General features: G+C 38.7%; 5 protein-coding genes, 2 long non-coding RNA genes and 5 pseudogenes across 13 annotated transcripts; 10 read left to right on the forward strand and 2 right to left on the reverse strand.

The window, feature by feature from the left end:
* Window positions 1–5,973: 5,973 nt before the first annotated feature.
* Window positions 5,974–8,310, reverse strand: LOC122328108 (annotated as a pseudogene).
* A 23,840-nt stretch (window positions 8,311–32,150) lies between these two features.
* LOC122327903 (myosin heavy chain, fast skeletal muscle-like) lies at window positions 32,151–43,655 on the forward strand. Of its 4 annotated transcripts, XM_043223573.1 has the most exons (39): window positions 32,151–32,366; window positions 32,485–32,628; window positions 32,704–32,860; window positions 33,135–33,162; window positions 33,258–33,372; window positions 33,513–33,605; window positions 33,703–33,766; window positions 33,853–33,951; window positions 34,035–34,138; window positions 34,291–34,429; window positions 34,523–34,641; window positions 34,765–34,914; window positions 34,997–35,167; window positions 35,243–35,549; window positions 35,763–35,836; window positions 35,914–36,001; window positions 36,086–36,203; window positions 36,339–36,462; window positions 36,895–37,031; window positions 37,119–37,374; window positions 37,463–37,705; window positions 37,788–37,964; window positions 38,063–38,208; window positions 38,288–38,378; window positions 38,469–38,858; window positions 38,932–39,058; window positions 39,165–39,283; window positions 39,380–39,576; window positions 39,662–39,845; window positions 39,923–40,088; window positions 40,177–40,301; window positions 40,730–41,038; window positions 41,140–41,343; window positions 41,429–41,554; window positions 41,676–41,846; window positions 41,929–42,033; window positions 42,116–42,211; window positions 42,526–42,657; window positions 43,623–43,655. In XM_043223573.1, the coding sequence occupies exons 1-39, from the start codon at window positions 32,166–32,168 to the stop codon at window positions 43,638–43,640; spliced, it is 5,814 nt and encodes a 1,937-aa protein (XP_043079508.1). In that variant the 5' UTR covers window positions 32,151–32,165; the 3' UTR covers window positions 43,641–43,655. The 4 variants fall into 4 exon arrangements, with proteins under 4 accessions (XP_043079508.1, XP_043079507.1, XP_043079505.1 ...); XM_043223572.1 differs by having other exon boundaries at window positions 36,895–37,374; XM_043223570.1 differs by having other exon boundaries at window positions 39,165–39,576.
* A 2,602-nt stretch (window positions 43,656–46,257) lies between these two features.
* Window positions 46,258–58,911, forward strand: LOC122327905 (annotated as a pseudogene).
* Window positions 58,545–62,438, reverse strand: LOC122328031. 2 transcript variants are annotated; one of them, XR_006247743.1, is made up of 5 exons: window positions 61,603–62,438; window positions 61,402–61,451; window positions 60,502–60,571; window positions 59,018–59,141; window positions 58,545–58,686 (listed from the first exon to the last, which is right to left on the reverse strand). It is a non-coding gene; the product is annotated as an uncharacterized LOC122328031 (long non-coding RNA). The 2 variants fall into 2 exon arrangements; XR_006247742.1 differs by having other exon boundaries at window positions 61,402–62,415.
* A 644-nt stretch (window positions 62,439–63,082) lies between these two features.
* Window positions 63,083–63,438, forward strand: LOC122328052. Its single transcript, XR_006247767.1, has 3 exons — window positions 63,083–63,131; window positions 63,230–63,322; window positions 63,416–63,438. It is a non-coding gene; the product is annotated as an uncharacterized LOC122328052 (long non-coding RNA).
* An 857-nt stretch (window positions 63,439–64,295) lies between these two features.
* On the forward strand, window positions 64,296–105,313 carry LOC122327906 (myosin heavy chain, fast skeletal muscle). Of its 3 annotated transcripts, none has more exons than XM_043223576.1 (41): window positions 64,296–64,337; window positions 64,457–64,498; window positions 79,359–79,571; window positions 79,691–79,834; window positions 79,910–80,066; window positions 92,629–92,656; window positions 92,823–92,937; window positions 93,933–94,025; window positions 94,735–94,798; window positions 94,895–94,993; window positions 95,074–95,177; window positions 95,305–95,443; window positions 95,526–95,644; window positions 95,767–95,916; window positions 96,000–96,170; window positions 96,246–96,552; window positions 96,781–96,848; window positions 96,931–97,018; window positions 97,105–97,222; window positions 97,358–97,481; window positions 98,057–98,193; window positions 98,281–98,536; window positions 98,622–98,864; window positions 98,961–99,137; window positions 99,243–99,388; window positions 99,470–99,560; window positions 99,669–100,058; window positions 100,139–100,265; window positions 100,346–100,464; window positions 100,560–100,756; window positions 100,847–101,030; window positions 101,113–101,278; window positions 101,362–101,486; window positions 101,666–101,974; window positions 102,074–102,277; window positions 102,372–102,497; window positions 102,642–102,812; window positions 102,895–102,999; window positions 104,759–104,854; window positions 104,971–105,102; window positions 105,205–105,313. In XM_043223576.1, the coding sequence occupies exons 3-41, from the start codon at window positions 79,371–79,373 to the stop codon at window positions 105,220–105,222; spliced, it is 5,808 nt and encodes a 1,935-aa protein (XP_043079511.1). In that variant the 5' UTR covers window positions 64,296–64,337; window positions 64,457–64,498; window positions 79,359–79,370; the 3' UTR covers window positions 105,223–105,313. The 3 variants fall into 3 exon arrangements, with proteins under 3 accessions (XP_043079511.1, XP_043079510.1, XP_043079509.1); XM_043223574.1 differs by lacking the exons at window positions 64,296–64,337; window positions 64,457–64,498; window positions 79,359–79,571; window positions 79,691–79,834; window positions 79,910–80,066 and adding exons at window positions 91,178–91,295; window positions 91,414–91,455; window positions 91,693–91,905; window positions 92,028–92,171; window positions 92,247–92,403; XM_043223575.1 differs by lacking the exons at window positions 64,296–64,337; window positions 64,457–64,498; window positions 79,359–79,571; ... (4 more) ...; window positions 93,933–94,025; window positions 94,735–94,798 and adding exons at window positions 81,265–81,281; window positions 81,371–81,463; window positions 81,548–81,611.
* Window positions 64,451–75,068, forward strand: LOC122327904 (annotated as a pseudogene).
* LOC122327912 (myosin heavy chain, fast skeletal muscle-like) lies at window positions 81,716–86,318 on the forward strand. The gene is made up of 16 exons (XM_043223591.1): window positions 81,716–81,851; window positions 81,978–82,101; window positions 82,467–82,603; window positions 82,687–82,942; window positions 83,028–83,270; window positions 83,354–83,530; window positions 83,629–83,774; window positions 83,853–83,943; window positions 84,034–84,423; window positions 84,504–84,630; window positions 84,711–84,829; window positions 84,925–85,121; window positions 85,211–85,394; window positions 85,474–85,639; window positions 85,730–85,854; window positions 85,944–86,318. Exons 1-16 carry the CDS (start codon window positions 81,739–81,741, stop codon window positions 86,301–86,303), a joined length of 2,955 nt encoding a protein of 984 aa, XP_043079526.1. The 5' UTR covers window positions 81,716–81,738; the 3' UTR covers window positions 86,304–86,318.
* On the forward strand, window positions 86,592–88,581 carry LOC122327980 (myosin heavy chain, fast skeletal muscle-like). The gene is made up of 5 exons (XM_043223701.1): window positions 86,592–86,765; window positions 87,642–87,812; window positions 87,895–87,999; window positions 88,085–88,180; window positions 88,297–88,581. The coding sequence occupies exons 1-5, from the start codon at window positions 86,607–86,609 to the stop codon at window positions 88,564–88,566; spliced, it is 801 nt and encodes a 266-aa protein (XP_043079636.1). The 5' UTR covers window positions 86,592–86,606; the 3' UTR covers window positions 88,567–88,581.
* Window positions 105,314–109,013: 3,700 nt separating the features above from the next.
* Window positions 109,014–119,742, forward strand: LOC122328015 (myosin heavy chain, fast skeletal muscle-like). The gene is made up of 41 exons (XM_043223742.1): window positions 109,014–109,059; window positions 109,281–109,316; window positions 109,670–109,882; window positions 110,007–110,150; window positions 110,226–110,382; window positions 110,539–110,566; window positions 111,021–111,132; window positions 111,217–111,309; window positions 111,401–111,464; window positions 111,553–111,651; window positions 111,732–111,835; window positions 111,978–112,116; window positions 112,196–112,314; window positions 112,431–112,580; window positions 112,662–112,832; window positions 112,902–113,208; window positions 113,327–113,396; window positions 113,493–113,581; window positions 113,655–113,772; window positions 113,911–114,034; window positions 114,121–114,257; window positions 114,347–114,602; window positions 114,694–114,936; window positions 115,020–115,196; window positions 115,292–115,437; window positions 115,517–115,607; window positions 115,714–116,103; window positions 116,247–116,373; window positions 116,474–116,592; window positions 116,682–116,878; window positions 116,970–117,153; window positions 117,263–117,428; window positions 117,517–117,641; window positions 117,730–118,038; window positions 118,153–118,356; window positions 118,451–118,576; window positions 118,708–118,878; window positions 118,962–119,066; window positions 119,168–119,263; window positions 119,380–119,511; window positions 119,632–119,742. The coding sequence occupies exons 3-41, from the start codon at window positions 109,682–109,684 to the stop codon at window positions 119,647–119,649; spliced, it is 5,808 nt and encodes a 1,935-aa protein (XP_043079677.1). The 5' UTR covers window positions 109,014–109,059; window positions 109,281–109,316; window positions 109,670–109,681; the 3' UTR covers window positions 119,650–119,742.
* A 4,135-nt stretch (window positions 119,743–123,877) lies between these two features.
* On the forward strand, window positions 123,878–124,845 carry LOC122328109 (annotated as a pseudogene).
* An 8,061-nt stretch (window positions 124,846–132,906) lies between these two features.
* LOC122328018 overlaps window positions 132,907–144,179 on the forward strand; it is a 37,183-nt pseudogene continuing 25,910 nt past the window's right edge.

The raw sequence follows: 144,179 nt of genomic DNA on the forward strand, positions 1-144,179 counted from the left end.
GTTTTGGCTCGCAATTGTATTGTACCGTACGCTTGACAGATCCTCCCGAGATCGTGCTCATCTATCTGAGGAGCAGTTTTCGCCAAGGTGCTGAAACACGCCATCTGTCACGTCACCGGCTTCTTTTCCTCCACCTGTCAACGCCCCATGGGCTAAGCAATGCGGGATTGTGACAGAACGCGAGTCTGAAATAGTACCGCCGAGGAGCCGACGTGTGATCCTTCCACGTGCTCCTCTCTCTGAAAATCACTCCTGAAGCTGGGAGATGCTTACAGCTGTACAGTGAAGCAATCGAGCCCTCCAGGGCCAACCGCAGACCAAAATAAGTGGAGTAAGAGCCATTGACAAAGAGTTGATTTAAAAGAAACAGCCTGATTTTTTCACAAATTAAAAATGTCAAGTGCTGAGAAGATTGTTATGGTGAAAGTGCATCTGCTCAGCAGCTGAATTCATATTACATGTACCTTTATCACCAGGCGTCCCACTGGCAGTTGCTGTCCTGCCCAGCTTGGGGTCCGTGGTCTCTGTGGAGTGGGATTGACTCTAGGCTGCTGGGGGTCACTACTGGACTCTTTCTCTCCTCATTAAAGCAATAACGACTGACACGCCAGACATGGCCAAAAACATAAAACATTTAATGCAGTGGACCCAAGGACTTAAAAGAATGCCAATAAAAATGTGACTTACTATTATAAAACCTTTGTTAATAAACTTTTTGGCTGTGTATTGCTTTGCACAACATATTCTTTCTTTCTTTTTTTGGACTATATGAAAACATCTTTTGTAAAATATTTTACTCAGACAGTACTAAATAATAATACTATTTTTAATGATGCAAATGCCAAAAACATGAATGCACACTTGGTTGTAAATTAAAACACAATCTGCGATGATATCACAATGGTGTTGCATTGTGGTCGATGAAGTATGCGTTTGAAGCAGCTTTCTCAATCGAGATCGCCTTCTCAAACGCTTGTTTCTTGTTCAGATTAACAAAAGGATTCTACACAAGAGTAAGAGTTCAAGAGAGCGTTGAAAGGGAAGTGAACGCAGCCTTGATTCGTTATAAGCAGAAACTCAGTTTTGAGGAACTAGTTACTCAATGCAGTTCCCCAAATGTTCTTTTAGACCCTTTCCGATCATATTCTAATGATTTCTGAATCGTAGTCATTCTACACAGTGTTTCTGAGTAATTTAAAAGAATAATAAAATATTTGTGTTCTCAAAAACTGAGAGGTTGTTTTTTTGCTAGAAAGTAGTTGTGCTTAATCTTAAATCAATTTTATTCACTCTTTGCTTTTAAACATGATTTTAAATGGAAGTACTGCACGGCTTAGAAACATGACACATGAGCAAACGTTTACTGAGTGGGTTCAAACCTCATCTCTTTTATCATGAAGAGAGTATTGGCTAATCTCAGTTGTTATGCTAAGAGCGAGTGAACATGTCTCTTCCAAAGATCTGGAGATTACATCGCAATTCCTTATTTTGTCTCTATTCACCGAACAGGTGAGAGCACTGTGGTGTGGATATATTGTCGCCTTTGGTATTTATCAATACGTTGTAAGGTGGTGTTTTAGAAAGGGCATTCTGCACGTTCGCTGCCGGTGCCTTGTTTTTCAGGTAATGGGTATTATAATTACCGCCTGACACAGTGCATCTACAGCTCCCTGATTTCAGCGACATGGTGTTCTTGGAAGGCTATTTCTTCAACAAGTATCTGTATGTTCAGTTCAACAGCACCCCTTTGGGAGTTTGTGGGGTTCACTGAGTTTGGAGTGAAAACTGCAGAACGCTGAACAAAGACGCAGGCGCTCTATTATACCAAAGGCTGAGGTTGACGCTCTGTAAACCCACGCTGTACAGTACAAAACAGCTATCCAATGATAAAGCGCTATAGGTGATTCAACCCAGAAACATGTAAGCTACCGTCATATTTCAGAATTCATGTAACGATATTGTACGATTTAGTGGCTCCAGGTGTGAAGCTGAGTTTAGTGAAGCAGGAGACAGCAGACATCCATCGCTGTTGATGTGCAGTGCGCACGACTTCTACCCAAAGAAAATCAACGTGTCCTGGCGAGGGACGGTGTAGTGGTGACTTCCGACGTGACTCCTCCACCGAGAAGATGCTCTAACGGAGACCGGTTCCGTTTTCAGATTCACACTGAGCTGAGTACACTCCCAAAGCTGGAGAGAAAGATCTCCTGTATGGTGGACCACGCCGGCTTCCCAAACCCACATGATCATGACTGGAGGTAAGAGACATACCAGTATAGCATCCATCATGCAATAAGAGAAAACATGGAAACTGTCTAGATGTCCGATCTCAACCTTTCAAACACGAACAGTATCTGGCAGTAAATGCTGAGATGATATAGTGATATGTGTGTTCCTCACAGACTTCCTCTGCCTGAGTTTGAGTGGAATACGCCGCTGTTATTGACTGTCGGAGCGCGGACTGATGCTGGGAATCATCGATAGCTGCTGGATTCATTTACTACAAGACAACTAAACAGGTCTGGCGCAGTTAACAAAACAATAAGATACACGTGCGGTCATGCTGTAAGTTATTTTTCAATCAACTACTTCTTTTATTTTCCAACAGAGGAGATCCTAGTACTACATTAACGATGGTGAGTTTTACATTCCCTTCTGATAACCTTATTTCTCTTCTGTGATCAGACATTATAATTAATGACTGAATAATCCGGCAAGTAACAATCATGCTAAAATTGCAGGTCCTGTCCTGACGCCTCATCATGGGGAAACACTCTTCATGACACATCAACACACAATGTTTCAGCATGGTGGGAAGACAGGAAGCACAGCATCACATCTGTGATGATTCCTCTGTGAATTCACAGAGTAATTTTTATATTGCTTAGTTTCCTGTGCTGTGTTAACGATCCAGCTGATATTTGCAGGTAATCAAGATATCACAAGTGCAGCATTATGGTATTATAGAGTATTGTTTCCATTAGAAGAAAATCGCTTAGAAATCAAGTAATTAAATTTGTCTGGCTATGTGTTCTGTCTCCATGTTATAAATTGTCCTCACAGTCACACACATGCAAATAATGCTGTGCAACTTGAATGTTATGTGGCTGCCGATCCCATACAGCTGTTTATATATTTGTAAAGTGAAGAGGCGCTTCCCACCATCAACAGAGAAAATAAGCCACATAAATTCTCATGAGAAATGACAGCAATTCCAGGCCATTCTTCAAGCATGGACAATCAATGGGACATCAGGGAGAGCAGCAATAGCTCCCCCCAAAATAAACCATATGTTGATATCCCCCAACACAAAACATGACCTTAACCCATGATTGAGATAAGACAACTATAAGACAATAAGGGCACCCCAACAGACATTAAGATCCATTGACACAGCATCTGCTGATGGAAAAACGAACAACCAAAACAAAAATGTACCCTTTCAAAGCACATGTCCTAATGAATATATTTTTCCAATACCATAAAAACTTAAGACTCAAGACTCAAGAAAATGATTCCTATATAACAACTATGGCAGCTCAAGAACAAGCTTGTTCCCAACACCTAATTACAATTTTAGAATAACCATGTACCAATAAAAACAAAAACCTTCATACTAGCTTTGTCCCTGACAATACAACTATAGCTAGGAACAAGCATACAACACAACCAAGAACTTAAGAACAAGCATGTTCCACACGATCATATAGCTACAGAATCAACGCTGAAATTCTGTATACATCTGAATCTGGAAAATGCTGCCTTGCAGACTTTTTAAGAAAGGAATATCAAGACACGCTAATGCAATGTTAACCTTACATCCTGAGATACTTTCATTTAGTCTATATTTAAAGGCAGAAGGGATGTATCCTTGTTGCCTTGATACCCACAATTTCTGTGGTTGAGCAAAATAAATTATTTCTAGCAAGAAATATGTATTTCATTGAACCGTGAGCTGCCTCAGAAGTACGTCCGTAATCAGCGCTCTACATGACCTTCATGAACAAACACTGCCTGCAAAGTCTAAAAAGCAGCAATTCAGCATCCTTCACTGGAAATCAGAGACGATGAGGTGTGTCTCACTCTTTCTTGAATTTATTCAGAAATGGAACAAGTGACCATCTTTTTGACTCAATAAAACTTCGGACTTCATAAATGCAACTTGAAAATAGTTGCTCCTGACTTAAGATCTTTAAAATATATATAAAAATACAGTATATACATCAAAGGTTGTGTTCCATAACGTTTCTGCTTTTAATTTTCAAATTTAATTATAATAACATTTAATAGCTTCTTTATTTTTATAATACTTTCAATTAACCTTAAAATGAAGTTAAAAGCAGATCAAAAACTCTTAGTATGGGTCACCACTTGGTCACGCTACCACTTTACTCGACTGGACGGGGTGGCAGGTACAGTCCTAAATATACAAAACATCCATGAACAATACAAAATATGTGGTTAATGCAATGTGTTTTCTGTGTAACTGTTCCTGCATATTGCATCAGGCTATAGGTTTCAGAGACAGCAACAACGCTGGCGCTCATTACTCGCTTCTCAGGGAAGCATGGTTATGAGTAACCTTGAGATGTTTCTAAAAACCCAGCCCAGCCGCCTGGCGCCAACAACCATGCAATGTCCCCAATCTGATGATCAGTTTCAAATTCAGCAGGTTGTCTGACCATGTCTATGCTTTAAATGCATTAATGCTTGGGAAATTTGTGTTAACGAGCAGTCTATCAAGGATACTTAATTAAATGACCAGTGAGTGTAGAGTTGTACAGTAATTTAGTCCAAGCTTCAAGAATTATATTATAATTTCAAGTAGATTTTAGTATATACAAACACAAGTTATCACAAAAGAACTAATAAAGCATTTAGCATTTTATCATTTAGTCTATTAAGGGTTGTAACATTAATGGTTGTATGTGATATTAAAAATCCTGAAATTCATCAACAAACAGGCAATCCAAAATCCACAGATTTTTTTTTTTTAAACACATGATTGTATTTGAGATAAAAGATTCAGCAAAAGCAATGGATAAATAAAAAAGGTACAGTAACATGATCACATACTAACACGCAATATTATGAACATAGCCATTTGGCTTATTTTTTTTCTTAACCCCATATCAGCAAACAATCTTAACACATCATCTGAATTACTCAGTGACACAGAAAATGCTTTCATGTTCTATAGTCAAAAACATTAATAATTCTCCTTCTCTACATCTCTAAAGCATCAAGAATTGCCTAAAAGATCATCTCAAAGGTCTAGATTATGTGACATTTCAAGAAGGTCACCAGTATCTGTAAGATATGATGGCAACTGAACTACTAAAGTTTTAATATGTAAGGCCAATAAATTATAAATTTGTTTAGTTTATGACCCAACTTGCAGACACTATAAGCCAGCCAGATCATTGGTAAGTAAATCTTCATTGAAAGAAATTTTATTCAAAGGATCTTTGTACTTTCCATTTTGTTTGGCTGGTGGATTCCCTTTCTTGTATCTTTTACATGCTCTGTTGGACATAAACAACGAACAAAGCGATCTAGTTTTTTTTCTGATATCTTGAGCTGTATTTGCAGATCGCTTACTTCCTTCTCTCAAAAGGTAATAAGTGGTACCGAAGGATATTCCTGCAGCAGCAGCACTGCCAACAACTGGAAAGAGACTCAAGAAATATTCAACTGTACTAATGGTAGCGAGCAGCAGACACTTGCAATCTGGTCAATGCTTTTTCTCGATGGCAGTAACAAATTTAGATTTGGCCAAATCTCTCAAGTGGGGCTTTCTGTTAACGTTTCTGGAAAGCCTTGTCAGTGATCTATCATCCAAACTGTCGAATAGTAGCATGTTGTGAGGAAAGACACGACCATGCCTACAGCCACATGTTGGGCGTTGATAGGCTGCGGCACAGGGACAACCGCACACCAGCAGAAGCAAGAGATACAGCCCAGATCATCCCTTTAAACATCTTTGATCTTTTCTGAAGAGACGGCAGAACACACTGGCCAGGCTTGTAGAAGAGCATATCTGTGTTCTGGAAGCTCATCTTCAAGAGTGTCTTGAAGTGATTCAAAATCATATTCTCCAGATCAAAAGACGATATTAAGAAAACTTTAGTCTCTCTCAGGTCTTTCAGGTTCTTCTGACAATCAGCTCTTATTACGGAAAGAACTTTCTGCTCATCAAATCCTTTTTTTCCTTTCTCAGCAGATATGTCGTTGTCAATCTTGAACCAACGGCAAAAGCTTTTCTGTTTTCTTATTTCTTTAGCCAGCATGATGTCATTCTCTTGTGAACCTCTGAAGTAAGGATGATGAAGAAATCATAGGTACAAACTTAACATCTTTTAGATATTTTTTTGCTTTGAAGTTTGGGCTTCTATTCCAGGCAGGTCCCAGATTTTCAAGATTTGGCATTTCAGGATGTTCATACATGGTGGCCTCTGCTGTAGTTTCCGTAACTCCAGTAGGTGCTGCCCATCATCGTCATCCTTTAGACTCCTTCAATTGCATTTTACAAAGGAGGATTTTCCTGATCCTGTCCTTCCAGTCACAGCGATGTTAAGTGAGACATTAAAAACTTGTTGTCACATTTTATTTTAGCTTTGCCGTAGCCTTTTCCAGAGTGGACTCTCCTGATGCCTTTACTGCATCAGCAACATCAGGGTCTTGATGTTCCATGTTCTGAATGACAAAAAGTAAACATTAATGAATCTCGCGATTAAAGACATAATTATAATGATTCTTGTTTAAATAACATACCCTAATGTAAATTAAAAGTGATGATTATAATTACTCGAATTTTTGGTTCCAGGAGAAGTAATGGGACACCTGGTGTAAGTACAGAACAGAAAGAAACTAATATAACACAATTGTTCTGTCAACACTAAACAGCAATCACTACTAGTTGTTGTTTTTTACATTTACTGTAATTTCACTTAAATATATAATTACAATTCATTTCATGATTTTGCATGAATTAACAAATTTGCAATTTGTTTCCTTCCTCATTAACCAGTAGGTTTACTTTCACCCATTTTGGAGGCAGGTTTAAACTATTGAATACCCATTCATTAAACATAAGACAAGTTTGACTGTTTGACATTTCTAATAAACTTTTACACTCACATTGTGTAATGACATGTATTTTACAAAGATAAGATATTGATCATCATCCTCAAATTAGTAGGGAATGGACAATACACATACAAATAATAAACAAACAGACTAAATACATATTTTAACCCTATTACTCAAGAGTTTTTTTTATATAGGGTTACATATGCAAATTAATTCACTAAAAATCTTTCAGTTTCTGAGAAGAACAAGGTAGAAGAGGCTTTGAGTGTCAAAATTCATGCCTGATGCCACGCTTATTAAGTGGGTATTATACACGTATGTTGTGTCACTTGTCACGGTGTAGTTTGAGGAAGGAGCCGCCAGACAAGCATATAACAAACAGTTTTAATCTTACACCAAGAAGCAAATTATAACACTACAGGCAGGCAGGCAGACAGAACAAAAACCAACACATATTAAAGACAGCAATCAGACCAACTGAACGGAAAACAAACTGACTTAAATACACCCAAGTAAATTAATAAATTAATGAGACACCTGAAGACAATGATACAATTAACTGAAAGTAGGGCATACAGAGCATGTGTGGGACAAGAAAACAACAACACAGCACCAAAGATGTGTCATTACCCCCACTTCCCGAAGCTGCATCCGCACCTAAACAGAAAAAAAAATTAGAACGGGAATAACAGAACTTGGGAGGAGGTTCTGGTGGAGGGATGGGGTTCCCAGGAGGGGGCCGGCAAACAGAGTCCAGGGAGGAACAGACAGAGGGAGGAGCCAGGGAAGATACAGGAGGAGTTCGGAGCAGGAGGAAATTGGTGGAGATCCAGAGCACAGCCCAGAAGATCTGGCAGTGGAGCCAACGGATGGAGCCATAGAGAAGGAATGGCCGTTGACTCCATAGGGCCAACCGACAGTGGTGGAACAGGTGGGTGAAGGAGACAGAGACGGAGGCGAAGAGCCAAAGAGCTGGAGGGCCTAGGGCGACGGGCGAAGGCACCGGGAGTGACTGATGCAGAGACAGGAACAAGAAGGACGAAGGAAGCTGTGCACGAGAAGACTGAGTTTGAGCCGAGGGATGGAGACGCCTGACAGAGCCGAGGGATGGAGAAACGAGGTGAAGCCGGAGGAGTGGGAAGACGGATGGTCACAATAGACCAAGCCGGAGCTGGAGGGATACCGGAGCCTAGCGGAGCTGGTGGATTGATGGGCCATGGTGAAGAGAAGGAGCTAGAGCCAAGGGGGAGCCAACGTGTCTACGGCCTGGAGGTGGAGTTCGGGACTTTATGTTCAATGACGCAGGTGAGGGATCCGACAGGCGATGGTAACAGGCAGACCCATGGGGAGCACCAGAAGATGAGCTGAGGGTGAGCGCAGCTGCTGGGAAACATTGACGACAACTGGATAGGTGTTATCAGGCAGGGCACTGGGAAGGAGCACTGAGAAAGCGGGCACTGGAGTGGCTCCCTTGGGGAACAGTATCTGGAGGGCGCCCCTTTATGTGCAGGGACTCATGACAGCTGGATCGAACCAGCGGACTTTGATCCCTTTGTCAGCAGTGGGCACAGGCTGTAGCTTCACGCCGCTGTGAATTGATGGGCTGGGCTCTGATCTGTAGTGGCTGGTTTCGCTGTCCTCATGTTGAACAGACATTGACGACCCACACGACACCAGCACCCACTGATGTAAGTGGTAACACTCTCTTGAGGGCTATTCCTGAAAAGCTTGCTTGTGTGGAGGTGTTAAGTCCATGGAAGTGGATCGAGCACAGAAGTGTCACTAGGGAAACACTAGGGCGGTTCTGTTCAAGGAAGGAGCGCTAGACGAGCATATAACATAAACAGTTTAATCTTACACCAAGAAGCAAATTATAACACTGCAGGCAGTCAGGCAGGCAGGTAAATATAATAGACAGTTCAAAACCACACATAATACCATATACTCTGGACTACTAATTGTTCTTGGTTTTATTTAGAAGAATGTACAAATCAGTAGCTGTTATAGAAGTGGTAGGAGATGGTGGATGGAGACAGAGGAAAGACTGAAATGTTTTAAGAGATGCATGTCTGGAGCAATGCTTTGATCTAGGAAATATGACGATTTGGCAATGTGGACTCCAGCAGAGAAAAATTGTGCTAAAGATGAATACTTACTCAGGTATAATAGATCTTGATTTGCGCCATCTTCCCTCTACTACTTCGAGTTTGGCCCGATGCTCATGAAGAACATCAGATAACCAGGGGTTTGAAGAGTTAGCCATGCTGGCTGAGGAGAGGACAAATACTATCTAGATAAGATGTTAAAGTACAGTCAGTACCTTTCCTGCCTCTTGTAGAAGAACCAGAGAAAAACCTCCAGCTCACGACTAACAAAACCATCTGGAACCTCTCTTGTCAGCCGTATCAGGACTGTTTTGCAGCAACAATAACCAATGCAAGTAACCTTACAACTATTTAGATGCATGTTTAAGCTTGAGCCCTTTAAGGTGAATCTTGATTCTTGGTGATTCTCACTAGCCAGGGGGTTAATTGTTGTCAAATACTGCCATTCTTTTGCCTCCTCTTTATCTTCCTTTACTTTACTTCATCCCCTATATATGTGTTCTTGCTTAATTTGTTGTATTTAGCTATAGCCTCATTCTCGTTAAATTCTTATATTCACAACTGATTGTGTGCTGCTCACAATTTAGATTCACTGAATGTTGTGTGGGATTTGTATATGAACTTTAGACATTGTATTCATATATTTTGTTTTATTCTTTTCATTTTATTCATCATATCTTGTATCATATGCTGTGTGCTGCACATGTGTTTGCTACTAAAAGACAGAAGTAATACAGAAGTATAGAGGTAAAAGTGACTTACTAATGTGGAGAACTAGCTCAGTGTGTACGTAGTAAGACAGCATGAGATGTTCTTGAGTTAAACCAAGTCACAAAAGCACACACTGGAATGAGAATAGCCGAAGAAGTGGAATGTGATGGCATTATTTTAAGAATTTATATGCATTAGTATAACCACAAGCGTGTTGTTAATGGTTTAAGTAGGCACAATGTTTATTAAGAGTATTAGAACAGTTGATGTTTTATGTGTTATGGGTTGCACACTATGTTAAGGAAGACAATCTGACACTTGTTAACCCCAGATGCATCAGATGTGCTGTGTAAGATGTTTTCTGCATTTAGGGAAAACAAGATGGAGCTTGATAAACATGGTTGCTGTGAGAAGATTGACTATAACAAAGAGGAGTCGAAGACAACAGATAGACGCAATCACAAAATATGCATGTCTGAAAAGGATTGTGTTTGTTGGTTTGTGATGTGGTGTGAGGAGTTCATCTGACACAGTGCATCAAAGTTTTATATCTGATTAATAAACTTAGTGTATTTGAACATAGACTGCTCTTAAAGTCCAACAACAGTTACATGCTAACTTACTGCTATATTATGAGTGTGAAAGCTATTCTTCCTTGGCCAGGAAAATAACCTTTCCTAGAATCGATAACAATTATATTTGTCTGCTCGGTTGACAAACAGATCAAATAATTGTAACGTTAATTCTTGCTACAATTAATTCTACGATCTAATCTAAATGGTGTATTATTAATTGAACTCAGATGATATTTGATCGGTAATATTCCCATTTTTTTAGCCAATTTGTTAATTTGTGATTGGCTTGGTGTTTAGTAAATTTCTATTTGGCAGTGGCGGCCTTGCATGTGTGCAAGTTGCCAGGGTCACTTTTTTCTTCTTAATACTTAATTTAGGTGGTTTCCTCGCAGCGTGATCTTAATGACAGACATCAAGAGTGCATAATGTTACATGATTCACGCCATGCACAAGCACAAATCTACACCGCAGCAGATTTCCTTCACCACACAAAACTGGACCGTTTCACAAAAAGCTTCACAAAACTATAAACTGGTTAATCGTGAATATAGTTAGGTCAATAAAGATAGCGAATCTGCAATTCAGTCTGTGAATTCGCCATCTTTGTTGACGCCAAACAACTTAACCAGTCTAGGAAGCGACAATCAGTAGTGCTTATTCATCGTTGTGCATACATCCTCTGATTTTAGCATTAATGCCATGGGTAAAGTTAGATTTAGGTATAGAGATATGGTCAAAACTAATGATTGATTTAAAACAGTTGTTGGCAGGGCTTCAACAAATACGCTGACTGAGGAACACGAATTTCAGTAAAATCAGGACGCGCAACATTATCACACTTTTGTTATTTTGCTTATTAAATGTATTAAATCAAATGTAATAATATTATTATCATCACAATTGTTGATATATTTATAGTTACTACCCTATGGTGAGTACCAAACCAGATCTCACATAACCTCGGTTCCTGGGGATGCATAATTTGGAGAGAGATTGACTAAGTGTGTTTTAACTATACTCACAATAATCTTACATGGCACCATGTTACAGTTCATACTAAAGAACATATAATTCAGCTTTACAATCATTGAAGAACAAAAACTTCTATTTAACTTTAAAGAGAGTGAATTTTTACCTGTAAAAACTTTCAATATCTTTAAAAGCTGTGTCACTCACTGCCTTAGACAGCTTCTACTGCAAACAAGTCTATACAGATCACAAAGCCAACGCCCTTCCTGTAAAATGCTAATATTATCCTGGTTATCATGACGACCTAAGATGGTAGTCATGTTGAAGTAATCAGGAAATTAAAATATTTCTGAAATTTGTTTCATATGTCGCCAATAGTTAAACGTGAATTACACTCTGTTCTGCCAATGCTGCTTAAATATTGATTTATGATGCCTGTCATCTTGGTTTCAGATATGGCAGAATGTAATCGCTATCCAAGCAGCACAAGATTGTTAGTTATAAACATTTCAGCTTGATAAAGAAGCATGCAAGTATGAAATTATAAGCTTAAAGGGAGTTAACAAGCCACAGACAGAAAGCCAAATACACAAAAACTATGATGAGTATTTGCATAAAAACATAGTCTGTTATGTAGTAACAAATGCAGCAATTGGGATAAAATCAGAAGCTGCATGGATTTGTGCATCTCGTTACCGACCGCATTTAATGTTTATCCAAACAGCAAATTAAAATAAAGTACTGCAGATTGTTTAAGTAGATCATGTAAACATTACAGGTTATCCTACTGCAAATGTTTCTTAAAAGCAAACGCTTGTGATGTTGTAAAGAGGAGGCTGAAGGCGACGCGAATCCATTCGCAGAATTTTATTAAAATGATAGAAACAGTAATCATAAACGGTAAAGTCAATGTAATAGAGAAGTAACATAGAAACAGTTCGATTTTACAACAAACACTGGGCAATCCAAGAGACTGTAGTGGATAAGGCAATGAGTCTGAAGGGGCAGAACCGGGTAGTTGCGGAGTCAAATAGAGTTCAAACATGTGGCAGACACGAAGAATGCTTTAGTAAGGCAAGGTAAACTGGCAATACTGGCGATGATCTAATGGAGGGCTTCTGGTTATCTAGCTCCCGGAAAAGAAATGATAGGGAAGAAGGCAGAGGGAGTGCTGTACTACTAGTACTCTGGTGAGGGCTCCCCTGCTGGTAAGATGTTATCTTATGTTGGTCCAGATGTCCAGATTAAGAAGGGTACATTTCAAATCAAGGTTCTATCAATGAAAACAGAAACATTGTTTTATGTTCATTAAGGAATAGAATCAAAAGACATTTTGCTCAGCACATGCTTTTGCTGAAAATATAGAAAAACTAGAAAAAAAGATGTGCTGAAAAATGTGGACGCAATGAACTTGTCATTACTAAAAAAGAAACTTACTCAGTGTTCTAGAATTGCATATTACCGGTAGCTAAAAACAATCATTCCTTCATACAGATCACAAAACGCTCGTAGAACTCCAGCTGTAAAATGAGCCAAAGGACAATTCTGCACTCTAGTTTCAGTGCAACAACATTACTGAAAGCTTACAAAGAAATGCAGTGCTCAATTGTAAACAACATTGTTAGCAAACCAGCTGTACTAATATGATGAAAGCTTCCACCCTGGAGTAGAAAAACCACCTTGATTGTTGGGCCATTAAAGCCTCTGTCCTAGGCGAATCACCAGAGTTCATATTTTCTTGATCTAGTGGGAATCCTAAGGACCAGACATCTGAAGGAATAACTGATGCTTTAATGAGTTGCCTAACAAAAGCAGGATTCACAGAGGAGAGGTGCTAGTGTTATGTTGGGCAAATTTCCAGGTCAACTAAATTGAAAATGAAATTTCCAAACCTGCTCACTTGGCACTGCATGAACTATAGGTTCAGAACTGGCAGTTTCAGATACTTAGTTACTGCTATAAATCACTCAATCAGAGTCTCAAGAAAATTTGCACAACATCTATAGCAATAGCAAGTCAAACAAAAAGCAGAGAGAGCTTTTAGAATCAGCAGCTGAGGCTGGCTTCAGGTTCTCAAAATGCCAGCAGCTGGACTGTTCGGGCTGCTCTGGACCTCTCTTAATGGTCTTGCCAGACACTCTGAAAAAGGCTCGATGATGACCAGTGGGCCTGCACTGACAGACAGACATACAGAAGCCTGTGTGACAGGCTGGAAGAACCCAGAATCCTCTATGATCTTGGTTTGATGTATGATACTGCATGAACTCTCCATTGTCCGAGTTCAAACTACGAATTTACTCAGAGCAGATCTTCTTGTGAAAAGAGCACCATCTAAAACTCAGCCAAGGGAGAAACTATCAGCTGCCCTGAAGCAAAGGATCGTGGCACATTCAAAGATTGTCCCTGAAGTCAAACCCTAAGATTAGTCCATTAACACTGAAGAATTCCTTGCAAAGGCTATTTGGTTTAGTCTACAGAAACGCTTCTTTAAGTGGTCCCCTTTTCCTGCAGAGCGGAATCCCGAGGCCCTGGTCAAGGTCACTGCAGGTTCGGCCTTCCTTTGCGCTCCTCAAAAATCACTAATGTTTATTAATCTTTGGTTTCCAATTATAGTAAATTGACCTTATACATAATTTTATCTGACTCCAATATATAAGTTATATTTATTTAAATGTAACTGCTGGGACCCTCTAGTTGTGATTAAATTTGGATCATTAAGTAACTATAATATTTCCTAGTTTCGACTTATCGCTTGTTAGAGTCTGGGTCGCTAGAGACCTTGTTTGTCCAGAACAGGACTCACGACACATCCAGGCTAGTCCAGGTCTTAGTCAGAGGCCATCAGTAGATCGCTTACCTTAATGCAGCCATCTCCACTGGAGACTCAAAAAGAGTAATTTTTTGTGCTCCTGCAATAGCACGTTAAGCCAGTTTGGTGGCCAGAAGTCAACATCTCAAAAACTCCGCCCCGGCCCATCCATCGATGGTTGATCTGACTCACCCTAGCACAACAACACGCGTGCGGAAAACCTCAGAAATGCAATGATGAGCAACCTGAATGGCCCAACAATTTCACTGTTCAACCCAGAGAAATATGTTCAGTCCGCACTGCAAATGACCTCAGTCACTGCAATGTAAATCTTGTAAATATGACAATAACTTTGTAAATCTGTTTGGAACATACTGTAACTGACAAAACAAGGCATAATTGAAAAATGTAACATAAATCCAATTTTTTTTTTTTTTTAGACTACGCCACTGTCTTAAACCATACTAAAGGGGCAAATTAAGGCGTTAAACAACCATTGATTATTTATTACAACTATGTAACAGTTACATACACAAAATACCGCTATGTTAATATATAATTACTATATAACACAATGATTCAGTTTATTAACTGGAAAACAGGAAATGTGATAATAGACACAAGTACAAGTGACAGGTTGTCTATTTTCTGAATTTCAAATACACAGTTATATCGATGGACAGCTTGGATTATAAACTCCCTTCACAAAAAATCTTACAGTGATTTTCCTTGGTGTTCATATATAGCACATTATATCCTTGAATAAATAACCTTTGACAACCCATTACTACTATGTTTTTTTTAAAAATGTGTGTGGGAGTTCTGTTTTATTATTCTCTGTATTCACTGAGATACCTATTGTCAACATCCTTGAGTCTTTTACATAAAGCAAGACGAATGGCTGCGAGAGAGCGGTATCCAACGCAGTTACACTAAATTAAACTTTCATGCATTCCATTTAACTTTACATAATTTATTCCTTGACTCTTTACATTCCATGTTTTTTTTATTGTGGTTTTATTCTTTCTTCATGTGTGTCCCTGTTTTTTTCTGTTTTATCCCTTTGATCCATTGGCATTGGACAAATGCCATCCAGATTCTGTGACATCTTAATCACAGTATCTGAAGTGATTCGTCCAACCCATACTGCAACGCGGCATCTTCTGCAATGCTCTTCTACCTGGAGATGGTACACCATCTCCCCTCCAAACACTCTAAAAATTGTCTTTATCGCTTCACCGTTGTCCTGACAATTCTGCAATGGGCCAAACCCTTGAAATGCCGACAGTCCTCAAGTCAATTCACTCAACAGCTTCGTGGAGCACTCCTGGTACGGTATTCAGTCAATCCAACACTCAACTTTACTGTTCCAATATGAGCTCTCCAACTGAGACAAGCAGATTCCTTTAATCCACGACTATATTCTCCATTCCATACTCGCCGCGAGTAGCGGTTGGAAATGGCACGGCTCTCCTCTCAGTATTTCGCCTGAGCTTAACTCACAAATCTGCCAACAAATGTCAACCTATGAGGACAAGGTGGGTCTAGAGAATTTCAAAAAGCAGCGCCTGATCTGGCAGCACCTGAGCAAGATAGTATATATTTACCTGCGATGCAGTGTTTATTCATTAATGTATATAATACATGTTTTTAACATTATATTTTATACAATCTGCTGCACACACATAACACTCATTTTGAGCTTGGTTTGGAAAACACATGAAAGGGGAGAATTGAATCCAAACCTACTAATACTGCTTCTTTCTCTCCATTAAAGTCCATTCCAAACTTGCTGTTTCTTTTGCTACACCTGCACTCAAACACACCTTTTCTTTTACCTGTCACTCATGATCAGATGGGCAACACAGCACACTGGCATACTTTTTACTTTGCTTCTTTCTTCAGTAAAGCTCTTTGAGGTAAACGAAGCGCATGAAACAGCTTAAAACAGGTGTTAAGCATGTGTTACTCAAAACTGAAAGTGCAATTGTGATGCTTGGCGTTGACTGGATTAGGAAGATAAAAAAGGCTTCTCCCATATTAAGTTAAAAATTAGCCGCGCAGTTGGTTGTGTTCTTAGGGACACCTGACCAGCCTGATGGGCAATATAAACACTGAAAAGACAGAGACAAATTCACTCTGAAAGAAATTGGCAATATAACAGAAAACTGTGTAATTGCAAACTTTTTCCCATTGGACCAGAGACGAGGCATAAATAATAACAAAAACTGACAAAGATCAGAATACAAACTTTTCAAGCTATCAAGCTGTACACCCGGAAAACAACAACGAAAATAGTAACAAAATTCAGACAAAGCTAGAACAGGACTACCTTCAACTTGCTCATGCAGGAGGTAAGCAAGAAGAGCTTTTATTTTCCAACAGTAGCTTGGAAAACAAATAGAGAAAACTGGAACAGGAGCTTTCCAACCTCCGTAGCTAGTTGAGCTACTGAGCCCTTTATTCAGCAAGGTTTGTATAGTCAATATGGCAGAAAGCAACTTATGAATTTATCAGAGGTAACTGGATGGTAAAATTCTGTAATCTTTCGCCCAGAACAAGGCAAAGAACTGTATGGAGATTAAAGCTTTTGCAGGCATATGAAGGAAGGGTTACAGAAAGGATCATCTGAACATGCCTTTGCAATTACACATACACGCATCGAGAAGAGTCAAGAGAAGACACTTAACGGTTAACTTTACTATACTGGAACTGTAATGGTGCAAGGAAGCCGTGCAGTGCTCTCACAAACTTTGGAAAACGAGACATTTGATTTATTAAAGAGATTAACTTGAAATGAATAATTAAAAGACAGACGGAGAGAGATCAACATCCTCTTCCTGGTGAATGCTTTGTACTCATAGACCTCTACACAGAATCAAAGCTGACATCTCTGACATCACAGCAAAATACAATTATGTACCATGTTCACTCAAACAAAAGAGATGGCCAAAACCGTAATCAAAAGACACTGAACAGGTGCAGACTACACCAAACAGGAATTCCACCTTTCACCAGGACAAGGGTGAGAACCTCTGACTCCACTGACAATCGCTTACCAGACCTAGCAAGACCAGAAATCAACACAACTCCACCTGAAACCCCGACTACACCAGACACCAACAACGTAAGGTCACCAGAGACACCAAGCTGTAACTGACTAAAGTTGTTTTGTAGCTGTCTATATACATTTATTCATTCCGAATTTGAGCAGGATTTGTTGGGAAAACATTGTGAAAATGCACTCAAGAGCAGTAACACAGCATGTAATTACCCATTATACAGTGTGATAGAGACTGGTTATATATAAATATATAAATATATATATATATATTATATATATATATATATATATATATATATATATATATATATATATATATACATATATATACACATATGTCAAAAGACATTCGAAAAGATATTTTAATTTCACAGAGTATAAAGAGATGTATATGAAGGATATAGGACAAAGGATGAAGACATTATATGTGTGAGATCTACATTATGCTCAGCAGAGGCAGTTTCTTTAAAGAAACAGCACCCAAAATAATCCATTAACTCCCAGCCTCTGTGATGTTTGTTCTTTAAAGACCAAAAAGAAAAAAAAGAGAAATGTACTATAAAATATACTAAATATACTATAAACTTATAGCTTTAAGGATTAATATAAAATCAATTTAATATTTTGTGTTTGATAACTTTATTAAATTTCTGTATATGTTCTGTACACGGTGAAGGGCACAGGTATAAGTGTATGCATATGTTATGACATTGATTGTAATGGGTTTATGTGAAGATTGTTTAAGTTTACTTAAATTTCTAGCAAATAAGCAAGCTAAAAAGGAACGTAAAATATGGAAGAGTCTTTGATGTTCCCATTTGAATCCTCCCTTCTGAAAACAGCTGATGAGGTACGTTTGTTTTGTTTCTTGTGATTGAAGTGTAATATGAAAGAGTATTGTAGGTGCCATGAAGTTGTTAATGTTGTTTTATAATGTTTTTTTTTTTGTTGTTTTTATGTGGATTGCATGTTTGTATGTGTTATTTTAGGTATGCTCTTGTGGTGGTTAAGGTTAATTACATCCATTTTGGCATTTCTGGGAGTAGCCATCTTAAACAGGAAGTGATGTGGCAAGATGGGGCTATAAATAGGAAGCTACATTAGTCAAAAACTTCAGGAAGGACATGCAAGCATGTGGTAGGCCCAAACAAGGCCTGTGTCTGGAATATCAAGCTATTGTTGGAAGGCATCAGCAGCTCAAATGATTCAGAAACTCATCCAATTCGTGAGTAACTGATGTGTTTATTTCTAAGAAGCTATGGTTGAGAAGGTGGATCAAATTCTGAAACAAGAAGTTGATGCTTGTGTGTATATTGTGGCCTGCTGAGTTTATGGAGATTTGGATTTGGATTGTTTATTGGATGTTTGCTTGTGTCAAGCATGGCTGATGAGATGTCTCAAAATGAAGGTGTTGAGATTGAACAAAGCATTGCATCCCTCAGTTCTATGCAGAGGGGAAAACTTGGTGTGTGCACACGTAGGATGAATGAAGTGAAAACTTTGACTGCTGTTGGTGATGATCTGGAATCAATAAACAAAGGAGTGGAGGCATTCTATGTGGCACTTAATGAATTCAAGACTACTCATAAGCTTGTGCAGGAGCAACTACCTGATGATATCAGAGAAAATGAGCGCATTGATTGGTTTGAGCCTAAAATGGCTACTTTTGAAAACTTTGTGAATGAGACAACCTGTCAAATGAGACAACCTTGTGAAGTGACAAACACTTATTGAGCCGAATGATAGTGCTTCAAATGTGTCCAAAAGTTCACATAAGTCGCAAAGTTCTCACAGCTCAAGTATATCATCTTCAGTATCATCAATGAGGATAAAGGCGGCTGCTGATAAAGCAGCTCTTCTGGCTCGCAAAGCTGCATTGAAGCAAAAACATGCTCTTGAAATGGAAAAGGCTGCTTTGAATATGAAACTGGAATCAGCCAATTTGGAATGTGACTTAGCTGCAAACGATGCTAAACTGAAGGTTTTAGAAGACTTTGAAACAAATTTAAGTCCAAGTCTACATGCTCGTTCTGTCAATTCTCATCAATCTTATGAACCTAAAGATGAAATGAATAGGTATTTTGCAAAGAATGATGTTGAGAATTTTAAGGAAAAAGTAATCCAGGAGCAAACACCATCAGGAGCATCACCATCTTTTGAGTTTGTTTAGCTTGGAGCTATCCCAAAAACCCCATTGCAAAGGATGCTTCAACCTAGGAAACCTGATAAAGTTGTACAAAGGAAGTATAATGTTGGGAGCACAGAATCAAAATCTGACAGGTCTGCTATACCAATTCAAAATCCATCTTGCCAATGATAAAGGTGTTGGACCTACAAGTATGAATCTTTCAAATGTGGCACAGAGGCAGAATGACATCACTGAACTCTTGATCTTGCAACAAAAACGCTCTTTACTCCCTTCTAGAGAGATTCCAGTATTTGATGGAGATCCATTAAGTTTTCGATCTTTTATGCAAGCATTTGAATATGGCATTGAAGATAAAACTGACAACAACAGGGATAGACTTTATTATCTGGAACAGTTCACTTCTGGTCAGTCAAGAGAACTTGTCCGAAGCTGTTTGCACATGGATGCTAGAAGGGGCTATGCTGAAGCCAAGAAACTTTTGAAACTTCATTTTGGTGATGAAATAAAGATCACAAGTGCCTATATGGACAAGGCCTTAAATTGGAGTAGTATCAAGGGTGATGATGGAAAGGCTCTTCATGCTTATGCACTTTATTTAAGAGGTTGTTGTAATGCTGCTGAAGACCTCCCTAATCTGTTTGATCTTGATTTGCCTTTCAGCCTAAAGCAAATAATATCTAAGCTTCCATATAAATTGCCTGAAAGGTGGGGAAATACTGCATGTGACATTCTAGAAAGAACACACAGTAGAGCTAAATTCCAGGATGTTGTTGCTTTCATTGAAAGGCAGGCAAAAATACTGCAAGATCCCGTCTTTGGGAATATTCAAGACCTTACTTCTATAACAAAGTGTATTAAGACTGAGTTTCGTCCTCTAAAGTCTGGCAGTAAGAAAAGCTTTGCTACTTCTGTATCCCCACTAACACCCAGTATGAAAGAGGAAGAAGGTTCAGACACTAAAGATATTTCACTTCAATCTCCCTGTTTGTTTTGCTTTGGCAATCATGCATTGGAATCATGTCATCAGATAGCATTAAAATCTCATCAAGAGAAGGTGGATTTCCTAAAGGGTAAAGGATTGTGCTTTGCATGTCTTCTAAAAGGACACATGAGCAAAATATGCAGGAAACGTCTGGATTGCAAAACCTGTCACAAAAAGCATCCAACAATACTCCATGTTAAGATGTCCCTTAAAGGGCAACACAATTGCCAGAATAGTAAGGATGGCAGAGAGCCTACTCTAACAGGCAACAGTAACTCCATTACAATAGCCATGGTGTCAACAGAGCAGGCAGAGGTTGGTTCCTTAGACCATAAACTTGCAATTGTACCGGTAAAGATTAAGGCTTGTAATGGAAGTAAAATAATACAGACCTATGCCTTTCTTGATCCTGGAAGCTCTGCTACGTTCTGTACAGAAAGCCTAATGGAAAGGTTGTGTGTGAGAGGAAGGAAGACTGAGGTTCTACTCAGGACTATGGGCCAAGAGAGACCAATCTGTACATATAAATTGAATGGGTTAGAAGTAAGCAATCTTAATTGCAACAACTTTTTGCCCCTTCCAGAGGTTTTCACTCAAGCTCGTATACCAGTTGGCAAAGAGAACATTCCTACTGAAGAGGATATTCTGCACTGGACGTATCTTAAAGAGGTCAGTTTGGACACCATTGATGCGGAAGTTGATTTGTTAATAGGAGTTAATGCTCCAAAACTTATAGAGGCATGGAGGGTCATTAATAGCCAAGGAGATGGACCTTATGCAGTCTTGACTCAGTTAGGATGGCTTATTAATGGCCCACTGGGCAGAAGCCCATCTATAAGGAAAGATGAAGGACTAAAGGTGTTCTGCAACAGAATTTCAATTTCCAGTTTAGAAGAGCTTCTTGTGAACCAGCTAAATCATGATTTTCCTGAAAAGGCCTGTGAGGAGAAGTCTGAACATTCAGTTGAGAATAGGATGTTTCTCAAACTTGCTGCAGATTCGGTAATTAAACAGGATGGCCACTATCAACTTCGACTTCCATTCCGTCAAGAAAATGTCAGTCTGCCTAATAACCGAGGGGTAGCTGAACAGCGAGCTAATACCCTCATGAAGAGATTCCAAAGAGATGAGGTGTTTTTTGCTGATTATAAAGACTTTATGAGTGATGTCTTGGAAAAAGGGCATGCTGAAAAGGTACCAGTAAATCAACTGTCGGGAACATTTGGAAAAGTGTGGTACATACCCCATCATGGTGTGTACCATAAGAGAAAGAAGAAAATTAGAGCTGTGTTCGACTGTGGGTCTTCATTTCAAAGAACATCTTTAAACCAAGAGCTTCTTCAGGGTCCTGACCTTTCAAATAGCCTGCTTGGAGTTATACTTCGATTCCGTCAAGAACCTGTGGCAGTCATGGCAGATATCGAAAGAATGTTTCATCAGGTTAAAGTCACACCTGATGATGTTGACTTTTTGAGATTCTTGTGGTGGCCTAAGGGTGACATTAGTCAACCATTGGCAGAGTATCGAATGTTGGTGCACATTTTTGGTGCTGTCTCTTCACCTAGTTGTGCAAACTATGCATTGAAGAAAACTGCAGAGGACAATGAGGGTAGAGTTAGTAAAGAGGTGCTTAATACCATTAGAAGAAATTTTTATGTTGATGACTGCCTTACTTCCTTACCCAATGAAGAGGCTGCTATTTCACAAATTCAAGATTTAAGAGCTGTCTGCGCCACCGGTGGATTCAGATGAACAAAATGGACTAGTAACAGTCGTCCTGTTCTAGCTTCAATACCAGATGAGGAGAAGGCCAAAGAAGTTAAAGAGTTGGATCTTGACAAAGAAAAGCTTCCTATGGAAAGAGCTCTTGGAATTCATTGGAGTACTGAAACAGACTCTTTCTATTTTAAGATTAACTTAAAGGAGCAACAGTCCACCAGGAGGACTATTCTTTCAACTGTGAACTCTATTTACGATCCGATTGGGTTTCTTGCTCCATTGATTCTCCCTGCAAAGAGAATACCACAGGAACTTTGCAGAGTCACCTGTGGCTGGGATGACAAGATTCCAGATGGGTTAATGAAACCCTGGAAAAGATGGCTTGAGGACCTGGGAAAATTAAACAACTTGAGTATTCACAGATGTTTCAAACCATCAAATTTTGGTGAAGTACAAGCAGCCCAGCTACATCATTTTAGTGATGCTATCGAGGTAGGGTATGGGATAGCTAGCTATTTGCGACTTACTAACATCAGTGGTGCTGTTCATGTTGCCTTTGTATTGTGTAAGGCCAGAGTTGCCCCATTAAAGCCCGTCACCATCCCTAGGCTTGAGTTGGCAGCAGCAGTCCTTGCTGCTCAGGTTGACAGGATGCTCAAAAGAGAGATTGAAATCCCACTTTTGGAATCTGTTTTCTGGACAGATAGTACATCTGTCTTGAAATACATCTTTAATGATACAACACGATTCAAAACCTATGTTGCAAATAGAGTGAGAAAGATACGGGACTTGTCTGAGAAAGCTCAGTGGCACTATGTCAATGGATTTTTGAATCCCGCAGATGCTGCATCACGTGGCCTTTCGATTGATTCATTCCTTGGTTCAGACAGATGGTGGAATGGTCCAGAATTTCTTGTTCTGTCTGAATCAAATTGGCCTCTCTTTCCAGAGGAACAAATTAAGAGATCTGGAGATGATTCAGAGATAAAGAAGGAAGCCTTAGCCTTTACTACAGTTCTGACAAGGGATCTTGATCCTGTCAACAAGTTCATTGAGCATTTCTCTTCCTGGAAAAGCCTAAAAAGGGCTACTGCATGGATCTTGAAGTTTAAAAGGATGCTGTTGTTACTAAGTCAAAAGAGAAGGGATGCACATTTATCAGACCCTCATAACTCTGACAGGAAAACTGAAGTAAAAGAAGACTTTGGAGATAAAGAACTTTCAGTTAATGACCTTATTGAAGCTGAGAAGGCGTTGGTATGTTTTGTTCAGCAGCAATCGTTTCAATCTGAAATTGGTTCTCTGAAGAAAGGACATACTATCAAAAAAGGGAGCAGCATCTACAAACTTGACCCCTTTCTGGAGGATGGTATTTTAAGAGTTGGTGGAAGGCTGCATAAAATGTCAATGCCTGAAGATTTGAAGCATCAAGCTATTTTGCCAAAAAATAGTCATCTGTCCACATTGGTTTTAAATCATATTCATCAGACAACATGACATTGTGGAAAGAATCAGATTCTATCTAAGCTTCGACAGAGATTTTGGATAGTTTATGCCAATTCTGCTGCTCGAAAGTTAATTAGAAACTGTCTACTTTGTAGACGCTGGAATGCTCCGGTGATGGAACAAAAAATGGCAGATTTGCCTCCAAGTCGTCTAACTTGTGATTCTCCTCCATTTACATGTGTAGGTACTGATTATTTTGGTCCAGTGGAGGTAAAAAGGGGCCGGAACTTGGTAAAAAGATACGGAGTGTTGTTTACATGCTTGGTGAGTAGGGCCATGCATCTTGAAATGGCATATTCATTGGATACCGATTCCTGCATCATGGCTTTGAGAAGGTTCATATGTAGAAGAGGCCAAGTTCAAGAAATGATATCAGATAATGGAACAAATTATGTAGGAGCAGAGAGAGAACTTCGAGAATGCCTTGCTCAGTTGAATCATAGTAAAATCAAACACGCAATGCTGAATGAGGGAATTAAATGGAGCTTTAATCCTCCTTCAGGACCTCATCATGGAGGAGTATGGGAGAGGCTTGTACGTACCATCAAGAAAACTCTGTACTCTATTCTAAAGCAGCAGCCTTTGGATGATGAAGGACTGCAGACAACTCTCTGCGAGGTAGAAGCTATTGTCAACGATCGTCCTATTACCACTATATCTGATGATGTCATTGATCCTGAGCCTCTCATGCCCAATCATCTACTATTATTGAAAGGAAAACCAATTCTGCCACCTGGGTTGTTCCTGAAACATGACTTGTACTCCAGGCAGAGATGGAGACAAGTCCAGTATATCTGCGACCTCTTCTGGAAGAGATGGACAAGAGAGTATTTACCATTAATGCAGGAAAGACAGAAATGGCACAAAGAAAGAAAAAATCTCAAGCCAGGAGACATAGTTCTTATTGTAGATGAAACGGCTCCTATTCGTCCAATAGGTCCTTGGCCTATTGGACGAATCACTGAGACTTTACCTGATAAGAAAGGATATGTTCGCCGTGTCTTGGTCAAAACAAAGTCTAATATACTGGAAAGACCAATTAATAAGTTTTGTTTTCTTCAAGAATAAAGTTATAAGCTCTTGATAAATGATTTTTTTTTTTCCTGGACTCTTTTCCCTTTTTTGGGCATTTATGGACAATAATTTTTCAATGGTCTAAGGGGACATTGCACTAAGGACTTTATATGGCTCGCTCCTTAATATATGTATATAATTGCCGTAATATCGCCAATTAAGGGGCCGGGATGTAGGTGCCATGAAGTTGTTAATGTTGTTTTATAATGTCTTTTTTTGTTGTTTATGTGGATTGCATGTTTGTATGTGTTATTTTAGATATGCCTCTTGTGGTGGTTAAGGTGAATTACATCCATTTTGGCATTTCCTGTGGGTAGCCATCTTAAACAGGATGTGATGTGGCAAGATGGGGGGGAAAGGAAAACAGTTTTTTTGAACTGCGTATCAACTCTTTCAAATGACAGTTTGATTTTATTTTTTAAGTATTAATTCCTTTGTTACAATAAACATTAACCCTAATCAAACAATTTTCTGGTAGCAGCGTCAATTTTACTTTCCCACACGGAAGTGGCTATAAACGAATAGGAAGCCGCTACAAACATAATCTCTGTGTGCTGATCCACCATCTAGTCTGGATACAAACTGTGAAAACAGATTGAGAAAGAGACAGGACTGATATTAGCGTAGATGCCAGTCTTTTTACGATGTCACAAGTACATCATATTTTAGGAGTAGTGTTCCAAATGATAATAGATCATTTGACATGTTTTAGTGTGTAGTTTTTGCCCATCTTTTAGAAAATGCAGATAAAAAAAAAAAAACACCACTTTTAACAGTAGATGGCTGCAGAGCTCCACTATTTGATATCTGACCAACTGAAATATCTTTTTTCAAGTTTTTTCAGTTTTTCAGTTGGATACATATGAAACCACAAACCATAAAATTACTTTGTCAAATTTTTTTTTGTACTGAAAGAAATGAATAATTTTACATTACGATTAGAATGTAACCTGTAAACCTGAAAAAGTCCAAAAGAAAAGTTAGTCTTTAGAGTTTATCATTTATTTCAGTCATCAGTTTTTTCATATAATTCTATGAATTTAATTCAAATTGCATGCCAGAGGCGACAATGGTAAGGAACCAAACCCCCCATTCATTAAATATAAAAAAATGGGAGAAACCAGGTTCAGTTGAGGGCTAGTTCTACTCTGGTTGGACAACCAGCTCCCCACCACTTCACTGCCAGCATTTGATGATTTTTACCTAAAAAAATATATATCAAAATAAATATTTTATTCCATATTTATGTGTTCATATATTATCATCACTTGAATGCAGATAGGTTTAATCAGAAATACAACATTTCGGACAAAAAAGACTGAAATGACTACTTTGATAGATGTTATATTCAGAATCAGAATCAACTTCATTGCCAGGTATGTTTACACATACAAGGAATTTGTTTTAGTGACTAGTTCTACAGTGCAACAGTATGACAAGACAGGACCGATAATAAAAATAATAATGTACAAAACAGAAAATTTACAAAATGGCAAAAATACAATACATACTATAGACATTCAAGTATAAGCAGGAATGATGTGTTTGTACAGTTATATGTGCAAATTTGAAGTGTAGATAAGTCTGTATGTTAAATTATGTATAATAGTGTTGTCGAGTGTTCATGACATGGACTGTTCCTGTGTCTGGCTGTCCTGGTACTCAGTGCTCTGTAGCATCGACCAAATGGCAACAGTTCAAAAATGGAGTGTGCTAGATGTAAGGGGTCCAGAGTGATTTTCTTAGCCCTTTTGTTGATTCTGGATAAGTACAGTTCCTGCAGAGCGGGGAGGGTTGTACCAATGATTCTCTCAGCAGTACTGACTACCATCTGTAGTCTTCTGAGGTCAGAATTGGTAGCTGAGCTGAACCAGACAGTTATACTGTGCATCCGAAAAGTATTCATAGCGTTTCACTTTTTCCACCTTTTTTTTATGTTACAGTCTTATTCCAAAATGGATTAAATTCATTTATTTCCTCAAAATTCTACACACAGTACCCCATAATGACAATGTTAAAAATATTTTTTGAAATTGTTGCAAATTTATTAAAAATAAAAAACCTGAAAAATCACATGTACATAAGTATTCACAGCGTTTGCCGTGAAGCTCTAAATTGAGCTCAATTACATTGTTTCCACTGATCATTCTTGAGATGTTTCAGCAGCTTAATTGGAGTTTACCTGTGGTAAATTCAGTTGATTGGACATGATTTCAAAAGGCATACACCGGTCTATATAAAGGTCCCAGGATTGACAGTGCATGTCAAAGCACAAACCAAGCATGAAGACAAAGGAATTGTCTGTAGACCTCCAAAACAGGATTGTCTTGAGGCACAAGGCTGGGGAAGGTTACAGAAAAATTTCTGCTGCTCTGAAAGTTCCAATGAGCACAGTGGCCTTCATCATCCGTAATTGGAAGATGTTTGGAACCACCAGGACTCTTCCTAGAGCTGGCCGGCCATCTAAGCTGAGTGATCGGGGGAGAAGGGCCTTAGTCAGGGAGGTGATCAATAACCCGATGGTCGCTCTGTCTGAGCTCCAGCGTTCTTCTGTGAAGAGAGGAGAACCTTACTAAAGGACAACAATCTGTGCAGCAATCCACCAATCAGGCCTGTATGGTGGAGTGGACAGATGGAAGCCACTCCTTAGTAAAGCGCACATAGCAGCCCGTCTGGAATTTGCCAAAAGGCATCTGAAGGAGTCTCAGACCATAAGAAACAAAATTCTCTGGTCTGATGAGACTAAAATTGACTTGTTTGGAGTGAATACCAGGCGTTACTTTGGAGAAAACAAGCACCGCTCATCACCAGGCTAATACCATCCCTACAGTGAAGCATGGTGGTGGCAGCATCATGCTGTGGGAATGTTTTTCAGCAGCAGGAACTGGAAGACTAGTCAGGATAGAGGAAAAGATGATTGCAGCAATGTACAGAGACATCCTGAATGAAAACCTGCTTCAGAGTGCTCTTGACCTCAGACTGGGGTGACATCTTCCAGCAGGACAATGACCCAAAGCACACCGCCAAAATATCAATGGAGTGGCTTCACAACAACTTGACGAATGTCCTTGAGTGGCCCAGTCAGAGCCCAGACCTAAATCCTATTGAACATCTCTGGAGAGATCTGAAAATGGCTGTACACCGTTGCTTCCCATCCAACCTGATAGAGCTTGAGAGGTACTGCAAAGAGGAATGGCCAAAAATTCCCAAAGACAGGTGTGCCAAGCTTGTGGCATCATATTCAAAAAGACTTGAGGCTGTAATTGCTGCCAAAGGTAAATCAACAAAGTATTGAGCAAATGCTGTGAATACTTATGTACATTTGTACTGTGATTTTTCAGGTTTTTTTATTTTTAATAAATTTGCAACAATTTCAAAAAATCTTTTTCACATTGTCATTATGGGGTATTGTGTGTAGAATTTTGCAGAACTAAATGAATTTAATCCATTTTGGAATAAGGCTGTAACTAACATAAAAAAATGTGGAAAAAGTGAAGTGCTATAAATATTTTCTGGATGCACTGTAGAAGTGCAAAGGATGGATTCAATGATGGTGGAATTCTTTCACATGTAAATAATGATATGAATAATTGAGCTGTATATTAATTGTAATAATTGCATTCAGTAAATAGAACAAAAAAACATGTTTATGCACACACATGTATCTACATATATGATATGGAAAGAGTTAATTTCCAGTTAAATGCAGCTATGTCAGATTGTGTAAAGGAATTTGAGTGAGTGTGATACTGGTGATCTGTCCACGGGGCTCATCTAGGTGTTCTGGTCTACAATGAAGGTCATCTCTGGGTGCTGATCCACCATCTGATCTGGATACGAACTGAGAAACAGAATAAGAAAAAACAAACTAAAATTAGCATGGAATCCATTCTTTTTACAATGTAACAAGTACATTGTGTGTTATGAGTAGTGTTCCCAGTTCTGGCTGATCTAATTAATGTAGCCTAGCAATCCTTTAATGCATTTTAATAATAGAAGTGTGTTAGTGTGTTACGTGTAAACCAGATTAGAGAGAAGGGTCTTTTAATCTAGATATAAACTGACAGAGTGTATCCGCCTCCAGCACAGTGTTTGGGTTCTAAATATGAAAAGGATCTGCTGTCCACAGTTGATTTTGATATTATAGGCATTATAAAAGGTTTTGAGAATGCAGTGGACGTGGAGGCCTATAGTGTTATAAAAGCTTGTTCAAGTATTGAGGAGCTAAACCATTCAGGGATTTATAATTAACAAGATATTAAAATCTATCTGATGTTTTATTGGCTTAACTTATGTTCTGCAACATTCAGACAGACCAGTTACTTATGGAGGATTCTATATGTAGACTTCAGCTCTGCTTTTAACACCATGATCCCCCCCAAAACTAACTCAGCTACTCATCCTCACCTCTGTCTGTCAGAGGATCAGCAGCTTCTGAAGCTGATTTTCTTTTACCTATTACGCATTTAACATACTTTTTGTGTTTATTTAGAACCACAATTTGATAAATTGTAATGCTGAGTTTAATGATTTACATTTAGGAACAAAAAAATGTATTACAATAAAGGTCACTAAGAAGGAATTTCTACCAGCAATAATTGCTACATTTGAATCAGACTTAAAAAATTAGACATTTTCAGAAGTTTTTACAGAAGCTCTGTCCTCTTTGCCTTTTGAATAGTACTCAGTGTTTCTGGACACACTCTGGGATAAATTAAGACGAATGGGAATATACACTAGAATTCCTCAGACACACATCAAACTCTATATCTTGTGTTCTCTTCGCCATCACATCAAATGGCCACAACCTTGATCTATTTTTATTAACCTTAAGAAGGCTCAAGCAAACAGCTGTAAAGGGTGAGACATTTTCCAGAGCTTATAAGGTCTGCTGGCCTTTGGGTCTGTTGACTAAGCCTTCTGTTATTTTGTGAAGATCCCACTTCTGCCAAAAGAAGATTCCAAGTCTCAAAAGAAAACGGAAGAAATGTTGCTCCCAGTTGCTGCTACAATCAAACAGACCTTAATTTAACCCCTCACTAAAAGGATGAACATGTGTCAACGTTTCACCTCATATTGCGTTTACCTTTTGTGACTCTGTTTTAGTACTCTGAAACCTGCAGCACTTTTTGTCTTGTTATAAAGGGCATGTTTATTTGCAGATATGGGCAATATTTGAAATGCATATATTTGAAATACAAAATTCTATTTTATTTTTAAATACCTTTTTGCATTTACAAACGTTTTACATGTATTTTTACATTTAGGTAAATACTCCTGCAGAAATAGGCAGTATTTAAAAATATATTTTTTTATTTAAATACCTTTGGGAAAACTAAATATTTCTGGCAAACCGATCGGATGTTACCAAATCTTCAGAGTTTGTGACTTTATGAGTTATTACACTTTCCTTCAATCAGGGAACCACATCAGAACTGTCCATTCATATTTGGTTCGAACTACTGGTTCTGTCAACAGACATAGGTGGTGAAAATGTATCAGTGCCTTCTTTCATATGACTTATTAATAAAAATGCTTGAGCTGCAGAAGCACTGTAACTGTACACCAGAAACACGCAGACGCTCCCCCACAGCTGAACCAGAGCCAGACAACAGTTTTTAAACAACCCGTTCGAACAAACCATATAAGGAACACCTGATCATATAAAAAAATCTACACCACACTCTTTCTTTAAGCAGTTTGTGTCTGTGTATTTGTGAGGACATTGAGCAACCAACTGAACTCTTTTAGGCTTCTTGTTATCAGGTTTTTAAGTTCAATGCATCTGAATAAACCATAACAAAGAATATTAAATGCTGTATATATAGATTGCATTCCTTCTTGCACCACAAACCATCTTCATTAATATGACTTGGTCTTATTTATAAATATACTTAGCTTGCAGATGTCTTGAAACTGTACACCAGAGCCATCTGACAGCTCCTCCACGGCCGTGCCTGCATTGGTGGAGTGCCAGCCGGATTAACTGAGGAGAAGCATCTGATTCCCATTCTCCCTCAGCCAAATGTCTAGAATATTCACTGTTAATCAAATCTGTTCATTATGACACAACTTTTTAATGTACGTACGTGGATGAGCAGAAGCATTTATTGCGGAGGCTACACTATGCTAGTCTTGAACTCTTTATTTATTGCCCGTTAGACAAGGGGAATCACTCTATTTATTTTATTTTTTTAAGCGAGAATGACCTCTCTGAACTGAACATACTTTTATCTTTTATAGAAGTGTCCTGGCCAATATTGGCATACAACCCTAAACCCAACCCATACACAAAACTTACACTTACACAAGCACAAAACATTTCCAAATCATTGACTTATCCTCCAATTCTCAAATGATATATATATATATTTTTAACGTTCTCCAAGAAAAAATGACATACTTTAATTTTTATTTGGAAATACTTCAAATCCAAAGAGTAACATATTTAAAAGCTTTTTTTGTCCAAGTTTAGTTTAGATGACAGGTAGAGAAAAATTTTGCAAACAGCAAAAATTACCAAAATTTTTCTGCTGAACAAGGTAACAAAAACATGGGGCAAATTACTTTATGTGAGAAAGGATTTGTGCATCAAAGTAACGGCAAGATTTACAATATACACAATCCCTTTCTTCTTGTGTGAATCCCCAGTAGAGCACATCTGGAAATACATCTGCCACAGGAAAGACATGCTATAAAATATCCTATATGACCTTCACAAAATAATTAAATTTTGTTTTGCACTTTTTACACCACTGATGCTATGCATATCAAGAGCTTAAAGATGCAAGTAAAACAATTTAAATGCAAAGACATTACATTAAGTTCTCTTATCAATCAGTCTATAGGGTGTGTAACTGGAACCTTAGATAAAAATAACAGAAGACTTTAACACAATCATATATAGACAGTAAAACCCAACCCATTATAACCAAATACAGTGTGGCTGCCCTGCTGGAACAACGTCTTGAGTCTTTATAAAAGGAGGCATCTTAGACCTCAAGGACTGCCAACCCCTGGGAAGGTGAGTCAATATTCTGCAGTGCCAACAATATTAATTGAATTAGTAATTTAATTGATTTTTTTATTACTGCTACTTCTGGTTGACATTACGAGGCAAGCTTGATATTATTCAAAGAAAATGGGATTATGAGATTATGTATTGCTAATTTCAATTAAATGCTCTATACCCATGTATTTAACAGGACCTTGCAGAAATACTTCTGGCCTTAAAAAAACCAAAAGGTGAGCAGCATAGCCAGGCATGTAATGATACACTGAATCATTAATGAAAGTACTATATTTTTGCTAAAGAATCTTTCATACTAGAACACATCATTTTCATTACTAAAGAAAAACTCAACACCTAAAATTATGAAACTCTTTATGTTTTAACAGAAAAGTACAATCATGGGAGATGGTGAAATGGAGTGTTTCGGCCCGGCGGCCATCTATCTCCGAAAGCCAGAAAAAGAGAGAATTGAGGCTCAGAACACCCCCTTTGATGCTAAATCAGCTTACTTCGTGACAGATGCAGACGAGATGTACCTGAAGGGTACTCTTACTGGCAGAGAGGGCGGCAAAGCTACTGTCAAAACTCACAGTGGGAAAGTAAGTATTGGGATAAAAAGTTACTGTGCTTGAGTTGTCAGAAGTTTAGTCAAATGTTGTACAAATGTGTGTACAAAAAGTTTCTTACTTTTCGATTTCTATTCAATGTTGTCTACAGACTGTAACAGTAAAAGAAGATGACATCCACCCCATGAATCCTCCCAAGTTTGACAAAATCGAGGACATGGCCATGATGACCCACCTCAATGAGCCTGCTGTGCTGTACAACCTCAAAGAGCGTTACGCAGCATGGATGATCTACGTAAGTCTAAGTTAATCGTGTTTTATTTCTAGGATGAGACGACACCATTGTAAACCTGGACTATCTCGGTTTCAGACCTACTCTGGCTTGTTCTGCGTCACTGTCAATCCCTACAAGTGGCTGCCGGTGTACGACGCAGTTGTTGTGGCTGGATACAGAGGGAAAAAGAGGATTGAAGCCCCACCTCACATCTTCTCCATCTCCGACAACGCCTACCAGTTCATGCTCACTGGTAAGAGGAGTCTGAAAGTGTGTCATGACAAGATTTGACAATGGGAAAGAAACACTTTTGCACAATAATTAATTAATGATTCACCTGAGGTTTTTAAATGAATGCAAAAAGTTCCAACATTACATTTATTTAATAAACGATTTATATCATACGCTGCTTTGTAATAAATGTTACCAAAACCTCTTTTCAATGACTGATATTTCAATGGATATAAAGAAACTGTAAGGGTTAACATAAAATATATAATATGAATAATCTTCATGCTTATTTTCAGATCGTGAGAACCAGTCTGTCCTGATTACGTGAGTAAATACTCCACATAAAGTGAGCTTTTCAGCTATAAACATAAATTAATGCATTATGTATGAGTAATTGATGATCTAATATCAATCTCTAGTGGAGAATCTGGTGCAGGAAAGACTGTGAACACAAAACGTGTCATTCAGTACTTTGCAACTGTTGGTGCGATGTCTGGAACAAAGAAGGCAGAGCCAGTTGCTGGAAAAATGCAGGTTAGTGAATACCTATTCAAAAAAAACAACGTTGATTATATTAATATGACTTTTCAACTTCACCTTATAAGAATCCACTGTCAAATGCAATTACATTAATTGTTCTCATTACATTAATTTTTAAATATAACAACATCTAGGGATCACTGGAAGACCAGATCATTGCAGCAAACCCTCTGCTGGAGGCTTATGGTAATGCCAAGACTGTGAGAAACGACAACTCCTCTCGTTTTGTAAGTTGCACTAATGAATTATTATAACAGAGCAAAACTTCAGACGCACTTTCAAAACATGACAAACAGTTTTTGTACATGATTTCAATCTCTGTAGGGTAAATTCATCAGGATTCACTTTGGCACCACTGGAAAACTTGCCTCAGCTGATATTGAAACTTGTGAGTTAACACTCTTTTAAGACTAAAAAATTTATTTTAAGACTAACAATTGGGTTAATCAGCCTTTTTACAACATTTTTTTAAAGATCTGCTGGAAAAGTCGAGAGTGACATTCCAGCTGTCTGCTGAGAGGAGTTACCACATCTTCTACCAGGTCATGACTGGACACAAGCCAGAGCTGCTCGGTGAGAAATCTACAGGATTGTGTGTTTCAGTTATTTCTTTGTTTGAGAACACTGTTATCATGCAGCACATCAACTCTTTACAGAGGCCCTGCTCATCACCACCAACCCTTATGACTATCCAATGATCAGCCAGGGTGAGATCACTGTGAAGAGCATCAATGATGTGGAGGAGTTCATTGCCACTGATGTATGTGGACAACTTCATTATTACTTTTTATTTGTAACAGCATTATTTTGTGATTATGTGCCATGTATCTGACATGTATTATAAAGGGAAAACACTTCAGGACAATTCTGAAATAATCAAATAATGTGATTTATTTGGTTTTGTAAAAACAGACTGCCATTGACATTCTGGGCTTCACTGCTGATGAGAAAATTAGCATCTACAAGCTGACAGGGGCCGTGATGCATCATGGGAGCATGAAGTTCAAACAGAAGCAGAGAGAGGAGCAGGCTGAACCTGATGGCACTGAGGGTAGGGTTTATTATTAACATAAATCAGCATTCAAACATTGACCTTTCAATAGTGAAAGTAATGCATAGAACTGTTCCAAAATCTGTTCCTCAGTGGCTGATAAAATCGCCTACCTCATGGGTCTCAACTCTGCTGACATGCTGAAAGCTCTGTGCTACCCCAGAGTGAAGGTCGGGAACGAGATGGTGACCAAAGGCCAGACAGTACCACAGGTGATCACTTACCTTCTCAACAGAAAAATAAACCAAATCCCATAGACATTCATATGAGACATTTGTTCTTAAAATCTTAACAAAAAGCATACTACCAATTACACTAACTTTTTAATTTCTCAGGTGAACAATGCAGTAATGGCTCTCTGCAAGTCTGTCTATGAGAAAATGTTCTTGTGGATGGTCGTCCGTATCAATGAGATGTTGGACACCAAGCAGCCAAGACAGTTCTTCATTGGTGTGCTGGACATCGCTGGATTTGAGATTTTTGATGTGAGCAGCAGTCATTAATTTAAGGATTCAAGCATAAAAGATGACAGTCAGCTGTAAAAACTTGCCTCTGTTGAATTATCAGTTCAACAGCTTGGAGCAGCTTTGCATCAACTTCACAAATGAGAAACTGCAACAGTTCTTTAACCACCACATGTTTGTTCTGGAGCAAGAGGAGTACAAGAAAGAAGGTATTGAATGGGAGTTCATTGACTTTGGTATGGACTTGGCCGCCTGCATTGAGCTCATTGAGAAGGTAAGAAGATATTCAGTAAATTACATTTACTATTCACATTGTGCTTGTACTTGAGGGTGAACATTTCTTCAACAGCCAATGGGCATCTTCTCCATCCTTGAAGAGGAGTGTATGTTCCCCAAGGCAACAGACACAAGCTTCAAAAACAAGCTTCATGATCAGCATCTGGGCAAATGTGCGGCTTTCCAGAAGCCCAAGCCTGCCAAAGGTAAAGCAGAGGCTCACTTCTCTCTGGTGCACTACGCCGGGACTGTGGACTACAACATTGTTGGCTGGTTGGACAAGAACAAGGATCCACTGAATGACTCTGTTGTTCAACTCTACCAAAAGTCATCGGTCAAAGTCCTGGCTTTCCTATATGCTGCTCATGCATCTGCTGAAGGTATGAACTTCTGCATTTCCTGAATTCTTCAATTTTAAGTTTTAATTATATGCGGTTCTATCTAAACAACTACTTTTTATATTAAAACAATACTCAGCTTGAGCATATTTTAGATCCCTTAATCTAACCCCATACTTAAACTTAACTACCTTGCCACTAATAACCAGCAAATTAGGAGTTTAAGGATAACATCTTTCTTTGGCATTAATTCAGCTGAGGGAGGTGGTGGAAAGAAAGCAGGCAAGAAGAAGGGTGGTTCCTTCCAGACTGTGTCTGCACTTTTTAAGGTAAACAGATTATTTCTTTTAAGGAAGAATGTGAACCTCCTCTCAATGAAAAACTAGACTAATTAACATTTCCACAGGAGAACTTGGGTAAGCTGATGACTAACCTGAGGAGCACTCACCCTCACTTTGTGCGCTGCTTGATTCCTAATGAGTCCAAGACTCCAGGTAAATATACTCTCCAAAGACTCAAATTCGTCACAGTTTTAAAATACTTCTGAAACATTTTTGCATTGCATTTTTGCATTGCAGGTCTGATGGAGAACTTCCTGGTCATCCACCAGCTCAGGTGTAATGGTGTGCTGGAGGGTATCAGAATCTGTAGGAAGGGTTTCCCCAGCAGAATCCTCTACGGTGACTTCAAGCAGAGGTAAAGACACCACACCTTTCTCAAACTGTGAATTAAAGATAATTTACCACCTATTCCTAACCATATTTCAAAACAGTGCTTTCAGTATTTTTGTGGATTAGCCAAATCATGAATACTCCCTTAAATGTTGTCCAGGTACAAAGTATTAAATGCTAGTGTCATCCCTGAGGGACAGTTCATTGACAACAAAAAAGCTTCAGAGAAACTTTTGGGCTCTATTGATGTTGACCACACACAATACAAGTTTGGACACACCAAGGTGAGTTACTCAGTAAATACACCATATGGCCAAATGTATGTGGGTACCCATATCTAATTAAAGTAACTGGTGTCAAGCCATTCCAAACTTTTTGCTTTTTCTTCTTTTTTTAAAATTAGGTGATATTGATTTTCCTCTAATCTTTCTAATCTCTAATCCCAGTCCTGGCATCCCGTATGCCATATGGCAGCAGTCAGAATTCCAATGTAGCCTAAAAGTAATAGATAGAGGTTATGGATTTTTGCCAGTAAAATGATTTCACAATAAACCTCTTTAACAAACTTGACAATATGGAAGTCTTTAGCATGTAACATAATTTTTTTTTTTCCTGGAACTGACGAAGTGTAGTTTACCCCAGGCCACATTAAAGTTGAAACAGACTATAGTCTTCTTCAATAGTATACTATTTATATTTTCTATATGTTCTTGTAGGTGTTCTTTAAAGCTGGTCTATTGGGAACTCTTGAGGAAATGAGAGATGAGAAACTAGCAGAACTGGTTACCATGACTCAGGCTTTGTGCCGTGGATACGTCATGAGAAAGGAGTTTGTCAAAATGATGGAGAGAAGGTATGAATCTACAAAAAACAGTTTGGAACACAATTGTCTAGTACCACAATGTGATATTGACTTATTTACTCATTACATTTTACACAGAGAAGCAATTTATTCCATTCAATACAACATCCGCTCATTCATGAATGTCAAACATTGGCCATGGATGAAGCTCTACTTTAAGATCAAGCCTCTTCTGAAGAGTGCAGAGACTGAGAAAGAAATGGCAGCTATGAAGGAGAATTATGAGAAAATGAAGGAAGATCTTGCAAAAGCATTAGCTAAAAAGAAGGAGCTTGAGGAGAAAATGGTGTCACTTCTTCAAGAGAAAAATGACCTTCAGCTGCAAGTCACAGCTGTGAGTATTTCATGTCTTACTGATCCTAACATGGATCCTGTGGAGCTATGAACATAATTAATTAATTATATATATTAATTATAAACAGGAATCAGAAAACCTTTCTGATGCTGAGGAGAGATGTGAAGGTCTGATCAAAAGCAAGATCCAGCTCGAGGCCAAACTCAAAGAGACAAATGAGAGACTGGAGGATGAAGAGGAAATCAATGCTGAACTGACTGCCAAGAAGAGGAAACTGGAGGATGAATGCTCCGAACTGAAGAAAGACATTGATGACCTGGAGCTTACCTTGGCCAAAGTGGAAAAAGAGAAACATGCAACCGAAAATAAGGTCAGTAATTTTAACATTGTCACACTGTTGATTTTGTTTCAGTCTCTTAAGAATGAAACCAATAAATGATGTTTAAATTTAGGTGAAAAACCTGACAGAGGAGATGGCCTCTCAAGATGAAAGCATTGCCAAACTGACCAAAGAGAAGAAAGCCCTCCAAGAGGCACATCAGCAGACTCTTGATGACCTTCAGGCAGAGGAAGACAAAGTCAACACTCTGACTAAAGCCAAGACAAAGCTTGAGCAGCAAGTGGACGATGTATGATGTCCGGCATGAGAATAAATTAATAAATGGGAATAACTGAGAATATGGTTGCTATCTATCAGATTGTAATGCTCTGGTTTCTGTAAAAACAGCTTGAGGGCTCATTGGAGCAAGAGAAGAAGCTCCGTATGGACCTTGAGAGAGCCAAGAGGAAGCTTGAGGGTGATCTGAAACTGGCTCAGGAGTCCATAATGGACCTGGAGAATGACAAACAGCAATCAGATGAGAAGATCAAAAAGTGAGTTGATGTCATCTTTATATAATTACACATTTGACCAAATTTTTGCACATTTTACAAAACACTACTTTTAAAACAGGAAGGACTTTGAGATAAGTCAGCTTCTCAGCAAGATTGAGGATGAACAGTCTTTGGGAGCACAGCTTCAGAAGAAGATCAAAGAACTTCAGGTAATACTAAAACTTTTCTTTATTATGTAAAAAACATTCAGAGAAAATGCACATCACAAATATCACAAAAGTTTTTTTTTTCTCAATTAGGCCCGTATAGAGGAACTGGAAGAGGAAATTGAAGCAGAAAGAGCTGCACGTGCTAAAGTGGAGAAGCAGAGAGCTGATCTCTCCAGGGAACTTGAAGAGATTAGCGAGAGGCTCGAGGAAGCTGGTGGTGCCACTGCTGCCCAGATTGAGATGAACAAGAAGCGTGAAGCTGAATTCCAGAAGTTGCGTCGTGATCTGGAAGAGTCCACCTTGCAGCATGAGGCTACAGCCGCAGCTCTCAGAAAGAAGCAGGCAGACAGTGTGGCTGAACTCGGAGAACAGATCGACAACCTCCAGCGGGTCAAGCAGAAGCTGGAGAAGGAGAAGAGTGAATACAAGATGGAGATTGATGACTTGACAAGCAACATGGAGGCTGTGGCTAAGGCAAAGGTAATGTGATTAGAAGATCACTAAATATAAAAAATCTTTATAAACCTCTGCATTTAAACTTTCACCTTTTTAGACAAATTTAGAGAAGATGTGTCGTACACTGGAAGACCAGTTGAGTGAAATCAAGACCAAAAACGATGAAAATGTTCGTCAGTTGAATGACATGAATGCACAACGTGCAAGACTTCAGACTGAAAATGGTAAGACATGGCCAATAGTGTACACTTAATAATTTTTTTTTAAACATTTTTATAAGTTTCTATACATGATATTTTATATTAAGATTTCTAACATAATGATTCCAAGGTGAATTTAGCCGCCAAATGGAAGAGAAAGAAGCACTGGTTTCACAGTTAACTAGAGGAAAACAGGCTTATACTCAGCAAATTGAGGAACTCAAAAGACATATTGAAGAAGAAGTCAAGGTAGAGTTATACAAAATGTATTTGCTCTTGTTTGATTATTTAAATTATTGCAAAGTTAGCAGATTGTTTAAAATCTCAAAATATGCTGTTTTACAGGCCAAGAACGCTCTGGCTCATGCGGTTCAGTCTGCCCGCCATGACTGTGATTTGCTCAGAGAGCAGTATGAGGAGGAGCAGGAGGCCAAAGCTGAACTCCAGCGAGGAATGTCTAAGGCCAACAGTGAGGTGGCTCAGTGGAGATCCAAATATGAGACTGATGCCATCCAACGCACTGAGGAGCTTGAGGAAGCCAAGTAACTAAAAGAAAAAAGTCTTTAATATCCTAAATTTACCAAAAAATATTAGCACAATTTCATTATTTTATACCACTTTCTTCAGGAAAAAGCTTGCACAGCGTCTGCAGGATGCTGAAGAATCCATTGAAGCAGTGAACTCAAAGTGTGCCTCACTGGAAAAGACCAAACAGAGACTGCAGGGTGAAGTAGAGGACCTTATGATTGATGTGGAGAGGGCAAATGCATTGGCTGCCAACCTTGACAAGAAGCAGAGAAACTTTGACAAGGTAGGAAAGAATAATCTCAAAATTGAAATCTTGAAACATGGACCATTTAACAATAATTACAATTCTTTCATTTCCAGGTCCTAGCAGAGTGGAAACAGAAGTATGAGGAAGGCCAGGCTGAACTAGAAGGGGCTCAGAAAGAAGCTCGTTCTCTCAGCACTGAGGTTTTCAAAATGAAGAACTCCTATGAAGAAGCTCTTGACCACCTTGAGACACTAAAGAGGGAGAACAAGAATCTGCAACGTAAATATAACATTTAAAAAAACTATTAAAGAAGAAAAGCATAAAAACAGTAAATTCTGATTACAATTCTGCATTTTAAATCCTTTAGAGGAGATTTCTGATCTCACTGAGCAGCTTGGAGAGACTGGAAAGAGCATTCATGAATTAGAGAAAGCCAAGAAGACTGTGGAGTCTGAGAAAGCAGAGATTCAGACTGCACTTGAAGAGGCAGAGGTGTCATTACTTTACTACTACATTCACATGAATCAATCACTTTTATTTATATAGCGCTTTTAACAATACAGATTGTATCAAAGCACTGAACGGTATCAAATAGAAGAACAGAGTGATGGTAATGTATAATGACAAGATGAAACACTTTTATTAAATGTAATCAAAATTGGCGATAATCGCTAGAAATTAAGTGTCCCCAACTAAGGACAAGGAACCAAAACCGCATTTGTGAAAAAACTGAGAAAAAAAAAAAACCTTGGGAGAAACCAGGCTCACTTGGGGCCAGTTCTTTAGACACTGTTACTTAAATACATTAAAACACTGAATGTGGAGTGATCCTTCGAAATCTGTCATAGTTGTGCTGCAATATGCTATAGTATAGTTTGACAATAAGGTATAATAGAAATATTTGCACTTTTCCCTTATAGGGTACCCTGGAGCATGAAGAGTCCAAGATTCTTCGTGTGCAGCTTGAGCTGAACCAGGTGAAGAGTGAGATTGACAGAAAGCTTGCTGAGAAGGATGAGGAGATGGAACAGATCAAGAGGAACAGCCAAAGAGTGATCGATTCCATGCAGAGCACTCTGGACTCTGAGGTCAGGAGCAGAAACGATGCCCTGAGAGTCAAAAAAAAGATGGAGGGAGATCTGAATGAAATGGAGATCCAGTTGAGTCATGCCAACCGCCAGGCTGCTGAGGCCCAGAAACAACTCAGAAACCTCCAAGGCCAACTCAAGGTACCTTTCTGTAGAATGAGGAATTACAAAACATATGAATATGATAAATGAATTAAACACAACATGGCATGCAACTAAGAAAAATAGGATTATTACCACAGGATGCCCAACTGCACCTTGATGAAGCTGTCAGAGGACAGGAGGACATGAAGGAGCAGGTGGCCATGGTGGAGCGCAGGAATAACCTGATGCAAGCAGAGATCGAGGAGCTGAGAGGTGCACTGGAGCAGACAGAGAGAGGCCGCAAAGTGGCAGAGCAGGAGCTGGTTGATGCCAGCGAGCGTGTGGGACTGCTCCACTCACAAGTACAGAAACAGTATTAATACTAGGAGCAAATTCGGGAAAAAGTTCTAGTTGGCTGTACACAAACTACCTGCTTATCTCCCACAGAACACAAGTCTTATAAACACCAAGAAGAAGCTTGAGGCTGATCTGGTCCAGGTTCAAGGTGAGGTGGATGATGCTGTCCAGGAGGCCAGAAATGCAGAGGAGAAGGCCAAGAAGGCCATCACTGATGTGGGTGTTTATATTCTCTTACTTAATTCTAATTTAAACAGTTGTTTGGCTTTGCGTAGCTGTGTGTGGTAAGAAATGGAAACTTTAAAGAAGGCATTTCAATTTAAGTTTTATGTTTCAGGCTGCGATGATGGCTGAGGAGCTGAAGAAGGAGCAGGACACCAGTTCTCACCTGGAGAGGATGAAGAAGAACCTGGAGGTGACTGTCAAAGACCTGCAGCACCGTCTGGATGAGGCTGAGAGTCTGGCCATGAAGGGTGGAAAGAAACAACTCCAGAAACTGGAGTCCAGGGTAAATTACAAGCTGAATAGAGTCTTAGATGAATTGGCTATAGTAGAGTATTTACAGTTGACAACATGTCCCTCTACTGAAGGTGCGCGAGCTGGAGACTGAAGTTGAAGCTGAACAGAGACGTGGTGCAGACGCTGTGAAAGGAGTGCGCAAATATGAAAGGAGAGTGAAGGAGCTCACCTACCAGGTAAAACTACACTTGATTTAGAAATGTACATTTAATTACAATATACATATTTTAAGACCAACAACAATACTTACATCCAAAGACTGAGGAAGACAAGAAGAATGTGACCCGACTGCAGGATCTGGTAGACAAGCTGCAGCTGAAAGTGAAGGCCTACAAGCGCCAAGCTGAAGAAGCTGTAAGTTTAATGCCAGATGTCCCCCGTAGCACATGTACATCTTGAATATGTGTGTTTGACATCTGCAAGACATGTTTTACGGTGTTTGCATCATCTGCAATATGTCTATAGAAAGTCAGAATATGTGTAAAACTGACATCTGTCAGATGTTTATAGACAGCAGATGCTTTCCAGATCAAGACATTTTAACAGAAATCTTGCAGATGCTTATGTGCTATCTGGGTCTTGAGGTTTAGGCATTTTCTATTGAATATATTCAGTGTCTGGAGTGCAATGCTCTGAAAGGGGTTGGATATCTTGTGTCATCCTAACAGGAGGAGCAGGCCAACACTCACCTGTCCAGGTACAGGAAGGTGCAGCACGAGATGGAGGAGGCTCAGGAGCGTGCTGACATCGCTGAGTCGCAGGTCAACAAGCTGAGAGCCAAGAGCCGTGATGCTGGAAAGGTAACAAACACAAACAGTAGCTGTAAAATTAGACATTAAGGGGGACACAATGGGTGATCTGGAGTATGGTTAATGGTTAATCAGATATTGTTTGTTTCTGATGTGAAAACAATCACACTAAATAACGGAACTGACCTGCTATTAATGAATTGGTAAAAATGTATGTATGTATTAACTCACTTTCCCATGAATTGTGACAGGCACATCGTGGAATAGAAAATTTATATATCATTTCCACTCACAGCAACAGACTCCAACATTCTTTTGAACCTTTATAATTTAGCCGTGACAAATAGACATGTTCCATTCTCTCTTGGTACTTTGGACAGGAAGCAAAATTTTATAAATCCAAGAAGCAAACATGAAGTGAGCAAGCCTCCATTAATTTTGCCGTCTTCTGCATAGTTGTTACATAGTAATGGGGTAAACAGGTGTCTGTCTGATGAGGCAAAGGTACTGTGGTTCAAAACCAAAAAAATACAAAATGAACACAAACCACCGAGGGTAGTGTGAATGGGGAGCTGTCGTGCATGTCTTGATTTTGCATGTCTTGAGTTCTGTGTTCCTAGGTCAACATATTTTGTTGACCCTGGAACAACATTTAAATCCAAAAATGTTGTCAACATCTCTCAGCACCTAACCTAACCTTATCCATGAGTAATCCTTAAAATCTGATATAATGATAGATTAATGATACTAATGTACAAACATTAAGCACTGATTGTAAGCCTAAACCTTACAAAACCTCACTTCAAATCTGATTGGCTTGCCACAATGGTGTTCCATGGTCTACAAACACATTGACCTAGGAATACGTCCAACTCAGCAAACTCAGGTTCTTCAGCTGTCACACTTTGATTCGAACCAGGCAATCAAATCAAATGTGAAAGCACCCTAAGTTTGATGATTGAGCTGTACTCTACAAAGCTGAAGTTTATACTAAAACATTGTTTTGCATTTTCAAGAGTAAGGATGAAGAATGAAGAGAAGACACCACACCTACAAGCAAGCATACAATATGACATGTGCTGAGTTTTCATGTGCGTCCAATAAAAATAACACAGATTCTATGCTGTCATAATTTTTATTGTAAACTATATGAAACTATATTTAAACATAGCATATTTTCATTCGGCAAAACATTTTTTTTAAAAAAAAAGAGGCTTAGCAATTTATCTTAAGAACCAGCAATATTTGCAGTACACAATAGCAACAATAATATACATTAGTAGGTTTAATGGGTATTTAGTCTTTTGCTGGCACCACAGAATTTATCAGAATTTGATGAAAGTCTTGCTCTGTGTTCAATCTGACTCCAAATTGAAGTGACTGTTAAATTTAGGTTGTATTCTTAATTAAAGAGAGATCATGGATATTAATTGTATAATGATTTAATATTTTATCTCATACTTTAAATTTTCCATTAATTAAGGACCAGGTATTACACAGGAATAACACTTTGTTTCATAGTGAATCTAAGGACATAAACTGGATGTGGAGTTATTCCTTCAAGTGAGCTGCGCCTACATGATCATAACAAAATGTGTATTTTTCTCTTTAACTATGAGAAATATACTATTTCTCAAAATCAGAAGCCCCTAATTATGTTCCCCATGGTTCAGCATCAGTGCTTCAGTATGATCTGTCCTGAACGCAGATTTATGGAAATATCACCACCAATCAATCTACTTGAAGAGTTCAGAATAGATCCCAATGTAACAATTTATTTTTAGTCAGGTAAAGTTGTGTGACACCAATTACATAAACAATCAGAGGTCAATTCAAAGATATTAAATCATATCAATACGAAACATAAGATGCTCCAAGATTAATCTAAGATTAAAAGACGTATACCTGACTTACCTGATAGCATGGAACATAGAGACACACACAACACTATTGGTTACTCTGGCTACAGAGTCACCAAGTAGTGTTTTGTCCCATCCCTTATATATCCAATCAATCAATCAATCAATCAATCAATCATTTTTATTTATATAGCGCTTTTAACAACACAGGTTGCATCAAAGCACTGTACAGTATAATGTAGAAGAGTACAATGACAGGGCTGTATAATGACAAGAGTGAACAATTTGTTATTAAATGCAGAGCTCTGTAATCAATTCAACGTTAAATCACTAGAAGTTAAGTGTCCCCAACAAAGCAAGCCAGAGGCGACAGCGTCAAGGAAACAAAACCCCATCCATACAGAATGGAGAAAAAAAAAACCTTGGGAGAAACCAGACTCAGTTGGGGTCAGTTCTCCTCTGACCGGACGCCCAGCACTTAACTTCCACTTCAATTTTAAAAACAGCTGTGTCAGATAGTGTAAATGACTTAGTGTGTGTGTGTGTGTGTGCATCTGCCTGTCCACAGGCGCATCTAGGTTTTCTGGTCTCTGATGAACATAATCTCTGGGTGCTGATCCACCATCTAGTCTGGATACAAACTGTGAAAACAGATTGAGAAAGAGACAGGACTAATATTAGCGTAGATGCCAGTCTTTTTACGATGTCACAAGTACATCGTATTTTAGGAGTAGTGTTCCCGGTTCCAGCAAATCTAAGTAATGCAGCCTAAAAATCCTTTAACGGATTTGAATAATAAAAAGTATGTTGGTGTGTTATGTGTAGGCTAAGTTAAAAAGATGTGTCTTTAATCTAGATTTAAACTGACAGAGTGTGTCTGCCTCCTGAACAGAGTTAGGGAGATTGTTCCAGAGTTTAGGTGCTAGATAGGAAAAGGATCTGCTGCCCGCAATTGATTTTGATATTCTAGGTATTATCAAATGACCAGAGTTTTGAGAACGCAGCGGACAGGCAGACAACAAATCTTCAGATCATATGTAAAAATATAAAAGACCTTTGGTCTTTTAGTTTCTGTGGTCTGGGTTGCACTTGGCTGGAGATAAATATTCTCACAGACCCCTGAAGGGTGCACATCCCCTCCTTAGCAGAACCATTCTACAAAAGTTCTCACTCTTTCTCAAAATATAAATGACTACAGTGAAATTGAGACCAATTTACCAATCACACTGACATGTTCAGAAAAATACCAGACATGAAAGGGTTAAGATCATGAATATTTAAGATATAATAAAAGCAGCTTGCAAGTCTGGAAGAAGAGAGCTAAAGATGGAGGAAGAAACAAAGGAGCAAATGGTCTTTCTCCCAGATCTTCCTTTCAGGTTCAAAAGTTTATTACTTTATTGTATGGTGTGTGTGCTGCAATAGATCCTAAACTTTGGTTTCATGTGGAATTAATTTCATAAGGAAATAAATTGACTTCTTTACCATGTCTTAATAGACCGCTGTGTATTACTAACTGCAGAACACATCACATGACCTTGAATCATCAAATTTAAAAATGTAATCTTTTGACATTTTCGTTCTCAGACTTGTAGACCAAAGTCAGTTAATAGTAGGTAACAATGTACAACAATAGTAAAATGCAGCAAATAATAAACGTTAACATTACATACAAAAATTCTGACAATCTAAAACAATTTATTTTTATAACTGAAAAATTACTTACATACAGAGAGATCTTGGTGATGTCATGATAGCTCAGGTAAGTCTTCACTGTGGCCTGGATGACTGACCTAAACCTCATACAAACAGAAGCTCTCACTGTGCTATATTTAATGTTTTTCCCATATAAGAACATGCTGTTTATAACTTTAACAGTCATAATATCACTATGAAACAAGATTGCAGTGACCACTGTAGTTTAACTGCCCAATAAGTGTCTGCCAGAGATATTGTTTTCCTTTTGGAAGCACTGTTAATGTCCATCTCTGGTAATACATTTTATAGGTTTTAAAAGGTTCTGCTTGCCAAAAATATTTGCTTACATGCCTTCATAAATTGCAAAAAAATAAAAGAAAAAATTATTATTATTATTAAAAATATGTGTATTATATGCAAACATTATATGCAAACATGACTTTATTTTGACTTTGAAGAGGAAGTAATATGGTCAGTAAATGCTCAAAAACAGACACAGAAATAAAGATCAGTATGGTGTATGGTGTGATTTAGCAATTTGAATTGATATCCAAGAGATAAATGCATTTGAAAAATACATTCTGTATTACCTATACTAAAAATAAAAGTTTGAATCATCAACTTTGCTCTCACTCCTGAAACTCAATCCCAGTGACAGCTGACTACTTCTCCACATCCAAACCAAGTTACTCCTCTTTGCCAAGTTATATTCATTTTATGGATGCTGCATTGAAATAAGATATGTTAAACATTAAAAACAAACAAGTTCACATATGACAACCTGCATGAACAAGAACAGTTTGACCCACACAAAGCATGGATTGTAAAACTTTTTACAATTAAAGTGTACATACTTTACATATCTTAATAACAAATTTAATCTTGCAAACCAAAATAAAAAATGACAACTTGAATTCTATTTTCCACCAAGTACATTACCATACACCTAATAGAATTACATGACCAAATCAAGCTGGTGGTTCTGCTGACTGTTCAGTAACTACACTATATAAATGACAGCCTCTGATTCACTGATTCACAGTGGCCCATTGAAAGTGGGTAAGATATGCTTTTCATTTTAGAGGATGGTTTATGTATGTCTATATTTGAAATCATATATTAGCATATATACTCTAACATATGTAGATAAAACACCATGAAATACTTTTACATGAATTTTTTTGTTTGTTAATGATGGTTGTTGTTGTTGTTGTTTTTTCAGAATCCTGAACTTCCTGAACATCAAATATTTTTCTTCGAACATTGTACGAGGTAAGGTGCTAATAATATACGATTAAATGCTTTTCACTCAACAAATGATACTGACAATACAGTGTAGTCTTTCTGGAATGTTCTCTACTGGGTTTTAGTAAAGGAACAAATATTTTAATACGCAACTTATTATATGTTAAAGAGAAGTTTAAAATGTTTTAAGTTAAAAAGTAAACCAAAAGTTTGTTGGTCCACAGTGAACTGCCATCATGGGAGATGGTGAAATGGAGTGTTTCGGCCCGGCGGCCATTTACCTCCGGAAGACAGAAAGAGAGAGAATTGAGGCTCAGAACACCCCCTTTGATGCCAAAACGGCGTTCTTTGTGGCAGAGCCAGAACAGATGTACCTGAAGGGTACTCTTACTGGCAGAGAGGGCGGCAAAGCTACTGTCAAAACTCTGTGTGGGAAAGTAAGTATCATATGCTACTGTGATTGAGTCTGTAGAAGTTAAAACAAATACAGTGAAATGTTTGTACAAAACGTGTACAAAAACGTTCATCCTTTTTGATTACGGATTAATGTTCATTACAGACAATCACGGTAAAAGAAGAGGACATCCACCCCATGAATCCTCCCAAGTTTGACAAAATCGAGGACATGGCCATGATGACCCACCTCAATGAGCCTTGTGTGCTGTACAACCTCAAAGAGCGTTACGCAGCATGGATGATCTACGTAAGTCTAAGTAAATTGTGTTTTATTTCTAGGATGAGACGGCAGCATTGTAAACCTGGACTATCTCTGTTTCAGACCTACTCTGGCTTGTTCTGCGTCACTGTCAATCCCTACAAGTGGCTGCCGTGTACTGCACGCAAATTGTCGTGGCTGGATACAGAGGGAAAAAGAGGATTGAAGCCCCACCTCACATCTTCTCCATCTCTGACAACGCCTACCAGTTCATGCTCAGTGGTAAGTAGAGTCTGAAAAGGTGTCAAAAACAAAATGCACTTTACTTTCTATAAATTGATGTTGTGAGTTAGATCAATAAACTAAATAAAACAGTATGTATGGCATTTGTTAATTGTACAAAAAACAAATAATTGTTAACATAGTTTGTATAAAAGCATGGTTTGTAAAATGTTCTAAAGAATATAAGTACATAGTCCTAAAACATATGACTATGCCATTTCTATAAAATGAATATAAGATGAAGATTTATGGACAATGTAAAAGAAAATGATGAGGTAAAAGAAAAAAAAGAAGCATCCTATAGGAAACCAGAAAAAGAGAACAGAAAAGAACTGCAGCTTGAATTCTATTTTCCACAAGGGCAGAATAAAATTCCCATAGATCAATTAGATATGTGACCAAATCAAGCTGGATAGTTCCTTTGACTGTTCAGTAACTACACTAAATAAATTGAAGCCACTGATTGTAGCACAGTTGCCCATTGAAGTCGGGTAAGATGCCACTCATCTGCAGTCTCAGAAGACGGTCTATTTTTATCTATATTTGAAATAATATATTAGCATGACAATATGCTATTTATTTTTATATTAGTGTCAATAAATGTGAAAGCCTATTTTGGTGATACAATTACATTCCATTATTTATTTTCAGATCGTGAGAACCAGTCTGTCCTGATTACGTGAGTAAAAATTGTTCTAGTGGAATATCCTAAAGCTTTTTAATTACATAAATTAAATGAAAATTTATAACTAAATGCTGATCTCGTATCAATCTCTAGTGGAGAATCTGGTGCAGGAAAGACTGTGAACACAAAACGTGTCATTCAGTACTTTGCAACTGTTGGTGCGATGTCTGGAGGAAAGAAGGCAGAGCCGGTCCCTGGAAAAATGCAGGTTAGTGAATACCTATTCTAGACAGTGTTATTGATTACAGTATTTATGTTTCACCTCATACCTACTATCTATACTATATGCCCTACAAATATATCTAGGGATCACTGGAGGACCAAATTGTGGCAGCCAACCCTCTGCTGGAGGCTTATGGTAATGCCAAGACTGTGAGGAACGACAACTCCTCTCGTTTTGTAAGTTACACTTATAAATGATTAAAGCATTGTAAAACTTTGAAAGTGTGACTGAACAGTTGAGTTTTTGTACATGATTTCAATCTCTATAGGGTAAATTCATCAGGATTCATTTTGGCACCACTGGAAAACTTGCCTCAGCTGATATTGAAACTTGTGAGTCAACACTGTTTAAAGCCTAAGATATATATTTGGATACTAAGTAAAATTAATCAATTAAATGTAATGTCTTTTTTTTCACCCGTTTTTTATAGATCTGCTGGAAAAGTCTAGAGTGACATTCCAGCTGTCTGCTGAGAGGAGTTACCACATCTTCTACCAGCTCATGACTGGACACAAGCCAGAGCTGATCGGTGAGAAATTTTCAGAAATTTTCGGTGTTTCAGTTATTTCTTTGTTTGAGAACACTGTTATCATGCAGCACATCAACTCTTTACAGAGGCCCTGCTCATCACCACCAACCCTTATGACTATCCAATGATCAGCCAGGGTGAGATCACTGTGAAGAGCATCAATGATGTGGAGGAGTTCATTGCCACAGATGTATGTGGACAACTCAGTTTTTATTAGTAGTAGTGGTATTTTTAGATTTCATGTTGCGTATCTGACATGAAATTAAAAATAACTCTTGTATGAATACTGCAAGACATGCAATATGAAATGCATATTAATGCATTGTGTGTTTTATTTAAAAACAGACTGCCATTGATATTCTGGGCTTCACTGCTGATGAGAAAATCAGCATCTACAAGCTGACAGGTGCTGTGATGCATCATGGGAACATGAAGTTCAAACAGAAGCAGAGAGAGGAGCAGGCTGAACCTGACGGCACTGAGGGTAGGGTTTATTGTTAACATAAATCAGCATGCAAACATTGACTTCATTAGTGAAAATACCGCAAAGAACTGTTCCTCCTCAGTGGCTGATAAAATCGCCTACCTCATGGGCCTCAACTCTGCTGACATGCTGAAAGCTCTGTGCTACCCCAGAGTGAAGGTCGGAAACGAGATGGTGACCAAAGGCCAGACAGTACCACAGGTGATCACTTACCTTCTCAATAGATGAATGATGTGCCCAATAGACATTCATAAAAGAAATTCACCAAGGAAAATCTAATATCAGTTACACTTTCTCAGGTGAACAACGCAGTTTCGGCTCTCTGCAAGTCTGTCTATGAGAAAATGTTCTTGTGGATGGTCGTCCGTATCAATGAGATGTTGGACACCAAGCAGGCCAGACAGTTCTTCATTGGTGTGCTGGACATCGCTGGATTTGAGATCTTTGATGTGAGCAGCAGTCATTTATGTCTGTAAGAATTAAACACATAAAAGATGACAGTCAGCTTTAAGAACTGCCTCAATTTAATCATCAGTTCAACAGCTTGGAGCAGCTTTGCATCAACTTCACAAATGAGAAACTGCAACAGTTCTTCAACCACCACATGTTTGTTCTGGAGCAAGAGGAGTACAAGAAAGAAGGTATTGATTGGGAGTTCATTGACTTTGGTATGGACTTGGCCGCCTGCATTGAGCTCATTGAGAAGGTAAGAGTATATTCAGTAAATTTGATTTACTATTCGCATTGTGACTGGGTGTGAGGGTGAACATTTCTTCAACAGCCAATGGGCATCTTCTCCATCCTTGAAGAGGAGTGTATGTTCCCCAAGGCAACAGACACAAGCTTCAAAAACAAGCTTCATGATCAGCATCTGGGCAAAACTGCGGCTTTCCAGAAGCCCAAGCCTGCCAAAGGTAAAGCAGAGGCTCACTTCTCTCTGGTGCACTACGCCGGGACTGTGGACTACAACATTGTTGGCTGGTTGGACAAGAACAAGGATCCACTGAATGACTCTGTTGTTCAACTCTACCAGAAGTCATCACTCAAAGTGCTGGCCTTCCTGTATGCCGCGCATGGAGGTGCTGAAGGTATAAATATCTACATTTCCCTGGTACTCCTAATTTTTACATTTAAATTACATGCAATCCAAACTAAGAGACACCTACTAATTAAAAAAGGAAAGGTAATATTTATCTGAATTACCAAACACTGTGATCACAAAATTCACCAAATATGCTACATCTATACAAGATAATTTCAGAGCAGTTGTATCAATCTATTGAACAGCTTAATGTAAAGCAACATAAAGTCAATAAAAATGTATTTATTTAACCTAAAACAGCTGAAGGAGGTGGTGGGAAGAAAGGCAAAAAAAAAAGGTGGCTCCTTCCAGACTGTGTCTGCACTTTTTAGGGTAATCATGATTCTTTCTTTTTAAATGAAAGATGTGAACATCTCCATCAAAAACTGAACTAGTCTCATAAACATTTCCACAGGAGAACTTGGGTAAGCTGATGACTAACCTGAGGAGCACTCACCCTCACTTTGTGCGCTGCTTGATTCCTAATGAATCCAAGACTCCAGGTAACTTATTTCCTTCAACCCTAAAATTGATTTTTTTTTAGTTTTGCAATATTTTCTGAAACATTAAAAACATTGGCGTTGCAGGTCTGATGGAAAACTTCCTGGTCATCCATCAGCTCAGGTGTAATGGCGTGCTGGAGGGTATCAGAATCTGTAGGAAGGGCTTCCCCAGCAGAATCCTCTACGGTGACTTCAAGCAGAGGTTAATGCCTAATTGCACATGATGCACCACCCTATCTTCACCATTGTAAGAATACATTTTAGTAGTTTTACAACATCTTGACTCTCCTGTGAATGTCATCTAGGTACAAAGTATTAAATGCTAGCGTCATCCCTGAGGGACAGTTCATTGACAACAAAAAGGCTTCAGAGAAACTCTTGGGCTCTATTGATGTTGACCACACACAATACAAGTTTGGACACACCAAGGTGAGCTTCTTGGATAATATAATACATGGTATATTCCAAAACAAATCTTAATGCCAAACTGCACAATCACTAGAAATAAACAAAGATCAGCACACTGCCACTACTGCTTTCAAAAATAATAATTTTGAAAAAAAAACCAAAAAAACATTTCAACCCTAAGGTCAAGGTCAGCAAAGACAGGCAGGTGAAAACTATCTGGACCTGAAACTAGTCTTCAGTTTTCTGAAGACCTTGTTTATATCCTCTACACAGACCTTGAGTGCAGATTGAATGATGGGGTAGGCAGGAAGGTGGATGCAGGGTGGTAGGTAAATGTGTGAAGTGAAGATCAGAGTAGTGAAACACATTCAGATGGCCAGTTGATTCTCCACCCACATCAGTGGGTGGTACCTTGTACTTGTTGATGTCATTGGCTGAATATGTTTTTTCCCAGCTTTTCAGAGTAGCTTTCTGATCCCCTTTGTTAGTGTGATTCAAGGTTTATGAGGAGTGCGTATAAATTATATTGAGAAAACACTAACTCCAACTAACTAATACCAACTTTCATTTGTTTAGAAATGAGACTGCCACCTCATAACTCTAGGCAGGAAAAAACATTTATATTGATGAGGATTACTTGGCTCTTTCAACACTGTGCTACTTCCAATGTTCAAAACCTTCTAGGTGTTCTTTAAAGCTGGTCTGTTGGGTACTCTTGAGGAGATGAGAGATGAAAAACTAGCATCGCTGGTTACCATGACTCAGGCTTTGTGCCGTGGATATGTAATGAGGAAGGAGTTTGTCAAAATGATGGAGAGGAGGTACGGTACAATCAATTTACAAAACTATTAGGAAACCAATCATTCAGCAACAAAGAGTGATAATGACTGATTTACTAATTACAATTTACACAGAGAATCAATTTATTCCATTCAATACAACATCCGCTCATTCATGAATGTCAAACACTGGCCATGGATGAAGCTCTACTTTAAGATCAAGCCTCTTCTGAAGAGTGCAGAGACTGAGAAAGAAATGGCAGCCATGAAGGAGAACTATGAGAAAATGAAGGAGGATCTTGCAAAAGCATTAGCTAAAAAGAAGGAGCTTGAGGAGAAAATGGTGTCACTTCTTCAGGAGAAAAATGACCTTCAGCTGCAAGTCACGGCTGTGAGTATTTCATGTCTTACTGCTCCTAATATGGATCCTACAGCTATGAACAGAAGTCTTTAACTATATCCATGTCAATGAACAGGAATCTAAAAACCTCTCTGATGCTGAGGAGAGATGTGAAGGTCTGATCAAAAGCAAGATCCAGCTCGAGGCCAAACTCAAAGAGACAAATGAGAGACTGGAGGATGAAGAGGAAATCAATGCTGAACTGACTGCCAAGAAAAGGAAACTGGAGGATGAATGCTCTGAACTGAAGAAAGACATTGATGACCTGGAGCTTACCTTGGCCAAAGTGGAGAAAGAGAAACATGCAACAGAAAATAAGGTCAATACTCTCTTCACATCTGTTTCACACTACAATGATTCCAACTATGAATTAATCCAATAAAACACAAGAATGAAACCAATAAACCCTCTTTCCATTTAGGTGAAAAACCTGACTGAGGAGATGGCCTCTCAGGATGAGAGCATTGCTAAACTTACCAAAGAGAAGAAAGCCCTCCAAGAGTCACATCAACAGACTCTTGATGACCTTCAGGCAGAGGAAGACAAAGTCAACACTCTGACTAAATCTAAGACCAAGCTTGAGCAGCAAGTGGATGATGTTAGATGTTTGGCATGAGAATAAGTTAATCAATGGGAATTTATGAGAAATTAATATGGTTGCTAACTACCAGATTGTAATACTCTGGATTCTGTAAAAACAGCTTGAGGGCTCATTGGAGCAAGAGAAGAAGCTCCGTATGGACCTTGAGAGAGCCAAGAGGAAGCTTGAGGGTGATTTGAAACTGGCCCAGGAGTCCATAATGGACCTGGAGAATGATAAACAGCAATCAGATGAAAAGATCAAAAAGTGAGAAGATATCAATCATTATACAATTAAACATTTGAAAAAAGTATTTTGTACATTTTAAAAACCCCACTTCTAAAACAGGAAGGACTTTGAGATAAGTCAGCTTCTCAGCAAGATTGAGGATGAACAGTCTTTGGGAGCACAGCTTCAGAAGAAAATCAAAGAACTTCAGGTAATGCTAAATGAAATTTTTATTATGTAAAAAATATGCATAGAAAATGCACATTACAAATATCACAAAAGTTTTTTTCCTCAATTAGGCCCGTATAGAGGAACTGGAAGAGGAAATTGAAGCAGAGAGAGCTGCTCGTGCTAAAGTGGAGAAGCAGAGAGCTGATCTCTCCAGGGAACTTGAAGAGATCAGCGAGAGGCTCGAGGAAGCTGGTGGTGCCACTGCTGCCCAGATTGAGATGAACAAGAAGCGTGAAGCTGAATTCCAGAAGTTGCGTCGTGATCTGGAAGAGTCCACCTTGCAGCATGAAGCTACAGCTGCAGCTCTCAGAAAGAAGCAAGCAGACAGTGTGGCTGAACTCGGAGAACAGATCGACAACCTCCAGCGGGTCAAGCAGAAGCTGGAGAAGGAGAAGAGTGAATACAAGATGGAGATTGATGACTTGACAAGCAACATGGAGGCTGTGGCTAAGGCAAAGGTAATGTCACTACAAGATAAATAAATTTTAAAATATCTATACAAACACCTGTATATAATCCTGTACCTTTTAAGGCAAATTTAGAGAAGATGTGTCATACCCTGGAAGACCAACTGAGTGAAATAAAGACAAAGAGTGATGAAAATGTTCGTCAGTTGAATGATATGAATGCACAACGTGCAAGACTTCAGACTGAAAATGGTAAGGCATTGTGATTAAGGTATACATGTAAAAATGTTTAAAAAAGGTATGAAAAAGATTTGTGTTTTTACATTCTATATTAATATTTCTAATGTGCTTCAAGGTGAATTTAGCCGCCAACTAGAAGAGAAAGAAGCACTGGTTTCACAGTTAACTAGAGGAAAACAAGCTTATACTCAGCAAATTGAAGAACTCAAGAGACACGTTGAGGAAGAAGTCAAGGTACAGTTATACAAAATAATCAGTTAATTAATTTAGAAAACAAAGCTTTTATAAACGTAATGATTGTAAACATTGGACTGTTTGAAAGCAAAAATATGCTGTCTTACAGGCCAAGAACGCTCTGGCCCATGCGGTTCAATCTGCCCGCCATGACTGTGATCTGCTCAGAGAGCAGTATGAGGAGGAGCAGGAGGCCAAAGCTGAACTCCAGCGAGGAATGTCTAAGGCCAACAGTGAGGTGGCTCAGTGGAGATCCAAATATGAGACTGATGCCATCCAACGGACTGAGGAGCTTGAGGAAGCCAAGTATATACAAAAGAACAACAATGTTTTCAGCATCCTACATTTAATAATCACAAATATTTGTAAGATCATCATTCTAAACCATTTTCTACAGAAAAAAGCTTGTCCAGCGCCTACAAGATGCTGAAGAATCCATTGAAGCGGTGAACTCCAAATGTGCTTCTCTGGAAAAAACCAAACAGAGACTGCAGGGTGAAGTAGAGGACCTCATGATTGATGTGGAGAGGGCAAATGCATTGGCTGCCAACCTTGACAAGAAGCAGAGAAACTTTGACAAGGTAGGAAAAATGTGGATAATATTTACATCTAAACCTTGATCCATGTAATTTAATCCATTAACAATATCTACCACATTCAGGTCCTAGCAGAGTGGAAACAGAAGTATGAGGAAGGCCAGGCTGAACTAGAAGGTGCTCAGAAAGAAGCTCGTTCTCTCAGCACTGAGCTTTTCAAAATGAAAAACTCCTATGAAGAAGCTCTTGACCACCTTGAGACACTGAAGAGGGAGAACAAGAATCTGCAACGTAAATTACTAATTTATTTGTACAGCAAAGATGTAAGAAAACAAAATGTAAAAGAACAGGTTACAATTCTGCTTTTTGAACCCCTTTAGAGGAGATTTCTGACCTCACTGAGCAGCTTGGAGAGACTGGAAAGAGCATTCATGAATTAGAGAAAGCCAAGAAGACTGTGGAGTCTGAGAAATCAGAGATCCAGACTGCACTCGAAGAAGCTGAGGTGCTATTCCTTTGCTAAAATAGGAGCACTACTAAAATATGAGCTACTTATTGTATTTTTGATTATTCAGAAATATATGTATTAAATAATTTAAAATCTAATTCAAAGTTAATATATATTTTTTAGGGCACCCTGGAGCATGAAGAGTCCAAGATTCTTCGTGTGCAGCTGGAGCTGAACCAGGTGAAGAGTGAGATTGACAGGAAACTTGCTGAGAAGGACGAGGAGATGGAACAGATCAAAAGGAACAGCCAAAGAGTGATCGATTCCATGCAGAGCACTCTGGACTCTGAGGTCAGGAGCAGAAACGATGCCCTGAGAGTCAAAAAGAAGATGGAAGGAGATCTGAATGAAATGGAGATCCAGTTAAGTCATGCCAACCGCCAGGCTGCTGAAGCCCAGAAACAACTCAGGAACATTCAAGGCCAACTTAAGGTACCTTTCTGTAGAATGAGTAACTGCAAAACATCTAAAATGTTTGAAAATATAAATAAGATACATGAATTAAACAATCATGGTATACAACTAACAAAGTAAGATCATTACCACAGGATGCCCAACTGCACCTTGATGAAGCTGTCAGAGGACAGGAGGACATGAAGGAGCAGGTGGCCATGGTGGAGCGCAGGAATAACCTGATGCAAGCAGAGATCGAGGAGCTGAGAGCTGCACTGGAGCAGACAGAGAGAGGCCGCAAAGTGGCAGAGCAGGAGCTGGTTGATGCCAGCGAGCGTGTGGGACTGCTCCACTCACAAGTAAAGAAACAATATTAATACTAGGAGCAAATTTTGATTAAATAAAACAAGCTTCTAGTTGGATGAACACAAACTACCTGCTTACCTTCCACAGAACACAAGTCTTATAAACAACAAGAAGAAGCTTGAGGCTGATCTGGTCCAGGTTCAAGGTGAGGTGGATGATGCAGTCCAGGAGTCCAGAAATGCAGAAGAGAAGGCCAAGAAGGCCATCACTGATGTAGGTGTTTACATTTTGTTTCTCTATTCCAAGGTTCCTCAAATCTTACCCTGGAGGTCTAATGCATTGCAGAGTTCCAACCCTGATAAAACTCACCTACCTGTGATTTTTTTACTGATCCTGAAGACACTAATTAGCATGCTCAGTTGTGTTTGATTAGGCTTAAAGCAAAACTCTGCAGGAAAATGTATCTCGAGGTCCAGATTTGAGGATCACTGCTCTATTCTAATTTAAGCAGTTATTTGACTTTGTTTATCTGCATGTGGTAACAAAGGGAACCTTCATGGAAGGCATTTCTGTCTATATTAGCTAATTCATTTCAACTGTCTTGTATTTTAGGCTGCCATGATGGCTGAGGAGCTGAAGAAGGAGCAGGACACCAGCGCTCACCTGGAGAGGATGAAGAAGAACCTGGAGGTGACTGTCAAAGACCTGCAGCACCGTTTGGATGATGCTGAGAGTCTGGCCATGAAGGGTGGAAAGAAACAACTCCAGAAACTGGAGTCCAGGGTAAATTACAAGCTGAATGTAGTCTTAGATGAACTGGCTATATTAGAGTATTTACAGTTGACAACATGTCCCTCTACTGAAGGTGCGTGAGCTGGAGACAGAAGTTGAAGCTGAACAGAGACGTGGTGCAGAAGCTGTGAAAGGAGTGCGCAAATATGAAAGGAGAGTGAAGGAGCTCACCTACCAGGTAAAACTACACTTGATTTAGAAATGTACATTTAATTACAATATACATATTTTAAGACCAACAACAATACTTACATCCAAAGACTGAGGAAGACAAGAAGAATGTGACCCGACTGCAGGATCTGGTAGACAAGCTGCAGCTGAAAGTGAAGGCCTACAAGCGCCAAGCTGAAGAAGCTGTAAGTTTAATGCCAGATGTCCCCCGTAGCACATGTACATCTTGAATATGTGTGTTTGACATCTGCAAGACATGTTTTACGGTGTTTGCATCATCTGCAATATGTCTATAGAAAGTCAGAATATGTGTAAAACTGACATCTGTCAGATGTTTATAGACAGCAGATGCTTTCCAGATCAAGACATTTTAACAGAAATCTTGCAGATGTTTATGTGCTATCTGGGTCTTGAGGTTTAGGCATTTTCTATTGAACATATTCAGTGTCTGGAGTGCAATGCTCTGAAAGGGGTTGGATATCTTGTGTCATCCTTACAGGAGGAGCAGGCCAACACTCACCTGTCCAGGTACAGGAAGGTGCAGCACGAGATGGAGGAGGCTCAGGAGCGTGCTGACATCGCTGAGTCCCAGGTCAACAAGCTGAGAGCCAAGAGCCGTGATGCTGGGAAGGTAACAAAGGCATAGATTAGTTGTAAATCAAAATAGTAAAAGCTTGATGACGTCAAAGGTTTATATGTAACATGTTCAAATATTTTTTAACTAAATTATTTTCAAAAATGTTTAGAGTAAAAATGAAGAATGAAGAGAAGACATCACACCTACATGCAAGCATACAATATGACTTGTGTTGAGTTTTCATGTGTCCAATAAAATGAAATAAAATTTCTCTGCTGTCGTCTTTTTTGTTTTAAACAATATGAACAACTTTCATATGTATCCATTCAACTGTGCCTTGCTATCACTAATTTTACTTTTGATTTTCCAACTTATACCTAGTTAGCATCACTAGTACAGTTGCAGCTAATCTTGTAGTGTTTCCTCTAGGATTTTTTCCAGCTGTGGTAGCAGAACTATGACCATGCTCCCTCCGCAACCAAGAATCACGTGCACTGAGAACTGAAAAAAGAAAATAACAAATAAATTAATAACAATCAATAGCACATATATAGTTCTTACCATTCTAATTAATTTTTTTTAATTTTATTAAAAGTATATAATCTAAGATGAATTAAACGTTCTCATTAAAACAATGTTACAAGAAGTATACTAAGACAAAAAATACCATGTAATTAGGATTATTAAAAATGATTTGTACTGTAGAGGTGGCACAGAACACTGGCACAGAAAGTGGCTTATAGGGACATTTTCAGACATTTAATGAGGCTCAGATGTGGCATGAGTGCAATTAAAGTAATACATTCATGTTAGGAAATATTAAATGATTGAAATAACTGCATTGAAGCTTGGCATTGTTTCTAAGGTGTTTTTGTAATATGGTTATTTGTTAATCCAATATATGTGCTAAATAAAAACCTTGGATTATTTTGGATATTTTCTATGACTTTGTGGATATGCTCTTCCCTTTTAAAGCCTGTTTGTAGTTGGACATACCGTCTTTCCACTGAATTCTAAAAACGCTGAAATGAGTTTTAATCCATTTATCAAGATTACAAGTTTCTTTTTGAGTACATTTTTCTCCAAACCTTTTTCAAAGTAATGTAATAATGAAGATGTCCCAATGTTGCATGTCATTTTGTCTAGACACAGTAGTCCAGATAAATCTGGTAGGTTATTTGTGAATATGACGATACTGCAGAGCCGTGTAGTTAATATTTAGCATGCACAAGGAGATGGTCATAAACATCATCACTTTGAGGTATATGTCAGTAAGATCATAAACAATAAGTGGGCCAAAAAGTGACGTTTTTCTTGACTCCAAAACAGTTTATTAGGTCAGTAAACAAGTCCTAATGCATTATCTGTATTATTGATGTGAATGTTAAAATCTTTTCAATATTAGCCAACAGGTCTGAAAGGAAATCTGCAAATTCTTTCAAAAGAATCTGTAAACAGCCTTATCAGTTTATACACAGTAGCCAGAGCAAAAGATAGGAAAGAATTATTTTGCGTATCTGACAGTGTAACATTAAGCATAAATATTTTTTCAGCATAATATGAATTAATTTAAACCTGCATCTTGTTTAGTGGGTAACATTGAGAATATCGCTATATACTGTTGCAACACAGCCACCTCGACCAGTCCGACGGGGTTCCTGCTTATAACAGTTGTGGTGGAGTAGACTTAATCAGACCAATATAGTCATTCAATTTTTGAAACTATTATCTAGGATCATTTAATTTACAATAACTGCTTTGGGTGCAAGAAAAAAGTCTACTGAACCTTTCGTGTCTTCATTAATAGGTCGGAAGCGGTCCTGACAAAATGATCATCAATTGCTGTTGCTGTGCTACATACCGATGAGGATCCCGAAGTCCCTGTTCAGAACAGCGCCAATGCTCTCGTCACCCTTCAGGATTGGAGGTACCTGTGCAGAAACATGAACGCCACGGAAACCATAAATGGCATAAATGGTGATAAATGGCAGTGAATGTTCAAACTAGGGGCATCCTGGGATTTTATTATAGGGTGAATGCTCTACAGTAAAAAAGACAGGCAACGGTAACCTAATGTAATGTTTTTTTTCCTCTTCCCAAACACCTTCATCTTCACATTTTTTAGTCAAAAGAGTCCTCCTTCCCTCCCATCAGTTTAGATTTCTTATAAGCAAAAATGCATTGCATTATCGCCCCAATTTTCTACAGCTTATCTCCTTTTTCTACCTTCAAAACTTGGAAACAATCTACTTAGTGTTGTTAGTTAGGCAGACAGTTTGTCATTTTCCACTTAACTTGAAGCAGAATTTCCATTCATCTCAGATCTCTGTCATTAACAAAGCATCTTCATTACAGCCACAGAATGACTGTTGACAGGATATTTTGCCATAATTCTCTGAAATCCCTCCAGTCCCTGTCTGTCTGTCTGCTCTGCAACTTTTATAGTCTATCAGTAGTGCTTGCTTTAGTTGCTTGTATTCTGATTTGATTATTTTACTTGAAGGTATTTCACTGCATACTGGTTCAACAATGCAAAATTAACTCAACATGTTAATTCATGCACTTAGACTAGATGCGGCATGGTTGCAGACTATACCATATTCACAATTCACAAATGATAATCAAATAATCTACTGCGATCTGAACCATGTGGCCAAAAATTTTTCCTGTAAATGTAAATCAAGACAATTTGGAGCAAATCATAAATTCTTCATTACTTGATTTTATAGGCACATAGTACATTAAAAATCAGTGTACTTACAGAAAGATATTGATGGATTGACGAGAGCTTGGGTAAGCCTTCACTGTGACCTGGATGTGTAATATAACCCTTAAAAAAAGGAAAGTATATAACATGGCCACATCTGGTCTCCCATACTCGGGATCTGTGCTCTGCATTTCACCCATCTAAGTACATATGCACAGCAGTGAATAGTGAACAAACACACTCAGGGAGTCCCACCTCAGTCATGGTATAGAGGGTGGAACACAGCGCTGGTTATTTACTTCCCCAACTATAATCTCTTCTGGTACCGAGACCAAAACCGGTGACCTTTGGGTTAAATGTCCGACTCTCTAAGCATTTGTTCACAACTTCCCCCCAATGTAAACAGAAGCTCTCACTGTGCTATATTTAATGTTTTCTCCATATAAGAACATGCTGTATATAACTTTGAGTCATAATATCACTATGAAACAAGATTAGTATTGCAGTGATCACTAAGGTTTAATTGCCCAATAAATAATCTGCCAGATATTTTCCATTTGCAAATCTCTGCTCACATGCCTGAGATTTAACTAAATGTTACATACATGCAGATCTTCGTGATTCGGTGAATGTTTTAAACTAATATTTGTGAACAGATGACATTATATGCAAATACTGCTACGTGACTTTTTGACATGGAAAAGTGTGTCCAAAAACAAATGCTGAAACACACAGGAAAGGTCATGATTGTGTATGATATCAGGTGATCAAGTGGTTGCCAAAAAAGTTGTATGTAACCTTTTTTAAAAGCTTTAAGTCAACAGCTTTTTTTGGTGCTACTGTCTCTCCTGAAACTGAAAACCAGTGACAGCTGACTGCTTCTCCACATCCAAACCAAGTTACTCATCTGTGCCAAGTTCTGTTCTTTTTTTGAATACTACACTGGAATAAGACTTGTGACATCAAATTAAGCACTATAAATAAGCAAACTCACATAAGATTACCTAGATTTAAACAACAGTACAGCCTACACAAAGCACGGATAGTAAAACCATTTAAACAATGCAAGTACATAATCCAAAATAGATTTTAGGTAATAACTATAAAACAAATAGAACTGAATGGCCAAATTAAGCTGGTTAGTTCTGCTGAATGTTCAGTAACTAAACTATATAAATGTCAGTCTCTGATTGCAGCCCATTGAAGGTGGGTAAGATATGTGTGCAGATTGTGTATATTACTGAAACTGTATTTTACCATATGTAGTCTGATCGATGTAGAAAAAAAAAAATATATATTTTATTTACCGTTATTGATTTCTAAATCATAAACAGAACCACTGTTATTTCTCTCGGGGCTTCATAAAAGGTCAAGTGCTAATATACCATTCACAGTTTTTCATGTGCACCTCAACCTCTGCAAACTTAAAGTGTAGAAAACTAAAGGCTAATTTTTATGATTTAAATGCTGTATTAATACATGCGCAGTTAGTTGACTATTTTACTACTTAACCAGAATTTTTTTACTTGAGGCAGTCCAATTAAAAATACTTTTCAAACACTTACTTTAAGTGCAAGTTATTTTCAAACCCTGTCAACATTCCACAATTTAATTTCAGATTTTTTATTCATATAAATTTAATAAAGACTAAACGATTGTCAATCTCTAGTGGAGAATCTGGTGCAGGAAAGACTGTGAACACAAAGCGTGTCATTCAGTACTTTGCAACTGTTGGTGCGATGTCTGGAGGAAAGAAGGCAGAGCCGGTCCCTGGAAAAATGCAGGTTAGTGAATACCTATTCTAGACAGTGTTATTGATTACAGTATTTATGTTTCACCTCATACCTACTATCTATACTATATGCCCTACAAATATATCTAGGGATCACTGGAGGACCAAATTGTGGCAGCCAACCCTCTGCTGGAGGCTTATGGTAATGCCAAGACTGTGAGGAACGACAACTCCTCTCGTTTTGTAAGTTACACTTATAAATGATTAAAGCATTGTACAACTTTGGTCACATTTTCAAAGTTACCAAACAGTTGTACATGATTTTGATCTCTGTAGGGTAAATTTATCAGGATTCATAACCACTGGAAAACTCAGGTAAGATCTACAGGATAGCGTGTTTCAGTTATTTCTTTGTTTGAGAACACTGTTATCATGCAGCACATCAACTCTTTACAGAGGCCCTGCTCATCACCACCAACCCTTATGACTATCCAATGATCAGCCAGGGTGAGATCACTGTGAAGAGCATCAATGATGTGGAGGAGTTCATTGCCACAGATGTATGTGGACAACTCAGTTTTTATTAGTAGTAGTGGTATTTTTAGATTACAAGTTACGTATCTGACATGAAATTAAAAATAACTCTTGTATAAATACTGCATGACATGCAATATAAAATGCATTTTAATGCATTATCAGTTATATATTAACTTTTTAAAGGTAAAAACCTAGTGGGTGTTGCTGTCACTCCAGAAACTGAATCCCAACGACAGCTGACTGCTTCTCCACATCTAAACCAAGTTACTCCTCTATGCCAAGTTCTGTGTGTGTTAAGGATACTACATAAGACATGATACATCTAATTAAACAAGAAACCCTGAATTAAAACAGGAGTACAACCTACATAACGCATGGATTGAAAACTTTAATGTACAAAAAAAGTAAATTCTACAAAATTCTATGATGCTATTTCTTTTACATGAAAACATGTCAACATTGTGAATTAGTGTGTAAAGACTGTTATTTAGTTGAAGTAAAAGATAATAACAACTAAAAACCTTGCATGTTACAAGAAAACACCAGAATACATGAATGGTAACTTGTAGTCTTTCATTTCTGCTCTAGGGCAGAGATACATTCCCATAAACTGAATAGAATTACATGACCAAATCAAGCAGGACAGTTCTGCTGACTGTTCAGTAACAACACTATATAAATGACAGCCTCTGATTCTAGCACAGTGGCCCGTCAAAGATTGGTAAGCTATTTGTATTTCAGAAGACTGAAATTATTTCTAAAATGACATATTAAAATATTTTTTAATTAGAGAAAATCATCATGGAATACTGTTTTGTTTGCTGTTGTTGTTGTCCTCAGAATCCTGAACTGTGGTTATTTTCACTCGGAGCATTGTACAAGGTAAAAAACTAATAATTCATGATTCAATAATTTAATGATTCAAAGTTTTTCCATTCAAACTGAAAATGTGTAATCTTTTTGTAAGACCTACTAATCTGAATTAAAAAAATACAAATGTTTATATTTTAATGCACAATGAATTGAAATTAGAATAAGAGTCGATTGTTAAGGTATAATAATAAATATATTAAGCTTAAAGTTAAAAACTCAACAAATTGAACTAGATTTGTTTCACAGTGAACTGCCATCATGGGAGATGGTGAAATGGAGTGTTTCGCCCGCGGCCATTTACCTCGGAAGACAGAAAGAGAGAGAATTGAGGCTCAGAACACCCCCTTTGATGCCAAACGGCGTTCTTTGTGGCAGAGCCAGAACAGATGTACCTGAAGGGTACTCTTACTGGCAGAGAGGGCGGCAAAGCTACTGTCAAAACTCTGTGTGGGAAAGTAAGTATCATATGCTACTGTGATTGAGTCTGTAGAAGTTAAAACAAATACAGTGAAATGTTTGTACAAAACGTGTACAAAAACGTTCATCCTTTTTGATTACGGATTAATGTTCATTACAGACAATCACGGTAAAAGAAGAGGACATCCACCCCATGAATCCTCCCAAGTTTGACAAAATCGAGGACATGGCCATGATGACCCACCTCAATGAGCCTTGTGTGCTGTACAACCTCAAAGAGCGTTACGCAGCATGGATGATCTACGTAAGTCTAAGTAAATTGTGTTTTATTTCTAGGATGAGACGACACCATTGTAAACCTGGACTATCTCTGTTTCAGACCTACTCTGGCTTGTTCTGCGTCACTGTCAATCCCTACAAGTGGCTGCCGGTGTACGACGCAATTGTCGTGGCTGGATACAGAGGGAAAAAGAGGATTGAAGCCCCACCTCACATCTTCTCCATCTCTGATAACGCCTACCAGTTCATGCTCACTGGTAAGAGGAGTCTGAAAGTGTGCACACACTTAAAAAAAAAGTTTTGTTTTTTTTAAGCTTAGAATTTATTTACATGTTTCCAGGCAAAATATCTAACAATTCCTGCAAAAATTTTGATTTGTCTAAAACATACTAAAAGAATTCTTATATATTTAGGCTAGAAACAAAACCAAAAAAAGAAAGAATGGCTTTTTTGGCAGTACACAACTAAAGTAAGAAAGATAATGCTCTTTGCAATGAAGTACTATGAAGTACAAAGAAACATTACTTTGCTTAATTTCACAATAACAACATAAAAAAATTAAATCAAGAACAACAGCAACAAAGAAAAACCTAAAACACTTTAATTCAATATATAGTCTCCACTATTTAGGAAAGTCTTAACATTTATGGTTTCATTTTAGATCGTGAGAACCAGTCTGTACTGATCACGTGAGTAAATAACCTAAAAATGCTAAATTATATTTGTATTTTATATATGTATATATATATGTATATATATATATATATATATATATATATATATATATATATATATATATATATATATATATATATTATACACATATACATATAACTTCATTGAGGATTTATGACTAAATGCTGATCTCGTATCAATCTCTAGTGGAGAATCTGGTGCAGGAAAGACTGTGAACACAAAACGTGTCATTCAGTACTTTGCAACTGTTGGTGCGATGTCTGGAGGAAAGAAGGCAGAGCCGGTCCCTGGAAAAATGCAGGTTAGTGAATACCTATTCTAGACAGTGTTATTGATTACAGTATTTATGTTTCACCTCATACCTACTATCTATACTATATGCCCTACAAATATATCTAGGGATCACTGGAGGACCAAATTGTGGCAGCCAACCCTCTGCTGGAGGCTTATGGTAATGCCAAGACTGTGAGGAACGACAACTCCTCTCGTTTTGTAAGTTACACTTATAAATGATTAAAGCATTGTAAAACTTTGAAAGTGTGACTGAACAGTTGAGTTTTTGTACATGATTTCAATCTCTATAGGGTAAATTCATCAGGATTCATTTTGGCACCACTGGAAAACTTGCCTCAGCTGATATTGAAACTTGTGAGTCAACACTGTTTAAAGCCTAAGATATATATTTGGATACTAAGTAAAATTAATCAATTAAACTTAATGTCTTTTTTTCACCCGTTTTTTAAAGATCTGCTGGAAAAGTCAAGAGTGACATTCCAGCTGTCTGCTGAGAGGAGTTACCACATCTTCTACCAGCTCATGACTGGACACAAGCCAGAGCTGATCGGTGAGAAATCTACAGGATTGTGTGTTTCAGTTATTTCTTTGTTTGAGAACACTGTTATCATGCAGCACATCAACTCTTTACAGAGGCCCTGCTCATCACCACCAACCCTTATGACTATCCAATGATCAGCCAGGGTGAGATCACTGTGAAGAGCATCAATGATGTGGAGGAGTTCATTGCCACAGATGTATGTGGACAACTCAGTTTTTATTAGTAGTAGTGGTATTTTTAGATTACAAGTTACGTATCTAACATGAAATTAAAAATAACTTTTGTATAAATACTGCATGAAATGCAATATAAAAAGCATATTAATGCATTGTGTGTTTTATTTAAAAACAGACTGCCATTGATATTCTGGGCTTCACTGCTGATGAGAAAATCAGCATCTACAAGCTGACAGGTGCTGTGATGCATCATGGGAGCATGAAGTTCAAACAGAAGCAGAGAGAGGAGCAGGCTGAACCTGACGGCACTGAGGGTAGGGTTTATTATTAACATAAATCAGCATGCAAACATTGACTTCATTAGTGAAAATAACGCAAAGAACTGTTCCACCTCAGTGGCTGATAAAATCGCCTACCTCATGGGCATCAACTCTGCTGACATGCTGAAAGCTCTGTGCTACCCCAGAGTGAAGGTCGGGAACGAGATGGTGACCAAAGGCCAGACAGTACCACAGGTGATCACTTACCTTCTCAATAGATGAATGATGTGCCCAATAGACATTCATAAAAGAAATTCACCAAGGAAAATGTAATATCAATTACACTTTCTCAGGTAAACAACGCAGTTTCGGCTCTCTGCAAGTCTGTCTATGAGAAAATGTTCTTGTGGATGGTCGTCCGTATCAATGAGATGTTGGACACCAAGCAGGCCAGACAGTTCTTCATTGGTGTGCTGGACATCGCTGGATTTGAGATTTTTGATGTGAGCAGCAGTCATTTATGTCTGTAAGAATTAACACATAAAAGATGACAGTCAGCTGTAAGAACTGGCCTCTATTCATCAGTTCAACAGCTTGGAGCAGCTTTGCATCAACTTCACAAATGAGAAACTGCAACAGTTCTTCAACCACCACATGTTTGTTCTGGAGCAAGAGGAGTACAAGAAAGAAGGTATTGATTGGGAGTTCATTGACTTTGGTATGGACTTGGCCGCCTGCATTGAGCTCATTGAGAAGGTAAGAGGATATTCAGTAAATTTAACTTACTATTCACATTGTGACTGTACTTGAGGGTGAACATTTCTTCAACAGCCAATGGGCATCTTCTCCATCCTTGAAGAGGAGTGTATGTTCCCCAAGGCAACAGACACAAGCTTCAAAAACAAGCTGCATGATCAGCATCTGGGCAAAACTGCGGCTTTCCAGAAGCCCAAGCCTGCCAAAGGTAAAGCGGAGGCTCACTTCTCTCTGGTGCACTACGCTGGGACTGTGGACTACAACATTGTTGGCTGGTTGGACAAGAACAAGGATCCACTGAACGACTCTGTTGTTCAACTCTACCAGAAGTCATCACTCAAAGTGCTGGCCTTCCTGTATGCCGCGCATGGTGGTGCTGAAGGTACAAATGGGCATTTCCATAATTTCTCATTTTTACATTTGAACTACGTGCAGTTCAAACTAATATGCTTCAAAAACAGAAAAAGAATGTAAGATTGAATTAAAGTCTGAATGTAAGATTCTATAATTTCATGACAAATAGCATATCAATGCAGTATGTAATTTTTGATATCAAATATCAATGTATTTAACAGCTTAAATGTAAAACCACATGAAATCAATAATTCGATTTCAATTACACAAAACAGCTGAAGGAGGTGGTGGAAAGAAAGGAGGCAAGAAAAAGGGTGGTTCCTTCCAGACTGTGTCTGCACTTTTTAAGGTAACCAGATTCTCTTTTTTAATTAAGTATGTAAACATCTTCATCTCCATTAAAAACTGAGCTAATCTCAATTGTACTTCCACAGGAGAACTTGGGTAAGCTGATGACTAACCTGAGGAGCACTCACCCTCACTTTGTACGGTGCCTGATTCCTAATGAGTCCAAGACTCCAGGTAAACTTACTAAAGTCTCAAATATGTCACACTTTTCACAAATATTTCAGAAACTTTAGAATATTTGCATTGCAGGTCTGATGGAAAACTTCCTGGTCATCCATCAGCTCAGGTGTAATGGTGTGCTGGAGGGTATCAGAATCTGTAGGAAGGGTTTCCCCAGCAGAATCCTCTATGGTGACTTCAAGCAGAGGTAAAGACACCAAACCTTTCTCAAACTGTGAATTAAAGATAATTTACCACCTATTCTTAACCATATTTCAAAACAGTGCTTTCAGTATTTTTGCAGATTAACCAAAACCTGAATCCTCCCTTAAATGTTTCCTAGATACAAAGTATTAAATGCTAGTGTCATCCCTGAGGGACAGTTCATTGACAACAAAAAGGCTTCAGAGAAACTCTTGGGCTCTATTGATGTTGACCACACGCAATACAAGTTTGGACACACCAAGGTGAGCTACTCCATAAATACACTATGTGGTCAAAACCTAAAGTACTCTAATTATGATTAATAACTTGATTATTTTCTTAATACCAGTGAATACTTATCTCTCTAAATATTATAATCTCTATTATAATGGGCAATATATTATAATCCAGGTCAACTTTATCTTGGTCAGATTTAACCAAAATCTGCTAAATATTCTTGTAGGTATTCTTTAAAGCTGGCCTGTTGGGTACTCTAGAAGAGATGAGAGATGAGAAACTAGCAACACTAGTTACCATGACTCAGGCTTTGTGTCGTGGATATGTCATGAGAAAAGAGTTTGTTAAAATGATGGAGAGGAGGTAAGAAATATTTAAACATAATATAACAATTGTTTTATACCAGAGTGATAATGATTGATTTACTGATCACAATTCACACAGAGAATCAATTTATTCCATCCAATACAACATCCGATCATTCATGAATGTCAAACATTGGCCATGGATGAAGCTCTACTTTAAGATCAAGCCTCTTCTGAAGAGTGCAGAGACTGAGAAAGAAATGGCAGCCATGAAGGAGAACTATGAAAAAATGAAGGAGGATCTTGCAAAAGCATTAGCTAAAAAGAAGGAGCTTGAGGAGAAAATGGTGTCACTTCTTCAGGAGAAAAATGACCTTCAGCTGCAAGTAGCTTCAGTAAGTCACTCAGTTTGTTTAGATCATAATATGCAGCATACAGCTATGAACAGAAGTCTTTAACTATATCCATGTCAATGAACAGGAATCTGAAAACCTCTCAGATGCTGAGGAGAGATGTGAAGGTCTGATCAAAAGCAAGATCCAGCTCGAGGCCAAACTCAAAGAGACAAATGAGAGACTGGAGGATGAAGAGGAAATCAATGCTGAACTGACTGCCAAGAAAAGGAAACTGGAGGATGAATGCTCTGAACTGAAGAAAGACATTGATGACCTGGAGCTTACCTTGGCTAAAGTGGAGAAAGAGAAACATGCAACAGAAAATAAGGTCAGTAATTTTTTACACTGTCACACTGCTGATTGTGAATCAGTCTCCTAATAATGAAACCAATAAATGATGTTTCAATTTAGGTGAAAAACCTAACAGAGGAGATGGCCTCTCAGGATGAGAGCATTGCCAAACTGACCAAAGAGAAGAAAGCCCTCCAAGAGGCACATCAGCAGACTCTTGATGACCTTCAGGCAGAGGAAGACAAAGTCAACACTCTGACTAAATCTAAGACAAAGCTTGAGCAGCAAGTGGATGATGTAAGATGGTTTTCATGAGAATAAGACAATAAAACAGTAAGAAGTTAAACGTATCTCTATATCAGATATTCATGCTCTAGTTTCTGTAAAAACAGCTTGAGGGGTCATTGGAGCAAGAGAAGAAGCTCCGTATGGACCTTGAGAGAGCCAAAAGGAAGCTTGAGGGTGATCTGAAACTGGCCCAGGAGTCCATAATGGACCTGGAGAATGATAAACAGCAGTCAGATGAGAAGATCAAGAAGTAAGTTGATGTCATCTTTATATAAATTTCACATTTGACAAAATATTTTGCACATTTTACAAAACACAACTTTAAAAACAGGAAGGACTTTGAGATAAGTCAGCTTCTCAGCAAGATTGAGGATGAACAGTCTTTGGGAGCACAGCTTCAGAAGAAGATCAAAGAACTTCAGGTAACACTAACCCTAATTTTGTCTATGTGAAACTGTAAGATTGTTGGATAGTTGGGCAAATGCATGTACCGAGTCTCACAAAATGTTTTCCTCATTTAGGCTCGTATAGAGGAACTTGAGGAGGAAATTGAAGCAGAAAGAGCTGCTCGTGCTAAAGTGGAGAAGCAGAGAGCTGATCTCTCTAGGGAACTTGAAGAGATCAGCGAGAGGCTCGAGGAAGCTGGTGGTGCCACTGCTGCCCAGATTGAGATGAACAAGAAGCGTGAAGCTGAATTCCAGAAGTTGCGTCGTGATCTGGAAGAGTCCACCTTGCAGCATGAAGCTACAGCTGCAGCTCTCAGAAAGAAGCAAGCAGACAGTGTGGCTGAACTCGGAGAACAGATCGACAACCTGCAGCGGGTCAAGCAGAAGCTGGAGAAGGAGAAGAGTGAATACAAGATGGAGATTGATGACTTGACAAGCAACATGGAGGCTGTGGCTAAGGCAAAGGTAATGTCACTACAAAATTATTAAATATGCAAAATTTTTACAAAGATGTTAAAAAAATTTTAATACTTGTAACTCTTCAGGCTAATTTAGAAAAAATGTGCCGTACCCTGGAAGACCAACTGAGTGAAATAAAGACCAAGAGTGATGAAAATGTTCGTCAGCTGAATGACATGAATGCACAACGTGCAAGACTTCAGACTGAGAATGGTAAGACATGGTAAAGCATGCTATACGTGTAAAACTTCTATGCTATTAGAAATATAAAATATTTGTATGCTGTATTCAAGGTGAATTTAGTCGCCAACTGGAAGAGAAAGAAGCACTTGTTTCACAGTTAACTAGAGGAAAACAGGCTTACACTCAGCAAATTGAGGAACTTAAGAGACACGTTGAGGAAGAAATAAAGGTAGAGAAGCAAATTTTCTGTAATACTTTAAACCACCATATAGACAAAAAAGACAGGATGGGATGTTGCAAATCTCAAAATATGTTGCCTTATAGGCCAAGAACGCTCTGGCTCATGCGGTTCAGTCCGCCCGCCATGATTGTGATCTGCTCAGAGAGCAGTATGAGGAGGAGCAGGAGGCCAAAGCTGAACTCCAGCGAGGAATGTCTAAGGCCAACAGTGAGGTGGCTCAGTGGAGATCCAAATATGAGACTGATGCCATCCAACGCACTGAGGAGCTTGAGGAAGCCAAGTAAGAATAGCCGATAAATAATCATCATTAGTTACTCTCAATTTAATGACAGATTTTGCTAAGATTTCACAATGTAATTTTCTTCAGGAAAAAGCTAGCACAGCGTCTGCAGGATGCTGAAGAATCAATTGAAGCAGTGAACTCCAAGTGTGCCTCACTGGAAAAGACCAAACAGAGACTGCAGGGGGAAGTAGAGGACCTCATGATTGATGTGGAGAGGGCAAATGCATTGGCTGCCAACCTTGACAAGAAGCAGAGAAACTTTGACAAGGTAGGAGATATGTAGATCAATCAATTATTGTCAAGGAACCAAAACCCATTCGTGACAGAATGAAAGAAAAAAATCTTTGTGAGATACCAGGCTCAGTTGGGGGACAGTTCTTTTCTTTTAAGATCACTTAAATCTTGAACTAAAAAATCACTTAAACCTTAACATTGCTAATGAATAATGACAAAATCCATTTCATTACCAGGTCCTAGCAGAGTGGAAACAGAAGTATGAGGAAGGCCAGGCGGAACTAGAAGGTGCTCAGAAAGAAGCTCGTTCTCTCAGCACTGAGCTTTTCAAAATGAAGAACTCCTATGAAGAAGCTCTTGACCACCTTGAGACACTGAAGAGGGAGAACAAGAATCTGCAACGTAAATTACATTTTTAATTGTACAAAATGATTTTTAAAAATATGTTGGAGCAAAGTCTTATAGTTCTGCTTTTTAAAACCCATTAGAGGAAATTTCTGACCTCACTGAGCAACTTGGTGAGACTGGAAAGAGCATTCATGAATTAGAAAAGGCAAAGAAGACTGTGGAGTCTGAGAAATCAGAGATCCAGACTGCACTTGAAGAAGCTGAGGTGCTGCTCCTTTACTACAACATGAACATTATAATAGCATTGCATTTAATAATATTAATGCATTAAATAAGCAGTAGTTCAAACCTCAACCAAAAAATAGAAGATGAAACTTTATTTTGACAGTCCACTTCAGACATTCTGCTAACTATAAGTGACTCTTTGTAGGGTACCCTGGAGCATGAAGAGGCCAAGATTCTTCGTGTGCAGCTGGAGCTGAACCAGGTGAAGAGTGAGATTGACAGGAAGCTTGCTGAGAAGGACGAGGAGATGGAACAGATCAAGAGGAACAGCCAAAGAGTGATTGATTCCATGCAGAGCACTCTGGACTCTGAGGTCAGGAGCAGAAACGATGCCCTGAGAGTCAAAAAGAAGATGGAGGGAGATCTGAATGAAATGGAGATCCAATTGAGTCATGCCAACCGCCAGGCTGCTGAGGCCCAGAAACAACTCAGGAATGTCCAAGGCCAACTCAAGGTACCTTTCTGTAGAATAAGAAAGTGCAACAAATCTAAAATGTTTGAAAATATGAATATGATAAATGTATTAAACAAATTATGTAATACAACTAACAAAGTAAGATCATTGCCACAGGATGCCCAATTGCACCTTGATGAAGCTGTCAGAGGACAGGAGGACATGAAGGAGCAGGTGGCCATGGTGGAGCGCAGGAATAACCTGATGCAAGCAGAGATCGAGGAGCTAAGAGTTGCACTGGAGCAGACAGAGAGAGGCCGCAAAGTGGCAGAGCAGGAGCTGGTTGATGCCAGCGAGCGTGTGGGACTGCTCCACTCACAAGTAAAGAAACAATATTATTACTAGGAGCAAATTTTAATTAAATGAAACAAAGTTCTAGTTGGATGTTTGTACACTACCTGCTTACCTTCCACAGAACACAAGTCTTATAAACACCAAGAAGAAGCTTGAGGCTGATCTGGTCCAGGTTCAAGGTGAGGTGGATGATGCTGTCCAGGAGGCCAGAAATGCAGAAGAGAAGGCCAAGAAGGCCATCACTGATGTGAGTGTTCTTTTGCTCTATCCTAATTTAAAATAGTTTTTTTTTTCACACAGTTACCTGCATGTGGTTACAAAGGGAAAATTCACAGGAGGCATTTGTTAAAACATTAATTGTCTTATACTTCAGGCTGCCATGATGGCTGAGGAGCTGAAGAAGGAGCAGGACACCAGCGCTCACCTGGAGAGGATGAAGAAGAACCTGGAAGTGACTGTCAAAGACCTGCAGCACCGTCTGGATGAGGCTGAGAGTCTGGCCATGAAGGGTGGAAAGAAACAACTCCAGAAACTGGAGTCCAGGGTAAATTACAAGCTGAATGTAGTCTTAGATGAACTGGCTATATTAGAGTATTTACAGTTGACAACATGACTCTCTACTGAAGGTGCGCGAGCTGGAGACTGAAGTTGAAGCTGAGCAGAGACGTGGCGCAGATGCTGTGAAAGGAGTGCGCAAATATGAAAGGAGAGTGAAGGAGCTCACCTACCAGGTAAAACTGCACTGGATTCAGAAATTTACATTTTATTATAATTTACATAGTTCACTTAATAACATTGACTTACTTACACTCAAAGACCGAGGAAGACAAGAAGAATGTGACCCGACTGCAGGATCTGGTAGACAAGCTGCAGCTGAAAGTGAAGGCCTACAAGCGCCAAGCTGAAGAAGCTGTGAGTTTAATGTCAAATGTCTTGAGTGTGAAGTTTTAACATTCTCTATTAAATACATTCAGTGTCAGGAGTGCAATGCTCTGAAAGGGGTTGGATATCTTGTGTCATCCTTACAGGAGGAGCAGGCCAACACTCACCTGTCCAGGTACAGGAAGGTGCAGCACGAGATGGAGGAGGCTCAGGAGCGTGCTGACATCGCTGAGTCCCAGGTCAACAAGCTGAGAGCCAAGAGCCGTGATACTGGGAAGGTAATAACAGATGATGATTATTCAGAGAAAAGTAACTTTTTATCTGTAACATTTTTATCTAAATTTAATTATATTATTTATTATTAATTTCCTAGAGTAAGGATGAAGAATGAGGACAAGAAACCACACCTACAAGCAAGCATACAATATGACTTACTTGTGCTGAGTGATCATTAAAATAGCAAATTTTGACTTTGTTCTTTGTCTTTATTTTCATATATTTTTTAAAATTTCACCCTTTAACACATACTCAATACATTGCTATATACACTGCAACTATAGTATATAAAACATTTAACTGAGGTCCTGATCCCAGACAAAAACCTTATGAATCCTAACAATCCTCATTTCAATCAATCTCTTCTCCCCACTTACAAATCAAATCATTTTTTTTATATAGTGCTTTCAACAACACAGATTGTATCAAAGCACTAAACAGTATAGAATAGAAGAATACAATGATAAGGATGTATAATGACGAGATTGAACAATTTGGCTAGGCAAGGAACCAAAACCCCATCCATACAGAATGGAGAAAAAAAACTTTGGGAGAAACCAGACACAGTTGGGGTCAGTTCTCCTCTGACCAGACGCCCAGCACTGAACTTCCAATGAAATTTTTTTAAACGCATCTGTGTCAAATAGTGTAAATGACTTATTGTGTGTATGCGTGTGTGTGCATCAGGATCTGTTGATCTGTCCACAGGGCTCATCTAGGTGTTCTGGTCTTTGATGAACAATCTCTGGGTGCTTTTCCCACAATCTGGATACAAACTGAGAAGCAGAATAATAAAAAAACAAGACTAATATTAGCGTAGATGCCATTCTTTTTACGATGTCACAAATACATTGTGTTTTATGAGGACTGTTCCCAGTTCTGGCTGATGTATTTAATGTAGCCTAGCAATCCTTTAACGGATTTACATAATAAAAGTGTTATAGTGTGTTATGTGTATGCTAGGTTAAAAAGATGTGTCTTTAATCTAAATTTAAACTGGCAGAGTGTGTCTGCTTCTCGAACAGAATTAGGGAGATTGTTCCAAAGTTTAGGTGCTAGATAGGAAAAGGATCTGGCGCCCGCAGTTGATTTTGATATTCTAGGTATTAAAATTAATTAAATTAATATCAAATTGCCAGAGTTTTGAGAACGTAGCGGACATGCAGGACTATAATGTGATAAGAGCTCACTCAAGTATTGAGGAGCTAAACCATTCAAGGCTTTATAGGTAATGAATAAGATTTTAAAATCTATCCGATGTTTGATAAGGAGGGGAGGCAGTGTTGACATTTACATTTACATTTAGTCATTTAGCAGACGCTTTTATCCAAAGCGACGTACAAATGAGAACTGGGCTAATATGATCAGACTTCCTAGTTCTAGTAAAGACTCTAAATGCTGCGTTTTGGACTAGCTGACATTTGTTTATCAAGCACCACCCAATAAAGCATTAAAATAATCTCCATGTCTCCTGATAATATCTCCCAGAGGCATTATGTATAGGTTGAAAAGTAACGGTCCTAGCACTGAGCCTAGATAGATATGATTTGAACCATGCTAAGGCACTTTCTCTAAAGCCAGCATAGTTTTCTAGTCTATCTAAAAGAATGTTGGGATTGATAGTATCGAACGCTGTGCTAAGATCTAATAGCACTAATAACAAGATACAACCACGATCAGATGATAGAAGCAGGTCATTTGTAACTAATGAGAGCAGTCTCAATACCTACAGTCAGTGTGTAGTAAGTGCCATTTAAACTACTAAAAGACGTGCTTCTAGAAGTTATAGATCCTATTTTGGCTATTATTACGTTGTCATTGACTAACTGAGGCCATTGACTAAATTTGATGTTAAACAAAAAAAAACTGTTCATAATACAAAGAAGCAAATGATAATCTCATGTCCCTTTCTAAGAAATCACTATATTTAAATGATTTGATCAATAATTAGAACCTAGATTTGCTTTGTTTGACAGAAACCTGGCTAAAACCAAACAAATACATTACTTTAATTAAGTCTACCCCCCAAAAATACTGCTATGAAAATGAGCCACGTCCAAAAGGTAAAGGGGGAGGAGTTGCTAGTACTTCTCAGAGGGCAGGCTTCAAGTATAACTTGTTTAAGGTTATGGTGCTGCATATAACATTATCTAGAAAAAACCTGCTGGTGAAAAATCCCCTATCATGTTTATACTGGCTACTGTATACAGTTAGTGCTGGCTGCAGAAGAAGTCTTAATTTTTTCAATGGATATTTTAAAAACATACAAGGTCCTTAAATAGTCCTAATCCCATGTGATGAGGGTTAATGACAAAAAAGGAAACATCAGAATATGAAGAGGAGGGAAAACATGAAACAAGACAAAGCAAGGATAAAAGCTGAAGCCGTATTTAAGGGTCTTTAGAATGTGTAGATCATTTGCTGGTTTTGTGTGTAGCTGTCCTTGTAAACTTGCTTGCAAATATATATAAGCTTGCATTCTTGTTTGAACTGAATTTTCTGTAACATTTTGTGTAATGATTATTATACAGCTTGGTCTGTTTGATTGGATTGCTTTTCGCATCACAACTGAATCACTCCAGAGATTGTTTTCAATCTGGCTAAGACCACTGCATTCAAGCCAACTCCTCTTCACATATGCCTAAAGGAAACAAACTTAGGGGGGGTGAAATGTGTCAGTTTTGGAGAAATAGCCAAGACATGACAAAACATTTAAGCCATTGTGCCCCACTTCCTAAACCTCACACTGAATGATTTACTTGTTCATCACTATTTGAGTTCAGGGTTGAGTTATTTATCCCTTAACACAATTTGTGCCATGGTTGGGCAAAATTCAAAATTAGAAATGTACTTCTACCCTGGGCAGCAAAATGTAAACCAATGTGAACCAATTTTTTCAAAGAAAGTAATCTTTTCACTTCACAGAGTCTATTGCTTTTGGAGATTTGATTTTATACCAACAGACCAGCAAAACAGAACTTTACATCAGCAAAAAGCAGAACTTCATAGAATATGGTATTACAGTAGTAACTGAGTTTCCATTATTTTTGCACATAAAAACATTCATGAAATAGAAACCTAATTCTTTAAGGCAAATGAAAGGGACGACTTACTGGCAGTTTCCGTCAAGGCTTCATGGTTGCTTGTATGGAAAAGTGACCTAAACCTTCTAATACAAACAGCAACCCTGGCTGTGCTATATTTATGTTTTTTCCATTTAAACACATGCTGTTTATAACTTTGAGAGTCATAATAGAACTATGAATCCAGTTTGTTCCATGCCTTGACTAGTGCGACTTAATTGCCTAATAAAACCTACTAAGAGAGATATTATTATATTATTATAACATTTAGGGGAATAAACTGTTACCCATGGAATTATTATCTGTCTAGCTTTTTTTTTTTTTTTTTTTTTTTTTTTAAACCTTGTTTTTTTAATTTATATTTTTTTTCTCTTGATGGCAGAAGAAATGGGAGAAAAGCAGTCAAGGACAGCATCATCTGCTCACTGCTCATATGATCACTAAGAACATTTACATCAAATGCATGGAACTACACAAAGCTGGTGAACAGGTGTGCAGGTTTATCATAAAACACACCTAACTCATACTCCTGAGAAGGCTTTCATATGAACAAACTCAACACCATGATCAAAGCACTGTGGCATGCTACAGTTAACGCTTTAGACATTTCAAGAGGGTACATATGACCTTTAAGGTTTTAATTGACATATAAATTATAAGTTACAAGTCTTGCGATCTCCTGAAACAGAATACTGGTGACATTTGACTGCTTCTTTTTATCTGAGTTTCTCGTTCGTGCCAAGTTCCAATAATTGTAAAGATGCCCCACTGAAATTGAGCCTCAGTGACATTAAATGAAACTAGCAATGCATTTGAATTAAAAAAAAAAAACACAAGTAGTACGAATAAAAATTCAACCCATAAAAGCATGGTCTGTGACAAATTTTATGCCATATCTGTTAACCCAAGTACATAATCTGTGTGCACAAATATAACACCATTGCTTGTATTAGATGAACGACATCTTATTTCCCACTGGCACAGAGAAACATCACACCCAGTAAAATAACATGACCAAATCCAGCTGGACTATTCTGCTGAGTGCTCAGTAATGACTCCATATAAATGACAGCCCCTGACTCCCGGTGGGGGAAATGCCCAGTTTATTTTGTCTTTTTAATTTATTACAATAATTAATGTAAACGAACTGAGAGTTCTGCATCAAATGGTGTATTCTAATCCAAATACAAACAACCAATCACCTCTTGGTATTTTTTCAGAATCCAGGAACTTGACAATTGCGATATTCTTCTTGGAACATCATAATAGGAAAATCAATACAGTTAAATGTTTGAAACATTGTAATGACAATGGCAAGATGACCAGCTTATACTGTAAATACTGGAGCAAAGTATAAAGATAAATACTAAGTAGTATTAAGGTGAAAATATTATTCCACAGTGAACTGCCATCATGGGAGATGGTGAAATGGAGTGTTTCGGCCCGGCGGCCATTTACCTCCGGAAGCCTGAAAGAGAGAGAATCGAGGCTCAGAACACCCCCTTTGATGCCAAAACGGCGTTCTTTGTGGCAGAGCCAGAACAGATGTACCTGAAGGGTACTCTTACTGGCAGAGAGGGCGGCAAAGCTACTGTCAAAACTCTGTGTGGGAAAGTAAGTATCATAGATAAAAAAAACCTATATCATACGCTATCGTAATGTTTGCAGGAGTTAATAATCAAACAATAACAACAATCAAATCCTTCTTGATTATTGATCAATGTCTATTACAGACAATCACGGTAAAAGAAGAGGACATCCACCCCATGAATCCTCCCAAGTTTGACAAAATCGAGGACATGGCCATGATGACCCACCTCAATGAGCCTTGTGTGCTGTACAACCTCAAAGAGCGTTACGCAGCATGGATGATCTACGTAAGTCTAAGTTAATCGTGTTTTATTTCTAGGATGAGACGACACCATTGTAAACCTGGACTATCTCTGTTTCAGACCTACTCTGGCTTGTTCTGCGTCACTGTCAATCCCTACAAGTGGCTGCCGGTGTACGACGCAGTTGTCGTGGCTGGATACAGAGGGAAAAAGAGGATTGAAGCCCCACCTCACATCTTCTCCATCTCTGATAACGCCTACCAGTTCATGCTCACTGGTAAGTCTGGAAGGGTGTCGATAAATGAAAGTTATTTTCAGTATTTTGTAATAATTGTATTCTTTTCAGAGTCAATCCGCTTCTACTGTAGTTACACATTAACCTTGTTCAGATGATGTATTTTAAGACATTTGTTCAGTTTTTCTCCTAAAGACATTTCTATCAACAGCTATCAAATTGTTTAATATGCTATGATAACAACATGAATTACCACAGTCTAGTTTTGCACTTATGTCATTGTTTGCATTAATCTTTTAATTTTTATATTATTGATTTTCCACTTCTATAACCTGTAGATCGTTAAGAGTTGTAAATTAATAGTTCTGTAAAGATGAAGCTGCTGTGAAAATGTAATTTTCTCTAAAATACATGAAGTAGCAATACAATTATTATTACAGAACAAAAAAAGAAAGAAAGTTGAATTAACTTTATACATAATGTTTTAGTAAACTTCTGCAAACCTTGGTATCATGATGAGGGCTCTGAGAACACTTCAGTGCTGAAGAGGACCAAGAAAAGAATCTAGTTCTCTTTTGAGTCCACTAGATTGTGAACACTAAAAAGACTGAGGTAACTTTAGATGGTTTACTTTTTGGTTCATTTTAAGTGAACTGAGTTTTAATAAACCAAACTATATATTAAAACAAATCTGACAATAACTACATGATGTCACATCCAGTCCATTTGCAGGTTTATTTAGTTGTGTGAGAGCCAAAAGTAACATTTTGTAGTAATAGATGCACAAGCTCTATACAAATGACAAATTTCCCCTGATGCAATGTGGTGGTAAAATTTAAAGTGCTGTTTGTTAATTGCTAAGTGCATTGTAACGATTGGTGTTGGTGATTGCTTGAAAATTATATAAGTTACATGTAGCTGAATTTATTATAATTTAAAACAACAAAAAGAATGATTGAACTAATTAAGCTACTTCCATATACCCAATCCCTTCAAGTTAATATAGAATGCTACATATTTTGAATGCCATATGAATGTTGCAGTCTGTACTGATTACGTGAGTAAATATTTTTCCATCAAAACATCCTAACGCTTTTCTATTACATTTTAACAATTATAAGTAAATCATCTTCAATCTCTAGTGGAGAATCTGGTGCAGGAAAGACTGTGAACACAAAGCGTGTCATTCAGTACTTTGCAACTGTTGGTGCGATGTCTGGACAGAAGAAAGCAAAGCCGGTCCCTGGAAAAATGCAGGTTTGTGAATACCTATTCAAAAATACTTTATTGACTATGGAAATTGTGCTTCACATTATAACTATTCACTGTCCTTAAACTACATCTAGGGATCACTGGAAGACCAGATCATTGCAGCCAACCCTCTGCTGGAGGCTTATGGTAATGCCAAGACTGTGAGGAACGACAACTCCTCTCGTTTTGTAAGTTACACATTCATTATTACTTCAACTTCAGTCATACTTTCAAAACAGTTGATATTTTGTACATTATTTCAATCTCTGTAGGGTAAATTCATCAGAATTCACTTTGGCACCACTGGAAAACTGGCATCAGCTGATATTGAAACTTGTGGGTCAAAATTATATCAAGACATTTTTTTGAAATTTTGTCATAAACAAATCTTACTAAAGTCTCAAATATGTCACACTTTTCACAAATATTTCAAAAACTTTAGAATATTTGCATTGCAGGTCTGATGGAAAACTTCCTGGTCATCCATCAGCTCAGGTGTAATGGTGTGCTGGAGGGTATCAGAATCTGTAGGAAGGGTTTCCCCAGCAGAATCCTCTACGGTGACTTGAAGCAGAGGTAAAGACACCAAACCTTTCTCAAACTGTGAATTAAAATTGACCACCTATTCTTAACCATATTTCGGTGCCTTCAGTATTTTTGCGGATTAGCCAAATCCTGAATGCTCCCTTAAATGTTTCCTAGATACAAAGTATTAAATGCTAGTGTCATCCCTGAGGGACAGTTCATTGACAACAAAAAGGCTTCAGAAAAACTCTTGGGCTCTATTGATGTTGACCACACACAATACAAGTTTGGACACACCAAGGTAAGCTACATAAAAATATACTATGCATAGTGGAAAACCAGAAAGCTGGAGTTCAGGTATAGGCAAGTTATGCCAAACTAGAGTGAGCATAATATTCCTGTAAGGACCTTTTTTTACTTTTTGCACTGGATATTGACATGCCTCCCATGCTTTTTCAAGTTAAAAATCACTAAAATCTCTTGAATTACATTTTGTGGTACTGTATGAATATTTGTATAATTTGTATATTTGTTTTCAATGGAATTAAAATAGCAACCACACCATTAATTATAAAGGACTATTTAGTGCACTTTTAATCTTAAAGAAATAGAATTACTTAGTTTCTTTAATACTATAATACTACAATCTTCCAATTATTTATGCAGGTGTTCTTTAAAGCCAGTCTGTTGGGTACTCTAGAAGAGATGAGAGATGAGAAACTAGCAACACTAGTTACCATGACTCAGGCTTTGTGTCGTGGATATGTCATGAGGAAGGAGTTTGTCAAAATGATGGAGAGGAGGTAAGAAATATTTAAACATAATATAACAATTGTTTTATACCACAGAGTGATAATGATTGATTTACTGATCACAATTTACACAGAGAATCAATTTATTCCATCCAATACAACATCCGATCATTCATGAATGTCAAACATTGGCCATGGATGAAGCTCTACTTTAAGATCAAGCCTCTTCTGAAGAGTGCAGAGACTGAGAAAGAAATGGCAGCCATGAAGGAGAACTATGAAAAAATGAAGGAGGATCTTGCAAAAGCATTAGCTAAAAAGAAGGAGCTTAAGGAGAAAATGGTGTCACTTCTTCAGGAGAAAAATGACCTTCAGCTGCAAGTAGCTTCAGTAAGTCACTCAGTTTGTTTAGATCATAATATGCAGCATACAGCTATGAACAGAAGTCTTTAACTATATCCATGTCAATGAACAGGAATCTGAAAACCTCTCAGATGCTGAGGAGAGATGTGAAGGTCTGATCAAAAGCAAGATCCAGCTCGAGGCCAAACTCAAAGAGACAAATCAGAGACTGGAGGATGAAGAGGAAATCAATGCTGAACTGACTGCCAAGAAGAGGAAACTGGAGGATGAATGCTCTGAACTGAAGAAAGACATTGATGACCTGGAGCTTACCTTGGCCAAAGTGGAGAAAGAGAAACATGCAACAGAAAATAAGGTCAGTAATTTTTTACACTGTCACACTGCTGATTGTGAATCAGTCTCCTAATAATGAAACCAATAAATGATGTTTCAATTTAGGTGAAAAACCTAACAGAGGAGATGGCCTCTCAGGATGAGAGCATTGCCAAACTGACCAAAGAGAAGAAAGCCCTCCAAGAGGCACATCAGCAGACTCTTGATGACCTTCAGGCAGAGGAAGACAAAGTCAACACTCTGACTAAATCTAAGACAAAGCTTGAGCAGCAAGTGGACGATGTATGATGTCCGGCATGAGAATAAATTAAAAAATGGGAATAACTGAGAATATTGTTGCTATCTACCAGATTGTAATGCTCTGGTTTCTGTAAAAACAGCTTGAGGGCTCATTGGAGCAAGAGAAGAAGCTCCGTATGGACCTTGAGAGAGCCAAGAGGAAGCTTGAGGGTGATCTGAAACTGGCTCAGGAGTCCATAATGGACCTGGAGAATGACAAACAGCAGTCAGATGAGAAGATCAAGAAGTGAGTTGATGTCATATTTATATAATTACACATGACAAAATATTTTGCACATTTTACAAAACTCTACTTTTAAAACAGGAAGGACTTTGAGATAAGTCAGCTTCTCAGCAAGATTGAGGATGAACAGTCTTTGGGAGCACAGCTTCAGAAGAAGATCAAAGAACTTCAGGTAATGCTGAACCTAATTGTTATTATGTAAAAAAGATGCAGAGAAAATGCACATTACAAAATTCACAAAAGTTTTTTTTTTCTCATTTAGGCTTGTATAGAGGAACTTGAGGAGGAAATTGAAGCAGAGAGAGCTGCTCGTGCTAAAGTGGAGAAGCAGAGAGCTGATCTCTCCAGGGAACTTGAAGAGATCAGCGAGAGGCTCGAGGAAGCTGGTGGTGCCACTGCTGCCCAGATTGAGATGAACAAGAAGCGTGAAGCTGAATTCCAGAAGTTGCGTCGTGATCTGGAAGAGTCCACCTTGCAGCATGAAGCTACAGCTGCAGCTCTCAGAAAGAAGCAAGCAGACAGTGTGGCTGAACTCGGAGAACAGATCGACAACCTCCAGCGGGTCAAGCAGAAGCTGGAGAAGGAGAAGAGTGAATACAAGATGGAGATTGATGACTTCACAAGCAACATGGAGGATGTGGCTAAGGCAAAGGTAATGTCACTACAAGATTATAAAATATGCAAAATTTTTACAAAGATGTTAAAATAATTTTAACACTTGTAACTCTTCAGGCTAATTTAGAGAAAATGTGCCGTACCCTGGAAGACCAACTGAGTGAAATAAAGACCAAGAGTGATGAAAATGTTCGTCAGCTGAATGACATGAATGCACAACGTGCAAGACTTCAGACTGAGAATGGTAAGACATGGTAAAGCATGCTATACGTGTAAAGCTTCTATGCTATTAGAAATATAAAATATTTGTATGCTGTCTTCAAGGTGAATTTAGTCGCCAACTGGAAGAGAAAGAAGCACTTGTTTCACAGTTAACTAGAGGAAAACAGGCTTATACTCAGCAAATTGAGGAACTCAAGAGACACGTTGAGGAAGAAATAAAGGTAGAGAAGCAAATTTTCTGTAATACTTTAAACCACCATATAGACAAAAAAGACAGGATGGGATGTTGCAAATCTCAAAATATGTTGCCTTATAGGCCAAGAACGCTCTGGCCCATGCGGTTCAGTCCGCTCGCCATGACTGTGATCTGCTCAGAGAGCAGTATGAGGAGGAGCAGGAGGCCAAAGCTGAACTCCAGCGAGGAATGTCTAAGGCCAACAGTGAGGTGGCTCAGTGGAGATCCAAATATGAGACTGATGCCATCCAACGCACTGAGGAGCTTGAGGAAGCCAAGTAAGAATAGCCGATAAATAATCATCATTAGTTTTCTTCTCAATTTAATGACAGAATTTGCTAAGATTTCACAATGTAATTTTTTTCAGGAAAAAGCTAGCACAGCGTCTGCAGGATGCTGAAGAATCAATTGAAGCAGTGAACTCCAAGTGTGCCTCACTGGAAAAGACCAAACAGAGACTGCAGGGTGAAGTAGAGGACCTTATGATTGATGTGGAGAGGGCAAATGCATTGGCTGCCAACCCTGACAAGAAGCAGAGAAACTTTGACAAGGTAGGACGAATGCAGATAAACTTTAAATCTAAACCATGAACCATAGACTTGGCTAACGAACAATCAATACTTTTTCTAGGTCCTAGCAGAGTGGAAACAGAAGTATGAGGAAGGCCAGGCGGAACTAGAAGGTGCTCAGAAAGAAGCTCGTTCTCTCAGCACTGAGCTTTTCAAAATGAAGAACTCCTATGAAGAAGCTCTTGACCACCTTGAGACACTGAAGAGGGAGAACAAGAATCTGCAACGTAAATTACATTTTTATTTGTACAGCAAAGATGTAACAGAAAAGAAATGTAACAGAACAGGTTACAATTCTGCTTTTTGAACCCCTTTAGAGGAGATTTCTGACCTCACTGAGCAGCTTGGAGAGACTGGAAAGAGCATTCATGAATTAGAGAAAGCCAAGAAGACTGTGGAGTCTGAGAAATCAGAGATCCAGACTGCACTCGAAGAAGCTGAGGTGCTATTCCTTAAAATATTAGCATTATGAGGACATTGATTTAAAAAATATTCAAAATTATATATGAATTGGTTCAAAGTCCCTTGTAGGGTACCCTGGAGCATGAAGAGGCCAAGATTCTTCGTGTGCAGCTGGAGCTGAACCAGGTGAAGAGTGAGATTGACAGGAAGCTTGCTGAGAAGGACGAGGAGATGGAACAGATCAAGAGGAACAGCCAAAGAGTGATTGATTCCATGCAGAGCACTCTGGACTCTGAGATCAGGAGCAGAAACGATGCCCTGAGAGTCAAAAAGAAGATGGAGGGAGATCTGAATGAAATGGAGATCCAGTTGAGTCATGCCAACCGCCAGGCTGCTGAGGCCCAGAAACAACTCAGGAATGTCCAAGGCCAACTCAAGGTACCTTTCTGTAGAATGAAGAATTACCAAACATATGAATATGATAAATGAATTAAATGCAACTAATAAAATAAGATCATTACCACAGGATGCGCAACTGCACCTTGATGAAGCTGTCAGAGGACAGGAGGACATGAAAGAGCAGGTGGCCATGGTGGAGCGCAGGAATAACCTGATGCAAGCAGAGATTGAGGAGATGAGAGCTGCTCTGGAGCAGACAGAGAGAGGCCGCAAAGTGGCAGAGCAGGAGCTGGTTGATGCCAGCGAGCGTGTGGGACTGCTCCACTCACAAGTACAGAAACAATATTAATACTACGAGCAAATTCTGATCATATGAAACAAAGTTCTAGTTGGATGAACACTAAACTACCTGCCTATCTCCCACAGAATACAAGTCTTATTAACATCAAGAAGAAGCTTGAGGCTGATCTGGTCCAGGTTCAAGGTGAGGTGGATGATGCTGTCCAGGAGGCCAGGAATGCAGAGGAGAAGGCCAAAAAGGCCATCACTGATGTGGGTGTTTATATTCTCCTACTCAATTCTGATTTAAACAGTTGTTTGGCTTTGCTTGTGGTAACAAATGGAAATCTCAGGGAAGGCATTGTCAAGATATAGGATTTGTAGTCTCAATGTCTGCCTCAACGTGAAAAAAGCTTCAATCAACTTTGGAAGGTGCAAGGATTAACTCAAAGCATGAGATTCTTCATCACTGAAGCAATTTTTTTAAATTTATTCTGCAACAATTCGATCTTCATTTGCTCATTTTCAGTGTTTTCTCAGATGCTTAGCTTAATAACCTATACAAACAAACAAATAAACCATACACAAACATGAGTATATAAATCACTACGCATAGCATCATTTAAGATCATTTAAGGATTTAACTCATTTAAACAACATTACTGGAATATTCATAGGTTAGATTTTAACACAGTAGTTGCTAAAAATGTGCGTTTATCTTACCGGTAGTGTCTCAAAGTTGATGAATACATTCCTGGCTTTTTCAGGATGTCCTTGAACAAACTCAAGTTGCTTACACCAAACTTAGTAACCAAGTGCAGGATTTGCATTTCCCTTATTTGGTTTTGCAACCAGTAATAGCACCAACTTGGGTAGGAATGGAGAAAAAAAAACTGGAGATGCACATCCACAAACACTGCACATTGATAATTATACACACCTAGTTCCATGTGACATTATGTGCAGTTGCACTGACCAATCAGCAAGGAGCTCTTTGTTTGTGCTCACAACAAATAGTTTCACTTTTTTTTCCTTCCAGATCTTAAACCTCATTTTATCTCACAGATCTGTGTCTTTATTTGTTTAAATATATTTTATTTTCCTTGCATTTGGTTTAACAGGCATTTCAGGTAAAGTTTTATATTTTAGGCTGCCATGATGGCTGAGGAGCTGAAGAAGGAGCAGGACACCAGCGCTGACCTGGAGAGGATGAAGAAGAACCTGGAGGTGACTGTCAAAGACCTGCAGCACCGTCTGGATGAGGCTGAGAGTCTGGCCATGAAGGGTGGAAAGAAACAACTCCAGAAACTGGAGTCCAGGGTAAATTACAAGCTGAATGTAGTCTTAGATGAACTGGCTATATTAGAGTATTTACAGTTGACAACATGACTCTCTACTGAAGGTGCGCGAGCTGGAGACTGAAGTTGAAGCTGAGCAGAGACGTGGCGCAGATGCTGTGAAAGGAGTGCGCAAATATGAAAGGAGAGTGAAGGAGCTCACCTACCAGGTAAAACTGCACTGGATTCAGAAATTTACATTTTATTATAATTTACATAGTTCACTTAATAACATTGACTTACTTACACTCAAAGACCGAGGAAGACAAGAAGAATGTGACCCGACTGCAGGATCTGGTAGACAAGCTGCAGCTGAAAGTGAAGGCCTACAAGCGCCAAGCTGAAGAAGCTGTGAGTTTAATGTCAAATGTCTTGAGTGTGAAGTTTTAACATTCTCTATTAAATACATTCAGTGTCAGGAGTGCAATGCTCTGAAAGGGGTTGGATATCTTGTGTCATCCTTACAGGAGGAGCAGGCCAACACTCACCTGTCCAGGTACAGGAAGGTGCAGCACGAGATGGAGGAGGCTCAGGAGCGTGCTGACATCGCTGAGTCCCAGGTCAACAAGCTGAGAGCCAAGAGCCGCGACGCTGGGAAGGTAGAAAATAGTTGTGCAGATGTTGTAAAAGTGAACATTTTATTGTTGTTGAAATATCTTTACACAATTGTGTCATTTTGTTCTAGAGTAAAGATGAAGAATGAAGACACCACAACAACAAGCAAGCATAAAATATGACTTGTGTTAAGTTTTCATGTGTGGTCAATGAAATAGAATGCAGTTTCAATGCCGTCTTTTTTTGTCCTGAAGGCAACAAAACGTATGATGTAAAAATTCACACAGACAATAAAAGATAGATAGTTACAAATGATTTCCCCACACCATTAAACCAGCAGCAGCTTGATGTAATGTAGGTAAGACAAATGGATTCATGCTTCCAGCAAACACTGATCCTACCATCTACATACTACAGCAGAAATCCACTGTTCAGTTTTAGTGAGTTGATGCTCTGTAGTATCAGTTCTCTGCTTTGAGCTGAAAAGTCAGCTTTATTTATTTGGATTGTATCAAAGCACTTTATAGTATCAAATAACAGAACACAATGTCATTAATGTAAAATGAGAAGCTTAAAGACTAAGTTTTCATTTAGAAGCATTTCATTATTGAATTCATTGATGTCATTGTCCAGCTCAGTTTAGTTTAAATAGTTTGTGCAATCAATTCAATGTCAAACACAGTGCTATTATCCAATAGCACCAATAAAGAGACACAACCACGATCAGACGATAGAAGCAGGTCTAATGAGAGCAGTCTCAGTGCTATGGTACGGTGTAAATCCTGACTGGAAATCCTCACAAATACCATTTTTTTCTAAGAAGGAATATGGTTCTGAGGATAATACCTTTCCTACTATCTTTGACAGAAAAGAAGGATTCAAGATTGGTCTGTAATTCTTTGGGGTCAAGATGCTTTTTTTTTACGCAACACTTAGCCAATTTAAAGATTTTGGGGACATATCCTAATGACAATAATGAATTAGTAATAGTCAAAATAGAATCTGTGACTTCTGGAAGCAGCTATTTTAGTAGTTTAGATGGAATACATTTTGGTTTAAATGATGTAGTTTATACAATTCTTTCTCTCCTGAATTTTTCCTCAGGGGATCTATAGTGTGTGGTTATGTTGTTTATGTTTTTTTATATATAAAGCATAATTAAAACATACCAATCTGCTGTACAATCTCTAAAATGAAAAGCAAAATATTAACTTACAGACAAACAATGACTGACAGCAATAAATAATAAATTAAACAAGAGGCATTATCAAAAAGCTAGTTTAAGTCAATGCACTTTTAGCTTCCACTTAAAAGAACTTAATGATGGAGCCAGTCTAAGATGAAGAGATGCTAAAAACAGTGTAACATGCTGTTTTTTTTAGGAGTTCCTGTTAGGAGATTAGCAACTGTCTCTAGATAATGTTATATGCAGCACAATAACTTCAATCTTTTCTATTTTACTTGTGTGAATATAGTATTTTTATAAATCTTGTATTTTGGTAATTTGCTTCATATTTTAGTTTATGCACCATATCATATTCACATAGAAATGCATCTAAACCGTTACTCTCATCATTCTAAAAACCATTTGGCCCAATGATGAATAAGTACTGCACTTTTTTTAAAGTATACATGTAAATATAAAAAGTCTCAGGCTTATAACTCAAAGTCAGTTAATAGCAGTTAACAATATACAACAGCAGCATACAGTTAATAAATCCTAACATCTGGAGCAAACCATCAACTCTTTATTGAAAAGTACAATAAAATGAAAACACTACTTACAGAGAGATCTTGGTGATGTCATGATAGCTCAGGTAGGTCTTCACTGTGGCCTGGATGACTGACCTAAACCTCATACAAACAGAAGCTCTCACTGTGCTATATTTAATGTTTTTCCCATATAAGAACATGCTGTTTATAACTTTGAGTCATAATATCACTATGAAACAAGATTAGTATTGCAGTGACCACTGAATTTTAATTGCCCAATAAAAAATCTGCCAGAGATATTATTTTTCACTTGGACTGTAAAAGTCAATCTCTTGTAATAAAACTTTTTGGTTTAAAGGTCCTGCTAGCAAAACTTCTTAAATTGGTCAAGAGAAAAATATCCACTCAAATGATCAAATTATTACATGCAGTACATTTTTCATGATTGTGTAACAGATTTAAAGTAATGTGTGAAAAGTTAACATCATATGAAAACACTGTTACATGACTTTATCTGACTTTGAAGAGAAAATAACATGGACACTAAATGTCCAAAAACAACTGAACAGGAATTTATCCAGCAACGCAAAGGTCAGTTTAGAGTATGACATCAAGTGATCAAGTGGTTGCCCAGAAATCAGTTATCTTAACTTTTTAAAGGTAAAAACCTAGTGGGTGTTGCTGTCACTCCAGAAACTGAATCCCAACGACAGCTGACTGCTTCTCCACATCTAAACCAAGTTACTCCTCTATGCCAAGTTCTGTGTGTGTTAAGGATACTACATAAGACATGATACATCTAATTAAACAAGAAACCCTGAATTAAAACAGGAGTACAACCTACATAACGCATGGATTGAAAACTTTAATGTACAAAAAAAGTAAATTCTACAAAATTCTATGATGCTATTTCTTTTACATGAAAACATGTCAACATTGTGAATTAGTGTGTAAAGACTGTTATTTAGTTGAAGTAAAAGATAATAACAACTAAAAACCTTGCATGTTACAAGAAAACACCAGAATACATGAATGGTAACTTGTAGTCTTTCATTTCTGCTCTAGGGCAGAGATACATTCCCATAAACTGAATAGAATTACATGACCAAATCAAGCAGGACAGTTCTGCTGACTGTTCAGTAACAACACTATATAAATGACAGCCTCTGATTCTAGCACAGTGGCCCGTCAAAGATTGGTAAGCTATTTGTATTTCAGAAGACTGAAATTATTTCTAAAATGACATATTAAAATATTTTTAATTAGAGAAAATCATCATGGAATACTGTTTTGTTTGCTGTTGTTGTTGTCCTCAGAATCCTGAACTGTGGTTATTTTCACTCGGAGCATTGTACAAGGTAAAAAACTAATAATTCATGATTCAATAATTTAATGATTCAAAGTTTTTCCATTCAAACTGAAAATGTGTAATCTTTTTGTAAGACCTACTAATCTGAATTAAAAAAATACAAATGTTTATATTTTAATGCACAATGAATTGAAATTAGAATAAGAGTCGATTGTTAAGGTATAATAATAAATATATTAAGCTTAAAGTTAAAAACTCAACAAATTGAACTAGATTTGTTTCACAGTGAACTGCCATCATGGGAGATGGTGAAATGGAGTGTTTCGGCCCGGCGGCCATTTACCTCCGGAAGACAGAAAGAGAGAGAATTGAGGCTCAGAACACCCCCTTTGATGCCAAAACGGCGTTCTTTGTGGCAGAGCCAGAACAGATGTACCTGAAGGGTACTCTTACTGGCAGAGAGGGCGGCAAAGCTACTGTCAAAACTCTGTGTGGGAAAGTAAGTATCATATGCTACTGTGATTGAGTCTGTAGAAGTTAAAACAAATACAGTGAAATGTTTGTACAAAACGTGTACAAAAACGTTCATCCTTTTTGATTACGGATTAATGTTCATTACAGACAATCACGGTAAAAGAAGAGGACATCCACCCCATGAATCCTCCCAAGTTTGACAAAATCGAGGACATGGCCATGATGACCCACCTCAATGAGCCTTGTGTGCTGTACAACCTCAAAGAGCGTTACGCAGCATGGATGATCTACGTAAGTCTAAGTAAATTGTGTTTTATTTCTAGGATGAGACGGCAGCATTGTAAACCTGGACTATCTCTGTTTCAGACCTACTCTGGCTTGTTCTGCGTCACTGTCAATCCCTACAAGTGGCTGCCGGTGTACGACGCAGTTGTCGTGGCTGGATACAGAGGGAAAAAGAGGATTGAAGCCCCACCTCACATCTTCTCCATCTCTGACAACGCCTACCAGTTCATGCTCGGCGGTAAGTAGAGTCTGGAAGTGTGTTGATGCAATATTTTCATTATGTAGCATTACTGAATAAAAAAAAGGAACAAGCTTCAATACAAATATATATATAAACAAAACATTAAGGTTAAGTAGTTGAAGACCATGCTGACACTTCAAGGACGACAAAAATGTTTTGATTTAATTAAAAATAGTGCCACCTATTTTGCAAACCTTGTTAATTTTTCACGGTTCCTTTCAGATCGTGAGAATCAGTCTGTTCTGATCACGTGAGTACACTTAAGATGGAACACCTAAAACCTTTTTAATTGCATATATATATATATATATATATATATATATATATATATATATATATATATATATATATATATATATATATATCATCTTCATTGAGGATTTATGACTAAATGCTGATCTCGTATCAATCTCTAGTGGAGAATCTGGTGCAGGAAAGACTGTGAACACAAAACGTGTCATTCAGTACTTTGCAACTGTTGGTGCGATGTCTGGAGGAAAGAAGGCAGAGCCGGTCCCTGGAAAAATGCAGGTTAGTGAATACTTATTTTACAATATTGTATCCCTTATAAAAAAGACGTTTTTTCAAGTGTTCTATTAGTATACTTTTTTGAACTAAACTAAGGAAAGTATAATTTTTGTCTACTTGCTCAGAAATGAGCATTATGTACTTAAAATGACAATATAAGCACACTTGACTTATACTTAGAAAAAGCCAAATGGAAGGAGGGCTATTATCTTTTGTACAGAATTTATAAAAAATACAAGTGCAGAAACTGGAAACAACAGATGCTTCCACATGTAATCTAACTCAACTTGATGGAAATAAAGACTCCATTTAAGTCTGGAGTCTCTTCTTAACTTTTATTCAAAATGTTATTTCTCATAACAGAAAAAAAATATATAGAAATGAATACCTAAATAGGGACATATCACCAAATTTAAACTCAACTTAAAGTATGATTTAAAATGCATTTTATTAAAAGCTGCAATTATACAGTATAAAACTACTAACTACTGGCAGTTTACTAGTTTTCAAAATACTAAAAAGACTAAAATGCTACAAGAATTCAATTAGTAAACTATCAGTATACCTATTATATACTTTGGGTGAGGCTTTCAGTTTGTTAGATGCTATAGGTAAATAATGAAGAGAATAACAACATGCAGTATACATGCAGTATAAACATTAAAACTGTTTACACAACAAACCAGTGTTCATAATTAGGATAATACATTAAAATAACATGGTAAGATACACTCGTTTTCAATATCAAGGAGCATAATGAACTACTACTACTAGTATACTTTTATATACTGGAAAGTAGGCCAAGGAGCATTAAATGGCACGCTTACAATATTCTACCAGTACACTGATATTTGTATACTTCCTACATTAAGTATACATAAAAATACATTTGACCTTATGTATACTTGATAAAAAAAAACTTTTGGTAAGGGGATTGATTACAGTACTTGTGATTCACCTCACAACTATCCACTATCCTGTAACTACTATACATCTAGGGATCACTGGAAGACCAGATCATTGCAGCCAACCCTCTGCTGGAGGCTTATGGTAATGCCAAGACTGTGAGGAACGACAACTCCTCTCGTTTTGTAAGTTGTACTAATGAATTATAATAACATTGGGCAACATTCAATTTCAAAAATGCCAAACTACGGTGACACACTGCCACCACACACATTTTTTCCACTCAGTTATGTCTTAACATTTTTTTCATTATAACAAGATGTTTTCTCATTAAAATTATGTCTTTAAAATGACGTAATTATCTTGTTAAAATGTATGCTAAGTGATTCTCCTTGCTGCTGTCATCAGTCTGACACCGTCTGCACGTTGCTGAAGTTATTAAAATAAAGTGTTTATTTTATCCCTAGAAGACCAAAACTGCCGCCCCACGAACTAAAAATAGTTCATCACATTTTGACAACATTGATTCATCATAGCCAAACAGGAATGATTATTGACGCAGCGTGCAGACATTTTATATATAATGTAAAAACATAGTTCATAAATATCATCTTTTTTATGTTGGACTCTGTATAGTTCTCACTGTTTTTGTGTGTAGTTTTTGTATCATTTGTACTGTTTGCATTTTTGTTGCAGAAGACAATTTGTGTTTGCATTATTAGCTACACAATTTGTTTATTTTTCTGAAATATGTTTCTTTTTTTCTTAAAATTATATATGCGTTTTAACTAGAAATCTTATTACAACATAAATGAGGGGAAAAATATGTATTTGGCAGCATTGAGTCACCGTACCAAACAGTTAAACATTTGATAATTACTTCCATCTCTATAGGGTAAATTCATCAGGATTCATTTTGGCACCACTGGAAAACTTGCCTCAGCTGATATAGAAACTTGTGAGTCAACACTGTTTAAAGCCTAAGATATATATTTGGATACTAAGTAAAATTAATCAATTAAACGTAATGTCTTTTTTTCACCCATTTTTATAGATCTGCTGGAAAAGTCTAGAGTGACATTCCAGCTGTCTGCTGAGAGGAGTTACCACATCTTCTACCAGCTCATGACTGGACACAAGCCAGAGCTGCTCGGTGAGAAATCTACAGGATTATGTTTAGGTATTTCTTTGTTTGAGAACACTGTTATCATGCAGCACATCAACTCTTTACAGAGGCCCTGCTCATCACCACCAACCCTTATGACTATCCAATGATCAGCCAGGGTGAGATCACTGTGAAGAGCATCAATGATGTGGAGGAGTTCATTGCCACAGATGTATGTGGACAACTCAGTTTTTATTAGTAGTAGTGACGTATCTGACATGAAATTAAAAAGAACAAATACTGCATGACATGCAATATAAAATGCATATTAATGCATTATGTGTTTTATTTAAAAACAGACTGCCATTGATATTCTGGGCTTCACTGCTGATGAGAAAATCAGCATCTACAAGCTGACAGGGGCCGTGATGCATCATGGGAGCATGAAGTTCAAACAGAAGCAGAGAGAGGAGCAGGCTGAACCTGATGGCACTGAGGGTAGGGTTTATTATTAACATAAATCAGCATGCAAACATTGACTTCATTAGTGAAAATACCGCAAAGAACTGTTCCTCCTCAGTGGCTGATAAAATCGCCTACCTCATGGGCCTCAACTCTGCTGACATGCTGAAAGCTCTGTGCTACCCCAGAGTGAAGGTCGGAAACGAGATGGTGACCAAAGGCCAGACAGTACCACAGGTGATCACTTACCTTCTCAATAGATGAATTAACCCAGAAATATCCCATAAGCATTCAGAAGACACATTCACACTTCAGAAAGTACAGTTTAAAATAAGTTATATGACCTTTACATTTCTCAGGTGAACAATGCAGTAATGGCTCTCTGCAAGTCTGTCTATGAGAAAATGTTCTTGTGGATGGTCGTCCGTATCAATGAGATGTTGGACACCAAGCAGGCCAGACAGTTCTTCATTGGTGTGCTGGACATCGCTGGTTTTGAGATCTTTGATGTGAGCATCATTCAAAGTCTCTGTAAGAATTCAAACATAAAAGATATCGGCAAGCTGTAAAAAACTGCCTGTTTAATCATCAGTTCAACAGCTTGGAGCAGCTTTGCATCAACTTTACAAATGAGAAACTGCAACAGTTCTTCAACCACCACATGTTTGTTCTGGAGCAAGAGGAGTACAAGAAAGAAGGCATTGAATGGGAGTTCATTGACTTTGGTATGGACTTGGCCGCCTGCATTGAGCTCATTGAGAAGGTAAGAGGATATTCAGTAAATTTAACTTACTATTCACATTGTGACTGTACTTGAGGGTGAACATTTCTTCAACAGCCAATGGGCATCTTCTCCATCCTCGAAGAGGAGTGCATGTTCCCCAAGGCAACAGACACAAGCTTCAAAAACAAGCTTCATGATCAGCATCTGGGCAAAACTGCGGCTTTCCAGAAGCCCAAGCCTGCCAAAGGTAAAGCAGAGGCTCACTTCTCTCTGGTGCACTACGCCGGGACTGTGGACTACAACATTGCTGGCTGGTTGGACAAGAACAAGGATCCACTGAACGACTCTGTTGTTCAACTCTACCAGAAGTCATCACTCAAAGTGCTGGCCTTTCTGTATGCTGCTCATGCTGGTGCTGAAGGTATTTTCTTTAAGAATGATGTGCAAAACAGAGAAAAGATACATTTGTCTTAAGTTAATGTAACAATATATTATCGAATATTCTGAGATTTCATGGAAACATCAAATATATCTATGCAATATGGTGACAGAGTATTTAATGTCTGACATTATCAGATATCAGTTTACTGAACAGCTTAATATAAAACTATACTAAATCGATAACATCAACTTCTTTTACATGAAACAGCTGAGGGTGGTGGAAAAAAAGGCAAGAAGAAAGGAGGTTCCTTCCAGACTGTGTCTGCACTTTTTAGGGTAAAAGGTTCCTCTCTTGTAATGAAAGATGTGAATGAAAGATCTTCTATATTTAAATTTGCACTAATAACAAACATTACAGGAGAACTTGGGTAAGCTGATGACTAACCTGAGGAGCACTCACCCTCACTTTGTGCGCTGCTTGATTCCTAATGAGTCCAAGACTCCAGGTAAACCTGTTCTCTGAACACTCAAATGTATTACTGTTGGTAAATTATTTCTGAAATATTAATCATATGAAACATATGCATTGCAGGTCTAATGGAGAACTTCCTGGTCATCCATCAGCTCAGGTGTAATGGTGTGCTGGAGGGTATCAGAATCTGTAGGAAGGGTTTCCCCAGCAGAATCCTCTATGGTGACTTCAAGCAGAGGTAAAGACACCACACCTTTCTCAAACTGTGAATTAAAGATAATTTACCACCTATTCTTAACCATATTTCAAAACAGTGCCTTCAGTATTTTTGTGGATTAGCCAAAACATGAATCCTCTCTTAAATGTTTCCTAGATACAAAGTATTAAATGCTAGTGTCATCCCTGAGGGACAGTTCATTGACAACAAAAAGGCTTCAGAGAAACTCTTGGGCTCTATTGATGTTGACCACACGCAATACAAGTTTGGACACACCAAGGTAAGCATCTCCGTAAAGAAACTACATGGCCAAAACCAAAAGTGTTCTAATCATAATTAAGAGCATGACAATTTCTGCAATTCCAGAGAAAACTAATTTTAATGCAACACCACACAATTTCATCTAAAACATTCAGTGCAGACAACAACTTCTGAAACTTGGGAATTCAGAACTATGATTTATACCAGTCATGTTATTTCACACAAGAGTTTCACACAAAATTCTATATGTACATCATAGTGATTGAAAAATTGTTGTGCCTCCTCAAGCTGTTGCATGGAAGATAAAAGCACATAATTCCTTTATTCTAAGTAATATAATTGTACACTTTTATGTAGCATATGTAGCATAAGCCATGTCACATTTACATTAAAGAACATTAATTCCTTTCTGCATTATTGTACCACTAATAACTTAAAAGTGTTGAACGTAAGTGAAGTGATGTGTGGCCAAGTATAGTGACCCCACCAACCTAACGGACCCGAGACTCAAACCAACTACCTTTGGATTAGTCCAATTATTTATCCATTAGCTCAAAACTGCCCATAAATACATTCTTCTAAATATTTTTGTAGGTGTTCTTTAAAGCTGGTCTGTTGGGTACTCTTGAGGAGATGAGAGATGAAAAACTAGCATCGCTGGTTACCATGACTCAGGCTTTGTGCCGTGGATATGTCATGAGGAAGGAGTTTGTCAAAATGATGGAGAGGAGGTACAATCAAATTACAAAGCTATTTCAAATTACAACCATTTAGCTTCTCAAACTGACTGACTAATTTACTGATTACAATTTACACAGAGAATCAATTTATTCCATACAATACAACATCCGCTCATTCATGAATGTCAAACACTGGCCATGGATGAAGCTCTACTTTAAGATCAAGCCTCTTCTGAAGAGTGCAGAGACTGAGAAAGAAATGGCAGCCATGAAGGAGAACTATGAGAAAATGAAGGAGGATCTTACAAAAGCATTAGCTAAAAAGAAGGAGCTTGAGGAGAAAATGGTGTCACTTCTTCAGGAGAAAAATGACCTTCAGCTGCAAGTAGCTTCAGTAAGTAATTCAGTTCATTTAGATCATAATATGCACCATACAGCTATGAACATAAGTCATTAAATACATTTATTTCAATTATCAGGAAACTGAAAACCTCTCTGATGCCGAGGAGAGATGTGAAGGTCTGATCAAAAGCAAGATCCAGCTCGAGGCCAAACTCAAAGAGACAAATGAGAGACTGGAGGATGAAGAGGAAATCAATGCTGAACTGACGGCCAAGAAGAGGAAACTGGAGGATGAATGCTCTGAACTGAAGAAAGACATTGATGACCTGGAGCTCACCTTGGCCAAAGTGGAGAAAGAGAAACATGCAACAGAAAATAAGGTCAGTAATTTGTATTTTATATTTATTTCATTATCACACTGCTGATTGTGATTAAGTTTCTTAAGAATGAAACCAATAAATGATGTTTCAATTTAGGTGAAAAACCTAACAGAGGAGATGGCCTCTCAGGATGAGAGCATTGCCAAACTGACCAAAGAGAAGAAAGCCCTCCAAGAGTCACATCAGCAGACTCTTGATGACCTTCAGGCAGAGGAAGACAAAGTCAACACTCTGACTAAATCTAAGACCAAGCTTGAGCAGCAAGTGGACGATGTAAGATGTTATTTATGAGAATAAGACCCTGACTAAATTTGAGACAAGAGGAAATTACAAACTGTTGTTAATTAACATTTCCTTCCTCTGGTTTCTTCACAACAGCTTGAGGGCTCATTGGAGCAAGAGAAGAAGCTCCGTATGGACCTTGAGAGAGCCAAGAGGAAGCTTGAGGGTGATTTGAAACTGGCCCAGGAGTCCATAATGGACCTGGAGAATGATAAACAACAATCAGATGAGAAGATCAAAAAGTGAGAAGATATCAATCTTTATACAATTACACATTTGAAAAAAGTATTTTGTACATTTAAAAAACCCCACTTCTAAAACAGGAAGGACTTTGAGATAAGTCAGCTTCTCAGCAAGATTGAGGATGAACAGTCTTTGGGAGCACAGCTTCAGAAGAAGATCAAAGAACTTCAGGTAATACTAACCCTAATCTTGTCTGTGAAATTGAGAAGTTGATAGCTTGCTAAATGCAACAAATCAACATTACAAAAATCACAAAGACTACATTCTTGCTTCATTAAGGCCCGTATAGAGGAACTGGAAGAGGAAATTGAAGCAGAAAGAGCTGCTCGTGCTAAAGTGGAGAAGCAGAGAGCTGATCTCTCCAGGGAACTTGAAGAGATCAGCGAGAGGCTCGAGGAAGCTGGTGGTGCCACTGCTGCCCAGATTGAGATGAACAAGAAGCGTGAAGCTGAATTCCAGAAGTTGCGTCGTGATCTGGAAGAGTCCACCTTGCAGCATGAAGCTACAGCTGCAGCTCTCAGAAAGAAGCAGGCAGACAGTGTGGCTGAACTCGGAGAACAGATCGACAACCTCCAGCGGGTCAAGCAGAAGCTGGAGAAGGAGAAGAGTGAATACAAAATGGAAATTGATGACTTGACAAGCAACATGGAGGCTGTAGCTAAATCCAAGGTAATGTCACTAGAGGATTATTAAATATGTTATATATTAAATATGATTTTAATATAACTTTAACATTTGTACCTCTTAAGGCTAATTTAGAGAAAATGTGTCGTACCCTGGAAGACCAACTGAGTGAAATAAAGACCAAGAGTGATGAAAATGTTCGTCAGCTGAATGACATGAATGCACAACGTGCAAGACTTCAGACTGAGAATGGTAAGACATGGTAAAGCATGCTATATGTGTAAAGCTTCTATGCTATTAGAAATATAAAATATTTGTATGCTGTCTTCAAGGTGAATTTAGTCGCCAACTGGAAGAGAAAGAAGCACTTGTTTCACAGTTAACTAGAGGAAAACAGGCTTACACTCAGCAAATTGAGGAACTTAAGAGACACGTTGAGGAAGAAATAAAGGTAGAGAAGCAAATTTTCTGTAATACTTTAAACCGTCATACAGACAAAAAAGACAGGATGGGATGTTGCGAATCTCAAAATATGCTGTTTTACAGGCAAAGAACGCTCTGGCCCATGCGGTTCAATCTGCCCGCCATGACTGTGATCTGCTCAGAGAGCAGTATGAGGAGGAGCAGGAGGCCAAAGCTGAACTCCAGCGAGGAATGTCTAAGGCCAACAGTGAGGTGGCTCAGTGGAGATCCAAATATGAGACTGATGCCATCCAACGCACTGAGGAGCTTGAGGAAGCCAAGTAACTAAAACAAACTTAACTAAGTCTTTAATACCCTAAATTTACCAACAAATATTGAATAAGTTGATTTTTTTATACCACTTTCTTCAGGAAAAAGCTTGCCCAGCGTCTGCAGGATGCTGAAGAATCCATTGAAGCGGTGAACTCCAAGTGTGCCTCACTGGAAAAGACCAAACAGAGACTGCAGGGTGAAGTAGAGGACCTTATGATTGATGTGGAGAGGGCAAATTCATTGGCTGCCAACCTTGATAAGAAGCAGAGAAACTTTGACAAGGTAGGAAAAATGCAGATAAACTTTAAATCTAAACCATGAACCACAGACTTGGCTAACGAACAATAAATACCTTTTTTTCCAGGTCCTAGCAGAGTGGAAACAGAAGTATGAGGAAGGCCAGGCTGAACTAGAAGGTGCTCAGAAAGAAGCTCGTTCTCTCAGCACTGAGCTTTTCAAACTGAAGAACTCCTATGAAGAAGCTCTTGACCACCTTGAGACACTGAAGAGGGAGAACAAGAATCTGCAACGTAAATTACATTTTTATTTGTACAGCAAATATGTAAGAAATGTAACAGAACAGGTTACAATTCTGCTTTTTGAATCCATTTAGAGGAGATTTCTGACCTCACTGAGCAGCTTGGAGAGACTGGAAAGAGCATTCATGAGTTAGAGAAAGCCAAGAAGACTGTGGAGTCTGAGAAATCAGAGATCCAGACTGCACTCGAAGAAGCTGAGGTGCTATTCCTTACAACATTAGCATTATGATAATATCGCTCTGAATAAACATTGTACATGGATTGGTTCAAAACACTTAAAATGTAATGTAATTTCTAGAGAACATTCTTTTTTTATACCCCACAAATGCTGCTATCACTCATGTCTCATGTCTCAAATTTTTTCCTTTTTTCTTGTAGGGTACCTTGGAGCATGAAGAGGCCAAGATTCTTCGTGTGCAGCTGGAGCTGAACCAGGTGAAGAGTGAGATTGACAGGAAGCTTGCTGAGAAGGACGAGGAGATGGAACAGATCAAGAGGAACAGCCAAAGAGTGATCGATTCCATGCAGAGCACTCTGGACTCTGAGATCAGGAGCAGAAACGATGCCCTGAGAGTCAAAAAGAAGATGGAGGGAGATCTGAATGAAATGGAGATCCAGTTGAGTCATGCCAACCGCCAGGCTGCTGAGGCCCAGAAACAACTCAGGAATGTCCAAGGCCAACTCAAGGTACCTTTCTGTAGAATGAAGAATTACCAAACATATGAATATGATAAATGAATTAAACACAACATGGTATGCACCTCAAAAATAAGATTATTACCACAGGATGCCCAACTGCACCTTGATGAAGCTGTCAGAGGACAGGAGGACATGAAGGAGCAGGTGGCCATGGTGGAGCGCAGGAATAACCTGATGCAAGCAGAGATCGAGGAGCTGAGAGGTGCACTGGAGCAGACAGAGAGAGGCCGCAAAGTGGCAGAGCAGGAGCTGGTTGATGCCAGCGAGCGTGTGGGACTGCTCCACTCACAAGTACAGAAACAATATTAATACTAGGAGCAAATTCGAATTATATGAAACAAAATTCTAGTTGGATGAACACAAACTACCTGCTTATCTTCCACAGAACACAAGTCTTATAAACACCAAGAAGAAGCTTGAGGCTGATCTGGTCCAGGTTCAAGGTGAGGTGGATGATGCTGTCCAGGAGGCCAGAAATGCAGAGGAGAAGGCCAAAAAGGCCATCACTGATGTGTGTGTTTATATTCTCTTTCTCAATTCTGATTTAAATCGTTTGGCTTTGCTTAACTGTGTGTGATAACATGTAGAATAAAATGTTAAAATGATAAAATGTAAACTTCAGGGAAGGCATCTCAATTTAAGTTTTATATTTTAGGCTGCCATGATGGCTGAGGAGCTGAAGAAGGAGCAGGACACCAGCGCTCACCTGGAGAGGATGAAGAAGAACCTGGAGGTGACTGTCAAAGACCTGCAGCACCGTCTGGATGAGGCTGAGAGTCTGGCCATGAAGGGTGGAAAGAAACAGCTCCAGAAACTGGAGTCCAGGGTAAATTACAAGCTGAATGTAGTCTTAGATGAATTGGCTATAGTAGAGTATTTACAGTTGACAACATGACTCTCTACTGAAGGTGCGCGAGCTGGAGACTGAAGTTGAAGCTGAACAGAGACGTGGTGCAGACGCTGTGAAAGGAGTGCGCAAATATGAAAGGAGAGTGAAGGAGCTCACCTACCAGGTAAAACTGCACTAGATTTAGAAATTTACCATCTTTCATAATAATATACAGTGGGTATTGAAAATAATCACACCTTTTAAAACAGTCTTTTTAGCCTGAAATTAATACATGTTTATCGATCTGTATTTACACAGTGCAACCTAAAACATTACTTTATTGTTATTGTATAGCCTTGGCTGAAAATTGTTCTTAGGTCTTGTCTTACATACAACACATCATCACGACACACCAAGTGACACATATAACACCAACTTGTCAGATTTTAAAAAACAAAATCAGCTTTAAAAAAGTAATTTTGCTGAACCACCTTTTGCTTGAATCAGTCTTTAGCCTGTGGGGGTATGTCTCTACTAACTTCTACACATCTAGACTCTTGCTCGGGTTCAGTTAAATTTGATGGTGAGGAATTTGTTTTTTAAGTCATTACATAGATTTCAAGTCATAACATAGATTTTGAATGGGGTTCTGGGCTCTGTCTAGGCCATGCAAGGACATTCACCTTTTTCCTCCTTCAACCAGTGCATGAGCAGTTTTGCTATGTGCTTTGGGTCATAAAGTTAACTCCTCTTCCTGTTGACAATGATTTACCAGATGGCAACAGGTTTTCATCAAGAATTTGATCGCATTTCGCATCATCCATTTTTCCTTTTATCCATAAGTGCTCCCCTAATGTAAAGAAACACCCTATAACAAGATATTAGCATCTCATTGCTTCACTTTAAGAACAGTGTTATTTGTTGGTAAGCAGTTTCTGATTCAAGTTGTTTGATGTTGAGGCTTAATAATTCAAATTTTATTCTCATCTGACAATCATTTCTAAAAGTCTTGATTGAATATGGCCTTTAATTTTTCTTGCAACCCTCCCATGCAAGCCACATTTGTGGACAATTTGTTCCCCAATGCACAGAATGAACACTCTAATTCCTGCAGAGCTGCCGTTGGTAGCCTCTCTGATAACCAGTTTGAAGCAAAGTCCTGATTCAGGATATGAAATGTTGGAGATTAAAGACAGTAGGTTCCATATGTAGGCTTTGTCTTTAATAAACAAAACATGTGCAGAGTAAAGTAAATACAGGTGATTTAAAATTTGATATAACAGCTGTAATATAAAATGTAAGCAAGGGTTAAAACACAGGAAAAATCCAACAACATTAAATGCAATAAAAACAGTGATTCTCAATGGGGGGTAGCACAGTGATCCATGGGGGTCTTGAATTAAAAAAGTTTTGAGCACCACTGCAATGAAAGATAACAGGTAAACAGGAACTCTGTTGTTATAGTAGCAGGTTCAGGCATGTGTATGACACAGGGTTGTGTTGAACCAAATATCTTATACTTTTTCACAACTGATTTCACAATGCTTCTAGCCATTGATAAAGCCTTTGATTTTTTTTTTATCCATCTTCTAACTTGTCCACAACTTCATCCTAGATATCTTTTGAACAGTGCCTTGCCACCTATAATTGTTTGCTTTAATTGCACTACCAAGAACTGAAATGCTCCAAGAAAAGACTTTTTTATTCTTAGCTAATCAAAATGACCACGGCTGATCACACTTGAAAGTCAAACGGCTTCACATGAAATTCAGATGAGTCAGTATTTTTTAAGAGGGGGTTACTCTTTTTGTACTTTTTCCTTATATGTTTGTGTACTATCCTTTACGTGGATGTTACAAATGAAATCAAATGTGATCATTTTAAAATGGGTGATAATTTCCTATACCTGCTGTACATAGTTTAACTAATATTTCCACCCAAAGACTGAGGAAGACAAGAAGAATGTGACCCGACTGCAGGATCTGGTAGACAAGCTGCAGCTGAAAGTGAAGGCCTACAAGCGCCAAGCTGAAGAAGCTGTGAGTTTAATGTCAAATGTCTTGAGTGTGAAGTTTTAACATTCTCTATTAAATACATTCAGTGTCAGGAGTGCAATGCTCTGAAAGGGGTTGGATATCTTGTGTCATCCTTACAGGAGGAGCAGGCCAACACTCACCTGTCCAGGTACAGGAAGGTGCAGCACGAGATGGAGGAGGCTCAGGAGCGTGCTGACATCGCTGAGTCCCAGGTCAACAAGCTGAGAGCCAAGAGCCGCGACGCTGGGAAGGTATTGTAAAGCTGTTTTCTTAATATGTATCGCTTAATATACATACATTTTGGAAAGACAAAAAAGCATGTAACTATAAATTTTTCTTTTAATTTAATAAAGAGCAAGGATGAAGAATGAAGATGAGATGTCATACCACGCCTACAAGCAAACATATAATATGACTTGCTTGTGCTGTGCCTTAAATGTCCATTAAATATTTTCTCATGGCGCTCTCTATTTCTGTCATTGTAGCTCAACTGGTAGATCATAGCCAACAATGCCAAGATCAGAGGTTCAATTCTCTTGAAATGCATGAATTAATAATAGATGCCTTTAATACAAAGTCGGATGCAACATTTTAAATTGAGGTGTAAAAATATATAATTTCACCCTTGTAAAAACAGTAACACAGCAAAAAAATCTCAAATATCAAATTTCCTTCACATAAAATTCACAATGAAATAATATTTTTGTTTCATAACTGTATTCAAATTCACACTTTCTTACTTGTGTGGTATATGGAAAGTTAAAGCTGTTTTAAATGTTTTTAACAGTTCCAAGAAACACTGGCAGTCATTTAAAAAAAAAAATTATAGAATTTGATGCATTATAAGTTAATAAGTTTTTTAGTAATCATACACATATTACATTGTATAAGAATAGCCTGTTAACTTTTGATTCTGATTAGAATTTTGTGATAGCATTAAAAAATGACAAAAATAAGAAACTATTGCATATAGTTCTGAGACCGTATTCTATAGTTCCGAAATTTTTCATATATTTCAATATTTCAATTTCTGACTTTTACACTGCTTCCAGGTTTTGCTTCATTTCATCAACAAAAATAGTTCCAAATAAACATCTCTATTCAATCACAGCAGTGTTTAATTTATGAACGAACGTGCATTTTTAAATGAATCTAGTGAGTCAATTATTCAATTACGATTCATAAGATTCGACAGTCCCTTGTTTCATTCCTGAATGAATCAGCCGTTTAAACAAATCAATTGAATAAATGACTTAATGATCAAATTAGTGACTTGTTGCTATTTGCTGGCAGTTTTAGTAAAATATTTAACAATTTTAATCAGTTAGGCTTAATATTTCTACAAAATGTTGTAATAGCATTTAGTGGTTGTGGCACCTTCCATAGGACCAGATAGGTAACGTATCGTTTACATACATAACTCTAATTGCCTGATAGAAAGAATGAATAAAACCTAAATGAGTGGACACACACTGTCAACATGTACAAGGAGTGCCTCAGCAAGCTAGATCCACTAGCCTGTTAGACCCCAAATGTCATCATGCACAACTTGTAGTGACAGACAGAAAGGGAACATCTTGTTATGTACATAACCCTTGTTCCCTGATGTTATGTCCTAATGCCACAATCCTGAAAGAGTGGATGCAAACTGTTGCCTTAAATACTTGTATGTAGAGAGAGTGTCTCTGCATTCTCATTGGTAATTTTTTCCCTAAATGTAGAGGAGACTGGGGTTTCCAAACTGGTCACAACAGCGAGCTCAAACTGAGCAACAAGAAAATGGCTAATGACGCATCTCTGCCATATACACTTGCCCCTCTAACACTAGAACTCTCTAATTTGTTACTATTCTATTTACCCCCAACACTAGCTTCATCTACTTTTATTATTTTTTTTATTTATTATTAAAAACAACTTGGTACACGTACAGTGTTAGACTAGCTGGGTCATACTGTTGCTTTTCTGTTTGTTTTATTTGTTTTTATAATCACTTCAAAATTAAGTGTCTGCTAAATGATTGCATTCAAATGTAATGAAAAAAAGCTGAACTAATGCTGAAGCAGTCCTGTTCAGTCTTAATTTGTGTTAACTAACGTAGATTTCAAATCTTACAACATGAAAAGTGATTCCCATGAAACAAATGTAAATGATTAGATTATTATTCACCATTTAAATGAGAGAGATTTTAGCTAAATATCTTCTAATAAATAGATTATTACCAAATATTTAATCTGTCAATCTGGTTGGCTACCAGCCCTCAGTAGTACATTCATTTGCATTGTCTTTTTCCAGGTAAAACTATTCAAAACATTTCAAATGATAAACACCTAATCCAAGTGTGAGAGCTTCTAATTTTAATAAAGCCCCTCTCTGTCTCAAAGATGGACAAATAACTCCAAAAAAGAACAAAAAGAAGATATGTTTTAGCAACACTCAGTCTTCATTGTTCAACCACAGTCATGCTTGTGACGACTGGAGAATGTCTGCAAGATCAATTGCACATGCTAAAAATCAAACAATTTGAAGGAAATATTACCTGGCCAGTTTAGATGTGGTCCACTACTGAATGCCAACAACAGGAAAGCCGAACAATCAATTCTCAAACAGAACGCCTGTGTACCAGTTGCTGAAGCTGCTTAATAAAAGCACCTGCAAAATGAATAAAGAAAAATGCTAATGCAATAATTTCCTTTCTAATGACCAAACAATGGAATGATCAATAAGTAAAACACAACTGAATCAATAGCTTTCTACAATACCTTTTAAATATGAGTGTCAGAGACGGGGTAGATTAAAATGAATGACCATCTGATATCAAAGCTTTCAACCTGACACCACAATAAAGCTTGTGACCTATGCTGACAAATGGCAAAGCCCTGATGGCATAGCTGACCGACCAGCTATATTTGTGTAAAGTCCTAATATGTCCACCCTAAGGGAAAAGATGCCTTAGAATTTTACTGACCACATGTTTCCATCTTATAAGATGTCAGCGTCTTAGAATTTATTCCACAGCCGCCTCCTATCTTTTCAAAGGTACTAGAAAAGCTACTGGGACAGACTGTATTGTCTTTGAAAGGCAAAGCAAAAAAACAGGGGCGTGATCCAAGGTCAGGCACACAACAACACACCATCCTGATGTGTTTGTGCATTAATGATTTCATTACTGCCCAGTAAATATCGCACAAGACATAACTGCATTTAAATCATAATTGCATTTGAACAGATACCTGAAGCTCAAAAGACCAGCAAAGCCATTAGAAAACTGTAAATAACAAAGGGAAATTAGCCGAGAGACGAGAGAAGATAAATTAATTGGCCAAAATAAAGCTGCCATTTAGTCAAAATCAGGTGCTGCAAACTTTACTAAGTGTTAGTGATTTCCATTATCCACCTGATTAGGATGTCCAAAAGAAGGATGCTTAATGAATATTAAAAAAAACTTTGCCTGATGATTATTCATTTTCATAGATTTCGTCTATACAAGTAAATTAGCATTATTCTGCCAGATCCCGGACGATATTCGAAATTCATATGTCTTACCATATGCACTAGTACACAGAATGACAACTGCTGTGTCCAAATTTGATGCTTTGTCACATGAAAAGTTTCCTAGGCCTCTGGGAACAGTATGCCAGTGACATTTGAGAGCTTCTCCACGGCTAAACTGGGCTCTACTGTAGTGCCAAGGCACTTGAAGAAGATTGTGCTCAACATAAGGCCCAAACAATGTCTGAACTCCAGTAACTGATACCTTCACATAACAACTCTTTCTCAAGGTTATGGCGTTTGATCTCAAGTGATGCCTATAAATACATCAAGTATAATTTATAATTGAAGTATTGGTGGCTTATCTTCAAATATTAATTTAATTCATCACATTGTCAAAACACATTATCATAGTGAAATGTTCACCGTCATTAACTCAACCCATTAATTGTCCTACAAGACGTTCTTTAACACAGTATTTCCTATAAACAAAGCTAAAACTAATTAAGACTGAGTTAATTAAAACATAGCAATAACTTATTTTAGGCCTGTGTCATGACATTGATGAACACAACAATCAGGTACAAAAATCCCTGTCAAAATAGAGCTACAAGTACATGACCAAATACAGTAAGTGTGTTTTGCTGAGTGATCATTATTCTGTCTATATAAGACGCTGCTTCAGGCTCCTCTAAGGACTGACTGGAACTCAAACGTAGGTGAGTTGCTCATCATGATCATTTTCTACTATTAACCCTCATATCTCATACTTTAGATTGGTTAACCATCATACATGATTATCAGTTGTGTCAATATATCATATTGTGGGAGTATACTGTATATTGGACATGCTTTTAAAATTAATCAGATTGAATCACAAAGTGAGTACAAATTCGCTGCATGGGATTGACAATTTTTTTTTTCTTACATCTACTTTTAGACACATCAGACAAATTCTCTCTGGAAACGACAGCAGGTATATTGCTTGTGATTACATAGTGGTAACATAGGCTTTCATTTTTTAAGAAAAATTATCATTTGGTTGAACTGAGAAAATGTGCCTCTTTGATGGTTAATGATTTAAGAAAGCCACTCATGCATGTAGGGATATTAGAATAGCATTAGAACACAAAGGCTTAAAAACACTTGTGTGGAGCAGCATTGAATATAATGCGATGAACAGATTGACAAGACTTATCGATTAGCTTTCCAGACTTCGGTCACAACTAATTGAAATATTTAGTATACAGAATATTTCAATTGAATTGCAACTCGATCAAGTCTGGGAGAGAGATTCTCAGCACATTCTCCTCTTCTCATTTGTAACAGTAAACCACAATCATGGGAGATGGTGAAATGGAGTGTTTCGGCCCGGCGGCCATTTACCTCCGGAAGCCAGAAAGAGAGAGAATCGAGGCTCAGAACACCCCCTTTGATGCCAAAACGGCGTTCTTTGTGACAGAGCAAAGTGAGATGTACCTGAAGGGTACTCTAGCTAGTAGAGAGGGCGGCAAAGCTACTGTCAAAACTCTGTGTGGGAAAGTAAGTACAATGTATTGCTCTTCTGCAAAACAATTTTAGATGATGCTAATGACTGTATATCTAGATGTCACATGAATCAAACACTGTCATAGAAAAAGTCTCACACGTGTTGAAAACTTTTTAGACAATCACAGTAAAAGAAGATGAAATCTTCCCCATGAATCCTCCAAAGTTTGACAAAATCGAGGACATGGCCATGATGACCCACCTCAATGAGCCTGCTGTGCTGTACAACCTCAAAGAGCGTTACGCAGCATGGATGATCTACGTAAGTCTAAGTTAATCGTGTTTTATTTCTAGGATGAGACGGCAGCATTGTAAACCTGGACTATCTCTGTTTCAGACCTACTCTGGTTTGTTCTGCGTCACTGTCAATCCCTACAAGTGGCTGCCGGTGTATGACTCAGTTGTTGTGACTGGATACAGAGGCAAAAAGAGGATTGAAGCCCCACCTCACATCTTTTCCATCTCTGACAACGCCTATCAGTTCATGCTCACTGGTAAGATGGGAAATACATTCCTTAACACTTGCAAAACAATACAATTTGTCTAGGAAGGATGTTTATTTTGTACTAATCATGAGCCTGCCTAGATTTAGTTTGATACATTTTAAACTTAGATTTCACCTAAAATAAAACACTATAATTTTTTTCCAGACAGAGAGAATCAGTCGATCCTGATTACGTAAGTAGACTACGAAAATTTAAATGTTTTTGTATGAAAACATAAATCAGTGAATATATTGATATAGGTGAACAAGCACCTAAAAAAAACTACTGTTTTTATAGAAAACAGCACTCTTATACATGTACACATGAAAGCTGTTTTGCTGAATAACTCTTCTGCTGGAGAGTTTGGCTTCTTTGGACATGAAAATGCATAAAAGTTTTTTCTTGTACTGGAAAAAAAATGGTTAATTAAAAGAAATGGCAGAAATGTATAACGACTGAGCCATTTACTAAAAGGGCTGTATGTCACACCAATACAATTCATGTAGATGTGAATACCTTTAAGGATCTTTCTGCTGTGCATGTAAATGTAATGCCTGCTGAATATGGTTTTTGAAGAAGCACTTATATAAAAGCTACATTTATCAAACAAGGGTTTTTATTTTTCCTTCTTTAACACATCAACTCAGTGGAGAATCTGGTGCAGGAAAAACTGTCAATACCAAACGTGTCATCCAGTACTTTGCAACAATTGCTGTGTCTGGAGGAAAGAAGGCAGAACCTGTCCCTGGCAAAATGCAGGTAACTACATTAAACAATCATATATCATTCAAAGTACAGTGACAAAATTATTCTACATAATGAAGATAATTAAATATTCACCAGGGGTCGCTAGAGGATCAAATCATTGCAGCCAACCCTCTGCTGGAGGCTTATGGTAATGCCAAGACTGTGAGGAACGACAACTCCTCTCGTTTTGTAAGTTGCTTAGGTCAGATAAAATACATTTCACAAATTCAAGCAAATCCTAGAAAATTCTAAGCTGTTCTGAAAATGTTCATCTTTGTAGGGTAAATTCATCAGGATTCACTTTGCGACCACTGGAAAACTGGCATCAGCTGATATAGAAACTTGTGAGTAAACCGTGTTATTCCAGATATTTCAACAAGTAGGCAAAAAAGCTGATTAATTACAAGTGCCTTTTCTGACATTTTCTGACAGATCTGCTGGAAAAGTCTAGAGTGACATTCCAGCTGTCTGCTGAGAGGAGTTACCACATCTTCTACCAGCTCATGACTGGACACAAGCCAGAGCTGCTCGGTGAGAAATCTACAGGATTATGTTTAGGTATTTCTTTGTTTGAGAACACTGTTATCATGCAGCACATCAACTCTTTACAGAGGCCCTGCTCATCACCACCAACCCTTATGACTATCCAATGATCAGCCAGGGTGAGATCACTGTGAAGAGCATCAATGATGTGGAGGAGTTCATTGCCACAGATGTATGTGGACAACTCAGTTTTGATTAGTAGTATTTTCAGATTACAAACAATGTATACAAAAAGAACAATATTATGAAATGATGCAAACATGACATGCAATGTACATGCATATTAATGCATTATGTGTTTTATTTAAAAACAGACTGCCATTGATATTCTGGGCTTCACTGCTGATGAGAAAATCAGCATCTACAAGCTTACAGGGGCCGTGATGCATCATGGGAACATGAAGTTCAAACAGAAGCAGAGAGAGGAGCAGGCTGAACCTGATGGCACTGAGGGTAGGGTTTATTATTAACATAAATCAGCATTCAATCATTGACTTCATTAGTGAAAATCCATAAAACTGTTCCTCCTCAGTGGCTGATAAAATCGCCTACCTCATGGGCCTCAACTCTGCTGACATGCTGAAAGCTCTGTGCTACCCCAGAGTGAAAGTCGGGAATGAGATGGTGACCAAAGGCCAGACAGTACCACAGGTGATCACTTACCTTCTCAATAGATGAATGAACCCAGAAATATTCCATAAGCATTCAGAAGAGACATTTATACTTCAGAAAAAACAGTCTAATATAATGTATAATGAATTTCTCAGGTGAACAATGCAGTTTCAGCTCTCTGCAAGTCTGTCTATGAGAAAATGTTCTTGTGGATGGTCGTCCGTATCAATGAGATGTTGGACACCAAGCAACCAAGACAGTTCTTCATTGGTGTGCTGGACATCGCTGGATTTGAGATCTTTGATGTGAGCATCAGTCGTTTATGTAAGAATCTACACATAAAAGGTGACAGTTAGCTTTAAGAACTGGCTCTGTTTAATCATCAGTTCAACAGCTTGGAGCAGCTTTGCATCAACTTCACAAATGAGAAGCTGCAACAGTTCTTCAACCACCACATGTTTGTTCTGGAGCAAGAGGAGTACAAGAAAGAAGGCATTGAATGGGAGTTCATTGACTTTGGTATGGACTTGGCTGCCTGCATTGAGCTCATTGAGAAGGTAAGAAGATATTCAGTAAATTAATATTCACATTGTGACTGTACTTGAGTGTGAACATTTCTTCAACAGCCAATGGGCATCTTCTCCATCCTTGAAGAGGAGTGCATGTTCCCCAAGGCAACAGACACAAGCTTCAAAAACAAGCTGCATGATCAGCATCTGGGCAAAAGTGCAGCTTTCCAGAAGCCCAAGCCTGCCAAAGGTAAAGCGGAGGCTCACTTCTCTCTGGTGCACTACGCCGGGACTGTGGACTACAACATTGTTGGCTGGTTGGACAAGAACAAGGATCCACTGAATGACTCTGTTGTTCAACTCTACCAGAAGTCATCACTCAAACTGCTATCCTTCCTGTATGCTGCTCATGCTGGTGCTGAAGGTATATACATTTCTACACCAACGTAATTCATCAATTATGTGTGTAGAAATAATTACATCATGATTTATTAAAAACAAACAAAAATTCAACATTAACACCTTTCAACAATATAAAACAGCTGAGGGTGGTGGAAAGAAAGGAGGCAAGAAGAAGGGTGGTTCCTTCCAGACTGTGTCTGCACTTTTTAGGTAAACAGATTCTTTCAATGAGGGATGTGATGTTATTCTCAAGTTTATATTAAACATTTGTACATTGAAAATAAACCTCCATTAAATATTTCGACAGGAGAACTTGGGTAAGCTGATGACTAACCTGAGGAGTACTCACCCTCACTTTGTGCGCTGCTTGATTCCTAATGAGTCCAAGACTCCAGGTAAACTTACTAAAGACTCATATGTCACAATTTTGAAAATATTTCAGAAACTTTAAGAATATTTGCATTGCAGGTCTGATGGAGAACTTCCTGGTCATCCACCAGCTCAGGTGTAATGGTGTGCTGGAGGGTATCAGAATCTGTAGGAAGGGTTTCCCCAGCAGAATCCTCTACGGTGACTTCAAGCAGAGGTAAAGACACAAAGCCCTAATTGCAGATGATACACCATCTTATGAATATGTTTTTGCAGCTTCAAAAAAACATGGCACTCCTGTGAATGTCTTTTAAGTAAAAGTTTGGGTTCATCAAAACATCTCCTGAATGTACAGGTACAAAGTATTAAATGCTAGTGTCATCCCCGAGGGACAGTTCATTGACAACAAAAAGGCTTCAGAGAAACTCTTGGGCTCTATTGATGTTGATCACACCCAATACAAGTTTGGACACACCAAGGTGAGCTACATTAAACTCATCTCTACATGGAATGACTTGCACAAATTTGAACAACATAGCAATTAATATTACATACATTCTTACAGGTGTTCTTCAAAGCTGGTCTGTTGGGTACTCTTGAGGAAATGAGAGATGAGAAACTAGCAGAACTGGTTACCATGACTCAGGCTGTTTGTCGTGGCTTTCTCATGAGGAGGGAGTTTGTGAAAATGATGGAGAGAAGGTGTGTGAAATTTATATTATTTGATTTACAAGTAGGTAATTAAAGTTAAAAATCTTTGCTAAACAAAAACCAGAAACTCTATTCCACAGAGAGTCAATTTTTGCCATCCAATACAACATACGCTCATTCATGAATGTCAAACATTGGCCATGGATGAAGCTCTACTTTAAGATCAAGCCTCTTCTGAAGAGTGCAGAGACTGAGAAAGAAATGGCAGCCATGAAGGAGACCTTTGAGAAAACGAAGGAGGATCTGGCAAAGGCATTAGCTAAGAAAAAGGAGCTTGAAGAGAAAATGGTGTCACTTCTTCAGGAGAAAAATGACCTTCAGCTGCAAGTAGCTTCAGTGAGTATAGGATTTGTTTTAATAAGATTTGTCTAAATACATTATATAGTTATGAACACAAGTCTTTAACTATATCCATGTCGCACAACAGGAAAGTGAAAACCTCTCTGATGCTGAGGAGAGATGTGAAGGTCTTATTAAAAGCAAGATCCAGCTTGAGGCCAAACTCAAAGAGACAAATGAAAGACTAGAGGATGAAGAGGAAATCAATGCTGAACTGACCGCCAAGAAGAGGAAACTGGAGGATGAATGCTCTGAACTGAAGAAAGACATTGATGACCTGGAGCTCACCTTGGCCAAAGTGGAGAAAGAGAAACATGCAACAGAAAATAAGGTCAATATTTTTTTTTACATCTTTTGCACATTGCTAAGATAAGGCTCTTAAGAATAAAACAAATGAACACTTATTCCATTTAGGTGAAAAACCTGACTGAGGAAATGGCCTCTCAGGATGAAAGTATTGCCAAACTGACCAAAGAAAAGAAAGCCCTCCAAGAGGCACATCAGCAGACTCTTGATGACCTTCAGGCAGAGGAAGACAAAGTCAACACTCTGACTAAAGCCAAGACAAAGCTTGAGCAGCAAGTGGACGATGTAAGATGTTCGGCAGATGTTAGAGTCAGTGAATCAATAAGAAATTATTTGTTTTTCTACACCAGATATTCATGCTCTAGTTTCTGTAAAAACAGCTTGAGGGCTCATTGGAGCAAGAAAAGAAGCTCCGTATGGACCTTGAGAGAGCCAAGAGGAAGCTTGAGGGTGATCTGAAACTGGCCCAGGAGTCCATAATGGACCTAGAAAATGACAAACAGCAATCAGATGAAAAGATCAAAAAGTGAGCATACACAAGTCACAATTACACATTTGACAAAGTAAATATTTGCACCTTTTACAAAAAAATACTTTAAAAACAGGAAGGACTTTGAGATAAGTCAGCTTCTCAGCAAGATTGAGGATGAACAGTCTTTGGGAGCACAGCTTCAGAAGAAGATCAAAGAACTTCAGGTAATACTAACCCTAATCTTGTCTATGTGAAGCTGTGAATTTGACAGACAGCTTGGCAATTGCAACAAAACAAAAATCGCGAAGGTTTATTTCTTGCTTCATTTAGGCCCGTATAGAGGAACTAGAGGAGGAAATTGAAGCAGAGCGAGCTGCTCGTGCTAAAGTGGAGAAGCAGAGAGCTGATCTCTCCAGGGAACTTGAAGAGATCAGCGAGAGGCTCGAGGAAGCTGGTGGTGCCACTGCTGCCCAGATTGAGATGAACAAGAAGCGTGAAGCTGAATTCCAGAAGTTGCGTCGTGATCTGGAAGAGTCCACCTTGCAGCATGAGGCTACAGCTGCAGCTCTCAGAAAGAAGCAGGCAGACAGTGTGGCTGAACTTGGAGAACAAATCGACAACCTCCAGCGGGTCAAGCAGAAGCTGGAGAAGGAGAAGAGTGAATACAAGATGGAGATTGATGACTTGACAAGCAACATGGAGGCTGTGGCTAAGGCAAAGGTATAATCTTGAAAAGAAAATTAAGATTTAGAAAAGTTCAGAAAAAAGTTATTTTTTGTTTCATAAAACTACCTAAACATTAGCACTATTAATTTTAGTCTAATTAAATATAGTATACAGAAAAATTATTTTAATTTATATAGGCAAACCTTGAAAAGATGTGCCGTACATTAGAAGACCAAGCAAGTGAGCTAAAAACAAAGAATGATGAGCTTGTACGACAACTTAATGACATAAATGCCCAGAGAGCACGGCTTCAAACTGAAAATGGTATGTAAATACTGAATGTATAATAAACAACAAAAGTTATTAAAATCCCAGTACTGACCTCATGTAACTCTTTCATATATTATGCATTGTCTTATAATAGGTGAATTTGGCCGTCAGCTGGAGGAGAAAGAAGCTCTTGTTTCTCAACTGACAAGAGGCAAACAGGCTTACACTCAGCAGATCGAGGAACTCAAGAGACATATTGAGGAAGAAGTTAAGGTGTGTACCTACCAAAAGAAAAAACCTTTGATAAGCACAGTGTACAATTAGAACAAAAATATCAGAAACATATTTTTTCTAATGTTAAGGCCAAGAACGCTCTGGCCCATGCAGTTCAGTCTGCCCGCCATGACTGTGATCTGCTCAGAGAGCAGTATGAGGAGGAGCAGGAGGCCAAAGCTGAACTCCAGCGAGGAATGTCTAAGGCCAACAGTGAGGTGGCTCAGTGGAGATCCAAATATGAGACTGATGCCATCCAACGCACTGAGGAGCTTGAGGAAGCCAAGTAACTAAAACAAACTTAACTAAGTCTTTAATACCCTAAATTTACCAACAAATATTGAAACAAGTTCATTATTTCATACCACTTTCTTCAGGAAAAAGCTTGCCCAGCGTCTGCAGGATGCTGAAGAATCCATTGAAGCAGTGAACTCCAAGTGTGCCTCACTGGAAAAGACCAAACAGAGACTGCAGGGTGAAGTAGAGGACCTCATGATTGATGTGGAGAGGGCAAATGCATTGGCTGCCAACCTTGATAAGAAGCAGAGAAACTTTGACAAGGTAAGAGATATGCAGATCACTTATAAGTTTAAATCTTGAACCATGGACTTGGCTAACAAATGACCTATATTTTTCTATTTTTATTTTTTATCATTTCTTTTATTGCCAGGTCCTAGCGGAGTGGAAACAGAAGTATGAAGAAGGCCAGGCTGAACTAGAAGGTGCTCAAAAAGAAGCTCGTTCTCTCAGCACTGAGCTTTTCAAAATGAAAAACTCCTATGAAGAAGCTCTTGACCACCTTGAGACACTGAAGAGGGAGAACAAGAATCTGCAACGTAAATTACTAATTTATTTGTACAGCAAAGATGTAAGAAAACAAAATGTAAAAGAACAGGTTAAATTCTGCTTTTTGAACCCCTTTAGAGGAGATTTCTGACCTCACTGAGCAGCTTGGAGAGACTGGAAAGAGCATTCATGAGTTAGAGAAAGCCAAGAAGACAGTGGAGTCTGAGAAAGCAGAAATCCAGACAGCACTCGAAGAAGCTGAAGTACTGTTATTTAAAACTGTCATATCAATGAATTGCTCCTAACAGAGCATTAAACAGTCAGTTGACTTTTACTATAACTATCGATCAGGGCACCTTGGAGCATGAAGAGTCCAAGATTCTTCGTGTGCAGCTGGAGCTGAACCAGGTGAAGAGTGAGATTGACAGGAAGCTTGCTGAGAAGGACGAGGAGATGGAACAGATCAAGAGGAACAGCCAAAGAGTGATTGATTCCATGCAGAGCACTCTGGACTCTGAGATCAGGAGCAGAAACGATGCCCTGAGAGTCAAAAAGAAGATGGAGGGAGATCTGAATGAAATGGAGATCCAGTTGAGTCATGCCAACCGCCAGGCTGCTGAGGCTCAGAAACAACTCAGGAACATCCAAGGCCAACTCAAGGTACCTTTCTGTGGAATGAAGAAATTCAACACAAAGTTATTGTTTGATAATATGAACAAGATACATTAAAATAAGCATGATTTGCAACTAACAAAAGAAATAACATTACAACAGGATGCCCAACTCCACCTTGATGAAGCTCTCAGAGGACAGGAGGACATGAAGGAGCAGGTGGCCATGGTGGAGCGCAGGAATAACCTGATGCAAGCAGAGATCGAGGAGCTGAGAGCTGCACTGGAGCAGACAGAGAGAGGCCGTAAAGTGGCAGAGCAGGAGCTGGTTGATGCCAGCGAGCGTGTGGGACTGCTCCACTCACAAGTACAGAAACAATATTAATACTAGGAGCAAATTTTAATTAAATGAAACAAAGTTCTAGTTGGATGTACACAAACTACCTGCTTACCTTCCACAGAACACAAGTCTTATAAACACCAAGAAGAAGCTTGAGGCTGATCTGGTCCAGGTTCAAGGTGAGGTGGATGATGCTGTCCAAGAGTCCAGAAATGCAGAAGAGAAGGCCAAGAAGGCCATCACTGATGTGGGTGTTTATATTCACCTTACTCCATTCTAATTTCAACTTTGCTTAGCTGTGTGTGATAAAAGAAAAAAAATCTTTGAAGATGTTCCTGTGAATGTTTTCTACTCAATTTTAATTGGCTTACATTTTAGGCTGCCATGATGGCTGAGGAGCTGAAGAAGGAGCAGGACACCAGCGCTCACCTGGAGAGGATGAAGAAGAACCTGGAGGTGACTGTCAAAGACCTGCAGCATCGTCTGGATGAGGCTGAGAGTCTGGCCATGAAGGGTGGAAAGAAACAACTCCAGAAACTGGAGTCCAGGGTAAATTACAAGCTGAATGTGGTCTTAGATGAACTGGTTTTGGCCGTGATTTGACAGATGACAACAATAACTCTGTACTGAAGGTGCGTGAGCTGGAGGCTGAGGTTGAATCTGAACAGAGACGTGGCGCAGACGCTGTGAAAGGAGTGCGCAAATATGAAAGGAGAGTGAAGGAGCTCACCTACCAGGTAAAACTGCACTATATTTCGAAATTTACCACCTTTCCTTAAAAAAAAAAAAAAAAAAAAAAAGGTTTTAATAAGACCATGAACACTATTTACACCCAAAGACTGAGGAAGACAAGAAGAATGTGACCCGACTGCAGGATCTGGTAGACAAGCTGCAGCTGAAAGTGAAGGCCTACAAGCGCCAAGCTGAAGAAGCTGTGAGTTTAATGTCAAATGTCTTGAGTGTGAAGTTTTAACATTTTCTATTAAATACATTCAGTGTCAGGAGTGCAATGCTCTGAAAGGGGTTGGATATCTTGTGTCATCCTTACAGGAGGAGCAGGCCAACACTCACCTGTCCAGGTACAGGAAGGTGCAGCACGAGATGGAGGAGGCTCAGGAGCGTGCTGACATCGCTGAGTCCCAGGTCAACAAGCTGAGAGCCAAGAGCCGCGACGCTGGGAAGGTATTGTAAAGCTGTTTGTAAAGGGGTGGTGGGGTGTATATTTTATATATATATACTGTATATAATGTGTGTGCTCATTTTGGACTGAAAAATAACATACATTTTCTTTTGTTACTGAAGGGTAAGGATGAAGAATGAAGAAGATACGTCAAGAACACATCTACAAGCAAGCATATATTATGAATTACTTGTGCTGTGTCCTAAATGTCCATTAAATATATTTTCAAGGCACACTCTGTTTGTCATTATAGCTGAAATGGCAGACCATGAAACTAACAATCCTAAGATCACAGGTTTTCAGGCTATGCTTTAATTTAAAAAAAATAATAAATACCTTAAATTGTTGTAAATTAAAATGTAAACATACTTTTTCATACACCATTAGCTCAATTACAAAACATCCCTTTTCTGTCACTAACTTAAGCATTGTGTCACAGGAGAGTGACACACACACACCATAACCAAATGTACTGCGTTACATGCAGTGCAGATGTTGTGAAGCTACTGCTTGTCAGGAAACAAATTTGCAATATAACAAACAACTTGCAACATAACCTCCCAATACCCAAAGTAGTCATATTTTACCACTCATCGCAAAGAGCTTAAAAACTCAGAGATTATAAAACTGAAAGTGACATGTAGCAAAGTATGGTGTTCCACACTCAGAATTTGTGCCCTTGCTCAAGGTTCTCGCCCCATTGTTGGGTAAGTTACTAATTGTAGGCTGCTGCCCTTTAAGAACGTCGTTTCAGTGGACTCAGGGGAACGTTGTGAGGAGGGGAAAGAAAAAAAAAAAAAAGACCATGTTGTTTGGTTCTAGCGTGTTGGACTTTTGACGATTTACAAGTGTTTGATTACCTACTTAACCTACTTATTCCCAGCGTGGTGAGAATGTTTTCGTTGTTAAGAAATACGATGTTTAATATAATGTTACGTAGATCGCTATTTTTGGCGATTATAGCGATTGCCGCCATAGTGCGTAAATGTTAATATATTATGTTTATTTTTCCTTTGTGTAAACGTATGCTGTTTATGTGATTATATTACTAAGTATAAATGTGTTTTTGTGTTTACAGTTTGACCGCACGACGTATACGCACACGTGTGCATGTATGCATATGACAATACTAAAAACAACAATCGCAAAAGAATGTGTACAGTGTGAGTTCTGCACTAGTGGAATAAAATCAAAACCAAGTTCCAACTTAATGTTATCATTTCGTGGGTAACATTAAAGTCAAACACGAGGAAGAAATAAAAGTAATAACAACATGGATCAAGAGACAGAAGAAAGTTCTATCCCAGATCAGCAACAAAGGGGTCTCAAACGCCAACGTGGTGGTGCAAAGGCTGCTGTGACACGCTTAATGACACAGATTACTACCGCTTATGAGCTGTAATCAGCCAAAAGATGTAGAAATGAAGCTTGCTGCCTTGGATGAGGCTGTTATGCGGTTTCATGAGGTCCATGACATGTACCACAAAACGTTAGAAGATGAGGATGACCTTGATGCTTCTAAGGGCTATTTAACATCAGTTCTGCGTGAAGTGCAAGATTTACAGCACACAGTCTTAAGCTGGCTTGAAGATTTTAAGTCATCAATGGAATCTTCTGATGCACCAAACTTCCAAGAGGGACATCCAATGCTTGAGGAAGCTGCTAAATTGCAAATGCCTACTATAGAACAAGTATCTACCCAGTTTCAAGAGCTACAGAATCTAAGACAGAAAGAGAATAAAGAGTTTTCTGTGCTTCTAGCTCAACAGGAAGAACGTCTGCGTACAGAGTTTAAACTACAACTTCAGCAAGCGGAATTTGAAATGGATGGACTAAAAGGCTTACTGAAGCTCAAAGACACTGAGATGGAGGAAAATCGACGAAAGGCTGAGTTAACGACAATAAATAGAGGCTTTTCAACTCCTGTCTCAGGTAATCCATCCTTAAATTTTCGTTCATCACTCTCAGCAGGAAACGACAATTCTTTATGTCAACTACTAGAACTGACAAGGCAACAATATCAGTCACACATTGATTCCATGCATCTGCCACCTGTTGACATCATCAAGTTTGATGGAGAACCCTTAAAGTACTGGCAGTTCATCAGATTATTCTCCTCAGTGATTGAGAAAGAGACCGTGCCAGATCAAGAAAAGCTCACTCGCCTGCATCAGTACACTGTCGGCCAAGCCAGAGAAGCTATCTCACATTGCTTGTACAACCCTGACTCTAGCCTGGGCTATGCAGAAGCCATGACTATTCTGAAAAGGCGTTTTGGCCATCCATACGCAACATCGCAAGCATGGGTCGACAAGGTGCTCAATCACAAAGACATTAAAGACAACAAGCAGTTGCAAAGCTTTGCGGACATTCTGTGTAGCTGTCGTGACACTCTTAAAGCAATGAATTGTGAGGATGAGCTAAATGGTGGACGACTCTGCTACAAATTGTGGAAAAGCTGCCTGAAGACATAAAGAAAAGATGGCTCACAATAAATTATGAGATTATCAAATCGGGACGTTTACCAAAGTTAAACGATATAGTCTGTCTTGTTGAATCAGAAGCTGCTAAGAGAGCTGATCCTATCTTTGGGAATCTCCTTATGCCTGCAATTGAAATTCTCCGTGAGTTTCAAATCAAATATCAAGTCAAGCTTCAATAAGAAAAGACAAACATTCGCAAGAATAATGTCAGTTACGACGGATGAATCCATCACATCGCCCACAACAAAGACTATTTCACGATTTAAATGTCCAAAGTGTACTGAAGTACACTTTCTGAATCAGTGTCAAGCCTTTAGAGCTTTATCTGTTCAAGAGCGTTTGGCCTTTGTTCAACGTAAAGCAACTTTGCCAAAACTGCTTTATGAAGGGTCACCGCGCGCTGCAGTCTGTTCTCGCAGCTGGGCATGCAAGGTGCCTGGATGTGGGAAAAGGCACAACAGCTGGCTACATTCTGCCATTGTAGCTTCTAACAATGACAAAGACCAATCTACTAACCAAGCCACCGAAGATGAGCCAGTTGTTGACCCGCCACAAGCCATTCAAACGCATGCCACCAGAAAATGCATTGACGTCAGTCAAAAGAAGATTGCACTTCCTATCCTGCCTGTTGTGGTTTCAGACAGACACAAGCAATTCTCTATGAATGTCTTTGCTTTGCTTGATAGTGGCTCCAATGGGACCTTTGCATCTAAGAAGCTTGTTCATGCTCTTAAATTGGAATCACGCAAAATGAACGTTAAACTGAACACTATGGAGACCAAAAACCTCAACGTAGTTACCTTAGCAGTTGATCTACAAGTTGAAGATGCTCAACAAAGAAACTCTTTCCTAATGAAAGGAGTGCTCTGTCGGGACAACCTGAACATAAGTCTGGACAGCCTAGTCACACAGCAGGAAGTGTTTCAGTGGTCACATCTCATGGAAATTGCGGATGAAATCAGTTTACCCGATGCTGATCTAGCTAATGAGGTTCACTTGCTAATAGGTCTAGACCAACCAGACATACTTAAACCCCGTGACACATGCTGTGGTGAGTCTGGCGAACCATACGCAATTCTGACTGGCCTGGGATGGACACTCCATGGACCAGTAGCAGATGGCTCTCACGCCTGTTTCTGCCAACTTCATTCGAGCTGACCATTCTCTACAACAAGCTGTTGAAAGATTTTGGAAGTTGGATGACCCAGTGCATGTGAACAATGACTCGCTGTCAGTAGTTGACGAACAAGTTGTGGCCCTATGGAACAAACAAGCAGTCAAAGAGGAAGGTCATTACACACTTCCAATCCCATTCAAAGAACGTCCACCACAACTACCCAATAACTACACAATGGCCAAGCATCGATTAGATCTTCTAGGAAAGAGGCTAAAGAAGGACCCAACTTTGCTTCACATGTATACAGAGGGTATTAGAGACTCTTTGCAGAAAGAATACGCAGAAGAAGTCAGAGACATTATAAGAGAAGATGGCTGCGTGTGGTACCTGCCCGATCATCCAGTTCTGCATCCACGCAAGCCAGAGAAGGTTCGTATTGTCTTTGATTGTGCAGCACGGTACCAAGGTACTTCATTAAATGACCACATCCATCAAGGCCCAGACCTTGCCAATAAGCTGCTAGGAGTCCTTCTCAAGTTTAGACAGGAACCCATTGCTTTAAATGCAGATATCGAGAGCATGTTCTATCAAGTCCGGGTGCCGTCTGATGAAAGGGATGTTCTTCGTTTCCTATGGTGGGATGATAACGACCCGAACAAACCACCTAAGCATTATCGTATGAAGGCTCACCTGTTTGGAGGTGTCTGGAGTCCTAGTGCTGCCAATTTTGCCTTACAACGAGTGGCTGAAGACAATCATGAAACTTCTCTGATGACGCAGTGGAAACAGTGAAGCGAAATTTCTACGTTGACGATTGTCTTAAGTCAGTACCAACAGAGGAGGCTGCCATTAAACTCGCTTCTGAACTCAGGGAACTGCTCACCTGTGGAGGGTTTAGATTAACCAAGTGGTTAAGCAATTCTAAGGAAGTGATGAAATCAATACCAACTGATGACTGGGCAAAATCGTTACATGAGGTTAACCTTGACCAAGAGGATTTGCCACTCGAACGAACACTGGGCGTCCTTTGGGATGTAGAAAGAGATTGTTTCACATTCGATGTCAAGACAGTAGACAAGCCAGTAACAAAGAGGGGAGTATTGAGCACTACCAGTTCCATTTATGATCCTTTAGGATTTGCAAGCCCTTTCGTGCTCAAAGCTAAAGCAATCTTTCAAGAATTGTGCCGTGATGAAAGTCGACTGGGACGAAGAGTTACCAGTGGACATAGCAGCACAATGGCGCCCGATGGTTGAATGACTTGCCTCTGTTGGCAGGACTGACAATTCCAAGATGTCTTAAACCAACATCTATTAGTTGTTTGTTACCGACTCAGCTCCATCACTTTTCCGATGCTTCAGAACTGGCTTACGGTGCTGTTTCATACATCAAGATTGGTGACACCTGCAGGCTGGTAATGTCAAAGGCCAGACTTGCTCCAATCAAGCCAGTTAGCATACCACGACTGGAACTGCTAGCAGCTGTTGTTGCTACAGAGCTGGATCAGCATATCAAGCGACACTTAGAGATTCCAATTGAAAGGACTTTCTTTTGGACAGACAGTACTATCGTGACTCCAGTACATCAACAACAAGCATTGTCGTTTCCAGACATTTGTCGCCAACCGTATATCAAAAATACATGAACGATCAGATTCATGCCAGTGGAGACACATTGATTCTGCATCTAACCCTGCGGATGACGTCTCTCGAGGGATGACTATGAGGAGATTCTAGAAAGTGAACGATGGGTAACTGGTCCACACTTTCTTAGACTTGAGGAGGAACAATGGCCTGCTCAGCCTATTATAAATGACTTGCCAGACGGAGCAGAGATCAAACAAGGCAAAGAAATTTATGCAGCTAGCATAAAACAAAACCACTTGACGAAAAATGCAGTGGATAGATTACTGGAACGATACTCCAGTTGGCATCGTTTGAAAAGAGCTACTGCTATCTTGTTGCGCGTCTAAAGGCTTTGTTGCGCAAGAAAGCAAGTGTGCATCTTTCTGACCCCATCACTGTTGGTGAGCTCCAGCAAGCAGAGCTAGCCATTCTCAAATACGTACAAGCCGCAACTTTCGGATCTGCTCAAGCAAAAACCAGTTCTCTTCTCAAGCTCAAACCTTTCGAGGATGAGAATAACCATCTTCTTCGTGTCGGAGGTAGACTAACAAATGCCCCAATTCCCTACGAGGCTAAACACCCGGTGATCCTACCTAATAATCATCATGTCACCCAGCTGATTATTCGTCACTACCATCTTCGTTTGGGTCATGCAGGTCCAGAACGAGTTCTTACAGAAATTCGTCAGCGTTTCTGGGTTCTAAAGGGACGTGCTGTCATTAACCAGACTCTCAAGTCATGTCTACAGTGTCGCAAATTAAGAGCTAAGCCACAAGCTCAGCAAATGGCTGACTTACCTGACTCTAGAGTGACACCGTGTGAGCCTCCATTTACTCGAGTGGGCATAGACTATTTCGGACCATTCTTGGTTAAAAGGGCACGAGTGATCAAAAGAGGTACGGATGTGTGTTTACATGTCTCACTACGAGAGCTATTCATCTCGAGGTCACACACACCCTTGACACGGATTCTTTTATCAACGCTTTACAGCGATTCATCTCCAGGAGAGGCCCACCTTCTGAGATACGATCAGATAATGGGACTAATTTTGTGGGTGGGTTGCGAGAGTTGCGAAAGGCCATTAATGAATGGAATCAACAAAAGATTTCTGATTATCTGCTGCAGGACAATGTAAAATGGATCTTCAATCCACCTGCCGCTCACATATGGGTGGTGTATGGGAGCGACAAATTCGCACCATCTGCTCCATTCTAAATACTGTTCTTTCACAGCAGACACCAGATGATGAGGGATTGATTTACGCGCTGTTTTGTTGCGTAGAGTCTATTGTCAACGGTAGACCAATTACTAAACTCTCTGACGACCTGTCAGATCCTCTACCACTCACTCCAAATCATCTGTTGTTACTTCGTTCTGGTCCGACTCTACCCCCAGGAGCCTTCGTAAAACAAGATGTTTACCGCGCCGATGGCGCCAGGTCCAGTATTTGGCAGATATCTTCTGGTCAAGATGGCTTAAAGAATACTTGCCTGCACTGCAGCAGCGCCAGAAATGGCTACAACCAAAGCGGAATCTTCAAGTAGGAGATCTTGTGCTAATTCTGCATGAAAATACACCACGCAATCACTGGCCACTAGGTCTGATTACTCAGGTTTATCCAGGTGCAGATGGACTTGTGCGTTCTGTGGAAGTGAAAACACAGACAGGAGTCTACAGCCGTCCAGCGGATAAAATATGCCTCCTGGAAGCCAGTTTAATTAGTTGAGTTAACTTATTGAAGCATCACCCTTCCTTTCTTTGAATGACCCTTTTTGGGTCATTGGGGCCGGGATGTAGGCTGCTGCCCCTTTAAGAACGTCGTTTCAGTGGACTCAGGGGAACGTTGTGAGGGAGGGGAAAGAAAAAAAAAAAAAAAAGACCATGTTGTTTGGTTCTAGCGTGTTGGACTTTTGACGATTTACAAGTGTTTGATTACCTACTTAACCTACTTATTCCCAGCGTGGTGAGAATGTTTTCGTTGTTAAGAAATACGATGTTTAATATAATGTTACGTAGATCGCTATTTTTGGCGATTATAGCGATTGCCGCCATAGTGCGTAAATGTTAATATATTATGTTTATTTTTCTTTGTGTAAACGTATGCTGTTTATGTGATTATATTACTAAGTATAAATGTGTTTTTGTGTTTACAGTTTGACCGCATACGTATACACGCACGTGTGCATGTATGCATATGACAATACTAAAAACAACAATCGTAAAAGAATGTGTACAGTGTGAGTTCTGCACTAGTGGAATAAAATCAAAACCAAGTTCCAACTTAATGTTATCATTTCGTGGGTAACACTAATTACATCTTTAACAGTGTAGTTAGATTACTGCACAATTACTCTCCCCAAAAAGGATTAAATAATTACTAATTACTTTCTAAATCTTCAATCAATCTCAACAAATTAATGACATAAGGATAGACAAGAAACATTTCTTTTAATTATTTTAAATAAATAATAGATCACTACATAAATCACAGAACAAACTAAACTTTCATCTGCAACAACCTAATTTCTTCAAACAATCTGCAGATCTTCTTTGTGACTGAATCCTGGAACCCCGGCCTGCTCTTGCTGTAGCAGGGGGCACGCTTTCTCAAGGACCACACAAACAATTTTGTATTGCTTGCCAACTTAACACACAACTTAGACAGCTGCTTCTGCTCATTTTTTGTAACTTCACACAAGCCCAGCTGTCTAGGGATGGTCCTTGTGAGAGCTTCGCCTCCTTCATCAAGTATGTGCTGGTGTCCTGCAAATACCCACTTACTGTGGGTATTTGAACAATGATACCATCACCACTCTGGACCCAAAGCCCAGCCCACCATCTCCCCACTACAAGAAGCCCAAGCCAGATCCCACCCCTGACCAATGCCCAACACGACCGACGAGCCATCACCAGAGTTCAACAGAGCAGAGGATTGCCTTGGAGCTAGAGCCTCTGATGTCAGACCAGGTGTGAGAGCTGGCAACAGAGTTTGCCACTGTAGAGAAAGCGATGTACAGTGAGAGCGTGAGAGCTCCGCCCACTGCACCATGGCTGAGGGTAAGCTGACTGTGCATCTGGGGCTGCAAGACGAAGAAAAGGATTTATTTCACTGGGGTTTTGACTCTCTTCCATCTCCGCTGGCCCTATTCAGCCATTCTTCATCTCTGCTGGTACCATCCAGCCCAGAAGAGCTCCCGGTACCCAAGTACCCACTTGTTAACAGTGCCCTTCAGTGCCCACTCCTCAAGAGTGCCCTCCTGAGTTAAGCCCAGAGGAGACTCCCAAATGCTCGCCCCTCCCACCAGTTCCTGTCTCCTCCACCATGGGCTACTCTCAGTCCTGCTGCTTTGCCCTCAGCCTACCAACTGTGTGCTGGATTTTCCACAGGTGTGCTGGTCTCCATCTGCATCGTGGCTGGAGGATCCCTCATCTCTGCCTCCAGCAGTCCCAGACTCCACATTGACCCTACGACCCATAGGCTCCAAAATGGCTTCTAGCTCCCTCTTCTCTTCTGTGGCCCGTCAGTCCACCATTTACGCCAGGCTCCCTCGTCCCTCTGGCTACACCTTGGTCTGTTGTCTACCATCCGCCACCTCTAGACGCCACTCGTGATCCCTTCTGTCTCCATCATGGCTCCTTCCTTCTTCGGAACAACCACATATTCCCCCTTCTGTCCCGCCCTTCCGAGAGTAGGGTGACCTGTCACAGTCCTGGCCTGTTTTGTTTTTGTTTTTCATTTCCCATGTACTATGTGTGATCTAGCTTTTGTCCTTTGTTAATCATGTCATTGTGTTTAGGTGCATGCATTCAATTATACAAATTTTTTCCTCCCCTTTATAAGTTTGATTCAGTTCAATGTTAGTTTGTCAAGGCTTGTCAATACTACCATTTATGTGTGTGCTACCCTTCTGTGCAAGACATTCTCTTCATGTATTGTTAAAAGAGACATAGTTAATTGTGAACTTATCTTTGTGCATTCCTTCCTGATAAGGAATTTCTAAATTTACTATCTTCCTTGAATGTTTTTAATGGGTAAATAGTCCCACACACGATCATGGTTATATGGCTTGACTTGATATTGATCTATGGGATTTCTGTGGCTGACACGGACATCTGTGAGACTCTACTCTCTGATCACAGACCAATGCTCTTTTCCATACTTTTGCCAGCTCCACCTATAACCTTACCGCATCAAGCACGTTGGTCTTGCTTCTTAATTTCACACGCCAATTACATATTCGTCATATTCGCTACACTAACATTCTTGAAAACCTGTTTTCATTTTGTTGCAATGTATTTACAATACACTTTTCACATAATTACAATAGCTTTCTCCCAACCTTGCACAAATGGCTCAATTAGTTACAGGCTTTGATGAAGGCCTACCTTCCAAAACGTTGCAATGGTTAGCTGTCCCATTGCATTGTGATAGGCAAACAGCTTAGTGTTTCAGTACTGCTACGCCCCTGGCCATAACAGCAAGTTCCATTATTTCGATATCAATTTGAGCTGGATACAGATCCCAAGAAAATTAATCAAGATCATGGAGAAAAAAAGGTGCTAATTATCGGATCTAAAAACCCCAAATGTAATAACCTAGAACCTAGAATAATCTCTGCTAATTCTTCTTCAGCAGTTAGGAACCTAGGCGTGCTGTTTGATAACAATCTTTCCTTTGAAAGCCATATTTCTATTATCTATAAAACTGCATTTTTACATCTCAAAAATGTTTATAAATTGCGATCTGTGAAAACTAGTAATTTATGTGTTTATGACCTCAAGGTTAGACTATTGCAATGCTTTATTGGGTGGTTGTTCTGCACACTTAATAAACAAATTCAGCTGGTTACAGCATGCCCTGGGTATGATTTCACTTCTACTCTCAAGTGCAACTCAGTGTCTCTCTTTCCGCACCACATCAAAGTAAGCAGCAGAAAGGGAACTACAAACCAGTCATTTTATAATACGTTCTTTACGCAGGTTTCTGTAGGAAGCTCCAAACTCTGGTCAAGTCAGCTGTGACTTGAATAATGATGTGATTATATTGGATTGAGTTTGTCCCCATCTGTCTGTGCCATCTAGAGTACAAATTTAACATTTTTACAGGGTGGAAGGGGAATAGAAGTTGTTGTGAGACAAAGTATAGTATATATGCAGCCAACTAACTAGTGTTTCTCAACAGGTGAGTTGCGATGGAGAGTAGTATCAAAAATGACATCAACAACTAAAAAACGTTATAAATGTTTTTCTTATGCAAACATTTTATTATTAAAAAAGACGTGCATGAAACAAATGCAGTTTAATGTAAATAATGTAAAGTAATGTACTTTAATGTATGTTTAAAGTAAATAATGCCTGAGAAAAATTTGTTGTCCCAATTCAGTGCCTTTCCTGCCAGATGTTGTGCTGTGTTCATTGCACACTTTTCTATAACAGACACAAAAGCGCCAAGAAGCTCTTTTACGTCACTAAAGCAAAAAAAACTATGAGCATGCAATGCACAAAATAAAAGTACATTTACATTTAAATTAAATTTAACTGGTACTGCATGCGTTACCTGGGAAGGATTTACATGAAGAAATTATTTTCATTCTATTAAACTGCAGTTAAGTAGCCTTACTTTATAGACTGTTTATTCCAAATTAGTCATATTCTTAATTTTAATTTTAATAACTTATTTTTTCTTAAATAAATTTGCTTTGTGTTTATTTTCCATCCATTTATTTTCTAATAATATAATTGTGGCTTGATGATCATGGGAAACTGTGCCCCAAGGCCAATCCAATTAAGAACCACTGATTTAGCCTATACTGTCGTGCTAATTAAGTTGATTATCCGCACATACTTCACCTGTGCTGAATTGGTTGATTATCTGAATATGCTCCTCCTGAACTTGATTAATAATACAATCAAATTAAAATGTCTGAACAGTAATCAATGATGATTTTTAGAGAACATTTAAATGGAGTCCTTCCAAAAGCATGTTATCATTCAAACAGGAAAAAGATAGATACCTAATCCAATTGAAAAATTCTAAAATTTCATCAAAAGACTAACTACTAATACTAATTTACCTTGTACAAACTGCCAGTAACAAATGCCTAAATCACAAGATTGTATCTATCCTCAGAGATATAATCCCAGAAATAGTAAAGATACTCAGTAGTCCTTGTGCTTCAACCACAGTACCTGTCTAAAGAATTTACGCTTGCAAACTACTCTAAGTACTAAAGCAACAAACCATCAAAAAGGCCAGAGAATGTCTGTTAGATCAATTAGACATGCTAAAATAATACATTTTGAAAGAAATATTACCTGGCCAGTTTAGCTGTGTTCCACTACTGAATGCCAACAACAGGAAAGCCGAACAATCAATTCTCAAACAGAACGCCTGTGTACCAGTTGCTAAAGTAAATAAAGCTAAGACAACCTGCAAACTGGTAATATAAAATTTTACTTTCTAATGACCAAACAAAACAATGACCAATCGATAAAGACCAACTGAATCAATAGCTTTCTACAATATCTTTTAAATATCAGAGTATCAGAGATGGAGTTGATTAAAATGAATGACCATCTGATATCAAAGCTTTGAACCTGACACCACAATAAAGCTTGTGACCTATGCTGACAAATGGCAAAGCCCTGATGGCATAGCTGACCGACCAGCTATATTTGTGTAAAGTCCTAATATGTCCACCCTAAGGGAAAAGACGCCTTCGAATTTTATTGTCCACATGTTCTCATCTTATAAGGAATCAACATCTTAGAATTTATTCCACAGCCTCCTGCCATCTTCTCATCTTCTTGGTGGTAGTGCTGGAACATATTGCATTTTACTTGAACGGCAAAGCAAAAGGACAGGGGCATGATCCTGCATTCATGCGTTTGTTCGTTGGTGGTTTCAATGATTTAGCCATCCAATAATCTTAGATTTATTATTTAATGCATTTAATTCACAACATCTCCTACTAGTCTTAAGTATTAGCTATTTCCAATAGGGATACACCAATATTGGTCAGTAGTTTGTAATGTCTCTAGTAAAATGTCTTTGTAGAATGTAGGGCTGTCTATTATAACACATTAACAAATTGCTTTGTTTTTAACGTTTTAGTTTAGTAACGTTTGGGGGTCAAGACGTGTAACATTCAACATTGACCAAGAAACAACTGAACTAAGAGTGAGTAAGTGCTAATGAGGGAAGGGAGCTATCTAATAATGACTAACAGACAAATTAAAAATTAAATTAAACAGGAACAAAACCAAACAAGGAAACCCAGGAACAGGCAAACGTACCAAAAGTCCAGAACTGTTACAGTGAGAAAGTTATCAGCAAATTTTAACCTCTAATATTATAATGAACTAAATGTACTGTATAGTTTAAAGCATTATTTGGCATTATTTTTAGTCAAACCAAACCTCAGCATCGGAAGACACTATTCTACATAAATCAACTAACAGTATCGACGGAGTAATTAGAGTCGGAGCATCATTCATTTCCATTATTCATCTGTTCTGCTCTAAAAGCAATTGTCGCATAAAAATGTTTTTCTTCAGAATAAGTGTCACAATATGCACTATGACAACTGCTGTGTCCAAATTTGATGCTTTGTCACACAAAAAGCTTCCTAGGCCTCTGGGAACAGTATGCCAGTGACATTTGAGAGCTTCTCCACGGCTAAACTGGGCTCTACTGTAGTGCCAAGGCACTTGAAGAAGATTGTGCTCAACATAAGGCCCAAACAATGTCTGAACTCCAGTAACTGATACCTTCACATAACAACTCTTTCTCAAGGTTAAGGTGCTTGATCAGTAATTGCCAAAAATATAATTTTTATTCACAGCACTGAAGGCTTATTTTCAAGTATTCCTTCAATTCATTAAGGTGTCAATTCACCTCATCATAGCAAAACATTCCCTTGTCTTTAATACAATATTACCTATTCAACAAATGTTCTCTAACACAGGATTTCTTATTAATTTAACAAAAACTAAGTAGGATTAGGACAGTGATAACTTAATTTCTTTGTTCATTAATATGACACAGAAATAATCTGTTACAAAAAAATCCTGTCAAAACGGAACTAAAAACACATGACCAAATACAGTAAGTGTGTGTATTGCTGAGTAATCATTATTCTGTCTATATAAGACGCTGCTTCAGGCTCCTCTAAGGACTGACTGGAACTCAAACGTAGGTGAGTTGCTCGTCATGATCTCCTTCTGCTATTAACCTTATATCTCATACTTTAGATTGGTTAACCATCATACATGGTTATCAGTTGTAAGAGGTGACATTGTGGGGATGTACTGTACATTGGGCATGCTTTAAAAATTAATTTGACTGAATCACCCACAAGTTACAAATTCAGTGCATTTTTTTTGCTTTCCTCTTAGCATCTCCTACACCAGACACATCAGAAACATTCTCTCTGGAAACAACAGCAGGTATTATAGAGTGATAATGTGTTTATAAAAAATTATTGTCTTTTATTGTAGAAGAAAGAGAAATGATCAACATTTGGTTGAACAGAGTGCAAAATGGTTATTATTGAGAGTGTGTGTATCTTTGATTGTTAATGGTGAAAAGAGCCACACATGGCTGAAGGGAAATTAGTACTACATTAGAACATAGAAACTACTTATGTACAGCAACGTGATTGAACCACTGATTTTAGAAGGAATTGCTCTATTGTCATAAACAGAGTTTAAGACTTACCAATTAGCTTTCCGATCTGTAATTGAAACTCAACTAAAACTCAATTTCCTACAGAATTGCAATTCGGTCAATGAAATCAACAGTAAATGTGCAATATAGAACCAGAGTGGACGACCCTCAGCACATTCTCTCCTTCTCATTTGTAACAGTAAACCACAATCATGGGAGATGGTGAAATGGAGTGTTTCGGCCCGGCGGCCATTTACCTCCGGAAGCCAGAAAGAGAGAGAATCGAGGCTCAGAACACCCTTTGATGCCAAAACGGCGTTCTTTGTGACAGAGCAAAGTGAGATGTACCTGAAGGGTACTCTAGCTAGTAGAGAGGGCGGCAAAGCTACTGTCAAAACTCTGTGTGGGAAAGTAAGTACAATTAGAAAAAGTATTGCTTTTATGCTAAAAAATTTTACATGCCACCACAAATAAAAAAATTGGTCATATTTAGTAAAAGTCTCAACCATGTTGAAAACTTTTAGACAATCACAGTAAAAGAAGATGAAATCTTCCCCATGAATCCTCCAAAGTTTGACAAAATCGAGGACATGGCCATGATGACCCACCTCAATGAGCCTGCTGTGCTGTACAACCTCAAAGAGCGTTACGCAGCATGGATGATCTACGTAAGTCTAAGTTAATCGTGTTTTATTTCTAGGATGAGACGACACCATTGTAAACCTGGACTATCTCTGTTTCAGACCTACTCTGGCTTGTTCTGCGTCACTGTCAATCCCTACAAGTGGCTGCCGGTGTATGACTCAGTTGTCGTGGCTGGATACAGAGGGAAAAAGAGGATTGAAGCCCCACCTCACATCTTCTCCATCTCTGACAACGCCTATCAGTTCATGCTCACTGGTAAGTGGAGTATATATTTTCATTCCAGTTTAGAAAAATTATTGTTTTTTTACTCATCATGAGCCTACATATTTAGATTGATACATTTTCAATTTGATTTACAAATTTGTTCTGCAGTTTAACTTAAAATAAGACTATGAACTTGTTCCAGACAGGGAGAATCAATCTATCCTGATTACGTAAGTAGACTACAAAATGCTTTTTCTTTTTTTTTTTTTTCCTCTAAGGAGTGCACTCACAAAAACGTTTATAGCATTTTGATACTTCTGGAGACTGGCTGTAGATATGCCAATGCATAGTCATTATTCTCACAGGCATGTGCTGAAAAAAGCTGGAAAAACAAAAGTAATAAAATAGTTCCTGCTTGCTTACATTGTTAAATGTATACAAAGTTAAAATAGGGTGACCATAAGGACCATCCTGTCCAGGTTTTCTATATTAACTGAAATATCTAGGATTAGGCTTTGTTTGCATGCAGACCAATCGGTGTATGACATCAGTTCCTTATGTTATCAAAATGCTCTCAAGGTACTTTGAGGCAATACAGTAATCTTGTCAGGGATATGTCTGGAAAAAAGGTACATATGGTCACCCTAGGTTAAGAAAACATTAAAACGAGGCATGTGTATCTAATTATTGGTTCCATGTCCACTAAACAAGTAACCACAATGTCTGATGATAGTTTAAAAGAAAAAGCACTTAAAAATTAAATTTAACAATCAAGTAATTTCCAATATTCTAAAATATGTTGTTTTATTTTTCCTTTAACACATCAACTCAGTGGAGAATCTGGTGCAGGAAAAACTGTCAATACCAAACGTGTCATCCAGTACTTTGCGACAATCGCTGTGTCTGGAGGAAAGAAGGCAGAACCTGTCCCTGGCAAAATGCAGGTAACTACATTAAACAATCATATATCATTCAAAGTACAGTGACAAAATTATTCTACATAATGAAGATAATTAAATATTCACCAGGGGTCGCTAGAGGATCAAATCATTGCAGCCAACCCTCTGCTGGAGGCTTATGGTAATGCCAAGACTGTGAGGAACGACAACTCCTCTCGTTTTGTAAGTTGCTTAGGTCAGATAAAATACATTTCACAAATTCAAGCAAATCCTAGAAAATTCTAAGCTGTTCTGAAGATTTTCATCTTTGTAGGTAAATTCATCAGGATTCACTTTGCGACCACTGGAAAACTGGCATCAGCTGATATAGAAACTTGTGAGTAAACCGTGTTATTCCAGATATTTCAACAAGTAGGCAAAAAAGCTGATTAATTACAAGTGCCTTTTCTGACATTTTCTGACAGATCTGCTGGAAAAGTCTAGAGTGACATTCCAGCTGTCTGCTGAGAGGAGTTACCACATCTTCTACCAGCTCATGACTGGACACAAGCCAGAGCTGCTCGGTGAGAAATCTACAGGATTATGTTTAGGTATTTCTTTGTTTGAGAACACTTAACGTGCAGCACATCAACTCTTTACAGAGGCCCTGCTCATCACCACCAACCCTTTTGACTATCCAATGATCAGCCAGGGTGAAGTCACGGTGAAGAGCATCAATGATGTGGAGGAGTTCATAGCAACAGATGTATGTGGACAACTACTTCCAGATTCTATGACATTGATATAAACATTACACAAATAAAATAATCTTCTATTTTGACTCTCTAATTAATAATAATAATAATAATAATAATAATAATAATAATGCAATTTTTCTGGTTGTTGTAAAAACAGACTGCCATTGACATTCTGGGCTTCACTGCTGATGAGAAAATCAGCATCTACAAGCTGACAGGGGCCGTGATGCATCATGGGAACATGAAGTTCAAACAGAAGCAGAGAGAGGAGCAGGCTGAACCTGATGGCACTGAGGGTAGGGTTTATTGTTAACATAAATCAGCATTCAATCATTGACTTCATTAGTGAAAATAATGCAAAAACTGTTCCTCCTCAGTGGCTGATAAAATCGCCTACCTCATGGGCCTCAACTCTGCTGACATGCTGAAAGCTCTGTGCTACCCCAGAGTGAAGGTCGGGAACGAGATGGTGACCAAAGGCCAGACAGTACCACAGGTGATCACTTACCTTTTCAATAGATGATGTTAGAAATGTTAGGAAACATTCAAAATAGCCATTTATATTTCACAATTAAGCTTTTGTATCAATTACACTAACTTTTGAATTTCTCAGGTGAACAATGCAGTTTCAGCTCTCTGCAAGTCTGTCTATGAGAAAATGTTCTTGTGGATGGTCGTCCGTATCAATGAGATGCTGGATACCAAGCAGCCAAGACAGTTCTTCATTGGTGTGCTGGACATCGCTGGATTTGAGATCTTTGATGTGAGCATCAGTCATTAATTTAAGAACACAAAAGATGACAGTCAGCTGTAAAAATTTGCCTCTATTCATCAGTTCAACAGCTTGGAGCAGCTTTGCATCAACTTCACAAATGAGAAACTGCAACAGTTCTTCAACCACCACATGTTTGTTCTGGAGCAAGAGGAGTACAAGAAAGAAGGTATTGAATGGGAGTTCATTGACTTTGGTATGGACTTGGCCGCATGCATTGAGCTCATTGAGAAGGTAAGAGGATATTCAGTAAATTTAATTTACTATTCACATTGTGACTGTACTTGAGGGTGAACATTTCTTCAACAGCCAATGGGCATCTTCTCCATCCTTGAAGAGGAGTGTATGTTCCCCAAGGCAACAGACACAAGCTTCAAAAACAAGCTTCATGATCAGCATCTGGGCAAAAGTGTGGCTTTCCAGAAGCCCAAGCCTGCCAAAGGTAAAGCGGAGGCTCACTTTCTCTGGTGCACTACGCCTGGGACTGTGGACTACAACATTGTTGGCTGGTTGGACAAGAACAAGGATCCACTGAACGACTCTGTTGTTCAACTCTACCAGAAGTCATCACTCAAACTGCTATCCTTCCTGTATGCTGCTCATGCTGGTGCTGAAGGTACAAATATCTGTACTTAATTTGATTATAAATCCTGATTTATTAAAAAGGAAATAACAATAATAAATAAATTATTAATAATAATTAACAATTACTCATTTCAATGATATAAAACAGCCGAGGGTGGTGGAAAGAAAGGAGGCAAGAAGAAGGGTGGTTCTTTCCAGACTGTTTCTGCACTTTTAGGTAAACACTTTCTTTCTTTTAATGAGATGTGATGTTATTCTCAAGTAAAGTTTATATTAAACATTTGTACATTGAACATAAACCTCCATTAAATGTTTCCACAGGAGAACTTGGGTAAGCTGATGACTAACCTGAGGAGTACTCACCCTCACTTTGTGCGCTGCTTGATTCCTAATGAGTCCAAGACTCCAGGTAAACTTACTAAAGACTCATATGTCACAATTTTGAAAATATTTCAGAAACTTTAAGAATATTTGCATTGCAGGTCTGATGGAGAACTTCCTGGTCATCCATCAGCTCAGGTGTAATGGTGTGCTGGAGGGTATCAGAATCTGTAGGAAGGGTTTCCCAGCAGAATCCTCTACGGTGACTTCAAGCAGAGGTAAAGACACAAAGCCCTAATTCCAGATGATACACCATCTTATGAATATGTTTTTGTAGCTTATAATACAAATTTTGGGTTCACTAAAACATTAATCGTTCCTTAATGTTGTCCAGGTACAAAGTATTAAATGCTAGTGTCATCCCTGAAGGACAGTTTATTGACAACAAAAAGGCTTCAGAGAAACTCTTGGGCTCTATTGATGTTGACCACACACAATACAAGTTTGGACACACCAAGGTGAGCTACATTAAACTCATCTCTACATGGAATGACTTTCACAATATACAACACATACACACTAATATACATACACACACATAGATAAATAAACAGGCACTACAATACAATCTCCAGGAGGGCTAGCAGTAATACACTTTTGTCATCATGGGTGACCTTGAACTGGTACAGCAACTGGTTAGAACAAACATACCTCCAATAATAGAAATATGAAGTCAGGACTAGTTTGCCTGGGACAAATAAAGCCAAAGTCCCTTTTGAGGAAGCAAGCCAGTAATTTACCACTGAAGGTTTGATGGATTATGACTGCAATGGCAGCAAAGGTGATTACAATCTGTGATGAATGGTAATTTATAATATTAAATGTGCGTTTAATCTGTTATTATTAGTGCAAATAAACAAGTTGTGGAAGTGTGCTCATAGCTTTATGAGCACATTTTCAGAATGATCGAATGTCTGGCAAGTGTCTTATAAATGGACACTCGCTGAAGAAATGTGTTTTTATTGAAGTTTGTCACATACAATGGTTCATACTGGCATCAACCTTCACTATGACAAATGAACTGTACAGTATATATAGAAAATCGAGATTCAGTCAGGATTAATGGTCTTCTCAATGCTGAGAAATACAGGCAGATACTTATTTATCATACAATACTATGAGGGAGGCATATGATTGGCCCCTAATTCATTATGTAGCAGCACGACCCCAAAACATACAGCCAAAATCATTAAGACCTATCTTCAGCATAAAGAAGAACAAGTAGTACTGTAAGTGATGGCATGGTCCCCACAGAGCCTTGATCTCAACATCAGAGTGTCTGGGATTATATGAAGAAAAAGAAGGATATGAGAAAGCCTACATCCACAGAAGATCTGTGGTTCGTTCTCCAAGATGTTTAGAACAACCTACAAGCCAAGTTCCTTCAAAAACTGTGTGCAAGTATACCTAGAAGAATTGCTGCTGTTTTAAAGGCAAAGGGTGGTCACACCAAATATTGATTTGATTTCTATTGATTTTCTATTTTGTGCATTCACTGCATTTTGCTCATTTATGAAAATAAATGCATAACACTTACATTCCCTGATGGAAAAGGTCTGGTATTGCCAGTGCTCACTAGGGATGGAGAGTGAGAGAGTGTCAGTGATTCTTCACTTGTATGCCCCCATTCTCCACCAGTGTCACAGGGTGAATCATCACCCAACAGAGAACTCAAAAATAAAATACCAGAGAGTGGTTTTATTTACAGTGAGTCGGAAAGAAATAGTGCAACAGGTACAAACAGTGATTGTGGTGCTCTTGCTCTCTCTCTCTGGTGCAGTGGGTCTGTGAGGTGCTCCATGCCAAGGGGCCAATCAATCACACACTGCTGTCTAAAGGAGGACAAGAGAAATGGCGTTAGTTCATATTCTCAGAGTTAGTGCTCGTCATCTGATGTACCTCGCGTGGCTTATTATAGCGAGGCCATGATGAGTTGCAGGTGTGACCAATCAGCCTGTGATAGGATTCCTCTCTTCTTACAGGTGTTCTTTAAAGCTGGTCTGTTGGGTACTCTTGAGGAAATGAGAGATGAGAAACTAGCAGAACTGGTTACCATGACTCAGGCTCTTTGTCGTGGCTTCCTCATGAGAAGGGAGTTTGTGAAGATGATGGAGCGGCGGTGAGTGAAATTTTCAACATGATTTACCAAAAGAAAATTAAAGTTGAAAATGTTTTTCAAACAAAAACCAGAAACTTTTTCCTACAGAGAGTCAATTTTTGCCATCCAATACAACATCCGTTCATTCATGAATGTCAAACATTGGCCATGGATGAAGCTCTACTTTAAGATCAAACCTCTTCTGAAGAGTGCAGAGACTGAGAAAGAAATGGCAGCCATGAAGGAGAACTTTGAAAAAACTAAAGAGGATCTAGCAAAGGCATTAGCTAAAAAGAAGGAGCTTGAGGAGAAAATGGTATCACTTCTTCAGGAAAAAAACGACCTTCAACTTCAAGTAGCTGCAGTAAGTACTTTGGTTATTTTCAAAGGTTCAAAGTTAAAATGCTGAGGACTATTTTCTGGTTCAGAGTAATTCAATGCGTCTACTGTACCTATGGTATGGCAGCGAAGCTCCTTATTACGGTTTACTCTTACCCACAGAGTAATTTCTTTAAATCAAATTATATCCTACAGCTTGAAAAAAGTCAATAACTACATCTATTTCATTGAACAGGAAACTGAAAACCTCTCTGATGCTGAGGAGAGATGTGAAGGTTTAATCAAAAGCAAAATCCAGCTTGAGGCCAAACTCAAAGAGACAACTGAGAGACTAGAGGATGAAGAGGAACTCAATGCTGAACTGACTGCCAAGAAGAGAAAACTAGAGGATGAATGCTCTGAACTGAAGAAAGACATTGATGATCTAGAGCTTACCTTGGCAAAGGTGGAGAAAGAGAAACATGCAACAGAAAATAAGGTTAATATTCTTTTCACATCTTGTATACACTGCTGAATTGGGATAGTTACCCAAAAAACGAAAAATGTCAACACAGAAAACTTCTATTAATCTTTGGAACACAAATTAAGATATTTTGATGGAATCTGAAAGTTCTCTGACCCTCTCATAGACAGAAAGGGTTCATACATGAGATGCTCGACAAAGTAGTTCTGTGACATCAGTCTGTCAGCTGTAATTTTACAAAGCTTTTATTCTTGTGGGTTCATAATATTACAGTTGACAGACTGATGTCACAGAACTACTTTGTCAAGCATCTCATGTATGAACCCTTTCTGTCTATGAGAGGGACAAATAAGATTGTCGCTTTTGTTCACATTCCTGGAGAAGCTGAAGCTACAGTACATGGTTTGGTCGCACTCAAGCTCAAAATCGTCTCGCCAAGCACATTAAGTAGGCAGATAAAAAGTATGTATTCATCTACATACGATGAATGTAGAGCTGCTGGTCCCGTTAGTTTCTTTATCGTCAGAGCTGCTGCTTGAAATATTTATGTTTTTTGTGTGTAAAAGGTTTTGACAAGCATGTCTCCGAAGGTGAACAGAAGGTTTCCGATTTGAAAAAGACATTAGGGTGTTTAATTAAATTACAGGTTTTTCAATTTAAAAAAATATTAATTTAAAGCCCTTCAGAATGAAACTAATAAACAATATTTCCATTTAGGTGAAAAACCTGACTGAGGAGATGGCCTCTCAAGATGAAAGTATTGCCAAACTGACCAAAGAAAAGAAAGCCCTCCAAGAGGCACATCAGCAGACTCTTGATGACCTTCAGGCAGAGGAAGACAAAGTCAACACTCTGACTAAATCTAAGACAAAGCTTGAGCAGCAAGTGGACGATGTACGATGTTATTAATTCATTGTCTTATTCTTATGAATAAGAAATTACATTTGTTTCTCTATACCAGATATTCATGCCCTGGTCTCTATAACAACAGCTCGAGGGCTCACTGAGCAAGAGAAGAAGCTCCGTATGGACCTTGAGAGAGCCAAGAGGAAGCTTGAGGTGATCTGAAACTGGGCCCAAGAGTCCATAATGGACCTGGAGAATGACAAACAGCAATCAGATGAGAAGATCAAAAGTGAGCAAACATGTTTGACCTTTATAAAATTACACAAATTAAGTATTTGGTTTTAAGTAAAGGTTTTTACAAAGTAGTACAACACAGAGGGGACGCTGTCCCAATGTTTATAGAATCGAGTTTATTACTCAAAAGGTTGTGGGTTTAAGTCTCAGGTCTCTCTTCAGCATTCTCCAGCACTCTCTTTCCCATCAAAACAATGACAGAGGTAAGACCTTGAGCAAGGCAGCAAACCTTTATTTCCTTTTCCTACTTAAAAAACAGGAAGGATTTTGAGATAAGTCAGCTTCTCAGCAAGATTGAGGATGAACAGTCTTTGGGAGCACAGCTTCAGAAGAAGATCAAAGAACTTCAGGTAACACTAACCCTATTCTTGTCTATGTGAAACTGTAAGGATTTTTGGATAGTTGGACAAATGCATATACCAAGTCTCACAAAATGTTTTCACCTCATTTAGGCCCGTATAGAAGAACTAGAGGAGGAAATTGAAGCGGAAAGAGCTGCTCGTGCTAAAGTGGAGAAGCAGAGAGCTGATCTCTCCAGGAACTTGAAGAGATCAGCGAGAGGCCTGAGGAAGCTGGTGGTGCCACTGCTGCCCAGATTGAGATGAACAAGAAGCGTGAAGCTGAATTCCAGAAGTTGCGTCGTGATCTGGAAGAGTCCACCTTGCAGCATGAAGCTACAGCTGCAGCTCTCAGAAAGAAGCAGGCAGACAGTGTGGCTGAACTTGGAGAACAAATCGACAACCTCCAGCGGTCAAGCAGAAGCTGGAGAAGGAGAAGAGGAATACAAGATGGAGATTGATGACTTGACAAGCAACATGGAGGCTGTGGCTAAGGCAAAGGTATAATTTTTCATTTTAGCATCTTTAAATATTATTAATTCTACATGATTCACAATAAAGTTAAAAAAGTTGAGTTTCTTAAAAGAAAAGTTTTTAATTTACTTAGGCAAACCTTGAAAAGATGTGCCATACATTAGAAGACCAAGCAAGTGAGCTGAAAACAAAGAATGATGAGCTTATAAGACAACTTAATGACATAAATGCCCAGAGGGCAAGGCTCCAAACTGAAAATGGCACGTGCAAATACTAAACATACCACAAAGTTAGCACAGCAAGACAAAAAAATGTATACAATACCCCAATACTGAGCTCATTCAACTTACTTGTGACTCTTTCTGTCTTATAATAGGTGAATTTGGCCGTCAGCTGGAGGAGAAAGAAGCTCTTGTTTCTCAACTGACAAGAGGCAAACAGGCTTACACTCAGCAGATCGAGGAACTCAAGAGACATATTGAGGAAGAAATTAAGGTGTGTACCTACCAAAAAAAAACCTTTAAAAGCAGAGTGTACAATAAGAACAAAAATATCAGAAACATGTTTTTGTCTAACTTAAGGCCAAGAACGCTCTGGCCCATGCAGTTCAGTCTGCCCGCCATGACTGTGATCTGCTCAGAGAGCAGTATGAGGAGGAGCAGGAGGCCAAAGCTGAACTCCAGCGAGGAATGTCTAAGGCCAACAGTGAGGTGGCTCAGTGGAGATCCAAATATGAGACTGATGCCATCCAACGCACTGAGGAGCTTGAGGAAGCCAAGTAATCAAAACACAAAATGCTTTTAATACTATACATATAATAAATATTAGTTAGATATCAGTTCATACCACTTTTCAGGAAAAAGCTTGCCCAGCGCCTGCAGGATGCTGAAGAATCCATTGAAGCAGTGAACTCCAAGTGTGCCTCACTAGAAAAGACTAAACAGAGACTGCAGGGTGAAGTAGAAGACCTCATGATTGATGGAGAGGCAAATGCATTGGCTGCCAACCTTGATAAGAAGCAGAGAAACTTTGACAAGGTAGGAAATAATCTCAATTTAAATCTTGAAACTTGGACCAATTAACAATTACATTTCTTTCATTTCCAGGTCCTAGCAGAGTGGAAACAGAAGTATGAGGAAGGCCAGGCTGAACTAGAAGGGGGCTCAGAAAGAAGCCTGCTCTCTCAGCACTGAGGTTTTCAAAATGAAGAACTCCTATGAAGAAGCTCTTGACCACCTTGAGACACTCAAAGAGAGAGAACAAGAATCTGCAACGTAAATTACACTTTTATATGTACATAAAAAAAAAAAAAGATTCAAAAAGATTTACAGTTCTGCTTTTAAATCTATTTAGAAGAGATATCGGACCTCACTGAGCAACTTGGAGAAGCTGGAAAGAGCATTCATGAACTGGAAAAGGCAAAGAAGACAGTAGAGTCTGAGAAAGCAGAGATCCAGACAGCACTGAAGAAGCTGAAGTACTGTTACTGAAAACTGTCAATCAATTAATTTCCCAAGAGCATTAGGTTATTTTCCTGTGAGCTATGATTCATAGTCATTACTATCCATCAGGGAACCCTGGAGCATGAAGAGTCCAAGATTCTTCGTGTGCAGCTGGAGCTGAACCAGGTGAAGAGTGAGATTGACAGGAAGCTTGCTGAGAAGGACGAGGAGATGGAACAGATCAAAAGGAACAGCCAAAG

This window comes from Puntigrus tetrazona, chromosome 22 (assembly GCF_018831695.1).
Source record: "Puntigrus tetrazona isolate hp1 chromosome 22, ASM1883169v1, whole genome shotgun sequence".
Lineage (NCBI taxonomy): Eukaryota > Metazoa > Chordata > Actinopteri > Cypriniformes > Cyprinidae > Puntigrus > Puntigrus tetrazona.

Coding starts and splice junctions, on each gene's coding strand:
- LOC122327903 (XM_043223569.1), top strand. CDS start 32,166: ATGGGAGATGGTGAAATGGAGTGTTTCGGCCCGGCGGCCATCTATCTC. Junction 33,163..33,257: donor AACCAGTCTGTCCTGATTAC/GTGAGTAAATAC, acceptor ATCAATCTCTAG/TGGAGAATCTGGTGCAGGAA. Junction 39,846..39,922: donor AGCAGAGAAACTTTGACAAG/GTAGGAAAGAAT, acceptor TTTCATTTCCAG/GTCCTAGCAGAGTGGAAACA.
- LOC122327906 (XM_043223576.1), top strand. CDS start 79,371: ATGGGAGATGGTGAAATGGAGTGTTTCGGCCCGGCGGCCATTTACCTC. Junction 101,487..101,665: donor CTGCACTCGAAGAAGCTGAG/GTGCTATTCCTT, acceptor TTTTTCTTGTAG/GGTACCTTGGAGCATGAAGA. Junction 102,498..102,641: donor CCAAAAAGGCCATCACTGAT/GTGTGTGTTTAT, acceptor TTTATATTTTAG/GCTGCCATGATGGCTGAGGA.
- LOC122327912 (XM_043223591.1), top strand. CDS start 81,739: ATGGAAAACTTCCTGGTCATCCATCAGCTCAGGTGTAATGGTGTGCTG. Junction 83,271..83,353: donor AACATGCAACAGAAAATAAG/GTCAGTAATTTT, acceptor GTTTCAATTTAG/GTGAAAAACCTAACAGAGGA. Junction 84,424..84,503: donor AGGATGTGGCTAAGGCAAAG/GTAATGTCACTA, acceptor GTAACTCTTCAG/GCTAATTTAGAGAAAATGTG.
- LOC122327980 (XM_043223701.1), top strand. CDS start 86,607: ATGAACACTAAACTACCTGCCTATCTCCCACAGAATACAAGTCTTATT. Junction 87,813..87,894: donor TCCAGAAACTGGAGTCCAGG/GTAAATTACAAG, acceptor TCTCTACTGAAG/GTGCGCGAGCTGGAGACTGA. Junction 88,181..88,296: donor AGCGCCAAGCTGAAGAAGCT/GTGAGTTTAATG, acceptor TCATCCTTACAG/GAGGAGCAGGCCAACACTCA.
- LOC122328015 (XM_043223742.1), top strand. CDS start 109,682: ATGGGAGATGGTGAAATGGAGTGTTTCGGCCCGGCGGCCATTTACCTC. Junction 112,315..112,430: donor AAGGCCAGACAGTACCACAG/GTGATCACTTAC, acceptor TGAATTTCTCAG/GTGAACAATGCAGTTTCAGC. Junction 114,258..114,346: donor GTGAAAATGATGGAGAGAAG/GTGTGTGAAATT, acceptor TCTATTCCACAG/AGAGTCAATTTTTGCCATCC.